The sequence below is a fragment of the Heloderma suspectum genome, chromosome 2 (genome assembly GCF_057233095.1).
Source record: "Heloderma suspectum isolate Gila_16-S chromosome 2, 16-S_ref, whole genome shotgun sequence".
Taxonomy (NCBI): Eukaryota; Metazoa; Chordata; class Lepidosauria; order Squamata; family Helodermatidae; genus Heloderma; species Heloderma suspectum.
Genome location: NC_139459.1, coordinates 129378811 through 129515860, shown reverse-complemented (window position 1 = coordinate 129515860; position 137050 = coordinate 129378811). Strand labels below are relative to the sequence as shown.

The 137050-nt window shown below is 43.3% G+C and overlaps 2 protein-coding genes across 19 annotated transcripts; one reads left to right on the top strand and one right to left on the bottom strand.

Annotated features, from left to right (window-relative positions):
* Window positions 1-19545: 19545 nt before the first annotated feature.
* Window positions 19546-67052, bottom strand: LOC146352735 (uncharacterized). 9 transcript variants are annotated; one of them, XR_014787824.1, is made up of 10 exons: window positions 66128-67052; window positions 55780-56026; window positions 54826-55031; window positions 50964-52066; window positions 49041-49131; window positions 48494-48573; window positions 43297-43418; window positions 42417-42485; window positions 40922-40984; window positions 19546-24184 (listed from the first exon to the last, which is right to left on the bottom strand). XR_014787824.1 is itself a non-coding variant. In XM_084834753.1 (8 exons), the coding sequence occupies exons 4-7, from the start codon at window positions 51030-51032 to the stop codon at window positions 43344-43346; spliced, it is 315 nt and encodes a 104-aa protein (XP_084690879.1). In that variant the 5' UTR covers window positions 51033-52066; window positions 54826-55031; window positions 55780-56026; window positions 66128-67052; the 3' UTR covers window positions 42210-42485; window positions 43297-43343. The 9 variants fall into 9 exon arrangements, 4 of the variants coding, with proteins under 4 accessions (XP_084690879.1, XP_084690876.1, XP_084690877.1 ...); XM_084834753.1 differs by lacking the exons at window positions 19546-24184; window positions 40922-40984 and having other exon boundaries at window positions 42210-42485; XM_084834750.1 differs by lacking the exons at window positions 19546-24184; window positions 40922-40984 and having other exon boundaries at window positions 42210-43418.
* Window positions 66332-91901, top strand: RAD23B (RAD23 nucleotide excision repair protein B). Of its 10 annotated transcripts, none has more exons than XM_084834744.1 (11): window positions 66530-66923; window positions 73470-73559; window positions 74518-74599; window positions 77656-77735; window positions 79721-79986; window positions 81210-81265; window positions 84015-84142; window positions 87297-87438; window positions 88700-88827; window positions 89147-89317; window positions 90548-91901. In XM_084834744.1, exons 4-11 carry the CDS (start codon window positions 77724-77726, stop codon window positions 90659-90661), a joined length of 1017 nt encoding a protein of 338 aa, XP_084690870.1. In that variant the 5' UTR covers window positions 66530-66923; window positions 73470-73559; window positions 74518-74599; window positions 77656-77723; the 3' UTR covers window positions 90662-91901. The 10 variants fall into 10 exon arrangements, with proteins under 10 accessions (XP_084690866.1, XP_084690865.1, XP_084690875.1 ...); XM_084834748.1 differs by having other exon boundaries at window positions 66575-66700; XM_084834747.1 differs by having other exon boundaries at window positions 66735-66930.
* The last annotated feature ends 45149 nt before the right edge of the window (window positions 91902-137050 follow it).

Genomic DNA, 137050 nt, shown 5'->3' with positions numbered 1-137050 from the left:
GGAAAGTGGAAGGAAAAAGGAGGAGGGGCTGACCAAGGGCAAGATGGATGGATGATATTCTGGAGGTGACGGACTCGACCTTGGGGGAGCTGGGGGTGGCGACGGCTGACAGGAAGCTCTGGCGTGGGCTGGTCCATGAAGTCACGAAGAGTCGGAAGCAACTGACCAAATAAACAACAACTATTAAAGGTACAGGAGCCTCACCTGCATTTGCATTAGGTGATAGTATTCAGCAGGCATGGATCCTCCCATCCAAGTGAAATTTGCCTTATGGCATGTTTTTAAAAGGCAAGGGAAGTATAGGGGTGCCAGCTGTTTTCCCTTCTTCTAGAAAGTCTCCTGTACATTGGCAGAATTGTAGGATAAGACTGTTGTTGGTTACTAGCCAGGATTACTACATATTACATATTGTGGTTGTATTATGATATTGTGGTTTTAATGTTCTATATATTTTAAATTGTTTTATTGTGTGTTGTTTGGTTTTAATTTTTGTGAACCGCCCAGAGAGCTTCGGCTATTGGGCGGTATAGAAATGAAACAAACAAATAAATAAATAAATTACATCCAGTATTAAAAGCAGTATGCTGGGGAACATGAGCAGGAGAGTGCTGCATTCATACTGCCATCAGTTGATGGCAACAAGGGAGAAGGCCTTCTTGGTGGTAGATCCCCGATTGCGGAATGCTCTCACCACTGAGGTCCACCGGGCACCAACATTGTAATAATTTCAGCACCAGATTAAGACTTCCCTCTACTCCCAGGCATTTGATGGCATACGATGGGGCTTTTAAAGTTAGTTGTTTTATCAGGTCCTGGTAGTTTATTGTTAAGTGTTTTTAAGCTGCTTTAAATTGTTTAACTTTTTGTATGTTAACAAATTTATATTATGTTTTTATTGTGCTGCATTTGGGGTTTTAATTTTTGCGAACTGCCTAGAATGCTTTGGCTATTAGGCAGTATTGAAATGAATGAATGAATGAATGAATGTCTTGCTTTTATCTTGGTTACTTTGGTTTTATTCTGTTTTAAACTCATAGTTTTATATTATATTTTACTATGTCATTGTATTTTATGGATTTAAGCTTTGTCTTGTAAACCGCCCAGAGAGCTTTGGCTAATGGATGGTATAGAAATGTAATAAGTAAGTAAATATGGTCTTCCAATAGGTATTTGTTTGCCTGCTGCGGGAACAGAATGCTGGATTAGATGGTCTGACTCAGCAGGAGTTCTTCTTGTGTCCTTAACCCCTTGGCCTCTTTGCCTGAATTGCTCCTAGTTACTCAGTAGGTGAAGGCACAGTAGCCTGACACCCAGGAGAATTCTGTTCTCTCTCTAGCAGCCACATAGCTGCAAAGAAGGACACAGCTGTGTTTTCTTTTGCCCAGTTCTTTCTTCGATCCCATTGCTAACCTTCCCATCCTTGCTGCTGGAGTGAGCTGGTCTCTTGTTTTGCCCTCCGACAGATGGGAAGGGCAAATGGACCAAGACGACCAAAGAAGGAGCCCCGGCCACATCTTCCTTGGCAGCTGCAAGGCTGCTAAAGAAGCAGGATGATTTTCCAGGCTGCAACCTGGCAGCCCTGTTAGCAATTAACTTAATGCTTCCTCTCAGGGGTGTGACTTTTCCCTTTTCCTTTTATTTTGTTACAATACTGTGTGGCTTAATTCAATTTACACGGCAGAGTTAATTGGATTAGGGGGACATTTCTGATCAGCTTTTTTTCTTGTTCTTTTATAAAATCAAGTGGATCCAGTCCAAGCTGTCGGTTTCCATTCATCAGAACTGTGCCTTAAGGGAAAGATTGCTGTGTCTGATGTGCAAAAGGATGGGCCAGGAGTGACATTTGTTTTAGTCGTTCGCAGCAACCCTGGCAGAGTTCTTTTGTCTTTAACAGATGCAAAGCAGGCAAAAATTAGGCAGATAAAGCTTGATCTTGCATGGTGGTGCAGGTATATGGGAAACTTCATCAGTTGAATTTCATCCAGTCATGCGCCTGTTGCACAGAAAGAAATTGACCATCTTACTTTTTTAAGCCAGTCATCTGCACTTTAATTATTGGGGGTCCCTTATGAAATACATAAGCCATAGCTCTCCAACTGCCCCCAATTTTAGCCAAATGATGCCCCCCCATATCCTTCTGAAAACGTAACTAAGGAGGATGTCTTAAAAAGTAAAGCGGCCAGACTGGGTGTCTCCCCGCCCCGCGCTCCATAATTTGAGCATTGCTGGTCATGCATATCTAGATTGGTGACTCCAATATCTTTCTCACAGTATGCTTGTGTTGCTCTGTTGAATCCCCGCTCTATTTGCAACCCTTTATCAACAATGATGTTGTAATGAGATTTGGGTTGGGGGTTGGCTGAATGATCTCTGAAGGATCCCCACCTACAAACCTGTGAGACTGCGGTTGTGGCTGCTAGAATGGGTCAAACTGGTTGGTCAAGTTTAGCCTGACCATCTCTAGATTTGTGAATGGGAGCCGCCCACCCAAGGAATGTGCTGAGTCTGGGGTAGGGACAAAGGAAGCAGGTGAACAATGGAGAGAGAGAGCGGGGTAGGTGGGCGCAGAATTTGCTCTCTGCAGGAAATCCTCTAGCGCTAGAAATATGATGGGGAACAAAAATCTGTTGGAATGTTAATGCTATGAACCCCATCTTATGTTCAGCCTCCATATATATATGCAAATAAAACCTTATATCACAGAAACACCATTAGCCTAGGGTGGCCATGTGTCCTCTTTTACAGTCCTCTATTTGAAGGTATCCTCTATTTGAGGGCCTGTCCTAAGTCTGGTATAAGCCATCAGAACTGTTGCCCACCAACTCTTAGCACCGGGACAGCTGACTGAACATGCAGGCATACAGGTCACCTGGTCACAGTCTTCTGCATTATGGTGAGATGTGCTGTTTCTTTTAAAATTATAATTATTTCTAAATAATTAGAAATTAGCACATACATTAGCATATGCACATTTTATGAAAGTGTGTGTCCTCCTTTGTCCTCGTTTCCGGTGATGCATCTTCTCTTTTTTGGTGATTCATACAGGGCCACCCTGCTCCTGTGACGTCCTTCTAAGGAAACAGAACCCAGTGCTGAGAAGTGGGGTGCATGCCCTTAACAATCTAGAGACTCGAGGCAGGGGACTATCTGTTCCCCCCCAAGTATTCCATTACAGATTGGCCAAGAAGTTGAGTGAGAACCAATTAATGCCCCTGATGCATGAAGGTGGTACATCACTAACTGGCAAGATGCTATTCAGATGGCGAAGGCAATAAAATTACCTCAGGGACAGACGTCCACAGTGGTGTGAGTGGTTACAGTCATATGTTGTCCACATATATACCATCCACAGGAAGCTAAATGCCCACTCAGGCCTACGGGGATCCACATGCATTCTCTCTGCACATATGATTCATCTACTGTAAGAAAAAGGGATGAACCTCATACAGATGTATGCATATAGACCGCACTTCACACTAAACATAGTATTAGCAATGTCAAGCTGGGGGTGGGGAGGGGGAGTTTTGCCTCCAGACACAGCTCCTATAATGTTTGAGGTGGGGAAAAAAGCAATACTGAGGTGAAGCAAAACTGCAACCAGCCCAAGGTGCAGCAAAAGCAGAATTTCTTAGCAAGTTGCTCAGACCAACCAACAGACCTGAGCCGAAAGCCCGATCCACTCTAGCGAATCAAAGTTTATTATGAAGTCACAGACCCGTTCATGGAACAGAGTCATACCAAAATCAGTCAGGTTTAACACAAGATAAATGACAATATGTGAACTGAAATAAATAATAAAATACTTTAAAATCACCTGGATAAAAATATAACACACTAAATTAAAGTATTGAAGTTATGATATATGACAGAGTGGATTAAAATATATGAACTAAGGGCGCAATCCTATGCCTGCTAGTCAGCGGCTAGATGGCCATAGGATAGGTCAGTTCCTGGGAACCGACCTTGGAGCCTGCGCTCTGAGGCCGGTTCCTGGAGAACTGACATTGCCCCCCCGCACCGCCTTGTAGGCAGCGCAGGTTGGCCCCGTGCTCAGAAGAGCAGTGCGGAGTGGCGAAAACAGGGCGTTCCTGAAGGAGGGAAGGTGAGAAATGCTGGTATGGCACATCTGATGTAGTAAATTAGGGTATAGAAGTTGGGGAAGGAGCTTGTGGGGAAGAGGGGAGAGGACTGGCTGCACCTCTTGGACCCTGAGGCTGTGTTTGTTTCTGTCCCTGCCCAAACAGGTATTTAAGGTGGGGCTGCCAGAGGCAGCGTCTTGGTGCACGCCTCGGCATCACGCCAAGTGTGACAGCAAAGGTGCGCTTGGAGTCACCCTTGGAGTCTTCCAGGAGGCTACGTACATCCTATGGCTTCTGCAAACAAAGCCGTCCCTACTTCACATCGGAATACATCGGGGCATGAGGACTCATCTTGAAACGTCTGAAGGCCTCACCAATGTTTTGGTCTTGTAAAGTGGGTGTTATAGCTATTTTACGATATTTTATTCAGGAATGCTGGAGCCACTACACAGGGATTATCATCTTAAACCTATTCAATGCATGTACTTATAAATATACGTTACATTGAATTAATACCAGCCTGTTGTCCTTAAAACTGTACCAATATGCTTTATAGCAGAACACCTCATTCCAGAACTGCCAAGTCTGGTGCGTGTGTGTGTGTGGTGGTGGTGGTGTGTTGTATAGGTAGAAGGAATGACTGCATGATCGGCAGGCCTCAAACACAACTGTTTGTTAATTCAGCACACACAGAAGTCACAACTTAGCAGAAGTTCCACCCACTGTTGCCACTCCCAGCTCTACAGGAGCTGCCAAGGCTCAAAACAATAACTAAGCCACAGCACATACACACACACACCCTGGATACATAACAGGGGGATTAGGAAATTCTGAGGGCCCATTTCACCCTGGAAGTGATTGGGGGCAGCACCCAGCCATCTCATCACTCAATTCACTGCTGAAATTTGGCAGTCTGGGCAGAAAAAAGTTGGCATAGCGGCAGCAAAAAGGGTCTTTTTGCTGCCATGCTGCTGAATTTCAGTGGCAAACCACCATTTTTTCACTGCCCCTGCTGCCATGCTGCAGAGGGGCAATGGGGGCTGCATAGAAGGGTAGGGAGGCGCAAAAGGCCTGCAGGCTGCACATTGCCCTCCCTGTGCTACGTTCACATAGTGTTGTGTTTTTTTTTTACTACAGTTTTGCAGCACCTGAATTCGGCAGACGTACCTATTGCTTTCAGGCAGGACTTTGCTGCCGGTGCTGCTGCCACATCATCTTATGGACAAAGGAGGCTCAGTTAGACCCGAGAATAAGTTGAGAGAGGCAGCCAGAGATACATTTTGTGTTCGCTGCACAAAGGTTTATGCTTTGATCTGGATCCTTATAGAGAGTTGTGTAATGAAATTAATTCCAGATTAATCGTGGACACATGACGATCCACAAAGCTGTGCTTTCACTCATTCTAACAGAGCTTGCGTGAGGCCAGTGGTGGATGATTTGTACCCTTTCAGTTCCTCCCTTTACTTTCTGTGCTGTTGCTTCATTCCTTTGCAGTGTCTATGAGTCCGTTCCAATGATTCGCTAGTAGCTGATGTGAGCGCAAGTATTGCTTGACATGCGCATCACATGAGCATCTCGTGAGCATGGTGACGCAGAAGGCAAGGCTGGTGCCAGGTTTGAGGGGGCCTTCAGTGTGGGGGCCTGTAATGGGCCACCCCATGGAGGCAGGTGGCAGGCAGCCCCTTTCTTCCTCCTGTTCCTCTCTGCTTGGATGCAGGGATGTCTGGGTGAGGAGAATGACACAGTGCTTTTCCACCGAGGGTCAGATAATTGAGGGCGATTACAACGGTGGCCACGAGACACTCACTGGAGCACTAGAAAAGGCCTAAGACTACTGCCTGCTGAGGCTGGGTTTGGTGGGAGCCAAAAAATAATGTGAGCTTGGCTCTACTTTGCTTACAAGCAGAGCTATAATCCCACGTAGGTTCACAGCTCCCATGTGACATTCCTCCTCTCAGCCATTCTCTAGGGCAAGTCAGCCACAAATGTACAGGTGGGGCCTACTCTTAAGATCAACTTGTGCCAATAAAAGGAGGGAAGATGGGGTTATAGCTTTTATCAGACCACTAAATGCCAATGCGGAGCGCCTAATTTCTACGCTGACCTTAGCGCCACATGCTAAAGGTCCATTAGCATGCTGATTAAAGAGATCAACAAGTGCTTTAGCAATAATTTGATATTTAATGTTCAGCTTGCTATTAAAATGCTAATTAAATGTTTTAACATGCCACACATGTTTTATGTATTAATAAGCAATAAGCATTCAAGTTACACTTCTAGTGTGATTTAGAATTAATTGAAGGGTAGTGAGGGTTTCTCCTCAATATACCTATTAAACCCCTGTAACTGCTGTTTTTACAGTTGATTGGTGTTCATTTAACATACCATAATTGCTCTTTAAATACGTTAAGTATGTCTTTGAGACAATTTACAGTGTTAGCGGTTCCCCAGCAGTATTCCTCAGAGGTATATGCAAAGCGGCTTCCACGCTGGAATTCTCCCGAAGCGTGCAGCATCTCTTTTCCCTCTTGCATTGTGAGCAAAGTGCGAGGGCACTGGGATGCCGTCTCTGCAAGCTGAGAACCGCAGTGGGAAAACGGGTTCCCTCAGTGCTAAAAACAACAGTGTAGCACACCTGCTGTTGGTGAGGTGAACATATGGGGGTAATGGGGATGTTTCACTGGAAAGCAAATTTGGAGAGGTGCACTGGCAGGCATGCACTACATAACGAAGGTGTTTGTAAGAACTACGTGATCTTTAGGCAAGGTTGTGTGAATACTGTGAGCCCTGTCAAACCTTGGGAACACAATCATCAAAAATGACTTCTGTTTCCTCATGATGTGGTTTCCGTTGTTCTCTTCTACAGAATTTCCTGAGGGGGGGGTGGAAAGATTGCACCTGGACCAGTTCTTATATTGATCATGCTGGAAGGTGTTTAGCTGCTTTTGTGTGTGGATTATTTATTTTTGTCTTATAATTTTCAAGCTGAATGTGCTTAATGCGTTTGTAATTTGCAGAATTGAATAAGCATTGTGTGCTTTAAAAAGTGCCCAATTCAGCTTCCTGAGAAATCTCAACATGTTTATTTTAAATTTTCTAGGCCTTAAATGTATGGATAGGCACGTCTGGACAATCCCCTAGAAGCTGAAATTCTTGCTGTATACAATTTCCAGTGTTTAGAGGCAGAGCTTCAGTGTCATGCCTATCTCTTTCCCCCTCCCCATAGAAACAGAAATAAACTAAGGGTGCAATCCTATGCATGTTTTGACAGAAAAAAACCCCCTACAACTCCAGCATTCCCCAGCAAGCATGGCTGGCTGGGGAATACTGGGAGCTGTAGGACTTTTCCTTTCAAAACATAAATTGGATTTCACCCTAAGGGTTGGATCCAGGATCTGCCTTCTGCAAGATCACTCATGGAAGATCCTGCCGGCCAATTTTGGGGGATCCCCAGCTCATGCACACCCCATTCAGCAGGGTCTCCTGACTGTGTAGCATTTTCGGGAGGCAGGAGGGGCTGCAATGAGAAAGAGGGCACAGGAGGTCCACTTCCACCAGCACAGTTGACTCACCGTAAATCTGAATCTAGCCCAATATTGTTGAAAAAAAGCAAAACTGAAGTATACACACACACACACACACACATGCATATTTGTGTGTATGTGTGTGAGCATTGTTGTTGTTCAGTCGTTAAGTTGTGTCCGACTCTTCGTGACCCCATGGACCATAGCACGCCAGGCCTTCCTGTCCTCTGCTCTCTCCCGGAGTGTGCTCAAGTTCATATTCATTGCATTAGTGATGCTATCTAGCAATCTCATCCTCTGCCGTCCCCTTCTCCTTTTGCCTTCAATCTTTCCCAGCATCAGGGTCTTTTCCAGTGACTTTTATCTTCGCATTTGGTGGCCAAAATACTTGAGCTTCAGCCTCAGTATCTGTCCTTCCAATGAGCAGTCAGGGTTGATTTCCTTTAGGATTGACTGATTTGACCTCCTTGCAGTCCAGGGGACTCGTAAGAGTCTTCTCCAGCACCAGAGTTTGAAAGCATCGATTCTTCGGCGCTCAGCCTTCCTTATAGTCCAGCTCTCACAGCCATATGTTACTACTGGGAAAGCCATAGCTTTGATTATACGAACCTTTGTTGGCAAGATGATGTCTCTGCTTCTTACTATGCTGTCTAGGTTTGCCATAGCTTTCCTCCCAAGGAGCAAGCGTCTTTTAATTTCATGGCTACAGTCACCGTCTGCGGTGATCTTGGAGCCCAAAAAAATAAAATCTGTCACTGCTTCCATTTCTTCCCCTTCTATATGCCAGGAAGTGATGGGGCCAGATGCCATGATCTTTGCTTTTTTAATATTGAGTTTCAAACCAGCTTTTGCACTCTCCTCTTTCACCCTCAACAAGAGGCTCTTTAGATCCTCTTCGCTTTCTGCCATTAGGGTGGTATCGTTTGCGTATCTGAGGTTGTTGATAATTCCCCCGGCAATCTTAATTCTGACCCGTGATTCATCCAACCCGGCGTTTCTCATGATGTACTGTGCATATAAGTTAAATAAGCAGGGCGACAATATTCGTACTGCTTTCCCAATTTTGAACCAATTGGTTGTTCCATGTCTGGTTCTTACTGTTGCTTCTTGACCCTTGTACAGGTTTCTCAGGAGACAGGTAAGGTGGTCTGGTACTCCCATCACTTTAAGAATTTGCCACAGTTTGTTGTGATCCACACAATCAAAGGCTTTAGCGTAGTCAATGAAGCAGAAATAGACGTTTTTCTGGAATTCTCTTGCTTTCTCCATGATCCAGCGAATGTTGGCGATTTGATCTCTAGTTCCTCTGCCTGTTCGGAACCCAGCTTGCACTTTGCTTTCTTGCATTTCTTTTTCTTTGGGATGGATTTAGTTGCTGCCTCCTGAACAATGTTACAGACCTTCGTCCATAGTTCCTCAGGCACTCTCTCTATCAGGTCTAATCCCTGAAATCTATTCCTAACCTCCACTGTATATTCATAAGGGATATGATTTAGGTCATACCTGAATGGTTTAGTGGTTTTCCTACGTTCTTCAATTTCAGCTGAAATTTTGCAACAAGAAGCTCATGATCTTAGCCACAGTCAGCTCCAGGTCTTGTTTTTACTGACTGTATAGAGCTTCTCCATCTTTGGCTGCAAAGGACATAATCAATCTGATTTCGATATTGACCATCTGGGGATGTCCATGTGTAGAGTCGCCTCTTGTACTGTTGGAAAGAGTGTTTGCTATGATCAGCATGTTCTCTTGGCAAAACTCTATGAGCCTTTGTCCTGCTTCATTTTGTACACCAAGGCCATGCTTGCCTGTTATCCAGGTGATTTCTTGACTTCCTACTTTAGCATTCCAATCCCCTATGATGAAGAGGACATCTTTTTTTGGTGTTAGTTCTAGAAGGTGTTGTAGGTCTTCATAGAACCGATCAACCTCAGCTTCTTCGGCCTCAGTGGTTGGGGCATAGACTTGAATTACTGTGATGTTGAATGGTTTGCCTTGGATTCGTACTGAGATCATTCTATCGTTTTTAAGATTGTACCCCAGTACTGCTTTTGCCACCCTTTTGTTGACTATGAGTGCTACTCCATTTCTTCTAAGGGATTCTTGCCCACAGTAGTAGATATGATGGTCACCTGAATTAAATTCGCCCGTGCCTGTCCATTTTACTTCGCTGATTCCCAAGATGTCGATCTTCAATCTTGCCATCTCATGTTTGACCACCTCCAGCTTACCTTGATTCATTGATCTTACATTCCAGGTTCCTAAACAATATTGTTCTTTACAGCATCGGATTTTCTTTTCACCACCAGACACATCCACAGCTGAGTGTCCTTTCAGCTTTGGCCCAGCCGCTTCACTCTTTCTGGCGCTACTTGGAAATTCCCTCTGCTTTTCCCCAGTAGTATATTGGACACCTTCCGACCTGAGGGGCTCATCTTCCGGTGTCATATCTTTTAGCCTTGTGATACATTCCATGGGGTTTTCTTGGCAAGAATACTGGCGCGGGTTGCCATTTCCTTCTCCAGTGGACCACATTTTGTCAGAACTCTCCGCCATAACCTGTCTGTCTTGGGTGGCCCTGCACGGCATAGCTTTTGGCCTCCCTGAGTTACGCAAGCCCCTTCGCCACAACAAGGCAGGGATCCATGAAGGGGTGTGTGTGAGCATGTGAGTGCACATATACACACACACGCAGAGTTAGGCTTTATAAGTTGTAAAGCTTTTAAGAGTTGCTGTAGGATTTGCCTTGGGTCTGGTGAACTGAACCAGTTTGTTACAGATGTCTTTGTTCTTATCAGCCCCATCTAACATGCAAGAGCATCCACTTTATCCTGAAATCATACCGTAGTGCAGCAAGCTTCTATTCAGCATCCTCTTTGTTAAGATGACTTACTGGGGAGGACGTCTGGTCCTCAGCCCATCAGATCATCATCGAGGCGCCAATTTTTGCATACCAGGCCAAGTATGTTCCTGCCAAGAGCAACACTATCAGCTTGAAGGTCACCCCAGAAGCAGGGTGCATAGGATATTTGGCAAGAGCTCTATCATAGGACTATTGTGAGTGGAACTCAAAGACCTAGATGTTTGTTCCTAGAATCTGGAACAAAGCTTGCTTGGATTTGTGGGACAGCATGGTTTGGGTTTGACAAAACAGCTAGTTTTTCATGATACTGCTCCATCTTGGTATTCAAAGAGAAGTGTTTGGAGGTTTTGTGTGTGTGTTAAATCTCAGGTGTGTGTGAATAGAGAAGTGGCCCTATGGGTGAGCCATCATTCAGATTACCTGTAAGAAGGTAACCCCTAGACCAGGGGTGCAGCATCTCTTTCAGCCCGAGGGCTAAATTCCATTTTGGAGAAGCATTCAGGGCTCATGTTCCAGTGGTGGGAGGGACCAAACGCAAAAGGGGTGGGACCAAAAACCCAAAACTATTGGCATATTTTATCTTAAAAGTCTTACTGCCAGTAGCAGAGGCATTTCAACCTTTTAGAATGGGGAAAAAACTGCACAAAAGACAGGGAACCACCCAACCATCGGTGGTTGGGGAAAGGGGGGGCATGGGCTTCTGGGGAATCCCAGAGGGCTGGATTGGGACCTTGGGAAAGCTGGTTTTCTCCCCCTCCCCCCGACCTCAGGTTCTGCACCCCTGCCCTAGATGTTTGGTTCCAATGCAAGGGTTTACACTTCTTCACTTTTATCTAGTAGCACTACTGCATCATACTTTCTTGCTTCAAGAATGAAAAGCCAGTTTCTGTTCTCTACTATGCTTGCCTTTTCCTGGAATATCTCCTCACAAGACCTACAGTCTGAACTGTCTCATTAGCGGAGCGTGAATCCTCTCCTCATTTGGATTTTGCGGAGTGGGGATAGAGGCCTTCTTGTCTCTTATGTTTGGTAATAAACAGAATTTTGTGTATGGGGTAACCATTCTCTTGGGCTAGAAAAAATACACAATACCAATTATTATAGTTTAAATGAGACCGGCATGAGAAGTTCTGTGCACGAAATGTGGTTTGAAAGGTATAGTGCACTGGAGGGAAATGCTCTTTGTTTCCTATCACTTCTTTTGTGTAATGTCATATCTCTCGACAAAGCAGCATAATAAGACTTCCAATTGCTGCCTTTAAAAATATATATCTATCAAAGACCTATCTTTAGCATCAAATGAACAATGGACTCTCTCCTGGTGACGAAGAGTCAGCTCGCTTTTGAGAGAGTTGCAGAGGAAAAGTGCAAAATGTTCCAGTGTGCTGTGAAACAAATATATAAATGAAAGCCAATTGGCACAGGCATCTGTGAAGTGTTCAGTTGGTGGATTTATGTAAAACAATTGCTTACTGGAGCAAGAGCTCTCTCAGCTGTGACAGATATACTGGGAGTCTTATGGACTGTTGTTTATAATTTCACCACATAAACCTTCTTACTAAAAACTGCAATTAATGTGCAATTTTTGTTAGATAAATATAGGATATTTTATTACAACAGTCTCTCTCTCACACACACACACACACACACGCACACACAGTTTGCTATTTCCAATAGGGCTGTGCATGGACCCACCAAACTGACTTGGAAGCCACTTCATGGCTTCCAAGGCAGGCCTGATTTGCTTCGGGCTAATTCGGGGGGGGGGAATCTGCCTCGGCCCTGGATGGCCGAATCCCACTTTGGGGGGGGGCCTTGATGCACCCACCATGCTGCGCAAGCCCCCAGCAACTTTCCTGGGCCCTTGGGACATGCGCCAGCAGCCGTCACAAGGAGGAGTCACTGTCGTCACTGCCATCACTGCCGCCACCTCCGCAGCTGCTGTTGCTGTGGCCACTATCGTTGCCACTGCCATCATCACTGCGGTCACCAGCTCCTGAGCTCTGGACGTGCGCTGGCTCTTGGTGCACAGAATCACCATTTTGGCGACTCCCTGCACCAAGAGCCGGCCTGTGTCCAGGGCTCAGGAGCTGGCGGTGGTGGGTGGCGGCAGCGATGACGGTGGCAGCAACAGTGGTGGCAGCAGAGGTGGAGACGGTAGAGGTGGAGATAGCGGCAATGGCAGCAACAGTGGCGGTGGAGATAATGGTGACTCCTCCTCATGATGGCTCAGGGGAGGAGCTGGAGGCACCAGCGCGGCTGGGCCAGGGTGCCGAAGTGCCAAAGCACACCGAAGACCTTTAGAGAACCCCCAACCTGCTTCAGGTCGCTTCATGTCCCCTCTGTTTCACCTCAGAAGGGGTTCCAAGCGTCCTGCTTCGACTTGGGACTTGGGCCAAAGTGGTGCACGGCCCTAGTTTCCAAGCATAAATGAATACTTAGTTAACATCACTGGAAAGCTTTCCTTCTCCAGCCCAAGGCTGGTCCATGTTTATGAATGATGAATGAATAACTCCCATACCCTCTCCTTTTTCCTGTCATGTATTCAGTAGGTGAGCATCTCTCTCGGCTCAGAAACGGAGCGTTTCAGCAACTCATGCTCCCAGAGTTTACTTTGAGCTGGCCTCTCCTTGAATATTCTTGGGCTTCCTTAGCAATTCAAGAAGCCTACCTACCTCTCTTGCATAGGGTTCACTGACACTGTGGCATGCATCTTTGTGTCTGTAGCCACATCATACTTCCCCCCCCTACACACACATGTGAACGTTTTTGGACATTCCCCCCCTCACACACACACACACACAAACTTCCAGGACAGTAGTTTTGTACCAAGCGCTGGGTCAACTACAACCACCTAGAAGAAATCCTTCACCCAGTTATCATATCAATTATTGCAGATTGCTAATATGTATATGATATTAAGAATAAGTTTAGTGAATAGGAAAAAAAGGGAAACTTGTTATGTATAGCGTGGGGAAGGTGAGGCATGAGCAAAGCACACTCAGCCAGCATTTCCAGGTATCGGCTGAGCCCCGACCTCAGGATCCAGCCTCCTCCTGGAAGTGCTCTGCAGTCCTCCAAGTGCAAAGAAACTGAGCGCTCAGTTGCTCTCCTGCCCTCTTCCCTTTTAAGGACTTCGAGGAGGGGCTTGAGGAGGGGAGGGGCTGTGCTTGAGGCCCTGTGGGTCGGAAGGGCTGACCCAGTGGGCCAAAGTGGCCCATGGGCCGGAGCTTCCTCTCCCCTGCACAAGGACATGGCAGAGAACAATGGGTCTTTTGAAGCTGTCCTCATTCATTCATTCTTATTTATTATGAACATTTATATACCGCCTTATTTGGTAAAAAGCCATCATGGCCATTTAAAACAATGAAACCTTAAAGCAATAAAAAATAAGGACGTTAAAACAGTAAAAGAGAACATTAAAGCAACTCCATCATTTAAAAGGATTAAAAAGCTGCGTCTTCACACCCTTTCTAAAAACCGAGACAGTTGGGGCAAATCGTAGTTCTTGAGGGAGCACATCCTACAGTTTGGGGGTGACATAGGAGAAAGCCCTTTCATGTGTACCTAACAAACAAGCCTCTGTGGGTTATGGTGCCATCCCTACCTGAAGATCTTAATACTCTTTAGATAGCCAGGCCCTAAGCCACCTTGAACTGAGCCCAGAAAGCAATTGGCAATCAGTACAGGTCTTTAGGACAGCGGTAATATGGTCTGGTCAGCAAAGTAGCTGCTGCACCAATTATTCAGTTATGCACCAATTGAAGCTTCTGGATACTCTTTAGGGGTAGCCCCATGTAGAGTGCATTGCAGTAATCTAAACATGATGTAACAAAGGTATGGATAACTGTTGTCAGATTAGACTGACTCAGGAAGGGATGTAGCTGGTGCGCCAAGAGTAATTGTGCAAATGCACTCCTTACCATTGCCACATGACGATCCAGGGACAGCGCAGGATCAAGGAGCTATGGACCTGATCCTTCAGGGGGCGTACAACCCCTTCCAAAACAGGTTGAATTCAGCCCCTGAATTACACTTTCTACTGACTATCTCCATCTTGTCTGGGTTTAACGTCAGTTTGTTCACCCTCATCCAGCCTGTTACTGAACCCAGGTAACATTCAAGGTTATTGACAGCTTCCTTGGTGTTAGGTGACAAAAAGCAAGAGCTGGATGTCATCAGCCTGTTTTGTTGTTGTTCAGTCGTTCAGTCGTGTCCGACTCTTCGTGACCCCATGGACCATAGCACGCCAGGCTTTCCAGAGCTCTCTCCCGGAGCATGCTCAAGTTCATATTCATTGCATCCGTGATGCTATCTAGCCATCTCATCCTCTGCCATCCCCTTCTCCTTTTGCCTTCAGTCTTTCCCAGCATCAGGGTCTTTTCCAGAGAGTTTTCTCTTCGCATTTGGTGGCCAAAATATTTCAGCTTCAGCTTCAGTATCTGTCCTTCCAATGAGCACTCAGGGTTGATTTCCTTTAGGATGGACTGATTTGACCTCCTTGCAGTCCAGGGGACTTGTAAGAGTCTCCTCCAGCACCAGAGTTCGAAAGCATCGATTCTTCGGTGCTCAGCCTTCCTTATAGTCCAGCTCTCACAGCCATACATTACTACTGGGAAAACCATAGCTTTGATTAGACGGACCTTTGTCGGCAAGGTGATGTCTCTGCTTCTTACTATGCTGTCAAGGTTTGCCATAGCTTTCCTCCCAAGGAGCAAGCGTCTTTTAATTTCATGGCTACAGTCACCGTCTGCCGTGATCTTGGAACCCAAGAAAATAAAATCTGTCACTGCTTCCATTTCTTCCCCTTCTATATGCCAGGAAGTGATGGGGCCAGATGCCATGATCTTAGTTTTTTTAATGTTGAGTTTCAAACCAGCTTTTGCACTCTCCTCTTTCACCCTCAACAAGAGGCTCTTTACATCCTCTTCGCTTTCTGCCATTAGGGTGGTATCGTCTGCATATCAGAGGTTGTTGATAATTCTCCCGGCAATCTTAATTCTGACCTGTGATTCATCCAACCCGGCATTTCTCATGATGTACTCTGCATATAAGTTAAATAAGCAGGGTGACAATGTGCAGCCTTGTTGTACTCCTTTCCCAATTTTGAACCAATTGGTTGTTCCATGTCTGGTTCTTACTGTTGCTTCTTGACCCTCGTACAGGTTTCTCAGGAGACAGGTAAGGTGGTCTGGTACTCCCATCACTTTAAGAATTTGCCACAGTTTGTGGTGATCCACACAATCAAAGGCTTTAGCGTAGTCAATGAAGCAGAAATAGACGTTTTTCTGGAATTCTCTTGCTTTCTCCATGATCCAGCGAATGTTGGCGATTTGATCTCTAGTTCCTCTGCCTCTTCGAAACCCAGCTTGTACTTCCGGTAGTTCTCGGTTCGCATACTGCTGAAGCCTAGCTTGTAGGATTTTGAGCATCAGCTTGCTGGCATGTGAAATGAGCGCAATTGTGCGGTAGTTTGAACACTCTTTGGCGTTGCCCTTCTTTGGAATTGGAATGTAAACTGACCTTTTCCAGTCTTGCGGCCACTGTTGAGTGTTCCAAATTTGTTGGTATATTGAGTGCAGCACTTTAACAGCATCATCTTTTAGGATTTTAAATAGCTCAGCTGGAATACTGTCATCTCCGCTAGCTTTGTTGTTACTAATGCTTCCTAAGGCCCACTTGACTTCACTCTCGAGGATGTCCGGCTCAAGTTCAGTGACCGCACTATCATGGCTATCAGGGACATTAAGATCTTTCCTGTATAGTTCTTCTGTGTATTCTTGCCACCTCTTCTTAATCTCATCTGCTTCTGTGAGGTCCCTGCCTTCTTTGTCCTTTATCATGCCCGTCTTTGCACAAAACGTTCCCTTGAGATCTCCAATGTTCTTGAAGAGATCTCTAGTCTTTCCCATTCTGTTGTTTTCCTCAATTTCTTTGCATTGTTCATTTAAGAAGGCCTTCTTGTCTCTCCTTGCTATTCTCTGGAACTCTGCATTCAGTTGGATATATCTTCCCCTTTCTCCCTTGCTTTTCACTTCCCTTCTTTCCTCAGCTACCTGTAAAGCCTCATCAGACAGCCACTTGGCTTTCTTGCATTTCTTTTTCTTTGGGACGGATTTCGTTGCTGCCTCCTGAACAATGTTACGGACCTCCGTCCATAGTTCCTCAGGCACTCTGTCTATCAGGTCTAATCCCTGAAATGTATTCCTCAGCTCCACTGTATATTCATAAGGGATATGATTTAGGTCATACCTGAATGGTTTAGTGGTTTTCCCTACGTTCTTCAATTTAAGCCAAAATTTTGCAATAAGAAGCTCATGATCTGAGCCACAGTCAGCTCCAGGTCTTGTTTTTACTGACTGTATAGAGCTTCTCCATCTTTGGCTGCAAAGGACATAATCAATCTGATTTCAATATTGACCATCTGGTGATGTCCATGTGTAGAGTCACCTCTTGTACTGTTGGAAAAGAGTGTTTGCTATGATCAGCGTGTTCTCTTGGCAAAACTCTATTAGCTTTTGTCCTGCTTCATTTTGTACACCAAGACCATGCCTGCCTGTTATTCCGGTGATTTCTTGACTTCCTACTTTAGCATTCCAATCCCCTATGATGAAGAGGACATCTTTTTTTGGTGTTAGTTCCAGAAGGTGTTGTAGGTCTTCATAGAACCAATCAACCTCAGCTTCTTCGGCATCAGTGGGTGGGGCATAGACTTGAATTACCGTGATGTTGAATGGTTTGCCTTGGATTCGTACTGAGATCATTCTATCGTTTTTAAGATTGTACCCCAGTACTGCTTTTGCCACCCTTTTGTTGACTATGAGTGCTACTCCATTTCTTCTAAGGGATTCTTGCCCACAGTAGTAGATATGATGGTCACCTGAATTAAATTCGCCCATGCCTGTCCATTTTAGTTCGCTGATTCCCAAGATGTCAATGTTCAGTCTTGCCATCTCACGTTTGACCACCTCAAGCTTACCTTGATTCATTGATCTTACATTCCAGGTTCCTAAACAATATTGTTCTTTACAGCATCGGATTTTCTTTTCACCACCAGACACATCCACAGCTGAGTGTCCTTTCGGCTTTGGCCCAGCCGCTTTACTCTTTCTGGCGCTACTTGGAAATTCCCTCTGCTTTTCCCCAGTAGTATATTGGACACCTTCCGACCTGAGGGGCTCATCTTCCGGTGTCATATCTTTTAGCCTTGTGATACGATCCATGGGGTTTTCTTGGCAAGAATACTGGAGTGGGTTGCCATTTCCTTCTCCAGTGGACCACATTTTGTCAGAACTCTCCGCCATAACCTGTCTGTCTTGGGTGGCCCTGCACGGCATAGCTTATGGCTTCACTGAGTTACGCCTATAGTGGTGCCTTATTCCAAAGCTTCAAATGACCTCTCCCAGCAGTTTCATGTAAAGGTTAAAAAGCATGGGGGACAATATAGAACCCCATGGGATGCCATAGGTCAACAGCCATGGAATCAAACAGTAATAGGTCAACAGCCATGGAATCAAACAATCCCCCAACATCACCTTCTAGACTTGGTCCAACGCAAAGGACCAAAACCACAGCAAAACAGGACCCCCAAGACCCAGCCCTGCCAGGTGGCATGGAAGGATGCTATCAAAAGCTGCTGATAGGTCCAACAGAACTAAGAGGGTAGTGCTCTCTGCATTCAGTTCCCAGCACAGGTCGTCCACCAAGGCAATCAAAGCAGTCTCAGTCCTATATCCTCTGACAAACTGTACTTCTAGAATAGAACCACAGTGCCCCCTAGAGCAACTGGTCAGTTAGCACGCTGCTGGGCAACCTGAATTTAGCCTTATCTCACTTTTTGGTCCTCCAAAACGTGAATCAAACCTTAATTCATTTTCTTGAATAGTCTGACTGGTTCCAGCCACCTTGGTCTTTGGAAATGCAAGTGGCAGTTGTTAAGAAGGTGGGTCCAGCCACTAGGTAATTTTCTGATATTCTGGCTAGACTACTGACATCAGAAATGGAGGCTATTGTGTTACTGGACAGACCAACCAACAGTCTCTGCAAAGGGGCTGGCTATTATTGAACTGAGATCCCCATAAAAAGACTCACTCAGTCCTGCTAGAGCTTTCTGTATACCATCTAACTGGAAGACAAATGTTCTCTCTCCCTCAGACCATCCTCTCTGCAATAAACTTGGCAAATGCTCTGGGACCCAAGAGTCTACTCAAGTAGGTAATGTGGCTAGGTAAGTTAGACTGACTTTTTGATTTTATTTGAAATTCTGTGTATGTGTGTGATTGTTGCCTCTCCCCACCCCAGTTCTCTCTTTTTCCTAAATAAACCCCTTTTTATATTTGGGCATTTGGCTGCGTTGTTTTAAAAATGGATTTCTCGCGGAACTCTTCCCACATGAAAGACTGCATGGTTACATACCTACCACTTGTGTTTTAAGATTCATTAAAGGGTTTGGGTCTCTGTTTCTGGGCTTTGGGAATGAAAGTTCAAAGCACCTTCCTTTGACTTTTTTCCTAGGCCTGGGCTGAAGGGAGGGGACCTTGGCAATAGGGTCAGAAACTCTCCAAGAAGCTGGACAGACTAGGGTGTGTCAGGAGATTCATCCTGACTGGTGGCAGCCTATCAGAAATCCTTTTCCTGGGGAACCCCTGTAAAGAAGGGGTCCACCAGGAGGAAAAGTTATCCCCCCTCCTGGTCAATTCCCATCAGTCTTAGCCAGCATGGCCAATGGTCAGGAATGCTAGGAGTTGTAGTCCAAAACATCTGGAGGGCACTAGGTTGGGAAAGGTTGATCTAGGGAATGGCTTTTTTTCACTTAGGTTGAGTTCCCAGGGTTTTGAGAATCTGAGTCTTCAAGCTGATTGACCCAGTATATCACTCGATCACTTCTTACTTTGCGATTTTCAGCTGCTCCACTGAAAAGCATAATGTTTCATGTGGTATGAGATGATGCGAACTGTCTATCTGTGATGGCTGTTTCATACATGCAAGCTCTCACTTGACCTTGTGATCACTGCTTGCTGAATGTGCATGTCTGAGCACCTCCATAGGCTTCTGAGAAGCTGGATCTCAAGCTTGTCTAGAAAAAAAGGAAAGCAATGTGATGACTGCATTTTAAGTAGGGGAAGGAGGTAGTGCCAAGCAAAATAAAGGGTAGAAATATGAACTGATTGTCTGAATGCCGCAATGCTGAGTCAATCGTGGAATACTCAGAATAGAGAAGGGTAAAACTAGGTAGTTCCACTCCAGAATGTTCCGCTTCAGTTTAGACCTCTTCCAGGAAAAAAACTAGGGTCTTGCTAGGTCTTTGCCAATGTCTGTGGGTCCCGGCATATACTAACACGTCTGTTTGTAAAGATCTAGATTACGTACTCCTCACAAAATAAAGGTATTTCACAAGAGACAGAGGATTGTAAATACACTGAGGATATGTCACTTGTAAGGATCTGGTATAAGCCACTCCATTTGTGTTTTGCGGATTGCCAGGCATTGTTTGCTTATTGACAGATGCGGATTTTCCCCCTTCCGGAAAAGTACACACACACAAAAAGCCATCAGAATTTACAGAACGTTCACAGGTACATCACAGTTTGTGTACTTTCCTCAGGTCAGCATAAAATCAAGGAGCAGAGTGTGTGCATGTGCGCGCATGCGCACACACACACAGACACACACACACAGAACTGCTGCACCGCAGAGGCTGAAGAGAGATCAGAGATATGTAAAATGTTGTGTGTGTGTTTAAATGGCGTATACATTGCCGTATTTTTATGCAACATCTGTAGTTTTGTACAACCAAAGTTGCATACAATTCCAAAAAATTGTCTGCAAGTCCACTAAATCAGTGCAACTCTGAAAAACCAATCCTCTGCAGATTCCATGGGGTGGATTCATAGAAATCTGATGTCATTTTGAACCGTTGCAGATTTCTCTGGCATCCCTATGTGCCAGGGAGCTGAGGACAATAGCAATTTTCAATTGCATGTCATCTGCATGTCCCCATGTGCTTACAAACATGAATCTTCACACTGTTAGTGAGCACCCATGTACACATGGTATTGCAGGGAATAGTTGCTGTTGCTGTTTTTAAATCTTCTAATGCTTCTACTAGCCTAGGTCAAGGATAGTCGATGGGAAGCTAGCGGAGTTGCAACATAAAGTATGAATCATCCCTCATTCCTTCTTCTGCAGAGTATCAAGAAGGAAAACCTAGGCACATACTCTCCCTATAATGCTGTGGGCTGGAATACACTGTTATGGAGTCAATTTTTAAAAGGCCAGAGAAAGATTGGTGGAATAGCTTGCTCTCTGTAATAAATCTGTTGTCATATCATTTTTGAAAGAATGATGCTGTTTTTAACACGATATGCCGCAGACGGGTGGAGGGAATTTGGAATGCTACCAAATTTTCTCTGCCTGTTGGGATACGCCCTGATGATTAATAACGTGCGAGACAAAACTGTGAATGCCTTCATTTAACATTAGGTTCCATGGCCCTAAAATAGAAATAAAATGAATGAACCTCTGGTTCCGTCTAGAGTGTAAGGGATTGGGTATCTCCACACTGTGCTTTATGTGTTGGCAGAGCCCCCTGAGCAACGGTGTTCACTTGTCTAGAGGGATCCTCCAAGCTGAAGAAGATGGCAGGTGCCACTGGGACATTCTCCCCTTTTGTGATGGGGGTGGGGGTGATGGTCCTTGATGGGTCATGTCACCTTCATGTAATGAGGAGGAGAAGATGGATGTGGCTCACTGTCTCCCATTTGGTTATCCCTGACTTACACAGTCAATGAGGGAAAGGGAACAGTCTAAGGTGGCCAGGCAACCTACTTTACAGAGGACAGTCCTCTATTTGAAGGTGTCTTCTATTTAAGAACTCTCCAGTCCAACTCATGTTGAAAGATAAAGAACCAGGGAGGGAATGCAGGGGACTTGAAGTTGCTCATCAACAGTTAGCACCTAGATAAATAAATTTTGGAAAACAATGTTTCAAGAGATTAGCTCTAGAACAGGACAATGGGTTCGCCCATTTCCACATTTAGCCCCATTACATTTATATATAGGATCAGACCTTGGTCTGCAAAGTAAGGAATTCGTGAGTCATTTACTGTTACAGGCAAGATGGCTGATAGCCAAAGATTGGAAGGATTGTAAAGTAGGGATGCTGGAGAAATTTGAGATGGACTAAAAGGAGCTCGGATTTCAAAGAATCCAACCTGTGGAATCTTCTGCGGAGCAACCCCCTCAGGCCACACAAAGTCTGTGGACTTTCAGGTATTTTTTTTTTACTTTCCTGAAATTTATGTATATTTATTCATAGGAAAATACACATGTTTCTGCTGAGAATGGAATGAGGGATAATATGCTAAATGTTACGTACTATGGTAAATTATGTAAATTCTTATGAAAACTCTTACGTAAATTATTTGTGTATTTTTCAGCATGACGAAAACAAAATATTTGCATGTCAGTGGACGATGGAACAAAAGGCGCCTGACAATCCATGAAACACAGACGGAACGGATTTTACACAGTCCATGCATCCTTATTGTAAAGAGCTTCACATTGAAAACTGGGATCAGAGGGGTATGGCAAATTGCTCTCCTAGAGAAATTAAAAACAAAAGTTAAGGATAGCCTAAGGGCAATTAAAGACACATAAGTCTGAAGGGGTGACTTATCATTTCATCCATACCTGAAGGGTATGGATGAAATTTATTGAATTTGTAAACTCAGTAGAATATGGGCATACACCTCTGACAGCATATACAGTGCTCTGCAGAGATCTAAGGGAGCATGACTCTCCTCTCAGCATGTCCGAAATGAAACTTGATGTGTCAATGATGATCTAGGAATTAAGAATTCCTAGGTGAGCAAGGAATTATGGAGTATAAAAGTAATTGATTAATTAATATTTAAATACCAGGTAGAAATTGAAATGTCAGATATTGAATGAAGATTTTGTTTGTTTGACCTATGTAACATTATGTAACCAGAATTAAACATTTATTTTAAAAAAGCATCTGGACAACAGCTGACTGAACAGACACACAGGTTCCCTGGTCACAGTCTTCCCCACTATGGTACTGTATTTCTATTGGAATGATAGTAATTACTTCAAAATGTGCATCTGTACATGTAAATTAACATATGAACATGTTATGCAAATCTGTGTCCTCTTCTGATCTGTTTTTTTAGTGATGCATGTCTTCTTTTTTGGCGATGCCCAAGCGGCCACCCTGTTGGAGACTCAGGGGGTATGTGCTTAAAAAAAGAAGAAATGTATTGACAATGTACAGGCTGAGAATTAGTAAGTGAGCTATAAAAGCCAGCTTACGCTGTGCTAGGTCCAAAAGCATCAGTCCAGGCTTCCTGAGTCCAACATGCCCAGAGCAAACAAGGCCAGATGCTGCCTCTGCCAGCCAGTCTTTCCAACAACACTGACTAACTGGCGAGCTCTTGGAGAAACCGTTGACTGCTTTCCCACACCTCGTGCAGTCCTTGCAAAACTAGGTATTCTGTGGGCAGCATGAAAACAAGCCTTTAGGGCTCCTTTTTGCCCCCAATGACTGGACCATTAATCAACTCATCCTGGGACTTCTCCAAAACGTCTGACTGGCAGGCCCGCTCAGGTCAAGACAGGTCTGGGCCACTTTCATTTTTTGATGCTCCCGGTATATTAAAAAAAATGAAGCAATGCCAAAACAGGGTTACAAAAATTGTGGTATATTTTAAATGTTTATGTTAAACAAATTAATGCTTTTAACACACACACACACAAAATATGACCTATTAAAATATGGAATGAAAAATTAAAATATGGAATGAAAAATAAATTCAGAAAAACGTCATAAATCCGTATCACTCTGAGAAATGCACATTATTAGAATTGACAAACAAAAAATATAAGTTAAATTTTGACAATATTTTATTTCTCTGCACACAGAAAGTATAACAACTGAAGTATTTTTGACAGATGTGAAGCGTCAGAATTTCCGAGGCCAAATAATGTCACTTTAGAATTTTCAATAAAACAGAGAGTATTAGACCAATTTTGGTTTGAATGATAGCTATGTGTCACTCATAAGCTATAGACTGAATTGTTTTAAGTGTTTCACCACAGATGGCAATGTCCTACAATATAATTGTGTTATTCACAAGATAATTACAGGATTTATTAAAAAATATTAATTAATTGTGCACTACGGGTGGTGTGGCCCAGTAACAGGGTACGAGTTTGAAGTTGTATGATGAATGTTATCTTCTTTCAATCCTGTCAGTTTATCTCTGTGTCTGTATGTATAACCTCACTGGGAGATAATGTCAAGTCTAAATTTGAGGCCCTCTGTGAATGCAAGGCCCAGTCCAAATGGCCCTCCTGCCTCTCCTGTGAAAGGCCCTGTTCTGGCCATAAGAGAGGTTTCATTTGTAGGGAAAAGAAGGACCGCAGTCTAAATTTAGCTAATAGTAGCGGTGGTCAGGAAAAGGAAACGGGCACCCTTCGCCCTAACATCTGCTTATGCAGGGAAGAACAGAAGCATGCTCTCAAACCTGTATTTCCTGAGGAAATGCAAATGTAAGGGAAGGGAGCTGTGTGGGGTGAATGCGGTGCTTACCTTTTCCTGCACCTGCAGATTCTCTCCTGCAAATGTCCCCCACCACTCCAAGGCCAGCTGGCCTTCGCCTGCCCCCCAGGCTCAGCTTGCTTCTAGTCTTGGAGTTTAGCTAAGAGGAAACAAAACGGGCTAAAATTGATAGAGGAGAATTGGCAGGAAGGGAAAAAGTTGAGCATCCTGCTCTTAGCCCCTCCCCCAGTATCTTCCTTGAGATGTCTTCCCCGCTTCACACCAGCATGGACACTTGGAAAAAGAGTGCATAAATGGGGTTGGGGAGAGAATATTAGGAACATAGGAAGCTGCCTTGTACTTGCTGGGAATATTGCAACCTCATCAGCAAATTACAAGATGGGGGCAGTGTTGCAGTTAGTTAACGCATGGGAATTTGGGGCATAGCTAGCCTTAGGATCTCCACAGCCTACAGTGTAGTTTCCTGCTCCTCCCCTTCCTTTCTGTCCTCTTTCTCTCTCGACCTTTCTTCATTGCTGGGAGCATGTGGCTTGCTCTCTCCTGCTGCTGCCTGTCTAATGGAACACAAATGGATTGAACAAACTCTGTTTGAAACCCTACGCTGTACCTGCATTTATATGCAGGTATACTTGTGAGTAAAGCTGTTTTTCTTTCTTCGCTAAAGAAAGGCGTGGTCTCTTTTTTTCTTTTCTTTTTTTAAAGCCTTTTGTGTGCATGTAGCACTGGTAAACACCAATTCTGTTTTGCCTTTTTGTTTTTTCTCTGTTGACTGCCTTTTTAACAGGAGTCAGCAATACCACATAATCCCATCAACACTGAGTCAGACCATGGGTCCATCTAGCCCAGTACTGTCAGCAGTGACCGGCAGTTGCTCTCCAGGGTTTTAGGCAGGATTCTTTCCTAGCCCTACCTGGAGATGCCAGGGATTGAATCTGGGACCTTCTGCATGGAAAGCATGGGATCTACCACTGAGCTATGATCTTTCCCCACAAAATGTTGGTTTTACGGCTCTGAGGAAGCTGGAAAACATAGGCATTTGCAGCCATTCCATGCAGAAGGCAAGGTGGCCATTCTCATCTCAGGACAAAGCAAAAGCATGCGAAGAATTTTGCATACAGAGTGTACAATTATTCTCCTGTCTTGTTGAAAGGGAAAACTGGAACAAAAATGATGCTTCCCATGGTAGTCGGGCTTTATTAAATCTACTCCACTTGTTTGGCTTGCCATTAAAACTGCCATTTTTGAGTAATTAAGTTCCTCCAATAATTCCCTGAAGGGAGGAAAGAAAAATATCAACAGAAATGTAATTTGGGAAAACCTGGTAGTATTAGCTGCTGTGTTATGCTAAAGCAACCTACGCTTTTTGTAACTGGGGATGAACTTGGGCTCTAGCTACCTCCTAACTGCATCAAATGTGGATCAACACAAAAGGGCCCAATCAATGCACACCTGCATAGTGTTCTGGATTTGGGAGGGCAGATGACTTTCCCTACTGGTATACCCCTTCTTTACAAGGACTTCTCCCCCAAAAAGAATTACTGATAGGCTACCACCAATCAGACTGAACCTCCTGATATAGCCTGTCTGGCTGCTTGGGGAGTTCTAAGCCCTTCTGCCAAGGAAGGGATCTGGGAAGTTACAGGCCAGCTAGCTTAATGTCAAATTGGTTGAAGGCATTATTAGAAATAAAATTAGTAAGCATATAGAAGGACAAGCCCTGCTGAAAAAGAATCAACACTGCTTCTGCAAAGGTAAGACCTGTCTCACTAACCTTTTAGAGTTCTTTGAGAGTGTCAATAAACATGTAGACAGGGGTGATCTGGTAAACACTGTTTACTTGGACTTTCAAAAGGCTTTTGACAAAGTCCCTCACCAAAGGCTCCTCAGCAAACTTAGCAGTCATGGAATAAGAGGTCGGGTCCTCTCATGGATCTGTAACTGCTTAAAGAACAGAAAGCAGGGAGTAGGAATAAATGGTAAATTCTCCCAATGGAGGGAAGTAAATAGTGGGATCCCAGGAATCTGTATTAGGACCAGTGCTTTGCAACCCGTTCATAAATGATCTGGAATTAGCAGTGAGCAGTGAAGTAGCCAAGTTTGCAGATGAAACCAAATTATTTAGAGTGGTTAAAACAAAAAGGGATTGTGAAGAGCTCCAAAAGGATCTCTCCAGACTAGGAGAATGGGCATCTAAATGGCAAATGCAGTTCAATGTAAGCAAGGGTAAAGTGATGCACGTTGGGGCAAACACTCCCAACTTCAAGTATAACCTAATGGGATCTGAGCTAGGAGTGACCAACCAGGGAAGCTATCTTGGGGTTGTGGTGGACAGCTCAATGAAGATGTCAGTCCAGTGTGACGCTGCTGTAAAAAGGCCAAACTCCATGTTAGGCATAATTAGAAAAGAAATTGAGAATAAAACTGCCAATATTATACTGCCCCTATACGAATCTATGGTGCGACCACACTTGGAATACTGTGTACAGTTCTGGTCACCACACCTAAAAAAAGATACTGTAGAGCTGGAAAAGGTGCAGAAAAGGGCAACCAAAATGTTCAAGGGGCTGGAGCAACTCCCCTATGAGAGAAGGTTACAACAGCTGAGATTGTTTAGCTTGGAAAAAAGGAGGGTAAGGGGAGTAGAGGTGTACAAAATTATGCATGGTGGGGAGAATGTGGATAGGGAGGCATTTTTCTCCCTCTCTCAAAATACTGAACCTGGGGTCATCCTATGAAGCTGATTGGTGGGAGATTCAAGATGGATTGATGGTGGTTCTTCTGACTGGATGGAGGGTGCTCAACCTGTTCTGAACAGGGTTGCACTCCCCCTGAAGGAGCAGGTTCATAGCTTGGGGGTCCTCCTGGAGCCATCTTAGTCACTTGAGGCTCAAGCAGCCTCAGTGACATGGAGTGCCTTCTACCAGCTTTGATTGGTGGCCCAACTACGTCCCTATCTGGACAGGGATAGCCTTGCTTCAGTTGTCTATGCTCTGGTAACCTCCAAGTTAGATTACTGCAATACATTCTACATGCGGCTGCCTTTGAAGACGGTCCAGAAGCTGCAACTTGTGCAAAATGCATCAGCCGGACTGATAATGGGGACCAGATGGTCTGAACGTATAAAACTGATTCTGGCCCACTTGCACTGGCTGCCTATATGCTTCTGATCCCAATTCAAAGTGCTAGTCTTGACCCTATAAAGCCCTACACAGCTTGGGACCACAGTACCTGACAGAATGCCTCTCCCGGCATGAACCAACCCATACGCTACACTCTGCATCTAAGGCCCTCCTCCGGGAGCCTCCTCCGAGGGAGGCTTGGAGGGTGGCAACAAGGGAGAGGGGCTTTTTGGTGGTGGCTCCCCATTTATGGAATAATCTCCCTGATGAGGCCCGCCTGGGGCCAATGTTGTCATCTTTTCGGCACCAGGTTAAAACTGCCCTCTTCTCTCAGGCATTTGGCACCGTATAATGACTCTCTTGATTGTCTGTGGCTGATGGTTTTAAATTGTTTTAGATATATGTTGTTGTTGTGTGTGTTATGTGTTTTATGTCATTATGTGAATGGTTTTTATATTTTATATAATGTATTTTAATGGTTTTTAATTTTTGTGAACCGCCCAGAGAGCTTCGGCTATGGGGCAGTATATAAATATAATGAATGAAATGAATAAAAGTATTTCTTCACGCAGTGCATAGTTGAACTACGGAATTTGCTACCACAGGATGTGGTGATGGCCACCAATTTGGATGGCCTTAAAAGGGGGTTGGACATATTCCTGGAGGAAAAGGCTATCAGTGGCTACTAGTCTGGATGGCTATGTGCTACCTCCAGTCCAGAGACAGTGAGCCTATGTACACCAGTGGTTGGGGAACATGAGTGGGAGGGTGCTGTTGCACTCATGCCCTGCTTGTGGGTTCCCGGTTGACAACTGGTTGTCCACTGGGTGAACAGAACGCTGGACTAGATGGACCCTTGATCTGATCCAGCATGGCCCTTCTTATGTTCTTATGACCCTTCCCATCAGCCCAGCTCTGGGGCGGGGGGGGGGGAGTACAAAAGGTACTTTCAATAGCATCTGCAGGAGCTTTGTTCCATCTAGTTCTGGCCTTGGAGCATGATTTTTATTGAGTGGACCTTATGAGAGCCTTTGAACCAGCCCAAGAAATTTTGGTGCCTGCAATGTAACATCCAAATGCTACTGCCATCCTGCAGTAAAATATATATTTAAGAAACTGACCATCCATTGCTCTTTAATAGTGCTTCAAGTCTGCTGCTTGCGGAGGCCCACTTCACCCTGCTTAATGGTAAAGTGAGCCCAGGATACACTACATGGGAACAACTGCCCCCTATGCACTTAGAAACAAAAATCAGGAATGTTTCAGCAGCTCACCGTCTGCACATTTGTTGAAGCAAAGACTTTCTCCTAAGACCTACAGCATTAGCCGACAGCAGTGTTGAACTGCAAACTGTTTGTATGTGAAGTGGGACTGCTGCAACAGAGGCAGCGAGCAGGAGCGCTGACTTTTAGGGTCGAGCATTACTTGACACAGATGTATTCATCACACTGTAGAACAAAGACACTGTTTGCACTAGAAATCTGAATGCAGGATTTCGTGACTGTAGACAACAGGTGCGCCTGCACTTGACACAGCCGTGTGTCCAGCCGGCATGCAACCTTTCCATTTGAAATTAATCTCTTGCTCTAGCAAGAGGAGCTGAAAAGACGGTATCAAGAGGTGACGCATTGGTGGTGGCTTTAATTGCTTTCATTTTAAATCTGTTCACTTTGTGGCTTTAAGCTGTTCTTTTCTAATCTGCCACATTGAATCTGAAAATGAACGGCCTTCCATGGTTTATCGGGAATTAGTAAGTTATGCAGGTCAGCTGCAGGACTTTCTGTCCGACAACCTCCATAGTCCTTGAGTTGACTGCCACCTGTGGAACCAGATTGACTTTCCTTGTATATATTCTCCCATATGCTGCTAAATGTCCTTGAACATGGAAGACTCCCTCTCCCCCTCAGTAGATATGGGGAGATATATAACAGTGAATGTCCAACATTTGGTGAATGACAACAGGTCTGAAAAGTGGGGAAATCGATATCAGTTTGGGGGCATTCACAACATTCATTGGGGACTGTCAGCATTCATATGTTGCCGTTCACTATAGCATATTGCTACGTGCTTCCTGCATCCAGGCAGTAAAGTCTCAGGAGTACTCATTTCCTTTGAGTACTCAGGAGTACTCATTCATTTCCTTTGAATGTGAAAGAACATTGGGGACATATGTCATCTTTGTAATGTTTGCTTTATGTATAAATATACAAGAGCATGGTACAGGCAAATATATTCCTGTACGCAGACAGCAAAGTGACAATTTTATTGTATGGCCATTTTTTTACGGTATATTTTGTTTTTGTTGTGAGATGCTTTGGATACTTCTTCCCAAGCACAAAAGTGGAGTATAAATATTTTGAAAGAAATAATCCTGCACCAGGCCTTAAAACAGAGCCACAACAGCCCAAAGATGCTTCAGCTTCAGCCAAATCACAATAATTCCTTCTATTTCTGAAGTTCAGGCTATGAGTGCTGTTGCTTATGTAGCCAAAATGGCACCACTTACCCACAAGAGGGAGTTATTGGCAGGCTTGGGGCAACCCCAAAGTTTGCAGAAGTACAAAAAAGCTCTAAGCGGGGGGACCCCAGACTGGTGCACTCAGTGGCCATGGAATGCTGACTGATTGTTGCAGGAGGGGCAATGGAGTAAAGTGGTTGGAATCCTGAACAGCGGCACTCCACACGGCAACATTTTGTTGCAGGTCCCACTTGTACTTTTAAAATCCAGTGGGCAAACATGCTTTTTGCTGTTTATCTGTCCACTCCCCTTAGCACCAGGGGTGTCATCTTCTCTAAGCTGTGATGAGCACTGCACCCCAAAAGCTAGAGAGAACTGCTTTCTCCAGCTCCTATCAGGAGACTAGCTCCAATCATTAGCTCCATTGATAAAACAATCACAGATCATCTTGAACTATTTGCAAGTAATTGGCCTAATAAAAGATGGTCAGTCAACATCCATAAGGGAGGCCAGGGAGAGAGAGAGAGAAGGGTGGATGGAGTTTTAGGCCTGGGTGTAATGATCATGTGGATAGGGTTAGCCCCTTCTTGGGTATTTGTTCTAAATACAGAACAAAGATAAGAATAAGGAGGAGGAGGTAGATATTTCTCTCTCTCACACACACAGAGACACAGACACAGAGATACTGTTCACTGTGTACGTGGCAGCGTGGCGGGGGATGAGGGGGAGATAAGGCATGATTCTTTGTGATGAGGGCCTTGCAGATCCTCTCTCTGTGTCTACCCCTGGAATTTGGTGTTGGCATGGATGGCAGGAGAGTCCTGTCACTTGTTGCTATTTGTGTCACAAACAGTACTCAGCAGAAGCACATGATACATTCCATACCTCAGCCATAGTTGCAATAGACATGCTAGCTAGTGGGAATGAGCACAGCATGTTGAGAAAATGCTACCTCCCTGCAGCAGAAGTTCTACCTGGGGGGGGGGGGACGACACCTGATTCCTCCACAACAAATGGATAACAACTGTGTTTTTATTGTGCTCAGAATTCTCATCTGAAAACACCTCTTTCCTGGAGGTGATCTGTGGCTCTCCTCCTCTGCATTCTTGAATTGCTTCTCACCACTGATGGATTTGGTAAAGAGTGACCAGCAGTAATATATACTTGGATCTCTGTAAAGAATAGTTGTGGAAGCTGCCCACGAGCTTTTTGTCAAATGATTAATTGCTTCGGATTAATGTATATACATATATGAAACTACTTGTCTATATAGACAAATCCCTTCATTATTCCTGTATCTAGACAAGTAGTATCTCAAACCACATGACTATTCCTAAAGGGCAGCAAGAGGTATCCCCCACTTTAGTTTATGTTTGAAAAGGTTAATTGAACACTATTTAGTAGTGTAGTAAAAACCCATTAATGTTTGTCAAGACTTTATATAGAAACTGAAAGTCATTTGGTTTTAATTCCCTTCTGAATCAAATGTACTTTGTTTAAAAAAGGAGTATGTTTTAACTTAGAAGTAGTTATAGTCAACATGAAGAGGTGTCATGGACCAGGATCCCAAACCCTCATCCTCAGAAGATCCTGGCCCCTTGTCCTCCAAGGAGGCTCCAGAGTTAAGAGCTCAGGAAGAGGATTCAGTCATGGAAAGGCATCACAAGGCATCCACCTCCCCAAGACCTAGTTCCCTAGAAAGATCCCAGGGGCCAGCCCTCCTCTCTTCAAAGGAGGGTGCCTTGCCATCTTCAGTTTCTGGTCATGAGGACACTTGCATGCCATAGTTGCTCCCATGTTGTTTTAGCTTGAGGCTGCTAAACCAGGCCAGGCTCCTTTAAGAGACAAAGCCTCAGGCAGTGGAGAGGTGGAGCCAACCAGCCTAAATGTCAGCAACTTCCTACTTAAGGTTCAGTCTTGAGCTGTTCCTTGTTGGAGCAACATACAGACAACCCTGTCTGGTTTACAGCCCTCTTAAAGCTTTATGTGGTGGTGATTTATTGCCATCTTGCTTGCCAGAGTGACCTGACCTAACCTGACCCCTGCTAAAGATCAGACCATAGTGGAATGCTGCAACCCAGGCTACATCACAGAGCATCATCTGAATCCATAACCTGAAATGGTACAAGAGGACATCTTAAGTTTTATAGATCATAAAAAAGAGTAGGGCTAAATGAGAATAAGATACTCTTCAACTGAATGATTAACTAGGAATTAGCTAGGGCAACCTGCATTATGTAGCCATCTCTTTAACTGGGACTAGCTTCCTGTGTGGGTAGCAAGACTAAGCTATTGCATGGATGTACTAACAATATGATTGGTATTCTCACACATTCACCATCTTCTTGAGAATTGTTCTATTCTTACTATGAAAACTGAGGATAATCTTTTATTTTACTCTAGAGTAAGTGCATGCGGTTCTGATTCAGATTGGACCACTCTGCACTGGGGGTGGGGGGTTTAAACTTTCCACCACCATTTTTTCCCATAAATTCCCCCTCTGGGGAGGGAGCTAAAAAAAGGAGTTTTTTTTTTTCTTTAACACTCTTTGGGGGAAAAATGGGAGTGGAGAGGTTTAATCCTACCCGCCTGGTGTGTGGTGGTTGTGATCTGAACTGGGGTCATGTGCATTTTATTTAGAATAATTATCCTCAGCTACATGCTATGCAGTTAATGGAAGGTCTGTAGCTTGACCCTTCATCAGCTGACTGTGGGTTTTGGGAAGCCCCATGGACAAGATGTTTCCAGTCTATCCCCCCCCCACACACACACCTGCAACTGAGAGAGGTGAGATAATTGATCCCATCACTGCTGATGGTAGAAGTGGCTCCTGCTGCTCCCCATGGTGCCGTCAGCCCAGAGGGAGAGAGCAGGTGAATGGGCTAAGTGGTGGTGAGGAGGCATACCAGAATTAGCACTGGGTGAGCTGGTGAAATTTTGCTGGGTGGAGGGCAGCGCCAAGGAACAGCAGCAATCACCTCTTCATGTAAGAACAGCAATTGCTGCTTGTTGCTGATCAGAGGTGAGCCACTCTGCCACTGTGTGGGCCTTGGTAGATGCCTCACTGTGTCATCCCTTCATGCTAGGTCTGTTATTTAGAACGGGGAGAGAAATTCTTGCAAATGGCTCCAAAATGCAGAGCGAACTGAGAGCTTCCAGTGGCTAGGCTAAAATACTTCCCTATGAATTCCAGTCCCAGCTGTCCTGTTCCTTACTCCTTTACAGACATCTGCTTTAATGACCACTGAAAGAACATGTAGCTTAGAAGATGCTGGGGAAAAATACGTATTTGTATTTTTGCAATATATAGGCTGTTTCCCTCATGTTTTTGCAGTGGCTTCTTAGTGGAAAGAACACAACTACCTGATAATGCTTGTGTTGTATGTAATCGATAGTACAGGAGAATAACTGTGAGCAAGAGAATTCCAGAAAAACGTCTATCTCTGCTTCATTGACTGCACTAAAGCCTTTGATTGTGTGGATCACAACAAACTGTGGCAAATTCTGAAAGAGATGGGAGTACCAGACCACCTTACCTGTCTCCTGAGAAACCTGTACGAGGGTCAAGAAGCAACAGTAAGAACCAGACATGGAACAACCGATTGGTTCAAAATTGGGAAAAGAGTACGACAAGGCTGCATATTGTCGCCCTGCTTATTTAACTTATATGCAGAGTACATCATGAGAAATGCCGGGTTGGATGAATCACAGGTCAGAATTAAGATTGCTGGGAGAATTATCAACAACCTCAGATACGCAGACGATACCACCCTAATGGCAGAAAGCGAAGAGGATCTAAAGAGCCTGTTGCTGAGGGTGAAAGTGGAGAGTGCAAAAGCTGGTTTGAAACTCAACATTAAAAAAACTAAAATCATGGCATCTGGCCCCATCACTTCCTGGCATATAGAAGGGGAAGAAATGGAAGCAGTATGACAGATTTTATTTTCTTGGGCTCCAAGATCACCGCAGACGGTGACTGTAGCCATGAAATTAAAAGACGCTTGCTCCTTGGGAGGAAAGCTATGGCAAACCTAGACAGCATAGGAAGAAGCAGAGACATCACCTTGCCGACAAAGATTCGTATAATCAAAGCTATGGTTTTCCCAGTAGCAACATATGGCTGTGAGAGCTGGACTATAAGGAAGGCTGAGCACCGAAGAATTGATGCCTTCGAACTGTGGTGCTGGAGAAGACTCTTATGAGTCCCCTGGAGTGCAAGGAGGTCAAATCAGTCAATCCTAAAGGAAATCAACCCTGAGTACTCATTGGAAGGACAGATTCTGAAGCTGAAGCTCAAATATTTTGGCCACCTAATGCGAAGAGAAAACTCCCTGGAAAAGACCCTGATGCTGGGAAAGATTGAAGGCAAAAGGAGAAGGGGACAGCAGAGGATGAGATGGCTAGACAGCATCACCGATGCAATGAATATGAATTTGAGCACACTCCAGGAAAGAGCGGAGGACAGGAAGGCCTGGCGTGCTATGGTCCATGGGGTCACGAAGAGTCGGACACGACTTAACGACTGAACAACAACAACAAGAATAACTGTGGCAGGGAAGAGCTGGGTGCAGACCTCTGACCAGGGTTTGCTGTAGGTACTTGTGAAGTGAATGAACTTGGCAGCACACAATGGAAACGTCGCCCCATGTTTAACTGAAATGTAGTTCCCAGGAAATCAGCCAAAGTGCCCTGAATTGGTCCATCATAACAGGCTCCTAGAAGACCTGGTTAGGTGTGGTAAATATGAACCACATCTAGGCTACGAAGTGGGGAAGCTTTTGTGAACTGGAAAACAGGTCCTTCTCCCTTCTGTGGAAAACACAGTACTACCGGCAATGAGAATAACAGAGTGGTGCTCTTACTTTGGATTTCCTCTCCAAATTGTGAAGCTATTTGAGAGGGTGTGTGTGTGTGTGTGTGTGTGTGTGAGAGAGAGAGAGAGAGAGAGGTAGGTTTGTTTTTATTTACTGAATCTAAATCTATAACTAAGTGATGCACTTTAGCATTTGACCCTGGAACCAAGGGTGTCAGCCATCATGCTTGACACTAACTCCTTGCCACAATTGTTTAAGCAGATGATAATGCCTGAACATTCTACTCATAATAAAATCAAGTCTTTAGCTTAGATGCAGACTTGATCATACTTAGACTAGGGTGAGCAACTGGTGGCCCTTTGTAGAGTTGTAGGCCAAAACATCTGGAGGACCACAAAATGCCCATGCCTGGAGTAGACCCATTGCATCGATTTCAGTCTATCTGTTCTCAGTATGACCAAATCTGGCTTTAACCCTATTTGTCCCAAGTTCATGAAACCCAGTATACATATTACAGAGGCAAATTGTGGGTTATTTAACCCATGAGTTGCAGGGATATGTGCCACCTGTGAGCTGCTTCTGGTTTCTGCAAACAACCTCTGATCAGCTCAATCAGAGGTTGTCAACTTCACATGTGAACCCAGACCGATGCTTAATACATGGTTTGTTGTTGAGTTAACGGCTGTTTAGCCCCTACTTACATCATACTGACACCCTCCAATCATGCTGATCTGAGGCTGTTTACAAAAAATGGAACCAGCTCTCACACAGTGCCTGTTCCCACAAATCATGGGTCAATTAACACACAATTTGCTGCTGAATGCTGCTGTGATGTGCCAACAGCCCCAAAGAGTCTGTGTAGTGAGAACTAGAAGATGGACACATTTTAAAATGTTCAGATAAGAAAAGGCTGAGATACAGAACTTGAAACATTTTGCCTTGAAGTACAGGAGGGGTGGGCAAGTTGTGGCCCTCCAGATGTGTTGGCCTACAGCTCCCATAATCCCTCACCATTGGCTAGGGCTGGTTAGGGCTGGCTGGCTAGGGGTGATGGGAGTTATAGGCCAGTTTAGAATCTATCAAAACTGCAGAGAAATAAATGATGTTGCAGATCTCATTCTGCTGCTTTGGTGATATCCCTTCGAACAGAATTAAGACTAGAAGGGAATCCACAAGGTCATCTAGCTTAATTTCCTTAATCGATGATTTACTACACTGAGCAGGGCATACATTGATTAATATGTAGAGAATCATATTGATATCGTGCACCCATATAAAAGAGGGTTGATTCACACACGCATGTCCATTCCTTGATTTCTGATCACTTGGTAATTCAGTGCTTGGTGACTGGCAACTGGACTGGCCTCATTGAAGAGTCTTGTGAAATGAGGCAAATGTTCTTTCAGTGGTGTTAGATCACCAATGGCTCATTCACACATGCAAGTGAATCAGCCAATAGGGAGAAAATAGCACTAAGCACTGCAATTAGCTTCATCCATGGCTTCTAAAAGGCTGACTACAGTGTGTTTTCTCCTGTGTATTTATTTGCAAACAAGTTTGTAATGGTGAGTGTTTAGTCTTTGAAGGGACTAGCTAAATCCATCCAATTACACTGCAACTGTCTGTACAGGTCACATGTGGGACTTCTTTGGATTTTCCAAAATTGTGAAAACTCAAGCTTATCCATGTAGGTGGGCCAGCCATTCTGTGTGCGGGGTTTTCTGTCTTAGAAGTGGAAATATCCCTTTCTGTACTGCTTCTGTTCTAATAATTACCAAAAAAATATAACACCAATATGGTATTATGAATGCTCCAAGCAAATAGCCTTTGCATTACAGCAGTTTTCTTAGACAGACTCTTCATGCATGTAGTATGCCCCCAAGGCCAAAGACTGAACTTCATCTAGAATTCAAGCTTGAGCTTACTATAATTTGCTTTTCACTAGCTACATACCTATACTGCAAGAGGCATAGCTTTGAGCAAGTGAGCAAAACAGGAGACGTGTTCCAAACTTTAAAAAGTTGGATATAGGGAATTTGACTCTATTACTTGGACTGTATTGAGCTAGACTCTGAAATATGGCTAGAGCATAGTTGTGACCACTGGAAAGAATAGAAAGTGCAGGCTGGTATATCTCTTGAGAAACCTTGTCCAACAGTATATCAACAGTATTTAGGCAGTCTAACTCATTCATTCATTATATTTCTATACCGCCCCATAGCCGAAGCTCTCTGGGCAGGTCACAAAACCTAAAAACCATTAAAACACATTATACAAAGTACAAAAAGAAAAGCATTGACATAAAAACATATAAACAGATAACACAGGCAACATATATCTAAAAACCATTTGTTAAACCATCAGCCAAAGACAACTGAAGACCTAATTTAAAACTCATTGTATGCTGCCAAATGCCTGAGAGAAGAGGGCAGTTTTAACCTGGTGCCGAAAAGATGACAAGGTTTGCAATGCTGGCTAGGGAATGCTGGGAGTTGTAGGACTTTTTTTCTGTCTGAACGTGTATAGGATTGTACCTTAAGCAAATGAGTCTTAAGCTTCAGTGGCAGTTCAACAACCTATATGTTCCCTCTTCTGTCATGCTGTGGTCCTGATTTTGTGGGTCAGGCATGGTGGCTGCTTTTTGTAAAAGAGAGTGGTCAGTTGTAAACATTTGCTTTAAAGCACATGCCTAATGTAATGTATAGCTTGGCCCTAAAGAGGTTGAATAGGTTATTTCTGGTGGTATTGATTAGACTGCTTTTTGCAATTTATAGTAACCTTTCACATATAATGCTTTCCTGATCAAGTTATTTCTGTTCAACGGTGTGTATGTTCTTTTGCCACTAGAGGTCTGTTCAACACTGCAAAAACAAAATGCATGCCTGTATTTTTGTATTCCCTGTATTTAAAAAAATTTACTACCTCAGGTGTTCAACTCTTGATGGCTCTACATGCACATGCTGATGATGATATATGAACCTTATGTACAGACAATGATGCTCTGGAACCTAAGAATCTTCCCTCCAATTTTTGTTGAAGCGAAGAGCATAACCCACCTGAACAGGCTCAAGTGCAAACCCCATTGAAATGAACAGAAGCGCTGCAAAACCTTCCATTAATACCAACCAGGGTTGCACATCCATCCATAAAGCCATGAGTTCAGATAGCCAGTACAGACACATCTCTCAAATGAGAAAAGTAAATGAAGAATTGTCATTCTTGAGGTCCTGAACCTGGGACTTTTTGGTTTTCAGAGCCATGATCTAAACAAGTAATCCATCCTCAGATAGACTTTCAGTGGGCCAGTTTGCATGATCACCATAGTCCGCCATGGCTTATTTAAGCCATGGGGGGTTGCAGTGTGTTCCGGCCACTCTTCTGAATATTCAAGCTACGGTGGGCAGTCGCCGTGGCTTATCATGTTGTGCGAAGCCACCAAGAGCGGCTTATGTGAGGGTTAAAAAACCCATGGGCCGTTTTAAGGTTATATGAGAGTTGAACTGAGAGAGAACTGTCACATAAGCCACCCTCACCGGCTTCCCATGACAAGATAAACCACAGCACATGCCCACCACAGCTTGAATACTCAAAAGTGTGGCTGGCGCGCATTGCAACCCATAAGCCATGGTGGGCTGCAGTAATCATGCAAACCCAGTCTATACGTGGAACTCTTTTCAAACTCAAGCTGAGGGAAATGAATCAAGAGGAGAAACGGCTAGAACACAGGTGGAGGAAAACTTGGGTTGGGTCTGACTGAACACAGGTTAGAGCTCATTATTGAGCCTACTCTGTGGTGATGGGGGTGGCAAAGAGACAGTTCTTTTCCAGCAGCGTTGCACCTTCTCAGTGTCATCCAACAGAGCTTTTCCGAGTGGTTCATGGCCTGTTACATTCTGGGCCAAGGAGAGAGACTGTGGAACCCTCGATAGCATGCTGTGACGAGCTGGCACGGCCCTTTGAAGAGGAAGTCGCCCAGGGTTTGTCATGAATTGGACACCACAACTAATGCAGTTCCATTAGTAGAGGCACCCAGAGCACCACCTGGTCCAGTTTTATTGGATGAATTTCAGTTATTGAGGCCCGAGCATGTGGACAAGGTGCTTGGCCAAGTCCGGTTGATCACCTGTGTGCTCGACCCTTGTCCTTCATGGCTTATTACATCAAACAAGGAGGGGATGTCCGGCTGGGTGCAGGAGGTTGTGAATTCCTCCTTGAAAGAGGGAGTGGTGCCGGCCGCTTTAAAAAAGGCGGTAATCAGGCCACTCCTGAAGAAGCCTAACCTGGACTCAGGGGATGTTAACAATCATAGGCCAGTGACCAATATCCCCTTCCTAGGCAAGGTGCTTGAGCGGGTGGTTGTGGACAACTCCAGGCACTGTTGAATGAAACGGATTATCTATATCCATTTCAATTGGGCTTCAGGCCTGGTTTTGGAATGGAAACTGCCTTGGTCGCCCTGTGGGCGACCTTTGGCAGGAGAAGGACAGGGAGAGTGCATCTCTGTTGATTCTCCTGAACCTCTCAGCAGCTTTTGATACCATTGACCATGGTATCTTTCTGGATAGGTTATCTGGGTTGGGAGTTGAAGGCACTACCCTGCAGTGGTTCTGCTCCTACTTGACCGGTTTCAGAAGGTGATGGTGGGGGATTATTGCTCTGTGTCTCGGCAATTGTGCCATGGGGTTCCACAGGACTCTATTTTATTCCCTGCGCTGTTTAACATCTCCATTAAACCACTGGGGGAGGTTATCTGGAGGTGAAGGCTGAAGTGCCATCAAAATGTGGATGACACCCATCTCTACCTCTCCTTTTCATCAAACCCAGGTGAGGCAGTGGCTGTTCTGAATCAGTGCCTGGACACAGTAATGGACTGGATGAGGGCCAATAAATTGAAATTCAATCCAGATAAGATGGAGTTTCTGTTAGTGGGTGGTTCATCTGCCCGGCTATGTGATGTTCAACCTGTTCTGGAGGGGGCTGCACTCCTCCTAAAGGATCAGGTTAATCGTTTGGGGGTGCTTTTGGACCCAGAACTGTCACTTGAGGCACAGGTGAACTCAGTGGCACGGAACACTTTTTATCAGCTTAGGCTGGTATACCAACTACGCCCTTATCTGGACAGAGATAACCTGGCTACAGTTATCCGTGTTCTGATAACCACTTGTCTGGATTACTGCAATGCGTTATACACAGGGCTGCCTTTGAAAACAGTCTGGAAACTTCAGCTAGTCCAAAATAGGGCAGCAAGATTGCTAACAGGGACTGGCCAGCAAGATCACATTACTCCAGTACTTTTCCAGCTGCACTGGCTGCCAGTCCATGTCTGGGCCCAATTCAAAGTGCTGGTATTAACATTCAAAGCCCTAAACAGCTTGGGACCAGGTTATCTGAAGGATCACCTCCTCCCACATGTGTCTGCCTGGACCCTAAGATTATCCTCGGGGTCCTTCTCTGGAAGCCCCCGCCAAAGGAAGTGAGGCAGGTGGCTACCAGGAAGAGGGCCTTTTCTGCGGTGGCACCCAGCTGTGAAATGAGCTCCCTAGAGAGGTTCACCTGGCACCTGTGTTATACTCCTTCCAGCGCCAAGTGAAGACCTTTTTATTCTCCCAATATTTTAGCATTTTAGCTTCCTAATCTTTTAGCTCTGGAGTTTTAAATCTGTATTTTAAATCTCTGCATTGCTGCTAGGTTTTATTCTGGTTGTACTGTTACATTGTGGTTTTAAGCTTTCATATTTTATATTGTTTTATGCTGCTCTCTGTGGTTTGAATTTTTGTGAACCTCCCAGAGAGCTTCGGTTATTGGGCGGTATAGAAATGAAATAATAAATAAATAAACAAACTCAGTGTACACATTGCCTAGAGCAGTGTGGTTGATGCCATAATTGTGGTTGCTGTCATTCTGCTTCTGGTAATGACTTACAATGTCAACTCATGATGGTTACATACCACAGAGTGGGTAACATTTAACCACATGATTTGCTTGAGCCATATGGGCAGAAGATGCTGATGTTACCTGGAGTGATATGGGAGCAGCCAGAGAGGCAGCAGTAACCACATTCTCTCAGTAACATGTAAATGGGATGCTGGACATCTTATGGCAGGTAAGGAGCAGCAACATCATCAATCCCACTTCAGATAGAAATAAGCTTAAAGTCAATCATTAAAGCCTGTTCCAAATTACTATGCACTTATCTCAAAATGTACTGCACCATTATCCTGTGCTTCCTATGTACATATCATGCTAATTCTCTGCTCAGTGCATGTTTGTCCATCTCATAACAGCACATGAACTCCTTCCTTCTCGTGTTCCTGGTAATTCCTACCATACCTGGGCTTCCCACTCTCAGCTGCATTCTAATAACTTGAACATGGAATCTGATTTGGCTTTTTTTGTTGTTCCTTTTGAAACACATTGAAACACAAGCACATCCTCTTGACACATTGGCATGTGCTTGGGCTAAGCCTGATCCTGTCTCAACATACCTCTCAGATTCTGACCTTGTAAAAAGGCTGTTCACAGCTTGACAGACTGTGATACGCACATCCCTGCAAGATAAACATCCAAATAATTATGTAGCAAAGCACTGCCAAGTGGATCAACACACCACGGTTTTCAGGAGATGCCAAGGCGGTGCTCTTTGCTTTGCTTGCAGGGCTTGTATGGCTTGGCCCTTGCCCCTTTATTGATGCTAATATAATTCGCTGGATTTAGTTGCTAACACTTTCCTTTCTGCTTGGCAAGGAGTAATCATTTGCTGAACCCAAACTGAGCATGAATTCCAATGTAGCTAATCCTGCTGCTCAATTTGGAGGTGTTCCCAAAACAACACACTCCTCTGCTAACATTTCCAGCCAAGCAGGACTTGCCTTCCAGTGGCTTTACCATTGTTTTACCACCACCACCACCACCACGACCACCACACAGTCCCTTATAATGGGACAGCAAGCTGCAGCCACTGAAAGGTAAACGTTGGGCCTCACTTACACGTTTCCAATGTACTGCTACAGAAATGCATTAATACAGAATCTAAGCGGATTCCTAGCCCTTCCCTCACATTTCTCCCAATGTTTCTGGTGGTGGGGGGAAGAAATGACTGTTAAACCAATGTAAGGCTGAATTTATACATAGCAGTTATACCGTTATCATAACTACTGGTGCCCATTGCTGTCATGTGTATCAATAGTTATGATAATGGTATAACTGCTATGTGTAGATTCAGCCCAGGTCGGTAATATAGATATGCCCTTAGTCTGTGAGAAGCTCATACAACAAGGCCATTCTGTATCCTTTGCTAGATCATTTAGCATGAGACAACCAGAGTCTATCTTACCATTCAGCCCTGCCTTACCATCTCCTTTCCTAGGAATAGTAGTAATAATAACATAGTGGTATTTGTTTGTTCAAAGTGTTTCACATATATGGAGATGGTATGTGTTAACCAGTCTATCACTTGCATGTGACTGCCAACATTCACAACTGTTTCTCCAACAAGTGGGAAAAAAATGTGGTTGGGATGTTCTGAAAATGCCCCTAGATTGCCAGATTTCCCCTGTGATTCTCAACAACACCCCAAATTCTGACATTCACTATAACAATATATGTCTAGCTTTCCATTACAAATCTGCTAAGATGGTTCTTGAGATTTCACAAGTAACCTAGCAGCCTTATCATTTTTCTTTCCCCATCTTTGCAGCCCTCCCCACCCCCTCCTGATTTGCTTTCTTTCATCTGATTTGTTTAGTGGGGCTGTAAAAGCTTGGGAAAATCTGCTTGGCAAGGAAGCATTTTTTTTTTTTTTTAACAAAAAAGTAGCTTGCCAAGCTGATGCATCAAGGGGAGTTTTAACTCTTTAGGGATTCTGGGTATATATCCCCATACTCTCCTCCTAAGCAAACAGGCAGCTGGCAGCGCTAGTCTTAAAGGATTAATTAGAATCCATGGTGAAAAGAAGGGAAAGGATAATAAGACTTCCCTTGCCTTAAATAAAATCGTCAGTGGTTCGTGAATTTGGGGCTAAGAATCAATGTTGAACATGCAGTTGGTTGCCTGTAAAAGAGAGAAATGTCATAAGCTAAAATCTGTGAAAAATATATCTTTACGTTTTTTAACCCCACATCTCAAAAAATATATATTTTACAGTTTTTTAAAACCTTGAACAAGAAATATATATTTATGCTTCATTATGTGTGCACTGCAAAGCAATAAAAGGTGTACCACGTCAAATCTGGATCAAGCTGAGCCCCTACCTTATTCCTTGTAGTTCATCCTGTATTGCCTTCTGACACAACCCCTACGAATTTTTATTTATTATTTATTATTATTGCATTTATATCCCGCCTTTTTTCCTCTTGCAAGGAACCCAAGGCGGCTTACATTATCCTCCTCCTCTCCATTTTATCCTCACAACACCAACCCTGTGAGGTAGGTAGGGCTGAGAGTGTGTGACTGGCCCAAAGTCACCCAGTGAGCTTCCATGGCCGAGTGGGGACTAGAACCCGGATCTCCCAGCTCCCAGTCCAACACTCTTGCCACAACAGTCCATACCACTCTCTCAAAACTATGTCACACTCTTGTGTAACCAAGAAACATCACCCTGAGGAAAAGCCACCCCGGTGGTATCCCTGAGTACAATCCTTTCTCCCATAGAAGTTTCACTGGGAGGGTCTAACACGCTGAGTCCAGATGAGGAAGGGATAATATAGCTGATAGTTTGTAGTCCATCTTTGTGGAGGATGTTGGTGGATAAAGCTTCTACATCTATCTAAAGGCTCTTTACGCCAATGCCCCCCTCCCAAAAGTGGAACACAAGCCACCAAGAATATTATCTTCCAAGATGATACAACAGCACGGCCATTACACTTTGTCCTCCTTCAGTTATTTTCAGTTTGGAGACAGCTTGTGTCCTCAGGTCAATGGTGCTGCCATGGATACTCGTATAACTCCATTAGAGATGTAAAATTTCCAGGAAATTTTGAAGCTCTGAAAAAAAAGAATTTTGCCTGGTTTTGTCAGAAAAAAACAGAAATTTCAGGAAAAATAGAAAAATAAGCGCTCTCTCTCTCTCTCTCTCTATATATATATATATATCAGTCTTTACAGATCTAAAGTCACTTTGTTTCTTTACCACAGACTTCAGCACCTATCAGGCTCAGCAGGATGGCGAATCGTCAGGAATGCTGGCTATTGTAGTCTAAAACGCCTGTAGGGCACCAGGTTGAGGAAACCTGCTTTGGGAATGTAAAGCAGCCTTTATGTTCCTAAAGTTATATTATGTATGACATGGTTTGCTTATAAAATTATCATTATATTTGGAAACTTTAAAAAGTGAGCTCAGCAAATCTGTAATTATTGTCTGAATAAACTATACTTTTAAAATTTAAGATAACATGGTTAATTTGAGCGAGCCAAGTCTTACATAACATATTTTAGATTCCTAGTTTATGTCTGACCAGAGGGAACTTCAGCAAGTAGTCCCTAAAACATCTGAATCATCCCAGAAACCAGAAGAAGCAGGAAGACCTGGAGGCAAAGGAAGACAAGTCTAGAAACTCAGGACTCTGTAGAACAAAATCCAAACTGTCAAGAATGTACATTTTCTTCCATATTATATGATGACTCTATTCTTGTGCTGGGAAACTGGGCATGACTTGGAGCATCCCAAAATATCTATTAGTAAAGGATACATCGGATCAATAAGGGCACAATCCAATGGGGATAGTCAGCTGCCTCTGAACTTGGGGTGTGGAAGGGAAGTTTTCCAGTGGCAGATTTCGGCTGTCTAGCCAGGGCGGGTCGGAGCGAGGGAAGGCCAGATGGCACATAGGAAGCATTGTAGCAACACTTCCACCATCCCTGCCCCCAGGAATGCCTCCTTTCCCCCTGCTCCATGTTGCTCTTCTGAGCACAGAGCTGGGGACAAACTGCGCCTCTTACGAGGCAGTGGGGGCAGGGAGCTGGTTTTCTGGGAACCGACCTTGGAGAGCTGGCTCCGAGGTCAGTTCCCATAAACTGAAAAATCCTATGGCCACCTAAGCCACTGTCCATAGGATTGCACCCTAATTTTTATAAGAAATTAAATAACTATGGTGAAAATCTTACAGAGAGAATTAAAAAGTATTTCCCCCATGGCTTCACTATTTCTAGACATTTTACATCTGTAGTCTTTCTATAAAAGAATTATTACATATTTTTTAGAAATCATTTGGTGGGGAGTAAGGGCTTGGTAACAATATATAAACACCTTGTCTTAAATTCTAAAAGAAAATATTTCATAATCCAAAGCTGTTCCATTTAAAAAACAAAACAAAAAAACCCTGGAAAAAAACTGGTTTTCTGAAATTTTCCTAGGCCTTCACATACATAGTATGCCAAGATACTCATGACTGATGTGGAACAATGCTTTCTCTGCTTCTGTCTCCAAAGGCCTCTCCTCTATCTAAGCTATGTTGATGACAGCTTCATCATCTGAACTCATGGGCAGAAGATCCTTGAGAAATTCCACCAGGACTTCAATGATTTCTTCTATACAATCAACCCAAGATAGAATCAACCCATGCAGCAGATTCATTTTCTGGATACTACTGAGTAATTATGCAGACATACTGTGTTGTATCCAATGTTAGTCTAACTTAAGTCCCATTGATTTCAATGGCTCTACTCTAAATAGAACTAACATTGGATACAACCCAGAAGTGTCACATCATACCAGAAACCCACTGATCCCTACAGATCTATATACTTCCACTCAGTGCATACCACTCAAACTATTGTTTATGGCCAAGCCCTACAGCACAACCTAATTTGTTCCATATTGTTCTCAGCTGGTGTGTGTGTGTGTGTATAATGTATAGCAACTGAAAACAGTGCTTCATGCATCTGATGAAATGGGCTTTAGTCCACAAAAGTTCGTGCCACAATAAATTAGTCTTTAAGGTGCCATATGACTCTTTATAGACTAAACAGACTGGAAAAGACTTCAACCAAAGAACAGGTTTTGACTGTGCCTATTAAATCCTGAATGTGACACTTTATGGTGAATAACAGGTTGTTAGTTGACAAGAATGGATTCTCCTGAGACCTTCTGATCTATATGAACTCCTTTCTTTGAGCATGGCCATTAGCAGAAATAAACAAACATTCTTCATTTAAATGAGCCCCCCTGCTGGGCTGCCTCTATTAACCCCACGCTTAACCCCTACCAAAATGCCCCTATTTGCTGTGAGCCTGTGGCATATGCATTTGATTAAAGTGACTGCTGCTTTCCTAAGTAGCTTTGCTGGCACTAGAACATGGAACTGTTGGAACATGATTGTTTGGCCATGAATCAGCCACATGGTATAAACTGAGTCTGAATTGGCCAACACCAGTAAGCATCAAAATCTGGAAAGAGCACCCTGCAATATGAATATTTCAGCTGTGTTCTACTAACCCATTTTTCATGGTGTAATACCACTGGCTTCAGTGAAATAATACCGAGAGGAAATGAAGCCCTACTATATGTTGGAATGTTGGATGGATCTCTTCCCCATCTCATCTCAAACTGTTCAATCGCATTAACAAATTTGGATAACAAGCCCCTTCTTGTACTTTTGGCATTTACACAATTGTATACTTGTTCACTGCAACGTTAATTAACGCAGAACAATTACCACCCCTGGATGCGTCATTACCATGAACTGAAATCCCCTTTTGGCTCCTATGTGTGTACTGAAAGGGTAGACAAATCTTATCTGGCAGCTGGGCTACACTGGGTTTGCTGCAGTACCTGAACAAAATGTGATGGGGAGAGGCACATCTCTAAACACGCAGTTGACTCTCCTCACAGACTTCCCTGACATTGCTGCTGAATGCTGGGTGGGGTGGGGTGGGCTTTCCTTTTTCATCTGGGAACACCAGTGGAATGTGGCTATCATATAAACTCAAAAGTGGGACTGATTGTGAATGATTGTGAGCAGTCATAAGCGACCTTTTTTGCAACCCAAAGAAGCCACTTGGTATGTCTATGTACTTGGTTCTTAGTGTATCCATTGCATTTTATAAACATCATAAGCCACTTTGGAGATGCTAATTGAAAACCAGGATATAAATCAACTTGTTAAATACATACATTCCAAGACCTAGCAAGAAGGAAAAAGTGACAATTGGTTAGGAAAATAAGATAGTTTGTAACATTTGATGAGACAGTCAAGAGTGTAATAAATTTCAAGAGATCAACCATGCAAAAGAAGCACAGGAGAAATGGAGTCAAATCCTGTTGATTGCACAGTGTGAGATCAGCAAGCCAGAAATCGCTCTACATCAGCAGCAGCATCTTATGGAAAAGCCAGCTTCAAACATTCCATCACACTCTAGTCACTAGAATCTAGCGTGAGCAAGAAATACCACTTGGAATGGAGCTGTGCAGACAGCAGCAGGCTTGATTTTCAATGGCTGGGGTTAACAGGGGTAAGGACCAGGCTGAACTCCCCCTTGATGCCATTCACCCCTATAGAGAAAAGTAAAGCACTACACTTGTGGACCTCCTCAAACACTTGGGGGAAGATATGCTAGTGTTCCCCTGTCCTTATAACCAGGAAGCAGACTCTGTGAAACATATTCTGCTGATCTGTCATTTTTCTGATGGAGCTCAGTGGCGAATGATTGCTCCTTTACTGGCCACACGACCAGAAAGGTTGGCTCAATTTTATGTCAAACACTTGCTAACAGAAAAAATCCCATGGGTGTTGTTAGTAGTGGCCAAATTTGTATCAGTGGCAGTGAAAACAAGGAAGCAATTAAATATCGGGCGCTAGAAGGAAGGATGTCTTTGGGGGGATTATCCCAGGGTGTTTGCTGGTTTGCATATAGGTATATATGAGCTGATGGTACCTATGATGTTGTATTTTGCTTTGTATCCAATATTATTGTGCCTTGCTTGGTTTTATTCTTGGTCTGTTGACCACAATAAATAAATGGAATGAGAACAATTTGTTATAGGGCAACTAATAAATTGAATTCATTCCTTTTGTTAGTTGCCCTATAACAAATTATTCTCAGGATGCCATACAATAAAACACAAATAAAATCCAAAAATCCACATACAAAAAAATCAAAAGCAGCACCCTAATAAAACTATCAATGCTAAAACAAAGCAGAGACTACAATGTAACAGGCAACAAGCAACACGGAGTTCTAAAAGTTACAGAGTTAAAACCAGTTCAAAGCACAGGATGGTAAAAGCATGTGACAATTAAAAAATGTCTTTGCCTGATGCCAAAGTAAGATTAGGGAAGGCATCAGGAGGACCTATCTGATGGGAATTATTTAGTATTGATGGCTCCTGTTAGATAGGCAGTTAGCAGAGAAAAACAAAAGCACAGAACAGAATGAATATTTACCAGTCCCACATGCACACAAGGCTAAAAAAGAGGCCACACCCTTCTTCAGTGAATAAAGGTAAAATAGCTTTACTCACAATATAATCTTGCATATAATATGCAGGTACAGCATATAGTTTCAAAGAAGTTCGTTCAGTCGATTTGCATTCTATAACACTGGCAGGAGAAAGAGCAAACACAAGTGCTCCCAGCAATGGAGGAGGTCAGAGAAAGGGGGGGGAGAAATGGGAGGAGGAGAAAGAAGAAATCACAAGAAACCACAGTGTAGGCTACAGAGATCCTAAGGCTAGCTGTGGTCTAAATTCCCATGCATTAACTGCAACACTGCCCCCTTCTAGTAACTTGCAGATGAGGTTGCAATATTTCCAACACTATCTGGGGAGGGCATTCCATAGATGAGGGGCTACTGCTGAGAAGGCCCTCTCCCAAGTAGCCATCTGCTGTATCGCAGCATGGGAGGACACTTCACTATTGGAGTAAAGGTAAAACTTGCCTTACCCTCCTGACACTAGAAAAGGTATTTTGAGTTAATAGCAGATGCATCAGGATTAGCTGGCATGGTCCTATTACCCCTCATGTGGGTTTTGTTGTTGTTGCTGGTATGAACAGCCCTGTTATCTTCGGTCTGTGCGCACCCCACCAAGCACTTATCAAAATGAATGGAAATCATGCACCCACCTGGCTTTGGTGGATTTCACCTTCCGTTTCTTCCTTGATGCTACTATCTTGCATGATGATTATATCTCTGACATTTCCAACTTGCCGGGCGGGGGGCAGGGGGATCAAGAAGAGTTCATTACAGTAATTACCACTCAAGTGGTAGTGGAAACGCGATTATGCAATTTATAAAAATGCAAAGAGGGGAGCTGCTCTGATTGTGACTGATTATTTTTGTTAATGAGCTCTGGCATTAATCAGAACAGGCCAACTGACAAGGATAATAAGAACAGCAGTGGAAACCTAATCTACAGATCACCTACAAGATCACCTGCAGATCAGTTGTTTTTATCACTAGAAGGGGTAATCTCTTCCTACGTTGAAACATTTTATATGCATTCGGTTTTGCAAAGAGTTTCGCTGCTTTTCCATTCCCTTAACTAGTAACTGTATTTTGAGCTGTATTTTGGAAAAAGGACATGAAGAACAAAATAGTAGTAATTTAACATCTGGATATGCAAAGATAGTCCATTTCAGTAAAACATGGGCAGGGCTGGTTCACACCTACCTTTTCCAACAGGGTGAATACAGTACTCAGACATCAGTGCTGAGAGGCAACCAATCAAAGTAGGCCTCATCTCCTTACCAGAGAGCATTGCCTGGAAATGGTGGAGACAGGCCACATCACCAAAATACAGGTCCCATGTGGACTGAGGATATCATGCATGAGTATTGAGCTTTACCTCTGAGTTGATGTGCAACAGCTAATGGAAGTTCTGCTTTGTAGGTACATGAGCAGGGTTTGCACCAAGATTTTACCCCAAGTTACTGCAGGGATGGCATTGGAAATTACTCTGCTCATCAGGGTCAACATTGGCAAAGAATCCTCTCCATGGAGTTTCTGCTGGCAGAGGCAGGATGCTTCTCAGTGACTGGGTTTGCATATCCTGCTAAACCACAGTGGGTTGTTATTGTGAGTGGCCGCAGAGTGGCTTAGCGTGACATCCAAACCTGGAGCAGTTTTTCTGCTATGGGTAGTTTTACACAAACAAACCACCCTGAGAACCCATGATTTGTAGTATTGTGGCTTAGTGTGACATCCGAACCTGGCAAGGCAATTTTCTATTGGCTTTCGGGAACAGTTAGAGAGCCACCTGGCAAGAACGGTAAAACTCCCTGCTGCTCCTTGTGATCTGGCTAGTCCCGCTGCCATTCTGCCCCATCCCTTCTCAGCCTCAAGATGATTTTTTTTTGGTAGAAATCTTGAAGAAAGGACACCGGAGAGTGTCCTGAACACACAATTTTCCTCTCCCTTGTACTGCTCTGCAATTAAGTTTGCATAATTTCCCCTGCCGTTCTACTACTCTGCTGTAAAATGTACAGTTTCCACCTCTGTTGTACTGCTGTGCCTTGAAATTTGCATATATTTTTCTTTGCGATCCTGCTCACTGCTCTGTAACCCTCAAATACATCTGACAGCGAGCAACAGAGACCAGTGGAGGGAAGTAACAAGCGGGGGTGGGGGGTGGCTGGAAGGTGAAAAAGAGGAGTTTAGGGGTGGGTGTTATTGCTTCAGTGTAATAACATGAAGCAGCCTTCTAAAAAAAAAATTAAAAAGTGTTCAGGAGCAAGGGAAGCCCAGAAGTAGACATTGATAACAGGGGGATACGGGTGTGCTTGGCTAAACAGAGGACAGGCAGTCTTGTACAAAAAAAGGTTTGTGAATGCTTTCCCACATTCATAAGGGCTTGGAGAACGATTCCCTTTTTGTGTTCTGATACAAGTGGCGGGGGGGGGGGGAGCTTCCCTTGTCAGCCGGCAACACCAGTGGACCAATTGCAGAAAGACTGCTGATGTACAGAATAGGGAAACGAGGAATTCTGCTGCAAAGGTACCTGGGATATGTCCTGGCAGCGGCCTGGAGGACTGAAAGGAATTGAAGGAGAAACAAGCCATGGGAAACTGCCACGTGGGTGATCATCTGTCAGGAGTAAGGGACAAGCCACCCACCATGGCTTCTTCTCAGGGTGGCTTACCCTGACATGCAAACTCACCCAATGAGATGGTTTAGACAATCACTGCAGCCCATCATGGCTTATTGAAGCCATGGTGGGTTGTGGCATGTGTTGGTCAACTTTTGCATATTCAAGCTGCAACTCCAGCTTGTCATGTTGTGGGAACTCAGCAAGGGTGGGTTGTTGGCATGGTTAACAAGCCACAAACCTCTAACAGCCCATTGGTTGTGGGCAGTTTGTTAATCATGCTAACAACCCAGCCTCGCCAGGTGCACATGACACAACAATATGCAAAATAGCCAACTGCACCTGCCGCTAAGCCCCAGGGGTTAATTAACTCACTGTGGCTTAGCGTGACGTGTGAACTGGCACGTTGCTTCTCTTAACATTCAGACACAGGTCTAGGGCAAACCTGCACACTACATTTTTAAGCCACTGTCAAGCCTGTTTAAAGTTCAAATTCTGTGTATACTTACTTGGGAGTAAGTTCCATTAAATTCAGAGGGGCTTACTGTTGAGTAAATGTGTGTAGCATCAGGCTGCATGTATCAAGGCTCCCATCTAAGGTACAGGTGAGCTGACTTTAGTTTTGCATGGTGTACTGTCTTCTAAATTTACAAAGCAAGAGCACTTATTCAGAATCTTTTAAGTGATACTGGGTTCTGTGAAGGAGCTAGGAACCTCAAGAACTCTTGGCACAACCACAAAACTCAGAATGCAAGAAGAGTCTGCTCAGTGGTGCTGTCAGGCCTGGAAGGATTTGGGGGCAGAAATCTTGGGCCCCAGTCTACAAGTGATCAGGAGGGCCCCCAAATGCAGCAGGGCTGGCTCACCATATTTTGAAGAAAGTGAAGTAATTCACATGATCATCTAAAGAGCAACCCACCCTAAAAGACCATTAAATACAGAGTCTAAAATGACTCTGGCCCTGCTGGATCAGACCCAAGGTCCATCTAGTCCAGTCTCTTGCATCCCACAGTGGCCAACCAGATGCCTCCGGCAAGGCCACAAGCAGAGCTTGAAGGCAAATAGTCTTCTCCTGTTGTTGTTCTGCAGCTGCTGGAATTGAGTTACATATTGGGGCTCTTCACACAAAATGCTAAGCCACACTCAATGGTTGAGTGTGGGTTGTTTTGAACTGTGGGTTGTTTGTTGAACCTTGGGTTACGGTTTTGTTTGAACACAGCCAAGGTGGCTTGTTAACCATGTAGCATGGCTTATTTTCCCGAACAAGCCACTTTGAGAGCCCATGGTTTGTTGTTGGCTTGTACCCTGTGGATAACATCCTGCATTCACACAATACACTAACCCAAAGTTCAACAAACAACCCACAGTTCAAAACAACCCACCCTCAACCACCGAACGTGGGTTAACGTGTTGTGTGAACAGCCCCATTGCCTTTGAATCCAGATATTCCATCTAGCCATCATGACCAATCATGACTGACTACAACTAAAGAGGAAACCATACAGTTAAATCAGCTTGGAACCACTTTAAATGTGTCATGTAGATATGTCCTTTGATCACACAGTGTTTTTCTGAGTTGTTCACGGGTGAGTCCAGATACTGCACTCCCTACCTGTAAATACATATACATGTGAAATTATGACACCATGGTGCCTGCTGGTTTGGAAATGGCAATATCTTTTGTTTCTTTGTGCCTCTAGTCATCAAAATATAAACTCATTTTCTAGAGTATGTTGGTTTTTGTATTCTTAAAAGCATGGCACAATCTTTAACTGCTGTATATTCCATGCACACATACCTGTCCATAACATTTGGACCAAAAGGAGCAAGATTGATTTCTCTTCTTATCTCAGTACAACTATTGTGATGGATTACCCAAATTTTCAAACTCCCTACTGCACGTTTGGGGTTCTCTGCCCTGCCCCTGCACCCGCCCTTTAAAAAAAAACCTCTGGTTGGGCAGCTTTCTTGATTCTAGGGATGGAATGTTTTACCAATTTTGCGTAGCAAACTGAGAAGTTTTCTGCACAGATCCCGGCTGTGGCAGCTACAAAACCATTAGTGAAGGAAACAGTTCAAATGGACAGGGCTTCATCATCCGGAGATGTTCTGTGGAGGCAGCTGCTGCCATCTAGAGGCCTAAATCTCAGGCTTCGCTAATCCTTAAGGTTTCAAAAACATGCTGGTGGGCATCACATTTTTGTTGTACAATTAGGCAATGAGTAATTAGAATGAATATGTACAAAATTAGTTTAAAAGTGAAAACACTTTGAACCCATTTTTGTTGTTCAGTCGTTCAGTCGTGTCCGACTCTTCGTGACCCCATGGACCATAGCACGCCAGGCCTTCCTGTCCTGCGCACTCTCCCGGAGTGTGCTCAGGTTCATATTCATTGCATCGGTGATGCTATCTAGCCATCTCATCCTCTGCCGTCCCCTTCTCCTTTTGCCTTCAGTCTTTCCCAGCATCAGGGTCTTTTCCAGAGAGTTTTCTCTTCGCATTAGGTGGCCAAAATATTTCAGCTTCAGCTTCAGTATCTGTCCTTCCAATGAGCACTCAGGGTTGATTTCCTTTAGGATGGACTGATTTGACCTCCTTGCAGTCCAGGGGACTCGTAAGAGTCTTCTCCAGCACCAGAGTTTGAAAGCATCGATTCTTCGGCGCTCAGCCTTCCTTACAGTCCAGCTCTCACAGCCATACATTACTACTGGGAAAACCATAGCCTTGATTAGACGGACCTTTGTTGGCAAGGTGATGTTGCTGCTTCTTACTATGCTGTCTAGGTTTGCCATAGCTTTCCTCCCAAGGAGCAAGCGTCTTTTAATTTCATGGCTACAGTCACCGTCTGCGGTGATCTTGGAGCCCAAGAAAGTAAAATCTGTCACTGCTTCCATTTCTTCCCCTTCTATATGCCAGGAAGTGATAGGGCCAGATGCCATGATCTTAGTTTTTTTAATGTTGAGTTTCAAACCAGCTTTTGCACTCTCCACTTTCACCCTCAACAAGAGGCTCCTTAGATCCTCTTCGCTTTCTGCCATTAGGGTGGTATCGTCTGCATATCGGAGGTTGTTGATAATTCTCCCAGCAATCTTAATTCCGACCTCTGATTCATCCAACCCGGCATTTCTCATGATGTACTCTGCATATAAGTTAAATAAGCAGGGTGACAATATGCAGCCTTGTCGTACTCCTTTCCCAATTTTGAACCACTCGGTTGTTCCATGTCCGGTTCTTACTGTTGCTTCTTGACCCTCGTACAGGTTTCTCAGGAGACAGGTAAGGTGGTCTGGTACTCCCATCACTTTAAGAATTTGCCACAGTTTGTTGTGATCCACACAATCAAAGGCTTTGGCGTAGTCAATTAAGCAGAAATAGACGTTTTTCTGGAATTCTCTTGCTTTCTCCATGATGCAGCGAATGTTGGCGATTTGATCTCTAGTTCCTCTGCCTCTTCGAAACCCAGCTTGTACTTCCGGTAGTTCTCGGTTCGCATACTGCTGAAGCCTAGCTTGTAGGATTTTGAGCATCACCTTGCTGGCATGTGAAATGAGCGCAATTGTGCGGTAGTTTGAACACTCTTTGGCGTTGCCCTTCTTTGGAATTGGAATGTAAACTGACCTTTTCCAGTCTTGTGGCCATTGTTGAGTGTTCCAAATTTGTTGGCATATTGAATGCAGCACTTTAACAGCATCATCTTTTAGGATCTTAAATAGCTCAGCTGGAATACTGTCATCTCCACTAGATTTGTTGTTACTAATGCTTCCTAAGGCCCACTTGACTTCACTCTCGAGGATGTCCGGCTCAAGTTCAGTGACCGCACTATCATGGCTATCAAGGACATTACTATCATGGCTATCAAGGACATTAAGATCTTTCCTGTATAGTTCTTCTGTGTATTCTTTCCACCTCTTCTTAATCTCATCTGCTTCTGTGAGGTCCCTGCCTTCTTTGTCCTTTATCATGCCCGTCTTTGCACAAAACGTTCCCTTGAGGTCTCCAATTTTCTTGAAGAGATCTCTAGTCTTTCCCATTCTGTTGTTTTCCTCAATTTCTTTGCATTGTTCATTTAAGAAGGCCTTCTTGTCTCTCCTTGCTATTCTCTGGAACTCTGCATTCAGTTGGATATATCTTCCCCTTTCTCCCTTGCTTTTCACTTCCCTTCTTTCCTCAGCTACCTGTAAAGCCTCATCAGACAGCCACTTGGCTTTCTTGCATTTCTTTTTCTTTGGGACGGATTTCGTTGCTGCCTCCTGAACAATGTTACGGACCTCCGTCCATAGTTCCTCAGACACTCTGTCTATCAGGTCTAATCCCTGAAATCTATTCCTCACCTCCACTGTATATTCATAAGGGATATGATTTAGGTCATACCTGAATGGTTTAGTGGTTTTCCCTACGTTCTTCAATTTCAGCCGAAATTTTGCAAGAAGCAGCTCATGATCTGAGCCACAGTCAGCTCCAGGTCTTGTTTTGACTGACTGTATGGAGCTTCTCCATCTTTGGCTGCAAAGGACATAATCAATCTGATTTCGATATTGACCATCTGGTGATGTCCATGTGTAGAGTCGTCTCTTGTGCTGTTGGAAAAGAGTGTTTGCTATGATCAGCGTGTTCTCTTGGCAAAACTCTATTAGCCCGGAAGCTAAGAGCAGCCTTTCCCAACCTTGTACCCTACTAATGTTTCGGACTAAAGCTCCCAAGATTCCTGACTATTGCCATGCTGGATGGGGCTGGCGGGAACTGATGTTCAAAACCCAGTTGGGGATGGCTACTAACAGGAAGGCAGATGAAGGAGCAGGCCTGCACAACTTGTAGCTCACCAAGCTGAGGTTCACCAGCCATGTGGGGTAGACTGCAATGAACTCCCTTAACCTGCCAGGGAATGTAAAATGGGACAGGGCCAGTTGGTTTGACCAGAAAATGATTACAAGAAGAGCCAGCCCTACCATTAGGCAGAGTGAAGCAGTCACCTCAGGTGGCAGATACTGGGAGGGGGCAGCCCCTCCGCACATGTTAATTCTATGCACAGTCACAGTTGTAAATAGGGTAGCATCAGCAAAAAAGTGGAAATACATGCCAAGCAGAAAAAATGAGGACACAGATTTACATAATATTTGCATACGTATAGATGCAAATTTAGAAATAACTACTACAACTTAAATAAAAATACAGTCAGGGCCAGAAATATTGGAACAAGGATAACTGTTTTGGCTGTTGGCCTCTGTACACCACCACACTGAAGTTGAAAGGAAACACACCCAGATGGGAGCGAAGTCAGGACTTTCAGCTATAATTCAAGGGGTTGGACAAAAGTGGGGCACTAACCATTCAGAAAGTACAGCTGGTGGCATACACCTCCCCCGATCGTTGGTGGCTCATAAGTAATGGAACCAATAGCTGATAAGCAGCTGCATGGCCAGGTGTGGCCTGTTTCCTGGGTACCCCATGACCAATCAAGCAGATAAAAGACCTGGAGGTGGTTCTGAGTGTTACATTTGCATGTGGTAGCTGTTCACTGGAACTCCCAACATGAAGTCCAAAGTCCATGCGAGTGAAGGGGGCCATCATTAGGCTGAGGAAACAAAATAAATCCATCAGAGAGATAGCAAAAACAGTGGGAGTGGCCAATACAACAGTTTGGAACATCCTGAAAAAGAAGGAATTAACTGGCAAGCTCAGCAACAGCAAAAGGCCTGGAAGATCATGGAAGAGAACTAAAGTGGATGACCACAGAATTCTGCTCAGGGTGAAGAGGAACCCTTTCACAACATCTATCCAGGTCAAGAATGCTCTTGAGGAGGTAGGCATGTCATTGTCAACATCTACAGTCAAGAGACGGCTTTATGAATGTAAATACAGAGGCTTTACAACAAGGTGCAAACCACCGGTAACGCTCAAGAACAGAAAGGCCAGATTAGCCTTTGCCAGCAAACACCTAAAAAGGCCTGCCCAGTTCTGGAATAAGATTCTTTGGACTGATGAAACCAAGATTTAACTTGTACCAGAATGATGGGGAGAGAAAAGTACGGAGAAGGAAAGGAACAGCTCATGATCCAAAGCATACCACATCATCTGTCAAACATAGTGGAGGCAGTGTTATGGCATGGGCATGTATGGCTGCTAATGGAACCGGGTCACCGGTGTTTATTGATGACCTGACTGCTGATAAAAGCAGCAGGATGAATTCTGAAGTGTATAGGGCTATACTTTCTGCTCAGATTCAGCCGAATGCTGCCAAACTGATAGGATGCCGCTTCATATTGCAGATGGATAATGACCCAAAACATACAGCAAAGGCTACCCAAGAGTTTCTCCAGGCAAAGAAGTGGGATGTTCTTCAATGGCCAAGTCAGTCACCTGATCTCAGCCCAATAGAGCATGCTTTTCACTTACTGAAGACAAGACTGAAGGCAGAAAGACCCACAAACGAGCAGCAGCTGAAGGCAGCTGCAGTAAAGGCCTGGCAAAGCATCTCGAGGGAGGAAACTCAGCATTTGGTCATGTCCATGGGTTCCAGACTTCAGACAGTCATTGACTGCAAAGGATTTTCATCCAGGTATTAAAAGCGATCCTTAAGTTTGGAATGTTGGTTTGTTCCATTACTTATGAGCCACCAACAATGGGTGTGTGTGTGTATGCCACTGCCTGTACTTCCTGAATGGTTAGTGCCCCACTTTTGTCAAACCCCTTGAATTACAGCTGGAAGTCCTGACTTCACTCCCATCTGGGTGTGTTTCCTTTCAGCTTTGATGTGGTGGTGTACAGAGGCCAACTGCCAAAAAAGTTATCCTTGTTCCAATATTTCTGGCCTTGACTGGACATTTCACCATAGTAGGGAAGACTGTGACCAGGTGACCTGTGTCCCCCCTTTGTCTGTTGTCCAGTTGCTAACTATTGGTGGGCAACTTCAAGATCCCTGCTGCTCTCCTTCCTCATGCCTTCGCATATTCCTTCCATGGACAGAAGCAGAAGGCTTCTGATATAACAGAGCATTTCTGCTGGCAGAACGGGGCATGAGACCATCTTCATAGATTCACCACTCCCCTGAAAATTGGCTCAAGTGGGGGAGGTGGTGCTAGGGGCTGCTGAGGAGGGAGTAATCAGCTATGATTGCCCACGCACCCTGTCCACCAGTGGGAGCAGCACAAAAGAAGCTGGATCCAACCCAACAGTTCTTTGTTGTTAAACCAGAATTGAATTAGACAGCACTTTAACTACAGGGCAGTCATCTAACAACCTTTCAAATAGAGGACTGTCCTGTGTACATTAGGACACATGTCCACTTTAATTGTAAAGCCCTATCATAAACCATGTTCTGATGTAATTTTTGTGTGTGTGTCCCAGTAAATATCCATATATCTTTCAAATGCCACATATATTGAGCACAACCCCACCCCCCATGCTCAGCCGTACAAGATAATATTTTTGTTGGAGTGTTTTCATGTATTGAAAAGAGACCAAAGCAGGTCTACATAACATGTGACCCACCAAGACCCACACACCTCACCAACCATTTATCTTGGAGAAATTTAGAGGACTTACGCTGCTCAGTATGAGGACCAGAGAAAAGTATGCTCTCTTATTCAGAAATGGACTAGTGGAACAAGCAAATATGCTGACCACTTTGAGTATAGGCATGAGAAAGAAAGGAGTGCATATTAGCTGCAATCCAGAGAACTGCACAACTATCTCCATGCACCTATTTGAATCTTTGTATTGTGTTTTCACCTGAACAACAACCCTTAGGGCTGGGTCAGAGGTTTCAGAGTTTTACAGTGTAATCCTGTTCACTGAGTTCAGTGGGGTTTACTCCCAGGTAAGCAGGTATAGGATTGCAGTCTTACCCTCCTTGGTCTCTAAGGAAAAGAAAATAACCTGCTTCTGAGATTTTATTCCTTAGGTCCCATCCCAAGGCGGCGTCATCTTTCTAAAAAATATGTTGGATAAAACATCTTGCCGTGAACTTTTGCTATTGATTCTACCTTGTCCATCAGTCATTATCCTATGAGCAGCCAAGCACTGTTGACTCTGACCCCTAACTCACTAGGTTCAGTCCCCAGCTCTCCCAGGAGTCACCCCCCAAGCTCTTATGCCCAGATCCCTGTCTGTTCGGGAGATCTGGGAACCCTAGGAATCCCACTAATACCACATGGCAAACCACTTTTGAAATTCACAGAGTATATTCAAAAACACTTTGTGATGTGACATAAGAACATATGAATAATCTTGCTGGATCAGACAAAGGCCTATCTAGTCCAGCATTCTGTTCCCACAGTGGCCAGCCAGATGCCTATGCAATGGCAGCTGGTTCCCATTGTGGCTGATGGGGAAGAGGGCAGGGCAGCTAACAGTAGCCAGAGGCAAGGGTAAGCAGAGCTGACGTACAAAACAGCTCACTTGAATCCACATTTTTCTGCTGCAGCTAAAGGCCATTTTACAGAAAGGCAAACTGAGGCTGCATTCTGGTTCCGAGAAAATATATTGCGGCCAGTTACAAAAGGATCACCTCTCCCTCTCCCACTCTCTCGCCTTCATCTGCCCCTTCTTCCTAAGACTGCAGTCCTGTGCATGCTTACATGGGAGCAAGCACCACACACCTACTACATATAAAGTCTTAAGGATCCAGGTGGAGAAAACTTTGCTACTACTTCAACACAACAGTTCCCCCACCTCCTTTTCTTTTCTCAAACAAGGCAAAGCGATGAGACTCAGATACAACTTGCCCAAGAAAATGAGCACAACTCTCTTATAAATACAATATATATATATATACACACACACACACACATATACATATACACACACACACACACACTTCCTGCCTTTATCTCATCTGTCCCCCACAGGCTGCAATTCTATACATGCTTACATGAGAGTAAACCCCACTGAACTCAGTGGACTTATTTCTGAGTAGATCTACCTAGGATTCCTATGTGTGCCCCATTATTTACACACCACTTACATACACATCTCCTCACTCCCCATAACCTTGCTAATAGCTGATGGGGGAGGGGAGACTTTTGGGGGTATGAAAAAAGAAAGGAAGACCAGAAGCAAGGCAAGGGGGAGCAGTGCACAATGCAGAAAGGACATGGTAAATGGAGAAATTTTAAAAGGAAATTAAAGGGGGCAGCACAGAAATCATTGCAAGTGGGTGAGTGGGAAAGATTATTTATTAATTAAAGTGACATGCCTGCTGCTGCTTGCTTGCTTCCTCAAGCTCTTTCCCAACCCACATGGTTACTGCAGCTGGGTAATGTCCCATGGGAACAGGGAAAAATGGCAGTCAGAGAGAGCATTCAGTCTCAATGCCCTGCCTAAAGCAATGTAGACAAGAGGTTGGATTCAGATTTAGAAGCACGCACCCAGGTTGGTAGAAGTGGACGTCCCTGTCCGCTTCTGCTGCTCTTTGAAACTCCGCTTGTACTTCCGGTAGTTCTCGGTTCACATACTGCTGAAGTCTAGCTTGTAGGATTTTGAGCATCACCTTGCTAGCATGTGAAATGAGCGCAATTGTACGGTAGTTTGAACATTCCTTGGCATTGCCCTACTTTGGAATTGGAATGTAAACTGACCTTTTCCAGTCTTGTGGCCACTGTTGAGTGTTCCAAATTCGTTGGCATATTGAGTGCAGCACTTCAGCAGCAGCATCATATGCCTGCCTTACAGCCTTTCAAAGTAGGAAAAGATTACTGAAATAAAGTACTAAATAATAAAGAGTATTAACCATGGAGCACCAGAATATTGTTCATTGTAGGGTCCCCCATATAACTCAGTACCAGTTAGTTTGTTATGACCAAGCACTGTTTGTGGCTGTTTATGATCTCACCAGGTGGTCCTTATAACATCAGACCAATTTCATGATGAAGGTAGTTTTACTACTGCTACCCTGCATTTCTGTATGGCAGAGAGGGTAAGGTCAAGTCAGCTGGTTGTTAGAAACAATAAGACTTCCATGGGGATACATTCAGCATATGGTGCATGGTCAACTGAAATGACCCTATGATTTTTAGACCACAATTTGATTGCAGTGAAAAAATATAAGGTTTTGCCATTATATACTTCTAACAAATAATCTACACAAACAGCAGATCACATGGTATAATTGTTCCTGGAATGTACTGCTCTAGATGGGTAGTTACATGGTTGAATTCCCCCCCCCCCGCCTGCCGCACATACACTCACTCTAAAGTAAAACAAAACACAACACTATATTTCCATGGGGAATGGCTGTAGCATAGCCTTCCCCCTGAAATACTTGATTTCAATTTACAGAGTTGTTTGTTTTTAACGTGTGAGAGCATTCAAACAAAACCTCCCTCACATGCAATCTGAAATAATGCAGTCCAAGAACAAATGTACCAGATGATCTGCAGTGTACTTTGCTGTGACTGTAGGAGTGGATCAAAATATTGTTGATACATTATGCTCTAATAAGTTTTGACAGGCACTGTGACCTATGAGATAGAATTACTTTCTCTTAAGTAATAGAGAAAGCCACAGAGAGGATGCATATTTCATCCTGATCCCTGATGAACCCACAGAAACTGCAGTCCAGCTGGAAAATTACCTATATGCTAAGAGAACCATCTATTTTAGCAACTACATTATTCCACAGCAGATGGTGTGCTGTTTGTTTAATAATGTGGTAGCAGCCCTAAGGCATGTTGCATTGTTCTGTATTCTATACTCATTATACCCATAATGTAGAAGTATGGACGCAAAGGGCAACATACCCAAATCCATAATTAGGCTCCCAAATATAGCCACATCTACCTTCCAACTTTAATCACATCCATTAGGAAATGCTGACCTCTGCATTTGCTCAGAAACACATAAAGATAGCTTTCTTAAGACAAATAGTTATCCTGCAGGCATGTTTAGAATGGGTATTCTGCGTCAAGCATAGCCTTATTATTTTATTTAATACTGTGCGCAATTTCCTTCTTAGAATAAGTGCTGTTGCTGATGCTAGCACTGCCTGCCTTTGTGACTGCTTGCTACCTGCTCAACCTGTGTATTCATAAATACATTACGAAGACACCATGAATCTCCAGTACTCTATCTTTACAAGGATGCTGACTCTGGAAAAGACTGCCTATGAAAATTCCTACTGCTTGGAACCTGTGTTTGTAGTTACATATGCTGAAGTCTGGAAATGGGATGTGGGTGAGGTTCTAGTATAAGCAAATTATATGCACTTATCCTGCATCAAGAATTGTATTTAATTTGAAAGCTTGGAACCCTACCTGATTAGCACATTTGGACAACAAAAGGAATCTGAACCTTTTAAATTCCATCCATAGGTCCAATATGACAATCTTTCTTGCCACTATGACAACCTTATTCTATTACTGTTTATCTATGTTTGTTCCTAGGGTCCCCCTTAGCTCCTTCATTTTTATAACTGGTGAGAAACATCACTATTAGTTCTACTTTTCTAAAATGGAAATAACCATATTTATCCCGCTTTCCCCAGGAACTCAGGGCAGCATACATGGGGTTCTCCCATTTCATCAATATGACAACTGAGAGATGGTGACTTATTCAAGACCACCCAGTAAGATTCCTGACAAAGCTGTGATTTGAACACAGGTCTCCCTCATCCAACATTCTAGCCACAATGTCAGTCACACTGGTTCTCTTACACTACTGGCTTCAAGACTAAAGCTTGAGATGGGATGTCACTTATATTGTTTAAAATAAATGATCATATGTTCAAAACCTGATTATACAAAACCTGAGAAATACTGAATTCCCTGTGTCCGTTCAGTGATTACAGGACCAGTTACGCTATGCTTTCTTATTTATAGATATATTGAGATCTAATCTAAACAAAAGACAACTCAGCTAGGGCATAGCAAGAAGCATAGGGGAATCCACAACCTACTAAATTCAATAACAAAAATACAGATGTCCTAATGGAGGCACATTATTGTAAATGACCACTGTTAATAGTGTGATTGTCACCATCAGTACTTTCTGCATTGAATCGCCTTGACCTCAATGTTTACCATCCTTCCCCCTGAAACTCTCCATAACACTCCATGCATCTGATGAAGTGGGCTATAGTCCACAAAAGCATATGCCAGAATTGTTAGTCTTTAAGGAGCCACAAGACTCTTTGTTTTTGCTGCAATAGACTAACATGGCTACCCTCTGGAAACTGTTGCTTTGCTTTGGTTTCCAAACTAAGCAGCTGAGTTGTCAATTCAGCATGCAAGCTGGTCTGTATGCATTGAAAAATTAAAGGGAAAATAGAGTGTAATTAAAAAGGAATTCAGAAAATTGAGTCTGACCTTGATCTTAGTTGTGACTAAGGCTGTAATCCTGTGTATACTTGAGTAAGCTCTTCTGAACTCAAGTAGGATTTACTAATGAATAATCATGCATAGGCTCAGGCTAGGGTGGCCAGATGCAAAAAAGGATAGGGCTCCTGTACCTTTAATAGTTGCGTAGAAGAGGGAATTTCATTTCAGCAGGTGTAGCTTGTCATGCAAGTTACATCTGCTGAAATTCCCTCTTCTACAGAACTGTTAAAGCTGCAGGAACCCTGTCCTCTTTTGCAACTGGACACCTTATTCAGGCTGCACTTCCCAATGAAAGTAACTGTACTTAAATTAGTAATTGCTGCAACTAACTTTTTTTTTTTGTTTGGGGTGGATATGCAGCCCAAATCCCACACATTTAATTTAATTGGGAATAAATCCGATTGAGTTCTATGAGGCTTACAGTGTAGTCCCATGCATATCCAGTGATGTGAGGTGGAAAGTTTTCCAGTGTTCTACTTTTCTGTGGAAAATTTTCCATTTCATAAGTTCATTAGTAAAAACAAATGTATGTCAATTGCAAATACACTATTAGACAAGGTTGGCAGTTTCAAAGTTGTAATTAATGTTTTTCAGGTGAGTATCCCTAGCAAGTATGTGAGAGAATACATATATGCACTGAAATACATATATGTCTCAGTGTAAAATGTAACTAATAAGTACTGACAGCGAAATTAAAGGTGCCCCAACAACCATAGAGAAACAGAGTTGAATTCTGTTGAAACAGATGAGTGGTTGCCAGCATTTCATGCACATTTCCTGCTAAAATTAGTGGATCAACAGTATTCATTACCTGTATTTTTTCTTAAATGTAAATAATGTACAGAACTACATGCTATTGCTTTTAAATTTTTACAAATATTTCAATAAATATTTCTACATAATATAACGTTTAAATCACATTAAGTATGTTTTAACTTTTTCCTGAAATATTTCAGGTCAAATACTTGTGGTGTATTGGTACAAACAATTAACATAGGGTACCTTTTTTAGCTTTGTTGTTTACTAAATACAAGTAAAATAAATATGCCAAATTAGATGACTTTAGGCTATGGCATCAGACTATTTTCCAGTGCAAATGCAACATTTTCCCTGTGTGTGATGAAAGATTTTCCCTGGAGTCAGTAATAAAGACTTTTATAAAGTATAACAATAAAGTCTGTTGGTATACTTTATTTTTAAGACAGAACATTTACATTGACATTAATTTTTTATGTCACTATGAGATCTTTAATATATATTCCTACTTCTAATGAATTATCATGTTTTGCAGGTTTTCAGACTTTTCAAGTAAACTTTCCTTGAAGTTGTTCAAGACATGGCAGGCATACTACATAAAAATTGAGAGTAGTGTCTCACTGACTGTTTTAGGTCATCCATCTTGAGCAATTCACATACACAGATTGTTTATCTTTTCACATTCAAAAATCAAAATACATTTGTCTCCTCTTGAACATTCAGATTCAGATAATTTCAGTTCCTCTGCTGACAGTTCATAGTATTACTATTTTATTTTTGTCTGCAAAATATTTTGCTTCCTTCCAGCAAATCTTCAATGGGACTGTCTCCAAATAAGTGTGTATCAATTTACAACCTTAAAACTCAAAAATACTTTTCTGCAAAGTTTGTACAGTCAACAAAAGAAATGTATGAACTTGTGTAAAAATTGAAAGTTCTCCCATTTGAATACTTTAGAGAACTGCACTGCTTCCACACAAGCCATTTTATCTGAGGTTGACATCACATCATATTGAAGTTCTATAATCCCCATAGCCAGTCAGAAACTGAATAGCCCTGTTCAGGCATTCCTAATCTGTGGATAGTAAACACCTTGTCACTTCTGGTGCCCTCAGCATGTGGAGGATGACTTTGTGGGGACAGCCTCCTGTCTGTGAGGGCTCTCCATGCAATCTAGAATGCCTGAATAGGACTTGTGTTTGCCTTCCTTCTTCTTTCCGGATAATCAACGTATGACCTCGAATATATTTTAGCCTATACTTCTTCCACTATGGACTTTACATTTCTTGAGGGAGAGATGCATCTATGTTCCTAAACTACATAAATTAACAATTATGCTTAGAACCATGCCTTCCCCCATTATTTTTCCAAGAACCAGAATTTGTTATTTGCCTTTCTCATGTCGAAGACACGGGGTGGGGGTGTTATTGGGATATAGCACTATATTTAAGTGCAGTGTAGAACTGTAGTTATAATTCTGCTTCCATCTAATCATGGAACAGCAATGTCCGTTAACAACTCTGAAGGGCCTACTGTGGGAACATCCATTCTCTCTTAAACTGGCAACGCAGGCAAAAGTGCTGAGGTCTCCTACGACTTAAAAATCGTATTTAAAATTCCAATTCATAAACTTGTGGAGCTCAACATTGGACTAGGTTGCTCAGTCCTTTGAGAAATACTGAGGCATAACCCTCCCACTCTTAGCCACAGTTACTTGGAAGCCGTCTCATTGTTTCATTCCTTTTATTGATGAACTGTTTCTTGAATGAATTGTTCAGTTGTGTAGATTGTTTTCTGAAGACTCCCGTAGGATAGTAAGACAGGGTACACATTTAATTCAATAAGGGCTGAATATTTCGACGGGACTTCTTGGCGATATGCGGCAAGGAAAGGATTTACAGCACAATCCTGTGTACTGCCAGTCCGAGTTCGATTAGGGCTGAGGGCGCAAATCTATCCACGCCTAGGCAGAAAAGAAGTCCTACAATTCCCAGCATGCCTCGGCCAGCGCGGCCGGCTGGAGTATGCTGGGAATTGGAGGCCTTTCTGCTGTTTAAACAGGCACGGGATCGCACCCGATTCTCAGGCAAAGGGCTGCAGCTGCGGACACCTGCTTCAGACAGCAGATGCCAGCGGACTTGCTTCCCTCAGGGCAGCAAGAGAACGGCGATGCACCCAATGCACGGCGCAGAGATGTGCAGGCTGGTTGCATGCATTCTTGCCCTCCCCCCGCCTGCCTCTCGCAGGAAGCGCAACTCGGACGGACAGCGCGGCAGGAGACGCCGGGCGAAACAAAATCCAAGAAACCCCACTTCCGCCTCTTTCTAAGAAGTACCAGGGCAGCCAGTTACTTCTCCCGCCCTTTTCCTCCTCCTCTGAGCCGCCTTCTTTCCTCAAAGACTCGCTTTCCTTCGCTCGCTCTACCTCGCCCCGCCCGCTTTCCCGCCTCCCTCTTTAACAGCTCCACCAGCCCCGCCCCACGCTCATGCGCAGTCCGTCTCACGCGTTTTAAAGTTCTTTTTTTTTTAAACGGGGATTAAAAAAACACACCGCCTCCTTTCCCGCTTGCGCTTGCGCACTGCACTCTCTTTTTGCCTTCTCTTTACCTGCTCTGGGGCGCGGGGCCGGGCGGTCACGAGGAATCCTCGTCGTCGTCGTCGTCGTCATCATGGCGGCGGCAGCAGCAGCAGCCGCCGCCTCTGGGCCGCGAGCGAGAATCCTGCGGGCGCCTCCTTCGCGCGCGAGAACATTTGCTTCCTCCTAACTCCGCCCCCAGCTCCTCCCTCCCCCCTCTTCTCCCACCATAGCCTGAGCCAACCTAGGCCGGAGCAGTGAGTGGAGGACCCAGGGGGAGCCGCCGCCGCCGCCGCCCATCGTCCTCCGTGAGGGAGCCCACGGGGTAGGCTTTGCCGGGGCCTAAAGCCGAGCAGCCGCCATGCAGATCACTCTGAAGACCCTGCAGCAGCAAACCTTCAAGATAGACATCGACCCCGAGGAGACGGTGCGGCATGAGGAAGGAGGGGGCGAGCTGTTGGGCCTAGCCCGGCTGTTGGGGGCGGGGGGGCTCTGAGGCCCGGCTCTGAGGCCCGGCTCTGAGGCCCGTTTCAGCAGTCCCAGTTCCACTTGTGCGGGGGAAAGTTGCAGCCTTCCTTCGGAAGGGGGAAGGCAGAGCAGCCGAGGTGGGGGGAGAGTGGAAGTCCGTGGGGGAGAAGACGACGCGAGCGTGGGGAGGAAGCAGGAGGCAGGCGGGCACGCACGGAAGGCCTCCCGTGCGAGAGCTGGCCGGAGCGGCTGCGGCTTCCTTCCTTGGCGCCAGGCCGTGGCGCAGGCTTCGAGTCCTTGTTGCGAGGCGGGGAAGGGGATGTGCTGCTCCGCTCGCTCGCTCGCTCGCTCTCCCGCCCGGTGGGAAGTGACTTCAGTAATAATTAACGTGCGCCCGGCCTATCTATCGCGCAAGGGGCTCTAATGATCTGTAATGGGGGCGGAGAGGAAAGTCACTTGAGGGAGAGTCGGTGGCTCCCGGAGTGGGGCTTTGCCATGACTCTGCAGTATTTCGGTTTGCATGAGGAAGGGGGGGGGGGTGCGCGTGTGCGCGCAATCGCCCGCGCGCGCCCTGGATATGCAGCGAGAAGGCCGTACGCGTGAGAGGTGGTCAGAAGAAGGTATTACTACATTTGGGTTTTGCTCCTGAAGCCGAACTGGTGGCTTGTGGAGCGAGCAATGCTTTCCTGTTGAATCAGCGGAGGACTTTACGTACCGAAGTGTAGACTGCAAGGGAAGTGAACTGTTTTTGCTACACTGCGGTGCTAAGTGCTGGGGAGAACAGGGTATTTAGTGTCTTACTCCAGATGAGTGTTCTCAGTCAAACCTTCTTTGCATGTTAAGCAAATAGCAGAGGAGCATTGTTTGCACTCGAACTATATTAAATAGTAGGTTTTTTTAGGCAATGTGGTGTCGATGTCGGTGATTTCTCCCTTCCCTAGTGAGAGCAGTATTGATCTGTTCAGAAGGGTTGCTGGGAAGCTGGAGTATTTCCCACTTATTGGTAATAGTGGGCTTAATGCAGAGTCTTCTTGAAAAAATGGAAAGAGGGATATTCTGTATTTTATGGCACACATTGAGATTTGGCCTAGGTATGAGGTGTTTAATTTCTCTGGTGATAATAGGTCAATGAAAGCTAAAATGCTATTGTGTATCTTTTTGCGTGCTGCTCATCTCACATCAGCAGTTGGAGTGGGCAGATATGGCACCCTTAATTTACTTCTGCATTGAGCTCCTCTGTGTTTTTGGCCTCCCACTTCAGAGTTTGTGTCTCTGACCGTGGGGACTGAATCTTGGTGAAGGACACTTTAGTTTGACAATTTGGAGGGAGGTTGTATACAGTTTAATTTAAAAATATAATACTTAGAAGTTAAATGTTTACCTTATCAAGAAGTTCTTTCTGGGTTTTGATCAAGACAATTCTGTCTGAAATTCTAGAAAATGGCAGCAAGAAGGAAAAATTTGCAAGTCATTCCCTAAAATTGCAAAATATTCTGGCAGATTGTTGAAAATGAACAAATTAGGAGAGACTTTATTTTGGTAGATTTGCTGACGTTTTGCTGCATTTTCCTTAGACTGTCTGGCCATTCCTATGACCATTTACTCAGAGGGGCTTATTTCCAGGAAAATGTGCAGAGGATGGCAGCCTAGGTGTGCGCATTCAGCTTTGGTAGCATATTTTGTTTTAAAACTATTTTGAAACCTTTCTTGGTATACCACTAGAGTATCCTTTACCCAACCTCATATGTGCCAGGTGTTTTGGACTACAAGTCCCATCAGCCTCACCAGCATGGCCAGTGATCAAGGATAATGGGCAGTTGATACCTGGAGGGTATCAGGTTGGGGAAGGCTGTTTTAAAGTAGTATAGATGTACAGATAAAATAAGCTTTGAAAATATTGTAAAAAGTAGAACAGCTGGTAAGTCTGCTTCATAATGCTTTCTTCATGCCAGATTTTAAAAGGTGTGACCAATGATTTGGTTATATGCCCCTTTCTGCTGTAAGGTAGGATATGGCTGGTTGTTGTGATGGTTCTATCTAATTTTTTCAGTGTCTCCTTGAAGGATTGTGTGCAACTTCAATTACTCCCTGTCATGTATTTTCTGAAGCCTTCCCATAGCCTTGAAGGTGTAGATTCATTACTAAGGAAGGATATGTGTGTTGGAAAAACATCCAGTGTAGTGGTTAGAACAGCCTTTCTCAACCTGGTGCCCTCCAGATGTTTTGGACTAAAGTTCACTGGGTGACCTTGGGTCAGTTGCTATCTCTCAGTGTAACCTACCTCACAGGATTGTTGTGAGGGTAGTGTGGGAGGGGGAGAAGTATGTATGCTACCTTGAACACCTTCAAGGAATGGTGGGATATACATGTAATGGTATATCTGAGTCCATGAAAGCTTTTCTTATTGACAGACTTGACCTTAGATCTAGAAGTTCTGTTCTTAGATTTGCAAGTCAACAGTAAGATCTCAAAGTACTACTGATGTTTGTGCTTGGGAGGCAGAAAACCTATCAATGTTGCATTTGTGGAACGTGGGGAATAATGTACTTCAGTATTCAGAACTCGCTGGGTGGCTTTGGGCAAGCCACTCCCTTAATCACAGATCTTTCATTTGCAATATTTTTTTTATTTACAATATTTATGAATTGCTCCATATCTAGAACAGATTTCGGAGTGATGAACACAAGAAATAAAACAGTAAAAGAATAACAAGATTAAAACACCACATTAAAATTATACTTGATTTTAAAAAACACACAATGCCAATTAAAACCATAGCTGGTCAATTATGGAATGTCTCCTGGAACAGTGCTGTTTTCAGGAGGCACCGGAAACAACACAGTGTTGGTGCCTCCCTGACCTTCAGGGGCAGGGAATTCCAAAGAAAGGGGGCTGCCATGCTCAAGGCTCTTCTCCTGGTGGGCTCCATTTGGGCCATAGGTCCATCCAGGAGCAAGCCTGCTGATGACCTCAGTGACCAGGCAGGTTGGTAAGGGAGAAGGCGTGCTCTGAGGTATCCTGGTCCCAAGTTGTTTACGGCTTTGCACACTAGTACTAAAACTGTAAACCTGGCCTGGTATCGAATGGGCAGCCAGTGCAGTTTCCTCAGCAAAGGAGTTGCATGATGGAAAGGGGCAGCTCCCGACAACAGCTGGGCTGCTGTCTTCTGCACTAGCTCCAGCTCCTGGAGCAGCCTTAAGGACAGCCCCACATAGAGCACGTTGCAGTAATGCAGTCTTGAGGTTACTAGCACCTGTACCACTTTGGCCAAGTTATCTCTGTCTAGGAGAGGCCGTAGTTGCCGAACCAGCTGAAGCTGATAAAAGCAGATAACAACAGACTACTGTACAGAGTTGAAGGTTTACTGAGATAATGGGCTGGTTTGGAGCAAACAGACCAGGAATTCTTCCATTAACTGTAGTTTCCCAGTTCTGATGAACTGGGAAATGATGTTAAACTGCATTGGAAGAAGCCAGGATATGGAGCCAGCTTCAGACTATGGCTTCGTATCCTTCATATTCAATTTGAAGCCATTAACCTTTCTTTCTTGATTTGGACAAAATAGGAAGCTATAGTTAATGGGAAATATTCTGATTTGTTCACTTTTATGAAGGGGCTGCATCCACAACCAAAAGGCTCATCCATATCTCAGTTGATAGGCTGTGTTTGGACAAACATGAGGTATGGGAAGTGATTTGAGCTGCTAGCATTTATATACTTCTCCTAATTGGCATAAGGTGGAGGGGTTATGTGCATGTTAACAAATCATGGTGTGTTAGCATGGCTGGGTTTGCACATTTCAACAACACATGGGTTAAATAAACTGTGGGTTACCATTGTGTGAGCCAGGTCAATATGTTTGATAAGGTGGTCATGGCTTCTGTTAGGAGATGAGTAGAATTTAACACCTATGTATTGTATTCAGATTTCAGTTGAATCCAAGCTATTTAGAGACAAGTAATATAACTGTTCAAATTTGATTTAAATAAAAATGACCATTTTAAAATCATTGATTCTTTTATCCACAATGACTCCTGTTCCAGGCTGGCTGGAGCTCTTAACCAGAGCACTCCTTGGGGGTAGGGATGCACTGCAACGTTTTGTTACATACCCTACTTCTGTGATACATTGAGTTTTAATTGCACTGCTAAATACTAGAGTTGTTAATGCAGAAATTATGAACTTGGAGCGTAGCTTTTGTTATACAAATAAGCATTCTTGTGGTTTTAGGTGAAGATTACTGATGTTTCAGGCAGCACATGGCAAAATAAACCTTTTGGCTATCAGTCTGAAATCTTTAGCCTTTAACATTACAGTGTCTTGTAGGTAGTTCATGCTTCCTGCCAGGTAGAGATTAAGGCTGAGGGAACTGGTGGTCTTGTCATGACATCACTAGGTAACTTTAATCAAGCCATTAATCTCAGCTTCACTTTCCATTTTTATTCAGTTTGTGTTGCCCTATAGTTAAGCTCTCAGGGCAACATACAGGGCTGACCTATCTTAGGGTTCTTTTAAGGATGAGAAGATAATGCATGAACGCAGTTAGCTAATTCTCATTAAGCTTTATGGGCCTTGAATTGTTAGTTCTTAGCACATCTAATGATTGCTTCAAATTTAATTGAAGTCCTGGGAATGCCAAATATGGCATTGAAATGGTGCGGTAAAAATCATAGAAACAAAAGTGGGAACCGTTGAAATTTTAAAATGGCTTTTTTTAGTATTCTTATTTGTAAATTACTGCAGGCGTCACACTGTTGCATTCTGTATTTAGAAGTATAATTTCAAAAAATTGGCATTTGGGTATCATTTGATTGAGCTTGCAGTTTCCAAACTTGAACAATGCTATCAATGTATGCCGGTGTAGTTTCTCTTGGTAGTTTTGTGCTTGGCTGAGGGAAACATAAGATGGGCACTCTGGTTTGTCTGAGTACTTGCTTACTTAAACTAAGGTTTGCAAATAGCCACTCGCATGCTAGTCTGTGCCAAGTAATATTGGCATTTGGGTGGTTACATAAAACCTTATTACAAAGTGCTCTCTCCAGCATTCTTTAGTTTTGGAGGGGTGATAGAGCAGCTGCTGTTAATGCCGTAGTATGGAAGCAAAGCAGACATGATAGTTTATGAAAAAAACAACAACAGTATGTGTGTGGAGGGTTGATACTGGGCAAGTGAAGCAGGAGGTTGACAAATAGAGAGGATCAATAACAGCTGTAGAAAAATCCAAGAATAAAGAAGATAGCTGCACAATGGTTTCCTCCTTGTTTTGAGAAAACTCTTTCTGAAGGGAACTGTTTAATACTATTTAATAAAAATTGCTTGGGTCATCTTTTCTACCTTAGCTCACCTAAGCAGGTCATTTGTATGGTGGAAAACAGCTCCATGAACTTTCTAGCTTTTTAAAGCTTCTCAAGCTAGTTTAATATGAACTTTATTATGAAGTTGGGATCTATGTTCAAATACACCTTAATTTCAACAAACTTTTAACGCTTACCTTAAGATGTGAAACAACCATACTTCGCATGCAAAGGATCCCAGGTTCAATCTCTGGCATCTTCAGGTAGGGCTTGGAAAGATCATTGTCTGAAACCCTGGAGAGCTGGCTTCCAGCCAGCGGAGATGGTACTCGGCTGGATGTTCCAATAGTCTGATTTGATATAATGTTATTTATTTAAAATATTTCTAGGCAACTTTTTAGGGCAGAAGCCCTCCCAAGGTGGTTTACATTATTAAAATTCATACGGTAAAAATAACTATAATAAGACAGCAGGCATTCAGGAACCAAATGCCAGTGATATATCATTATTGAAAGCTTACAACATAATTGTAGCTACAGAGCAGAACAGTCTGATATAAGGTAGCTTACTGTGTTGCCCTATTTATTAAATTGCTGCTATGCAGGTACCATAGCTTCCATTGTCCTGACCAGAATATATGTTTCCTGATAACTGACAAACCTTAATCTCTTCATGACATTGTTTTGAATAGATGTTGAAGATTCTAAATTTTGGTGAATTTCTGTTCTATTGTCTGCTCGAGCAACATTCTGCATTAAACTTGAAGTATATTTTCCCTGGTGGAAGCAGCTGAGCTAGATACAATTATAGTCAGCAAGTCAGGTGACCTGTAAGAGGAATAAGACACCTATTATTGATAGGATTTGGTCTCCAAGGATTATAGCTTTGGAGTGCTCCTGGGTCCAGTGTTGTAACTGGCTTTTCACATTTCCTCACTGGCTTTGAGTATTCGTTTTCATCTCTTACCTGTTAAAACGCCTGGCTTTTTTCCTTCTTATTTGGACCTGTGACTGTCATTTCTACCTTTGTAACCTCAGTGCTACATCATCACTGGCTCTTTGTTGTCTTCAAGATACAATTACTGTTCTGACCTAACCATAAATATCTGTCCCATCAGGGTCTCTCAGAGCAGCTGAGAAACCCTATCTAAAATATTCCATCATTTTGCTACTTACTGACAAGGACGTGTTAGGAAAGGTGTGTTCAAATGCTGCTTTGCAACTATATAATTTTCCCTGGGAGATTCTCCAAGACCCAAGCTTGATCATCTTACAGTGTTGGTGGAATTTTTAATAATTTGGGTTAATGTTTGGTAGTTGGGGGTAAATGTGTAAGGTTTATTTTGTCAGATACTGCTACCAAATGTTTGACATGTATTTGGGAGCATTGTCAGAGGGAATGTAGAAGCTGGAAGTGGTACCACTGTTCTATATTGCATGGTGATGAGATATTGAGTATCAAATGATAATATGCACAGTCACCAAGCTGTAACTTGCAGAAACTTAATCTTGGTTTGAGCAAAAATCATGCAAGTCTTATGAATACAAAGTATAATTTTGGAAATGTTTACTGCTAGGTTATAACATGTATTTCCTGCGTCTTTTTATATCAGGTAACACTTGGAGGTAGTTTGTACCATTTACAGCCCAATCCTTTGGATATTAACTCAGAAAATTGTCCCACCAAGTGAATTTACTCTCTAGTAAGCATGCATAGGTTTGCAGCTTTAATACATGAAAGTGTTTATTGTATGTAAATGAATGGATTTAAGAGACCTTTTCCAGACTGCTATTTTTATTTCAAAAGTAGCCTTACTCACCACTTAAATATTACACACATAATACTTTTTTTACAGGTTGGTTGAGCTTAGAGGTTTTCATGGCTTCTGCAATCAGCCATTTTCATATAACTTTGCAAAACGATTGTTCTTAAAGTTATAGCTTGAATGCCTACTTCACCCTTGTCATATTTTTTTTTCTTGGGCTCGGAATATACCCATAGATAACTCTTGAAAATTTTATTTCCTTTTGGGCGATAGACTTAAATACAAGATCATGACTGTTAATGCTAATCAGATTACTTTTATAGGTTTTCATTTTCCAGTCTTCATTTCATTCATGTGTACTTCTGCAGTTTTTTCATGTACATATTTTCAAAGGCAGCTTGAAGTAACACTTCCAAGTTTTAGCACCCAAGATACAGGGTTGTATTCAGTGTTAGCCTAACCTAAGTTTCATTCATTTCAATGGGTCTACTGTATGTAGGACTAACATTGGATACAAGCCATGGTCAGAAGAACCCTGACTTCTAACATTGGGAATATGCAGGAGTGCTGTTAAATTACCTTGCGCATGATTTTGAACAAGGGACCGGGATGAAGAGGGAACAAAGCTAGTTGAAAGTATTGGGTGGCATTTCTCTGTGAGGACGTCTTATTTTTTATTTCTCAAATAACTTGTGGGTGCCACAGCTCGCAGCAAGTCACTGTGGCTTGTTTTTATCATGGGAACCTGGTCAATGTGTTTGTCAACACTGCTTTCAGTAGAAGATACAAAAACTTCTTTAGAGAATGCTGCTATCATAGTTGTCCTGATTATATATTTTAAAATACTGTTGAGTTAAATTATGAAACTTGTTCTAACTAGAACTGTTTCTTATAGGTAAAGGCATTGAAAGAGAAGATTGAATCAGAAAAGGGAAAAGATGCTTTTCCAGTAGCTGGCCAAAAGTTAATATATGCAGGTAATGTGTTCACATGTAAAGACTATTTTTAAATGACGGTTGGAGAGGAAATGGGACGTATTTAATCAATTCTTGAAGTAGCAAGTGAATAACATGACATTTAATCCAAATTTCTTCTCCAAGCTAAATAAATGCCTTTATTGTGGGTCAGTTTTGCTTTGATGAATTCTTTAAAAACGACATCAGGCTTCCTGCATTGTGTAGGGGGTTGGACTCGATGGTCTTGTAAGCCCCTTCCAACCCTATGATTCTATGAACAAGAACAACTATATTCTCAACCCTCCTGCCTACTTTGCATGTATGTTTACATATGTGGAAGAAAGCTCCATTGACCATAAGTAGAACTTTCTTCTGAAGATTCATGTGTAGGCTTGGTCTCCTCCTTTCCTCTGCTAATGTTTTGAACTGCTACGCTTGTACTAGTTACACAAATTGTAGTAAAGATAGGTATAGTTCAGGCTATGTGCAATCTGAACATGTTATGCAGTGCAGAAATTGGTGAAAGTCATAGTTGGTTGAGGTAGGAAGGTGAAACCAGATTCTCTGTCTTTATGTTCCTAGGCCTCACAGTTCCAAGGAAAAGGTCAGAACACTATTGAATTGGAAAGTTTTCTGGAAAAAAATGCAAATTAGGCTAATTTGTATACGGTTATTTGGAACTGGAAATTTTCAGTTTGCATTGGAAAGAGAGTGATCTAATTTAGCATGTTTATATTGTATTTAGTAACAAAGCTAAGAAGCGACCCCATGTTAATTTATTGTCCAAATTAAACACATTTTGATCTGAAATATTTAAGGGGGGAAATTAATGCACACTTAATGTGATCTAAATATTATGTTATATAGACATTTGTATTGGAATACTTGCAAATATGGAAAGACAGGCCCGTATTTCCCCTTGAACTTAAGAAAAGGGTACTGAAAACTATTGACACAACTGCCTTCTCCAACCTCTGGTGCCCTCCCAGCTTCCCTCAGTCAGTATGGCAGGGCATTGTAGTCAGACACATCTGGAGGGCTCCGGATTGAGGCTGCACTGATTAATTTTAGCAACCCAAATAACTGTGCATGATATGCTGACAACCATTCATCTATTTCAGCAGTTCAATTTTCTTCCACTTAAGTTGTTGTGGCACCTTCAGTTTCGCTTTCACTAATTAGTTCCATTTCACACTGGGACATATATGTCTTTCAATGACATATATAAATGCTAGGGATAATCACTGAAAAACAGTAATTAGAAGTTTGAAACTGCCAAACTTGCCTAATGCTATATTTGCAATTGGCGTCTATTCATTGTTACTAATGAACTTATGAAATCGAAAATTTTCCATGGAAAAATAAAGCACTCAAAATTTTTCCATTTTGGAAAATATGCCACCCCACATCACTGGAAAAGATTGAAAAGGGGTAGGCAGGTTCACAGTAGGCTTTTGACAGCCCTGCTATCCATAGTTTAGTTTTCATGACAACAGATAATCAAGGTCAAATTGTGCTTATGGACCATATCATAAAGCTCTTTATTTTGGTTGTTAAACACTTGTTCTTTTCCTAAATTCAGTGGACTGTTTCACAGAGTATTCAGGGGGGAGGGAGGGGGGCTCTAGAATAATAAACTGTTTATATCCTGGCTGTCTGATAACCTTAATGTATTGTGATTTCATATAATTTTTTTACTAAGATTTCTTAACGTCTTTGGAATATATGTTTTGATGATGGAAACGCTTAACTCCTACCTTAGAATTAAAACAAAAAACACCTTCCAGTTTGATCTTCCCAGAACTTCTTCACATTTTACATAGACATTGTTTGTCATGGCTACTCAAACATAACACTAGTGTTTTCTGCCATGTAAATAGTGTGCCAGTAGAAACGTATTCCTAGCTATGCAGTGGGCACATGCTAGGATTGCCAGACTAGTTGCCTATGTAGGAATGTATATGTGCCTGTCATATGGACTGGTCTACTGGAGAAAATGCTGGTTTAGCACCAGTATAAATGCAGTGCAGACATCTTTGTGAAGTGGCTCTGTGTCAGTAAGAAACTAGCTCTTGTCTCATGAAAGTCTGTCTAAAAATGCGTCATATTTTAGGCATTGTTTGTGTTGGCTTTGTATACTAGCTGACTTCAGTTAGAGAAATATCTTTGCTTTCCCTGGTAATACCGAAAATCAAGTAAGGGCGCAATCCTATGGCCCACTAGACACTGTCTAGAGGGCCATAGGATGTTTTGGTTTTTGGGATCCAGGGTCAGAACCAGGGCTTGGACCTTGGAGCCCAGAAACTGCTCCCCGCCCCCTTGGAGGTGGCGTGGTTGTCTCCGTGCTTGGAAACTGAGCGTGGAGACAGGGAAAGGGGGTGGCCCAGGGGGAGGGGAGGAGACCAAAGAAGCCATGTTACACAGCTTTCTATGCGCATCTGGCCTCCTTTCTTCCCAGAAGTTGCGTCTAGATAAGCAAAATTGCCAGCCTAGCCCAAAATGCAGGGTGGCCAGAGCACGGAGGCAAGGACTGCCTCCATTCTTCAGCTGGTCTACATTGGATATTTGGCAGCCTCTGACTTTGGAAGCTGCCAACTATCTAAATAGGATTGCACCCTAAATTAGTAGAAATTGTTCACTTGTTTGGTTAAAGTGTTAGAGCAGTGGCAGTTACATTGCAACCAACCAATCAATACTCACAGTGAAATTCAGTACAGGGTAGAATTTTGGAATGAATGCTTAGTAGAAAACAGTAATAAATGGCTATAGCATGAAAACAGATAACTAGGAAGTATTTATATAATAATTTGCAGCATGGCATCTATTACTGTTTCACCACCCCCATAGCCCAGTAAATGAAGGGCATAGAAACAATGGACTTGTCATTTGTCAGGCAGTTACAGATAACCTGCTCCCTGTGTAGTTATAGCTGTCATGTGCTGAGCTTTTAAAGAGTACTGCCATTTGTTTCTACTGGTAAATAAGTAGCGTGAAGACATTACTTATCACTTCTATGTGATATGCATTTAATACCAAGGAAAGCTAACATTGTATGAAATGTCTGTCTAATTTTCTAGGTAAAATCCTTAATGATGATACTGCTCTTAAAGAATACAAAATTGATGAAAAGAACTTTGTGGTAGTTATGGTGACAAAAGTAAGTCACTATTCATAATTTTTACCCTGGGTTTTTCTTGGTCTTGTAAAGAATTTAACAGAATATTCAGTGCTACAATAACATCAAAATAAATATGTATTGGAACTTGTGCTGTAACTCAAGTTTGCAAGAATTTGCGTATTGCGCATGCAACAATGGCTTTAACCCAAGAGTTAGATTCTCTCTTTTCTAACCCCACAGTCTTGTGTAATCTCTTAGATCCCCACTATCTAAAACTCTGTTGTAAGTTAACTTTTTGTTTTGCCTTTGTAACATAACCTTTATTTGAATTATAGTTGAAAATCATTTTTCAGTGGGCCGGTTCGCACAATCACCGCAGCCTACCGTGGCTTTATTTAACCCAGCAAGAGTGGGTTGTTGCCATGCTTAACAAACCACCCACAACCCAAGGCCGTTTTTGGGTTGTAAGTGGTTAACCACAGCAGCAACCCATCCTGTGCTGGGTTCACATACCACATTGAGCCGCAACTTGAATATTCACAGTGGCCACTGGTATGCATTTCAACCCACCATGGCTTAAATAAGCTATGGTGGGCTGCACTGATTGTGTGAGCCAAGCCAGTGTCTCACACATGCTGATGAGATTTCCCCCACTTTTCAGATGAAATTGGAGCAGATGGTCAGTTGATACAACTGAGAACTGCCCGTCTATGGGGCATATTCAGTACATAATACAACAGGCTGCATGGTGAAGCTGTAATCTGATGTTAGGGTGGGCTATGTTGAAAATGTCGTAAAGTGAAAAACGATCTGACTGTGAAATCGAGCAATGACTTCTCAGCCAGCTATAATGTGTATTGAACTTGCGGCTTGACCAGTAATAGTCTTTCATTATTCACCATGTTCCTCTGAGAATGTGGCTTGCCCAAGGCCACTATAGATAGCAATGAACTGAACACAGGACCAGACCTTGGTGACCCTGTTAACTGTGTCTATTTGAACATTTGGATGACAGACAGTTCAGCATTTTGGATCAATAGGATTCTGATGAATTGCCTTTCAAAAAGCCTGGTGGCGTTCCAAGTAAAACACTGAAAAATAGAAAACATTTGCTTTTTAACTGGCAGGTGTTTAGCTTATTGTATAGAATTATGCAGGAAAGGTTCATGATACTTTACCCTTTCTACACTGAGTTGTCCTGCTTAGTATCCTCCACAAATCTGTCCAGGTATGTCTGCGTGGTGTTGAGTAATCTGGGTCATGTGCCTGATGAGGGCGATGTGCATGTGTTCCAGAACATACCTGGCATGCATCCAGCTGCATATTGAAGTACAAGTTTGGTAATGGTGGGCAAGCTATCTTTCAGCAAAGCTCATCCGCCACCACTAATCTTTGCATTGTGAGAATCTCTGATAAGTGCAAGAAAGACAGGATACTCTGGCACACAGTTTGAAAACTATTGCTCTGTTAGTAGGTGCATAACTGCATTTATGTGAGCTGGCTTAAATAAATTAATTTAGAATAGCTGCATGGGAGGTTGCTTTAGGCATGCTGAACAGAAGGGTACCAAACCTGCAGTGGCCCATGTCATCTGCAGTGATACTAAGTGACACAAATATGTACATAATAATCTGGTCATGTAATGAATGGTTGTATTCAGATATATCACAGGGCTCACCTTCACGTTCCATTCATCACATAGGTGTGGCTTTAAGTAATTCCAAGTGGCTGCTGTTATGTGTGAAACCTTTTGTAGAAAATGGCTATGTTTTCTCCATGCTAATGCAAACATTTCCTTCAAACCTCCTATGGAGAAGACTGTCACAAATGCACAGAAGAAGCTTACAACACAACAGCACCGGTCATTTGGAGTGACGTTAGAGCAGCATCTTTGTGGTTGATGTAACTTCCTGATGAACCTAGAGAGAGGTGTATAAAACAGCTGATCACTGGAGCACGTTATCAGATTACAAGGGACAGTAAAGGATGGTTTGGGAATTTGATTCATTTATTCTACTTTATAGCCCAAAGCGGCAGCTGCTCCAGCTCCAACTACAGCTCAGCAGTCGAATGATACCACCACTACTGTTAGTTCTTCTACAATAGCTGCTGCTGCCCCCAAACCTGCAACTGTCCCAGCTCCTGCACCACTGTCGGTACCTGCACCAGCTGCTTCAACACCAGCCTCAGTGGCTTGTGAACCTGCATCTGTCAGTGCCCCTGTAGAAGAGAAATCAGTGGACAAGCCGGTAGAGACACTAGCTGACACCAGCCCTACATCTACGGACAGGTATGGGCAGATAGTTGGAAACTAGAGCCTTGCTTCTCATCACAAATCAGAATAAACTTGGCACTGGTGACTCCTTGAAGGACAGCAAAACTTGTCTGCATCTTCTCTGTTCTGCTACCCACTGCATATAAAACTTCTCTATATAATTTTATTAAAGACTACTATAACCAGTGTTTTAATACAGAGTACAAATGCATTTTTACGTTAGAAAATGTAATTGGCCTTGTAGCCCCCTTCCAACCCTACTATTCTATGATTCTATGAAAACCTTTTTTTTTACTGTGTTCTGATAATATTAAGTGTAAAATTTCTAGCTGAGTTCAAATTGTATAAACTTGTAAATATGTAGGATATTGGCTGTCTTTGAGCTTTTACCAGGTATTAATTATTGGGAGCCTGCATGTCTACCTGCTCAAAGTGTTTCTGAAATAATCATTATACATTGATGCAGCTTTTCCCATCATTAACCAAAAATAGTAACTATCTGTCAGCCACGTTCTGGTTTTATTAAATATTTCACTGGAGTGCGAGTTGAGACCTTGGTAAACATTTCCATTTTTTCTGAAAAGTGGCCAGATGGGGCATCGTAGGATGTTAATTTGAAAGGTAATGTGAACGTCTGCTCAGTCACTTTCAGTAAACAATGAAATGTAGAGGGTGTATTAGTGCTGAATAAAGGTAGTGTGTGTTTATTTATATTTAACTTGACCCTTTTCCAGAAATCAATAAACCAGTCTTCCCTAGCCTGGGGATGTTTTGAACTTCAACTCCCATTAGCCTCAGCCAGCATGGCTATTGCTCAGGAATGCTGGGTGTTACAATCCAAAACACTTGGAGGGCACCAAGTTGGGGAAGGCTGCAGTAGAGTATAACTACTGAGTGTAAGATTTGCATCACTTTCTATCTCACATTCATGACACAGGTTGAATTCCTGTTGTCAGCAATTCAGCCAAATCTGAACATTTTTCATAGTCATGATTTGTGTCTGTAGATTACATGAACAAGGGGAAGGAATATTTGGACATCATTGGCCTACTAGCACATTTTAATTGGGTGAAACAAGATGTTTGCACACAAAGCCTGTCTTTATTATTTTTTTGTATAGTGCCTAACACTTTTAGATGCTTTATGAACAATATTTTTAATAAATACTTTTTAACTCTGAAAGTGCATGAGCTCTTTCAAGGACGTGACACCTGTTAACTGTTTACACTCTGTTACAGTACAACAGGTGATACTTCACGATCAAATCTCTTTGAGGATGCTACAAGTGCACTTGGTAAGTGTTTTCTGAGAGTTGACTGGTTCTATAGAAGACTAGCAAAAATTTTATTGCTTCCGTTCTACTTGTGCAGTCACTGATGCTGGTATCTTGCTTTAAAATGCGACTTTTTGTGAGCACTTTAATGTGGCTTGAGTTTATCAAAGATAACTGTCTCCATTCTTGTACAGCAAACACTGGTTGCACCTCTTGGTTTCGCTAACTTGCCTGTGAATTTGTGGCTGAGGGACGGGGATAGAGGAAGCTTGGATACTTCACAACCAATTTATACCGATTAACTGAACTATTCATGGAGAGCTGGACAGCATTTCTTAACTTCAACCGTGTTCATGTGCTAGATTAGGGGCAATCTGGTGCCCTCCAGATATTTTGGACTACAGTGCCCATAATTCCTGACCACTGGCCATGCTGTCTGGGACTTGTCGGAGGGTGTGTTGTAATATGGCCTAGCTGTCACTTTGCCATGAGCTTCAGTATACCTACCTGCAGGGTCTCAGGCTTCCTTCAGTGTTCCTGTCACACTGTGCCAGCCTTGCTGAACTTGGTGCTGTCTAGATGTGTTGGACCGCAACTCCCATCAGCCTCAGCTAGAATAACCAAAGGTCAGGAATTGTCCAAAATACCTGGAAGGCACCAGGTTGGGGAAGGCTACACTAGACCTTTGTCTCATGTTCCTACACGTTTTTAATGTACTCTGGCTTGGGTTTCCCCAATTGTAAATTTCACATTGGACCTGAAGGAACGTGTGCTACTCTTTGTTCTTCTGTCCAGACACCTACTTTTAAAAAAGTCTTTTGCTTTTATAATCTTTGACTTTGCTATTCAACCACACTTCACTCCTCTTAGATTTGTTTGCGTCTTTTCTCATCAGTGTTTATTTTGAGCCTCCAATATAATTTCCATAGACTTCCTGAAAGAATTTGATATTCCTAACTGTTCTTGTCCATTTTACTTACAATTCTCTCATTTTGAGAAATTTTCTTTTTTGAAATTGAATTGATTCTTAACAGTTATCATTTGAAATACATATTGGATACTTAACAAGTTGTGTATTAAGAATTAGGTTAATTTTACTAATTTCCTCTTAATTTCTCCCTGCTATAAGCTTTTAATTGATCTATGCTGTCTTTGGATCCGCTTTTCTTGAGAGGAGACAAATGTTCAAAGCATGGGTGGGTAGGGAACCTGAATGGCTCACAATGCTGCCAGTTCTGATGCTTTACTCCCGATGTTCCCTGTTCATATACTGCACCGCAGTCCAGTCTTTCAGCAAGATGTAATCTCAGTGGCGTGAACTTGAAACATAGAATTGTGTCTTGAATAATACGTTCCAAATTTCATTCTGATGCGTTTTCAAAGAAGATTTCCAAACAGGTGAATTAAACTTTCCTGTGCCAATTACTTATGGGGAGCGGCCAAACTAAAATGGGGTAGTGAATGTGTGGCCTGCAATTCTCACCCCTCTCCTCAAGCCCATCTGCCTCTTCTCCCAGGCTCCAGCTATTCTTTGTAAGCCAATTTCCCCTGATGCTCAGCTGTTTCCCACCATCAACTGAAGGGGAGGAGTGGAGGAGACTGTGGAGGAGAGGTTTGAACTTCCTCTCCCTATGACCTCTCTCTCTCTGATTCACTTGCGCACACACTCTGTTCAACTGATTGGGAAATAGCTGAGCTACGGGAAAGAGAGGATATGGCTGCAGAGTTCCACTGCAGGTAGAGGGAGAGATTTCTCTATTCCTCCGTTGGCAGCTCGCTGCATTTCTGTGCCGGGTGCTGAGAAAGGGAAGCCCCTTTCTTGAAACATAGAATTGTGTCTTGAATAATACGTTCCAAATTTCATTCCGATACATTTTCAAAGATTTCCATACAGGTGAATTAAACTAAATTAAAAGGGGAAGCCCCTTTCTCAGTGTCCAGCAAGGAAACATGATCCTGATGGACGTGTGTAGATTGGAGGGTGGGGGTAGAGTGTGTGCATGTGATCCCCAGAAAGTTACCCACAAGGGCATGCAGTGCTCAGGCTAAAAAAAGGTCCCCACTCCTGCTGTAAAATATCCAGGCTTGCTAGAGTAGGAGAGTGGGGTGGATCAGTAGGGGGAGTTGATGGAGGGCTGTGTGTCGGTTAAGCGAATGTGACAGAGCCAACATTGTGTTGTTTTTAATCTCTTCAGCATTTTTTGTAGGATTGTTAAGTGTTTAGAGGTTTTAAGCACAACTAGTATATATTCAGATATTTCATTGAAAAATGTGTTAGAGGTGAGGACGAGGAGTTCATCCACGCTAGCCCTGTCATGCCTCCCCTCACTTTCTTGAAGTAGTTTAGAGTTGTTAGCCACTACTTAATTACAATTGATCATCTGCATAGTTTTTGTATTAATAACTTGTTTGCCCTATAGTGACAAAAGATGTGGCAGCCTTGCTTCTGTATCCAGCTTTGCACATTAGATAGCTTTCTTGAATCAGAAATAGATTATTGTAGGTAATGTGTATATAACACTAATAAAGGAGGTGAAGGAAAGAGTTGTTATAATACATTGAGTTGCAAATACTTTTAGCAACCTGAGATACAAGGCAGCATTATCATTTTACCAGGGTCCAGGCTGCTATAATATAAAGTGATTTAATACAAAGCCTGATGTGTCCTGATTTTCTTGACTGAACATGCCAAGTTCAGTCATCTCCACCCCCACTCCCAATCTGTACTTACCCTTTCTCCTCTCAACCTTTCCTTCTCTGATCTTCCCAGTTACAGGGCAGTCCTATGAAAATATGGTGACTGAGATCATGTCAATGGGATATGAGAGAGAGCAAGTAATTGCTGCACTGAGAGCCAGCTTCAACAATCCTGACAGAGCGGTGGAGTACCTTCTAATGGTGAGATTATTCTCCTAATTTCCATAATTTGCTGTCCTGTTATCTTCCATTCAGTTACTTTAAATAAAACAAAACTATTAAGAGAAGGGAACCCAAGACATAGAGGTTATAAGGATTAAAACCTGGGTTCAGTAATGAGTTTCAGGATCCTTCTGCAAAAAACTAAGCATGGATTGGTAATCTTTTTTCCCCACTGTTCTAACAAATTACATTTCTGGTCAAAATCCAAAGAACTGCATCACATCTTTCCTGTTTGCTTTTCTTTAAAAAAAAAAAAAAGTGTGGCCATATGGGCTGCATAAACATTTGAGAATAAGATATGAAAACCTGTTTTGATAAAGCAAGTAAAAAGGGGCAGTATTTACTTCATTTTTCATAATTTCTATGCATTTGGTAAGTATTCAGTGGTGGCTTGATTTCTGAATGGTAGGATTTAGAAGAGCTTTCACTAGTGTGGTGTCCTATCATTCCTGATGATTGTCTGTGCGGACTGTAGCTGATGGGACTTACAGTCCAATACATCTGTAGAGCACTACATTAGGGAAAGCTGTTCCAGAATAAGAGCCCCTTCATATAGGATTTCCTTAGATGTCAGTTCTGAAGCATGTGTTTCTACTACTAGAAATGCAAAACTCTGCTCCCAAAGTCACTCAAGGCGCTGCTTATCTGTCTCTAAGAATATTGTGTATGACGTTTCCTCTCCTACACATGTACTGTGTTGGTCTGCTTCAAATTGGGGGAAAATGTGAATATTGTTATTACATGAAAGGATTGGACAAGATTCCTTAATCACATACATGGAAGGCCATTTCTAAATTATCTGAAATGGCTGAATATAGCAGAAACAGTCTTAAGACAATAGCCATAATTTGAGCCCATTTGTGTCATTCCTAACAGTAAAATGCTAGAACTCGTTTTTGTGTGAAAGACTTTCGCGTTTCTTCCTGGGTCAGGGTTGGAACTAAATAGCTACTGGTTCAGCTACAGTGTTGCCTATTTGCTTCTGGAGCAGGCTTCCTATGTTTAAAGATAATACTTTACACTATGGGTGGGTTTGGGGGGCACTTTCGGTCCCCCAGATACATGTCCCCCAGATACACCCCCCCCCAGCAGTCTGCCATCTGCCAGGCAACCTGGGGAAAAAAATGATTAGGACTCTGTAGCTGCTACAGAGTCCCAGGTGGTTTACATCTAGCTCTGAATGCCATTTTCCTCGTAAAAAAATTTTCAGGCTGGCAGGGCACTGTGGGGGTGGGGGACATGTTTCCCACCTCACTCTGCACCATGATAAGAAGTTTTCCTAGAGGAGATAAAATGGGCACATTGATTCTTCAGGGAGAATATGCAGATCCCTGACTTCCATAAATAGGTATTTATTTGTCAGTGTTTGTGTGGTGTCTTTTAGGGCTGGCCCTCCCTAGGTGACCTGCAATGCATAAATCATATATTGCCACCTCTTAAAATTGCAATAAGTAAAACTAAACATCTGCCCGATACTGCAGAAATCATGTCTACTGGTTAGCCTGTCCCTTCTAATTTGAGTCTTTAGCAACTTGTGTACACATTTTCCAGTCTGTTTGTACTCTTACAGGTTTGAGAGGGCAGCTATCCCAGGTCTCTGAAATCATCAGATATATGTACAGTAGCCACATTCCATGTATTGCTACATTAATTTGGCTGTGTAGTTTACTGTACGTAAATCATTTTAACTTTGTACAGTGCAATTGCATCAGTTGGCTTGCTGTTACTTACTTGAACTCCTTTGATGCACCATGATGGATTGGACTTTGTGTTCCTAGTTCATGATTTTGGCTTTGGTTTGTATTTGAGTATTTTTCTGAAAAGGCTGGTATGGCTAAGTGATACTTCCACGTCATGTGAAAAGAAACCTCCTTGGTTGCTGAAACAGTCACTTGCAACAACCAAGCTCCATATTAGTTGTTTCTACATGGCAAAAGTTTTTTAGCACAGTATGTAGAAGAAAAATGTGTTGCCTTGAAAAAAACATGTGAAAATAAAATGTGAAAGCATCAGTTGTCTACAGTGTGCATGAATATATGGGCCAGAATCCAAAGAGCTATTTTAGGTTTAATAAGTTCCCCAAGACCTTATTCATGCTCAGTGGGATGTCTTTTTTCTTTTGACAAGGGATCCTATCCTAGCTGTAGTTCGAGAAGACTCAAGGCCTCCTTTCATGCATGGAATTAGTTGTACAGTTCTTTATATCTTGGCCACAGTTTTTCTTAGATTAAAATTAAGACGCCTTTCCTATTTAGTATTTTAGTAATACTATTTAGTATTAGTCTCAAAGCCCTTTTATGAGTTTTGATTTTCATGGTTTAAGACTGAATGGGCAGAGGGTAGATCTCCAGATGTTTTGGACTTGTTTTGAACTCCCTGAACCCCCTGCCAGCACAGTCAATGCTCAGGAATCCTGGGAGTTGAGTCCAAACTATCTGGGTATCTGCTTTCTGCCCACCCCTGGCTTACAAAATGTAGGCATTGTGGAAGAAAATCCTCTGACCCATGACCCAGTGAAGCTCTCTGCATGCAAATCTGCCTTTAAGTTTAAAACATAGTCTATTGCCTATAATGTAAGGGGTTGCAGTGAAAACTGAAGTGAAGTGGAATTCTCTCCAGTGCATGCTATGGACTTACAGACATTTGTAAACTCTGAATGTCTGAACTTGGATACACTGGTAAGTACTGAGTCCTCTAAATGTGATTATAATACTCACTTGTGCATTTCCAAAAAGAGAGAAAATATGTATCCTATTCTTTTGACATTAACAAAACTCATTTGTGGCTGTGGACATTGACTGAAACACAGTGGGTTGGATCCAATATAGCATGAGCGAAAGTCTGTTCACACAACAGGACATCCACTCACGCAATAGGACTTCTTCATCCTCTCCTTCCCCTGCATACCTCCCAAAACTGCTCCAGAGGGCCACCCAACTAGACATAGATTCGGGGGCCTGTAGAGGGGAGGGGAAACCTGTTCTGCCAGCGGTTTCTCTTCCACTTGCGCAATGGTACCATTGGATCCAAGCCAGTGTTATTTCCCAACAGCACTTTGCATAGTGCATACTGCTAAGTAAATATTCAAGGCTAATTAAATGTGAATCCTTTAACATGACTGTATTGATTTTAGGGTATTCCTGGAGATAGGGAAAATCAAGGTATGGCCGATCCCCCTCAAGCAGCCAGCACTGTTGCTTCTCCATCTTCAGCAGTAGCAGCAGCAGCAGCAACTACTACTACTACAACTACAACTACAACTAGCTCTACAGGAGGTAATGTAGGCATGTCTCAAAAGGTTTCTCTGCAGAGCTGTAGAACCACCATCTGACTCCTCACATAGTGTGATTTTGCAACACACATCTTCCTGTGGCAGCTCTTTTTCCTTAAGACTTGGATCTTTCACACCTGTCCTTTTCTTTTTCGTAGTATGAGTCAGCAGAAAAGCAAGCTGTTCTTTTTAGTTCCTGTTACAGATAGAACTCTGCAGTCAAATGCTTATAGATAAGGGAGAAGCAAATCTGGGTTTCCCAGTTGATAGGCTACACCAATATATCTTGGAAATAGGTTCCATCACACAGCTGTTCTAGGCAGGAAGATTAACAAATCCCCCTTTCCATTGGTAAAAATGGTCTCCAGCATGTGAGTGACAAGTTGAATCACATTTTTGAGAAAGCAAATACTTTCATTTTTTTTACTCTAGAAGTTCAGCTATTACACCTTTGCTTTGTAAGCTTCCTGCATGTGCTGAAAATTTAAAGTTCACACTTGAAAATGAGATGTCCCCACAAGAAACATGTATTTTTCCCATGCTAATTGCTACTCCTGTAGGGTATGTGTGCTGTGTTTGACATGGGTTTGTGATTTTGTGGCTAAGAGCCCATCTCATAAAACACAGCTTATTAAACTTTAAGCACAAAGAGCTGAAGATACTAGAAATGGTGAAATTATCGGAGACCCTTATAGGGCAGAAAGGCAGTTTAAAAATGAATACCATCTGTAACAGTAAAAGGTGTTGACATAGGTTTGATGCGTCACATGAGTCTCTTTAAGCCTCTCTAAAATGAAAATAAGTATTGACCTCTTAAAATGTACAGATTATATTCTTGAGTTACCTTTTTGCATCAAAATGAAAGGTTATAGTTCTGACGTTTAGAGTAAGTTGCATTTTGGACTTCATGGGGTCTAAAGCCTGACTTCAGATTTGAATTCTATTTAAAGGATGTATCTTTTTTCAAACTCCCTTGTAGACTAGGCAATAAGCATAGCATTCTCATGAGTAAGTAATAATTTGCTTTTAACATGCATTTTACACCAGAAATTGAGGAATTACTTCCTATCTGAGATGACTTATTTTGAAGGGAAAAAATCTAAGGAGTAATTGTGAGCTAAAGACATGTCATCTCAGTCAGATTAAAGGCATAATTGTTAAAGTTATTTCTCCCACCCCCACCATTTTTCAACTACCATTTTCCCTTCTCAAATATTTAATAGTCCTTAATCATACCTTTAAAAAATATACCTCTTTCTTTTCAGGACATCCTCTCGAATTTTTACGAAACCAGCCTCAGTTCCAGCAGATGAGACAAATTATTCAACAGAATCCATCTCTTCTGCCTGCGTTGCTACAGCAAATAGGGAGGGAAAACCCTCAATTACTGCAGGTGACTTTTAAAGCATCCTGGGTTTTCTTCTGTAGTTTCAGGCTGTTTTTACAAAGGATGTTAGAATTCATGGTGGGGGAAGAGCAAGGCAGTAGGGTAGAAGAGCCACCATAGCTAGTTATAACTAGTTATAACTTTCTTTCCATTTATAAATAAAGCATTGTAGGGCACTCCTAGTTGTCACTCTTACTTTTCCCTGTCTACATTACATATACTAGTATTTATAGTACAAACAAGGAATTGTTTGTAAGGCTATCAGTAGGAATGAATATGCTTTATTTCAGTGTATTGTTTGCTTTTGTCCTCCCATGCACCACAGCAAATAAGCCAACATCAAGAACATTTTATTCAGATGTTAAATGAGCCTGTTCAGGAATCCGGTCAAGGGGGAGGTGGCAGTGGCGGCGGCGGCGGAGGAGTAGCTGAAGCTGGAAGCCGTCACATGAACTATATTCAAGTAACACCTCAGGAAAAAGAAGCTATAGAAAGGGTGAGTTCAGTATTTTTGAAGTAGAAATTAACATCCTATCCTCTTTCATTATTCCCTCTATTTCTGAAGTTCAGAGGAAAATAGATCTGTACATATTCAGAGTGGCACCTTCTATGTACAAGAAGGAGGTCTCAACAGGCTTCTAAGGTTTGCAGTACAAAAAAAGCAGAAAAAACACTAAGTGAGGGGAAACCTCCAAAGCAGCCCAGTGAGGCCTGAGCAGGGCAGTGTCCTTATTCACCTGCCTCTTGCACTGGCCCAGACAGTGGTGGTAGTGAGAAGGAGGAGCAGTAGATGCCACGGCCAACTTGCTCACTTACTCTCTGCCTGTCAAGCAAGCAAGTGGCAGCATGGATGAGAGAGTGGATGATGAGCAACAGCAGCTGGTGACAATGGGAATGAGAAGGTAGACTTGCCGAGGGAGAGGTTTCTCCCAAGGGCCCACAAAAACCTGGAGCCGGCATTAAGACTGAGTGTGTTCAGTAACCACAAGGCTGGCTGGCTGACTGCTGTGGGGAGGGGGAATGGAACGAAATACCTTGGAGCAGGGCATGGCTGACTGGCTGGAACACTGAGCAGGAGCTCTCCACACTGCAACATTTGCACTTGTAATCAATACAGGTCATGCGGTTATGCTCTTCTACTTTCCAAGTCCTTGATTTGCTCTTTCTCTGCTTTCACAAAATAGAGTTAAAGTAAAAATCTAATGATAATTAGCACTTTTTATGTATTCAGAGCACTTATTTTTTAACATTTATATATTGCCTTATCTCCTAAAAAGTAATCAAGGCAGTGTACAAAAGTTGAAAACAATAAAGCCATAAATAAAGACAACAAACAGTAACATTAAAGTTCTCAATTCATACAAGAGAATGATAGTTGATACAGGTCTGGTGGGTATAACTTTGGCCCCTGCTTGTCAAGTTATAATGGATACTTTTTCAAAAAGCTTTCAATCAGTATTTCAGAACAGCAATCTTGCAAAAGGTTTAAAATTGAGAGCTTGCTTTCTGTGTGTTCATCCTTATTATTACATCAGTTTAATTTTTGCTAAGTGTCAGGATCCTGTTATGACCAAATCTATATCCGATGCAGATGTGTAATGTGTCAGGGGTGGATACTGATGTTACTAAGTTTCTGCACCATCAAAAATTTTGGGACTCAGAACTTATTCTAACAAGTAGGTTTTTGCTTGAAACGAAAATTCTAATAGTCTTTTTCTTTCTATAGTTAAAGGCACTAGGATTCCCTGAAGGACTTGTCATACAAGCATATTTTGCATGCGAGAAGAATGAAAACTTGGCAGCCAACTTCCTTCTACAACAGAACTTTGATGAAGATTGAAAAGGAGAGACTTTTTAAAAAAATCTCACACATCACACCAGTGCATTACACTAGCTATTCACTGGATTGTCTGGGATACTTGGGCTCATATCCATGAAACTTGGTGTAAGGTTTTGGGGGGAGGGGGGAGGGAGAGGAAAATATAGAAAGGATACAAGGAAAGACAAGCACATCTGTTCTAAATCGGCAGATGCAGCAGATCAAAGTGTAACATACTATACAACCAAAAATCAGCTTTTTTTGCAGATATTTAGTTCCTTTCTTCTATAAACTGTAAGTTCATGCCCCCCTGCCCCCAGGTTTTCACTCTTTTAGTGTACTAGATCCCAAAATTAGTGTGGTGCCCTGCTTTTGTTTCTTTTTTAATTAACATTGGTCTTGGAGATAGCAATGGCTACCTAGAATGGACAGTCTGTATTTCATGGTAACACTGGATAAAGGCTTCATAAATTTAAGAGAAAATATATTTGAGTAACTCTAAAACATGCCAAAAATATAGGTGATGGGGCTTTTTTGCTGCTTCAGATGTATCTAATTACTGCAAGAGGCCCATTATTTCATATGAAGTGCTGGATTAAAAATTCAAATTAAAACCACTCATTGTTTTAGATTCTTGATCATTGATTTTGAGAGATCTTTTCCTATCCTTACCCCTTTTTTCTTTTCATAATGAATGGAGAGGCTATATACAGGCAAAATTATACTTTCCTTTTTGGCAAATAATACAAGATAACCTAATTACTGCTTACTTCAATGTTTGGTTACAGTAAAGCTTTTCTTAAAAACGACAACCACCATTGCATGTTTTGGGTTTGATGTATCCCTTTTTGTGAACCAAGCACTTTTTTATTGCCAGTGAAGAAAAATGTAAACTCTCTCCATCCTAGTGAAAGTATTTATGAAGAAATCAGATTCCATCCTACTTATATTTTGTTTAAAGTGAAATTGATCTGATGAATACAGCTGCAAGTATTTGAAAACTAGGTGTCTTAAATGCTTGTAATCTTATAGTTTCAATCTCTGGGACTCTAAAGGCTATTGTCATTTGTATTGCTTTAAAAAGGACTGTAATATTCCAGTAACTTGCCTTCTCCTCTGTTTAAAAGCATTGTGAAAATATTTTGCTCTTGAAGAGATGTTCAGAACATGGGAAAATAGATGAACAATCAAGTTATTGGATCCCTAAAGATTATGCACATCCCCCCCTTTACTTCCTATTAAAAGTAACATCTAATTGTAAGGTTTTGTGTCTTATCTTTTTACTCATAAAGGGGTACTACTTTTGTTTAGTGTGATCTATGTGTAGTGGTTCTGAATTGTCTTGTTTTGGGGGGGCAGGGGGGGTTACCATTGCTTAAAGATAATAATTCGTTTATAACGGTCTTTTTAGGTAAGGATAGGCTCCTGTGCCAAATCTGACCTTTTGCAGAGAAACCGATTCTCTCATCGCCAAACCAGGAATGTGGGGAGAGAGGCAGACTTTTCACTTGGGCGCTAATATACACACAGCATCGGGCGGGTTTTGGCCTACAACTCCCATTATTCTTCACCATTGGCTATGCTAGTAAGGGCTGATAGGGGTGTTGTAGGGCAAATTATGTGGAGGGCCACAAGTTGCCCACCCTTGCTCTACGTGGTCAGCAGCTATTCCTATAATCTTGGCTACTGTGATTATAGGGAAATGTGAATAAACTGTGATCTTGAAAGTGGCTGTTTGGATGCCTGCAATACAAGAGCCTCTGTGATTGTGTATACATGTGTGTATGCGCGCGTGCAGACACACGTAGACAAGTTAGTGTGAATCAGAAGACATATCAGTGAATCAGAAGTATTGTTACTTTTCCAGACCCAAATATTATAAATATATAAGCCCAGAAAATACTTCTCTGTAACCATTGATTACAGATGGTCATTCCCTTATCCTACTGTATTGCCTGTTAAAATATAGACATTAAATCAAAGTTTGGTGGCCTTTTACAATGTACAAGAACATGTGAACTGGCCAGTAGAGGGTTCTTTTCTTTCTGCAGAACTCATGAAAAATATGTAGAACAGGAGTGGGCACCTTCTGACCCCCCAGATGTTGTTGGACTGCAACTCCAAGCAGCCCCAAGCGGCCCTAGCCACTGGTGAAGGATGATGGGAGTTGAAAGCCAAAACATCTGGAGGGCCACAAGTTGCTAGCTCTTGATGTATAGCTTTATTTACACTAGCTTTTCTCCATGCAGTAGTATTCATAGAGCTGAGCTGATTTCAGTGTTACGTCGTATGCATTTCTAAAAACTAGAATCCCCGTGACCCACTGTGTTAAATTTGCAAAGCAAGCACGCATACTCGGAACTTCCAAACTTTAGACTATTTTGGGCTTGCCCTTTCACTCACTCGAGTGTGTGATACACTCAATGCAATGGCATCAAGCCAGTGAAGTTAGTAAGACCACTCTCCCTTAAATAGGTTATGTCATTAGTAGAAATGCTGTCCCACCTGCAGTCTTATGTGGTGCAGTCCAGAATTACCACCTCACTTTACTATTTTTTATGTATGTGCTTTCTAGCCTCAGATGAAGTGCCAGTGTGGGCAAGCCCTCTCTTGTGGAGAACGTGGAAGCAACCTTCCAGCATTCTTGGTCCTCTATCTCATGACTGGTGTTGAGTTTCCGTCATCCATGCTGCAAAAGCTCTCTAGCGGAACCTCTGTTATCAATAAGCATAGTTCTTTGAGTAGCGCAGATACACTGTTCAGCATTTGTATGGGAGTGTATTCTAGAATTGGGTGTTAGGGCAGCAGAGTAAATTACTCTTTGTGTAATGGGAAGTAGTAAGGAATCTACAGCCCATTTCGGGTATAATGCATTGACAAGTTCATCTTTGCCACACTGCGTACACAGCAAGAAAGTGCAACTTGTTCAGGCACTCTGACGTGTGTACATGGCTGACACATCGCTAAGTACCGGTTAAAAATCATTGGTTTTTTTAGATATACAATTGAAGCTTGCATCAATCTTACAGTGATGAGTGCTATTCAGGCAAGCAGCCCTTTTCCAGGACACACAATTCCATAACCCCTCCCTCTGTCAGCCGGCATTACATAGCCACTTGATTATGCACAGTCCTCACTGAACTGTTTTGGGGGTTCCTCTGGCTTTTTTGCTCCTACTGATACAGGTCCTAATACAAGTATATAATAAATATGAAAGAATCTTGGTGCAACACTGCTCTTCAGGGGGTAGTTATTCTGTGTGCTCTGCTTACGTGATCCTTCTTGTTCTTACCATGCTCCCCTTCCCACGAGAGCCTCTGCCCTCATCGCTCCCAGAAGGCATGGGCTGTTGCCATTGATTCAGGGCTTTGTTTCTGCACTGGTGGTATTCTACAAGCAGCTTCCAGAACATAGCCTGTGTTAAATGGGAAGATGTGGTCTTGATAGCTCATGACCCATGTGACTTGACAGTTGTAATGGGGAGCCATAAGTCCAGTGGTAGAACAGTATCTAGGAGCAGAGAATAGTGGGCCAATGTTAGGTCTCAGGGTGGTTTTTAACACACGAGTGGCCGTCTTGCAACACAGGTGCCTAAAGTGATATACCAGCAGTGGAAATTTGTTTAATGCTTTGGAGTGCCCCTGGGCATAGTTATGCTATAGAAACAGCCCAAAACACCAGTTGCTTGGTCCTCTGCTCAATAAACTATATTTATTGAACTGTTCAGGTGTTATTTGCGCTATGTGATTAACATTGTGTGGTGAGAGAGTGGAGCTGCATAGGTGGCCCCTGCTCCCATCATTGCATCCTCTGCTGGCCCCTGCTCCCACACTGTCCCTGCATTGGGGTTGTTACATTGCTTGTCTCTTACAAACAGGTGGCCACTATCTTGTCTTTGTAACAAGAATGACAGTATTCCTCCTTGCAGTCCGTCCTTTAGGAAAGTGTGGAGTAGACTTTTGCACCCTCTTGGTGGCCTGAGAGCAAACACACACAGGATCTCCCTAAGAGCTACAACACTGGCATGTTCAGGACTAATGGCGTGGAAGAAATAACACCTGAGTAGGGCTTATCTCTCAGGCTAACCCAGACCACAGTGTTGTGAAGAACTGGCACTACATGTAGCCTGTGAACTATAGAAATAATTCCAGTGATAGAATGAAGCAGCAGCCTGAGGGGATGGATGGGACAAGAAGCAGACACAATCTTGCTGAGCTGCCACCATCTATCTCCCAGTGGTGCTGCCTCTCTCCCCCAACTGCCACCAGAAGGGCTTGCCCTGAGGGGATGGAGGAAGAAACACAGCTTTGAAGGCATTAATATGTTAAACTATTTGTTAGCTGGTTTGGGGACAAGGAATGGAAACAGAAGAGCTTTGCTGGATGAGGCCAGGCTGCCCAGCATTCTCTTCCCAGTAACGGCCAGCCAGATACTTCTGGGAATCCCCCAAGCAAGCCTCCTTCTCTTGTTTTTCTCCCCAGTATCTGGTATTCAGAAGTAGGCTGTTCCGGAGGCACAAAGCCATCACTCAAAATGGAGAGGGAAGAGTTGCGAGGCCCATGTTGCCCCCACCACCACCGTTGGGGGTGGGTGGGTCGACTTTCTAAGTCACTCTAAAAGCAGAGCACAGCTGTGGCCCATTCAGCCTGCACTGCAGCTCCCTGCATGATTTTAAGTGTTATTTAATACCGAGCATTTGTCTCCACATCAGCAGACATATGGCTGAACAATGGCCCATTAAATGTATGCTCTTGCTTTCATCTGGCCTGCATTGGCATTGGCTTTCAGGTTGGGTTTTGTGCATAGGAACAAAGGTTTGCAATACATATTAAGAGTTGGTTACATACAGAGCTCAACAATAAAAAGTCATAATATGGGGAGGGGGGTGGAAATTAAACCAAAAAGAGTGGATGATAACCTTTCAGTGAAAGGTTTTTTGTTCTTGGCTTGGCTGCAGTCTGGAGGAAGTGAGTTCACTTCCAACTTTTAAATGACACATTCTGCATGTTTCCAACAGTAAAACATTGCGTTCTTCTAAGTGGTAAGAAATTAGGGCTTGTTTGTTAGAGGCTGATCTGGAGATATATGGTCTGGGGACAGGATTATAGGGTGGCCATGTATCCTACTTTCCAGAGGTCAATCGTTTATTTGAAGGCATCCTCTCTTTGAAGGGCTGTCCAGTCTTAAGTATGGTTTAAAGCACCCGACGAAGGGAAAGCAGCAGAGGCCTTGAAGTTGCCCATCTACAATTAGCTGAGTGGGCACATAGGTCAGCTGGTTGCAGTTGTGCCCAGTATGGTGAGATGTATTTGATTTCTATTTAAATTAGTCATTATTTCAAAACTTACATCTATACTTATAAAATAGCATAGGCAAATTTTTATGCAAATTGGTGCCCTCTTTTTTGGCAATGCATAAGTAGCCACTCTCGTTGGGAAAGGGAGGTGGAAGTCATTTTCTCCATACAAGTCTTGGATCCAGCAATCTGTTTCCAACAAATGAGCATCCAGATAACTCTGGGCGCTCACAATGTGGGCATGAACACTCTGATCTCCTCCTGTTGTTTGTCCTCAGATTCTGGGATACCTAGCTGCTTTGCAAGCCCCTTAGGAGCACAGCAAAAGATCTGGGAATTTTCCAGCAGGCAATCTCTGACTTGCCTTGAATTTTAGAGCCATGTGCAAAGCAAAGGGATCATGGCTGGGTGCTCTAAGATGGGAGAGGAGAAGGACTTGTCACTGCAACTGTTGTGGGCCTTTGGAGGCCTGTTCACAGCTCCAAAACTCTGTCTCAGGTATAAGCAAGACCTCCTCCTCCCCACTTTGGAAGAAGGAAGGCTTGGTGGGCCCCTGTGCTTAAAAGAAAACCATCTTTTAAGGCACAATCCTATGCATGTTTAAACAGAAAAAAGGCCTTCAATTCCCAGTGTACCCCAGCCAGCATAGCTGCCTGGGGCATGCCGGGAGTTGTAGGCCTTTTTTTCTGTCTAAACATGCATAGGATTGTGCCTTAAAGGGTTATTTTAGAGCAAGGTGCAGAACCTCAGGCTTCCTGAGATTTAAGCTAAAATATGCTGGTGTTTTTGGCCATGCCCCTTTTGTCTTTGGCCTCACCTGCCACTGGAATGTGGCCCCCAAAAGCTTCTCTGAAATGGAATTCAGATTCTGCACCCCTGTTTTAGAGGAATATGTTCCTCTTTATTTTGTTTAGTCTTGAATGAGTGGGACTTTGGATCCTTGCTAATTCATTTTTTTTTTTAATCACTTCCCCATGGCAGCCTTTCCCAACATTTGTTGTTGTTCAGTCGTTCAGTCGTGTCCGACTCTTCGTGACCCCATGGACCATAGCACGCCAGGCCTTCCTGTCCTGCGCTCTCTCCCGGAGCGTGCTCAAGTTCATATTCATTGCATCCGTGATGCTATCTAGCCATCTCATCCTCTGCCGTCCCCTTCTCCTTTTGCCTTCAGTCTTTCCCAGCATCAGGGTCTTTTCCAGGGAGTTTTCTCTTCGCATTAGGTGGCCAAAATATTGGAGCTTCAGCTTCATTATCTGTCCTTCCAATGAGCACTCAGGGTTGATTTCCTTTAGGATGAACTGATTTGACCTCCTTGCAGTCCAGGGGACTCGTAAGAGTCTTCTCCAGCACCACAGTTCGAAAGCATCAATTCTTCGGCGCTCAGCCTTCCTTATAGTCCAGCTCTCACAGCCATACATTACTACTGGGAAAACCATAGCTTTGATTAGACGGACCTTTGTCGGCAAGGTGATGTCTCTGCTTCTTACTATGCTGTCTAGGTTGGCCATAGCTTTCCTCCCAAGGAGCAAGCGTCTTTTAATTTCATGGCTACAGTCACCGTCTGCGGTGATCTTGGAGCCCAAGAAAGTAAAATCTGTCACTGCTTCCATTTCTTCCCCTTCTATATGCCAGGAAGTGATGGGGCCAGATGCCATGATCTTCGTTTTTTTAATGTTGAGTTTCAAACCAGCTTTTGCACTCTCCTCTTTCACCCTGAACAAGAGGCTCTTTAGATCCTCTTCGCTTTCTGCCATTAGGGTGGTATCGTCTGCATATCGGAGGTTGTTGATAATTCTCCCAGCAATCTTAATTCCGACCTCTGATTCATCCAACCTGGCATTTCTCATGATGTACTCTGCATATAAGTTAAATAAGCAGGGTGACAATATGCAGCCTTGTCGTACTCCTTTCCCAATTTTGAACCAATCGGTTGTTCCATGTCTGGTTCTTACTGTTGCTTCTTGACCTTCGTACAGGTTTCTCAGGAGACAGGTAAGGTGGTCTGGTACTCCCATCACTTTAAGAATTTGCCACAGTTTGTTGTGATCCACACAATCAAAGGCTTTAGCGTAGTCAATGAAGCAGAAATAGAGGTTTTTCTGGAATTCTCTTGCTTTCTCCATGATGCAGCGAATGTTGGCGATTTGATCTCTAGTTCCTCTGCCTCTTCGAAACCCAGCTTGTACTTCCGGTAGTTCTTGGTTCGCATACTGCTGAAGCCTAGCTTGTAGGATTTTGAGCATCACCTTGCTGGCATGTGAAATGAGCGCAATTGTGCGGTAGTTTGAACACTCTTTGGCGTTGCCCTTCTTTGGAATTGGAATGTAAACTGACCTTTTCCAGTCTTGTGGCCACTGTTGAGTGTTCCAGATTTGTTGGCATATTGAATGCAGCACTTTAACAGCATCATCTTTTAGGATTTTAAATAGCTCGGCTGGAATACTGTCATCTCCACTAGCTTTGTTGTTACTAATGCTTCCTAAGGCCCACTTGACTTCACTGTCTAGGATGTCGGGCTCAAGTTCAGTGACCGCACTCTCATGGCTATCAGGGACATTCAGATCTTTCCTGTATAGTTCTTCTGTGTATTCTTGCCACCTCTTCTTAATCTCATCTGCTTCTGTTAGGTCCCTGCCTTCTTTGTCCTTTATCATGCCCGTCTTTGCACAAAACGTTCCCTTGAGATCTCCAATTTTCTTGAAGAGATCTCTAGTCTTTCCCATTCTGTTGTTTTCCTCGATTTCTTTGCATTGTTCATTTAAGAAGGCCTTCTTGTCTCTCCTTGCTATTCTCTGGAACTCTGCATTCAGTTGGGTATATCTTCCCCTTTCTCCCTTGCTTTTCGCTTCCCTTCTTTCATGAGCTACTTGTAAAGCCTCATCAGACAGCCACTTTGCTTTCTTGCATTTCTTTTTCTTTGGGATGGATTTCGTTGCTGCCTCCTGAACAATGTTACGGACCTCCGTCCATAGTTCCTCAGGCACTCTGTCTATCAGGTCTAATCCCTGAAATCTATTCCTCACCTCCACTGTATATTCATCAGGGATATGATTTAGGTCATACCTGAACGGTTTAGTGGTTTTCCCGACGTTCTTCAATTTAAGCCGAAATTTTGCAAGAAGCAGCTCATGATCTGAGCCACAGTCAGCTCCAGGTCTTGTTTTTACTGACTGTATGGAGCTTCTCCATCTTTGGCTGCAAAGGACATAATCAATCTGATTTCTATATTGACCATCTGGTGACGTCCATGTGTAGAGTCGCCTCTTGTGCTGTTGGAAAAGAGTGTTTGCTATGATCAGCGTGTTCTCTTGGCAAAACTCTATTAGCTTTTGTCCTGCTTCATTTTGTACACCAAGGCCATGCTTGCCTGTTATCCCGGTGATTTCTTGACTTCCTACTTTAGCATTCCAATCCCCTATGATGAAGAGGACATCTTTTTTTGGTGTTAGTTCTAGAAGGTGTTGTAGGTCTTCATAGAACCGATCAACCTCAGCTTCTTCGGCCTCAGTGGTTGGGGCATAGACTTGAATTACTGTGATGTTGAATGGTTTGCCTTGGATTCGTACTGAGATCATTCTATCGTTTTTAAGATTGTACCCCAGTACTGCTTTTCCCACCCTTTTGTTGACTATGAGTGCTACTCCATTTCTTCTAAGGGATTCTTGCCCACAATAGTAGATATGATGGTCACCTGAATTAAATTCGCCCATGCCTGTCCATTTTAGTTCGCTGATTCCCAAGATGTCGATGTTCAATCTTGCCATCTCATGTTTGACCACCTCCAACTTACCTTGATTCATTGATCTTACATTCCAGGTTCCTAAACAATATTGTTCTTTACAGCATCGGATTTTCTTTTCACCACCAGACACATCCACAGCTGAGTGTCCTTTCAGCTTTGGCCCAGCCGCTTCACTCTTTCTGGCGCTACTTGGAAATACCCTCTGCTCTTCCCCAGTAGCATATTGGACACCTTCCGACCTGAGGGGCTCATCTTCCGGCGTCATCTCTTTTAGCCTTGTGATACGTTCCATGGGGTTTTCTTGGCAAGAATACTGGAGTGGGTTGCCATTTCCTTCTCCAGTGGACCACATTTTGTCAGAACTCTCTGCCATGACCTGTCCGTCTTGGGTGGCCCTGCACGGCATAGCTTATGGCTTCACTGAGTTACGCAAGCCCCTTCGCCACAACAAGGCAGTGATCCATGAAGGGGCTTTCCCAACATGGTGCCCTCCAATTGTGTTGGATTACAATCCCCATAATCCCCAACTAGGTTGGGGGGAGGATGCCTTATAGGAATATGAAACGACGCCCCAAATTTGGCTCCAGATTTTTCATTTCTGCTGTCTCTTCTACTGAGCCCCTTCTCACATATATAATTTTTAAGCTTATTACTGTTTCTCTCTCACTTCTCACTGCTACCAAAGCTCTCAGTCTTCTTGCCTTTCACTCCTCTTTCTTTTTTCCTTGTAAATAAGCTGTTCTCTGGCACATCGATCTATTATTCTTGGGAATACTTTTCTGTGGTTGTTGCTCTGAGATGACAGCTGTAGTGACACACTACTCCTTCGGGGGGCACTGCAGCACAGCTTTTAAAGCCTTGGAGAGGAGAGTCGTTCTCACATTTATTTGAAAAGGTAGACGAGCCTAGGACATTCTCTTTTAAAGCATGCAATTATGTTTGGAGGGAAAAAAAAATACCAGCGAGATTTGGCAAGCAAGTGTTGGTATGCATCCTTTTCTTCCTGCCCCCTTCAGCTGCTATTTACAGAAAGGTCAAGAGAGGTAAGAGATTTGAATGACAAGAAATTGCAACAGTAGCCAAGGTACAAATGCTAGGAGATTGTCCTACAACAGGAGCTATGCTAATAACATGAGCTGGTCTACTCAGGCTTCCATTTATATAGCTAACAGCTGTCAGCACAGCTGTCGCTCTCTCCACATCTTTTGGGCTGGCAACTGGGCAATTAGGTGATACCCTTCAGTGGGCCAAGCTTGGCCCAAAGGCTTTCAGTTGCTGACCAGTCAATCTGGTCTTGATTGTCGGCTCATCTACAGATGCCTGTAATACATTACTGCTACTTTATGCAAGTTAACTTGTCCGTTATCCCTCTATTTGTTGTCAGGCCTTCCCCTGTGCAGAGCAATCTTGTACAATGCTAGTGTACAGTGCTCTGATCGCACCAGAAACATTCCAAAAATGAATGGCACTTCTCATGTGTCGAACAAACGTGACAGCAAGGAAAGGAGATGTTAAGCCAACCTGCTGAGTGAGTCTAACATTGAAAGGCTGTTGCTCAGCTCTGTGACCTGAAGCAATTGAACTGCTGAGGTATTAAAATAACCTGCACTGTTGATGTGAGGCAGGCAGGCAAGCAAGCAACAAGCCTGAGATGAAGCTGACTGTTAAGATGAACCCAATCATATTTCAATACAAAGGATTAAAAATTACGTAATTGTCAGAGACGTTTAAATTATCTCCCGCACAATCTGTCTTCTACTTGTGTTTAATTAGGGATAGACCAACCGGTTCAGAAAATTCATGAAATCACTACACCCAAACATGTCATTCTCTAGAACTGAACTCCAAAGCTTTTTTTAAAATTAAGTTAAAATCGGAAATATTTGTTACTGAAATTGATAAACTGTGGAAAAGACAACCATAGCATTTATTTTAGTGAGCGAGGTCGCTTTGGAGGCACCATCACAGAAACATATGAACAACATACTGAGTCAGGCTACGTAGCTCAGTACGGGCTACTCTGAGAGCCAGCATGGTGTAGTGGCGAGAGTGCTGGACTGGGAGCCGGGAGATCTGAGTTCTAGTCCCCACTTGGCCACGGAAGCTCACTGGGTGACTTTGGGCCAGTCGCAGACTCTCAGCCCAACCTACCTCACAGGGTTGTTGTTGTGAGGATAAAATGGAGAGGAGGAGGAGGAGAATGTAAGCAGCCTTGGGTTCCTTGCAAGAGGAAAACAGGTGGGATAGAAATGCAATCAGTCAATCAATCAATCAATCAATATTCTGATTGGCAATTGCTCTACAGGGTCTCATGCAGAAGTCTACCCATCACCTGCTGCCTGATCTTTTTAATGGGTGGTGTCAAGGATCAAACCTGGGAGCTTCTGCATGCCAAGCATGTGCTCCTAATCCTCACTCAAGCTGAGCAGTAAGGAGATCTGTGGGTGGAAGTCAGATTCCAGGCGCATATCATGTTCTCTTTCAAGAACTAGGCAGAAGTCAGATCTGAATCCAAATGTTCATCCAAATGTGCATTACACTGAAAGCAACCAGTGTGTACAGACCGCATCCTCACTCAGATTTGAATGTGCACCTCATCAACCTCCACAAATTTATGATCCCGCAAATGAGCGACATGAGTTGGATTAGGGCTTGGAAGCATGGGTGTGGGGGGGAGGAAGAGGGGGAAGTGTCCTTATCTTTAACCTACCCCTCTGCAGCTCCATGTGTGAATATTTTAAAGGGCCGACATGAGAAAGGGATATAACAAAAACAACGACAAGCCCAGTTTTCTCCATTGATCTAGAGCACAATCTACTTGGGTGTTAATCTGTCCAAGCTCTGCTGCTACGCATGGGAGTTGCACAACACTGTTGGTACTCTTGTGGAATTCCCATTTCTTCTTATGTTAAACTCTGTTTACACGTAGTTCTTACATGGGGCTCCTCACTTATCCTATCTATGCTTAGTTTCACAGCATCAGGAATCACCAGGACCATTCATTGGGCCGTCTCCCATTCATTTCAGTGGGACTTTTGCAGGTGAACTACCCAGTGGCTCATCCCCTTACTTACCAAGAAGACTGGCAAAGATCCATGCACTTGCCAAATATCCACATAGTTTTGCCCTGTTAATGTCTTTGCTTTCCAGATGTATTTTCTTAACGGACATTGGTTGCTTTGATTTTTCTGCATTCCCTCCCACCACCGCCACACAAAATTCTTCAGCGGGACCAAATGTTGATCAGAACATATAATGCTGAAATAAATGACTCCCCCCTGCCCCCTTTTAGGTTTCTTGGTGCTGAAGGAGGGCATTTACTGCTTCACCTTTATAACCTTGCTTGTACTTGCATTCTGTAGAATTTTGATTTCTCTGGTCTTAGCCAGCTCCGTGAGTGAACAGGGATTTGCACCCAGGTCTCCCTCTCTGGTCCAACACCACACCATGCAAAAAAACAGCTAACAAACGAACGGCTCCCAAACACTCCAGAACTTCATGAGGGCTGCTTCTCCTGCTGCTGCCATCCTCAAAAAACCTGGTGACAACCACCCCCATAGCCATGTCCCTAAGGCGGAGATGTGAAGGCCCAGGGGGAAAAGGAAACAGCAGGAGGGGGGATTCCCCCCCATCCCCCCCCCAGGACCAATTTTGGTTTTTTTTTCTAAAAAATTGGAAAAATTGAATAGTTTTGGATTATGAAATATTTTCTTTTAGGATTTAAGACAAAGTATTTATATATTGTTACCCAGCCTTTACTCCCCCCCAAATGATTTCTAAAAACTATGTAATAACAGTTTTATAGAAAGACTAGAGATGTAAAATGTCTGGAAATAATGAAGCCATAAAGGAATATATATATATATATATATATATATATATATATATATATATATATATTCTCTCTGTAAGACTCTCGGGATAGTTATTTCTTTCATTCCTTATTAACATTATTTATTTAAAGTATAATTTACTGATAGACATTTATGTTCAGTTTCCCAACATGTGAGTAGAGTCACCACTGTGCATCCTTGACAGTAAATGTGCATTCTTGACAGCTTGGGTTTTGTTCTATAGAGTCCTGTGTTTCTGATGCTGTGGCAGTCATTTAATGTAGTTCTAATCTATTCAGACTAGAATTACACTTTTACTAAAGGCGCAATCCTATGGGATAGGCAGCTGCCTCTGAACTCGGATCGCTCCCTCCGCGCTTCTCCTGCCCTGCATTTGCGGCTAGATAGCTGATTTTGGCTGTCTAGCCGTGGGAAGGCAGAATGGGGAAGGAGGCTGCCGGATGACACATAGGATGTGTTGTACCGGCATTTCAGCCTTTCCTGCCCCGGAACGCCCCCCAAATGCCCCATTTTGGCCACTCCACTTATTTTCCTAAAGCAGCCCTTCCCAACCTGGTGCCCTCTGGATATTTTGGACTATAGTGCCCAGCATTCCTGACCATTGGCCATGTTGCTGGAGGCTGATGGGAGCTGAAGTCCAAAATATCTGCAGGGCACCAGGTTGGGGAAGGCTGTCTTAACGCAACAAAGTGACTTTAGATCTGTAAAGAGTGCTAAAAAAAAAAAAGTATTGCTTATTTTTCATTTTTCCTTAAAATTTCCATTTTTCCCCGGAAAAAAGGAGAAAAACACAGGTTTTTTTCCCCCATGGCCTCAACATTTCCAGAAATTTTACATCTCTACATCGCTAAGGACAGCCCAACATTGCAGGCAGCAGTGTTGATCCATTTCAACAAATCAGTTCTAGTGGTTTTCATCTCCTCCAGAAGTTCTTCTGAAAAGCTAATGGCTATTAACTACCCATTCAAGACCACGCCATCACAAAATACTTTACATTATAACAAGGAACAATATTTTGTTGCTGGGAAAATCCCTCCCAGCTACTGCGTGGATTGCAGCTAAGCTCAGAGGGAGTGGGGATTCGGAGATGGGCGGTACTGCCCCCGGCTGGCTCTGCATCCCTGGGAGCCCTGGCTCTACTGCGCTGCCTCAGGTGATTACATCACATGGGTCTGCCACCAAATCTCTCTAAAACAGAAGTCTTTAGCTTCCAGGGTGAAAGGAAAGGGGAATTGCTGTGGGAGCTGAAAGCTAGCCTTTCCTTGCTTATGCTCTGTTCAAGTAGGGAAGGGGAATTAAGGATCCTTAGTGTCAGGGTAAAATCCAAAAAGCAGGTAAAAAGAAGAGACCTTCCTCATTTACCGCAAGGCTTTGCTGGATGGAGCTCACTGGATGTGTGAGGGCTGAAAAGAAGCCCTCCAAGCTGGTAGTCCAGTCAGTCAAGGTGAATTTATCCCAACAAAACGTCTTCTGGAATCACTTGGAGTTTGGGGGTTCAGGGGTGCAGGAATGGGCACCCAGCCAGAAGCTCCAGAACTGAGTTAAGCAGACGGGCTGTTCACATGGCACAACAGCCCACCATGGGTTATTTAACCCACGATGAGGTCGCAGTGCGTGTGGGGTGCTTGTAGCCACCATTTTGAATATACAACCCCCACTCTGGGGTTGTCGTGTCATGTAAACCTGGTGAGTGTGGATTATGCGAGGGTTAAACAACCCTCACAAAACCAATGGACTGTTTTAGGGTTAGGTTTGTTTAAACCTTGCATAACCCACACTTGCTCGGTTCACACAACATGGCAACCCCTGAGCGGGGGTTCATATTTAACCTGGAACCCATGCGTCCTGGGACTCATCGTAGGATAAATAACCCACAACAGGCTGCAGTGGGATATTTAAACCCAGTCAGCGTGTCTGCCAGGAAAATTCACAAAGAAAGCACAGCAGGAACTTGGGAAAAGAGACTCCTAGAAGACTGAGGGGACTCTCAGAGGTTAGGGTGCAAATTAACTGAAGAATTAATTTTATAGAGATAATTTGGATGAGATATTATTTGGCTGGCTTTGCCTCCTGTAAAATTTAAATAAATCCTAGTAATTATCTCTAGATTTCCATATATATTATATATACACGTACACATACCCATTAGCATATGCAGATTTTATGCAGATAAAATGTGCCCTGTGCAACTGGGCCGTGCATCTTTTAAGTGCCTAGGAACACCCACGCTGTGTTGTTTTGATTACATTAGCAACTGGAGGACGGTTGGGCATTAATGACTCCGGAAGGTCCTTAGAAGGTATTCTAAGTGAATAGAGGAGGGGTAGGCAACTTCATGGGATCTGGGGGCCATTCTCACCCTCTCAGACACCCATGGGCTGTATTCCATGGGCACTGCTGGGTGGCTGAAAATACATTTTCCCCAAAGAAAATGGCTGTGTTAGCACTGGAGAGTGCTAAAGGGGCCAAAGGTAGCATGTTTTGAAGCGAGATGTGACCTGTATAGTGCTTTGTGGCGCTATATGGGTTAAAGTTATCTTCAGAACAAGCTAAATTTGGCCTGTTTAGTGCTTCATAGTGATAATACAGCAATTTTTTGGCTGTGGCGAGAGCCATATGTGGCCTGCAGGCCACATGTCGTGTACCCCCTGGTATAGAGAGTGTGGACACTCCCTTGTCCATCTCAATAGAGGGCTTCAGAGAAGAACTTTCAAGTGCACTTTGTCCTAGTTTGCTACATGCTTAGTTGATCATCTTCCCAGACAAAATGGCAGCAGAATAGTGTTTTTGACAACAGTAGGATCACTTTTTATCCCACCTGGGGGTAAGGGGCAATCCTAAGATTGAATAACTATGGACAGAAAGCAAGGGTATGATAACATGAAGTGCTAGGTTGTTTAAGGAAAGAAATATTGGGAGGTACAAGTAGAAAAAAAAACATTCTTGCAGGTACGGCTGGTCTTGTAACCCACACCCTTTCCTTCCCTTAACCATGCCCATTCAGCACCACACCTTTTCAGCTGCAAAGATGCCCCTTAAGAAACAACAACAGATATGGAGTAATACAAGAGAAATACCTCTGAGTGTGTACAAGGACCTGTCTCTCCCTCACCGTTGTGGCTAGAAGGCAGAATCATATTACATGGGTAGTGTACCAGCTGCACTGGTTGCTGGTGTATTTCTGGGCCCAATTCAAAGAGCTTGTTTTGATGTTTAAAACCTCAAACGACTCAGGTCCAGCTTATATGAACCACAGAGACCCTTATGAATCTGCCTATGTGCTAAGATCATCATCAGAAACTCTGCCCACTGGCCCACTACTAAGACCTGTCAAGTCAGCAGGCTTTTGACACAGAACATTGTGAGTGGTGGCCCCTGCTCTGTGGAACAAGCAACCCAGCCCCCAAGAAATCTACGACTGGCCCCATCTGTTCCTGCTTTTAAGGGGGTTTGAAAAACCTATTTTCTTTCACCTTCAACTGATGGTTTTCTTTTAATTATGCATGCTGCTTTTGCTACTGGGTTATTCTAAATTGGTTTTTCCCCAATTAATTTATGACTTTATTAATTTGTTATTGATAGGGTTGTAGCCAATGGTAGTTGTGTCCTATTGAGAGCAGACCCACTGAAATGAATGGGACTTAAGTTAGACTAACAATAGATGCAACCCATAGAATTGCATGTTTTATGCTGTAAGCCACCTTGGGAAGACAGTAGTCTTGAAAGACAGCTCAGAAATGCATCAATCAATCAATGAACAGCCTATCCGTACATATCTAAAATTAAGGAACAGGGCAGATGGCTGGAGTGCAGCACCTTTCTTCTTAAAATAAAATAAAGCTATGCACTGCCTCCTCTTCCCTGTAAGGACACAGTCAAAATTGGGGTGAGGCCGTGAGGGTAGGAGGTTTAAAAGTGTATAGTTTAGTGTGGTACTCCTGTTCTGCACTAAACCTTACATTGGTAATCCGTAACTGACTGTACTCACTGGGTTTCACCACAACAAAAAGAAACAACCCCCCACCCCCATCTTGTAAGTTGTTTTGAAGATTTTGATACAAATGCAAACACATGGTGACTCTGACTGAAATTGCATGTGGCTTAGTGGAAATTGAGAATCAAGCCTGGACAATCACTTCAAAAAACCTGAAAGATACTTAGAGGGGAGAAAAAACAACAACCTAAAGAAACAACCCCCCTAGAAAAACGAAATGTAAAAGTTTGTGCTACTAAATTGGGAATTAATTTATTATGTTACTAAATAAAACACAGCAAGAATTACAGGCTTATTGCAGTATTGGGAAACATCAGCATAGGGGAATGATCAAGTTATTTAAAATACCTGGGCAGTTTTCAACTCTATTTGTCACTCACTGCAATGTTTTGAGCTGTGTCTGTAAATGTCAGGCTGTAATCCCTGTAGAGAGTTCTCCTTCCTCTGTTTCATCTAGCAGTATGTTTCCTTGTTTGTACCTGTTGAATATTGCAGAAACATAAGGCTGTTGTTTTAAGCAAATACACTGTCTCCTTGCCAACAGGAAAATCCTGTTTCTGATGGCTTTCTTTTACCAAGATGCCATGATGCATGAAAATATTTGTGTGTTGCCACATCAGAATATGTTACTGCTTTTTCAATCCCCCCACAATACTTCTGTAACACTGAAAATGAATTAAATAGTGCATTTAGAGAGGACATTGGCTAATAATCGAAACTGATGTGGAAGCCATGCTAATTTGGAATGCTTGTGTGGCTCACACTGGAGGTGGATCAGAGTAGACACCTGATTTTAATTTTGCGTTTTTTCTTTTCTTTTCAGCACCAGCTTAAATTTTTCACATCACGTTACATCTGGCTCTGAGCAAAGCATATTGGCCACACCAGCAGTGTTCCAGTGAGGTCACCCGTTTATTCAAAAGCGGTTTAGCCTGCCTTTTTAATCTGGTAGCTGGTTGCCAAGGATGTTTTTTCCTTCTTCTGGGGCTTGGTTCAGACATGCTCTCCACCAAGATATCTTCGGCTTGTTTGGAAACTGAAGGACGGGGAAAGCTTCTAATTTCTCAGTCTTCTAATTTCTCAGTCTGGGCGGAAGAAGCCTTGGACGCTGACTGTTCAGTGATCTCCAGGGCTCTGCAGCCCAGCAGTCCCACCAATGACCACCCAGAGAGCAGCAGGTGATGAGGGCATCAGGGCAACAGCAGCAAACTCCATTTTATTCCTGTAGTCATGATGATGCTATGATTTAAGTGAGTCTAAAATGCAGAACTGCCCATGCTTGGAGTACTATTGATTTTTTTTTTTTTAAATCAGGCTTGGCAAACAGTTTTGTTTTCGTTGTTGTTCTAACTTATCAGGGGCTTCTTCACACAGAGCTTTTATCCTGCTATTGAGATGGGTTACTCATGGAAGTTTCCGGGTCCTTTAGATGACATCATCAACCTCCAGGGCATCTCCTGCACTAAATGACCTTTATTCCATTTTTAAATAGATCAGAGGTAATGAGCTATCCAATTACAGCGCTTGAGTTCTGCTTGAGTTCCCTCAGTGAAGGGAGGAAAAGTGGCAATAAGAGGAGCTCAAGCACAGCGCCATCTAGTGGTTGTATAATGAAACATATGGAAGACTCAGATAAGGGGGGAAAGGAGGGGGAAGTGGGGGGGAAGGAAGGACATGTAAAGGGAGTCTGTCGTGATCCTGCATTTAAAATGGAAGCAGAAAGCCCAATTTTAAATGCAGGATTTTAGGCTGGTGTAGAGATGCTCTATGAATGTAGAAGCAGATGTAAAGCATGGATTAATGGGGGGAGGGAGAAATGTGAATTGTGTGTCATGTCCCCCCCCCTCCCCAGACTGTAAAGTCCAGGGTCTAAAATTATCTAGCTGCACTACTGGGAGTAAGTCTCATTGAACTCAATAGAGCAGCCTTCCTCAAAATGGTCCCCACTCTGGGAATTATGGGAGTTGCAATCCAGCACATCTGGAGGGCAGCAGATTGCGGTAAGGCTACAACAGAACTGACTTCTGCCTAAGATTGTGCTGTTAATTGGTTTAATCCAGAGAGGTGCCGGTTTATGATTGTGATTTAATTGGTTTAATCCAGCAAGGTGCTGATTTATGGCTTTGGCATCAAGTCTTCTAGGAATATGGTTGTATAGAAAGTATATTAACTTGCAAGGTAGGCAAAGCCCTGACGTCAGTTCTACTTGATTTGTGTAGAACTCATGTAAGATAGAAGACTTACAGCAGCAAATAGCAGCTGTTTTTGTGTACTGGGGTGGAGAGAGGTGAGGGGAAGAGAAGGATTAATCTCCCCTCCTCTGCATCACTGGCCAGTCTGGATTAGGGGCCCATGTCTGGTGTTCATTTTTTTTTTTTTTTAGAGGAGAAAATTCCAAGCATGAGATTCAAAAACCTGATTAATGTCTCATCTAGGTTGAATCTTAGGTGGAAACAGAACTTGTCATTACGCAGAAGAGTCTGGAGATGAATGTACAAATCATGCTAATTTGAGGTGGGACAGTTCAGTTCATTCACAGAACATACGTGGTTTCTGCCTTCTGAGAACAATCATTTGAATTTCCCTCTGTGTCTAGAGTTTAGATCATCTTCTCCCAACCTAGTGCAATCCAGATGTTTTGGATCACAACTCCCAGCATTCCTGACCATTGGCTATGCTGGTTGGGGTTGATGGGAGTTGAAGTCCCAAACATCTAGGGGGCATCAGGCTGGGGAAGGCTGGTTTAGATGGGAGGCGGGGGTTGCATATAGGTTTCTTCCTGTAGTTGCTGTATAATTCTTTTTGGTCACCAAAGTTGGTGTTCCCCATAGTGGGTCTAGATGACATTGTCATGTGGGGACTTGTCAAGTATGCCATGCTTAATTTATAGCTCAGATGCAGGGACGCAAACATGCCTAAAAGACAAATCTCCTGCCCTGAGTGCCCTGCCTCTTAATACCAGACATGTGGGGGAACTAATTGTGGTTATTCAAGGCTGAGTGGAATGAACTCTGTATAGGCCCAGAGGCACTAACATTAGTGTTTCAGGACTTTATTTTAACACTTGAAGAGGTTTCAGGGGGCTAAACCTTGGAGGCCCTTCTCTCAAATTAAGACCTATCAATGTGGCAATAGTAGTATCTTCATCATGATGACATATTTCTGTGCGGCAGGATTGTACGTTGGACTGTTTTCAGCCCAAGGGCTGAATTCCATTTCAAAGAAGTTCTCAGAGCCCACATTCCAGTGGTGGATGAGGCTGAGGGCAAAAGGGGTAGGGTCAAAAATGCCAGCATATTTCAGTTGAATGCTCTTACTGGCAGTAACTAAGACTTAGCCGAGGCATTTTAGAATTGGGGCAGGGGGAGGGAGGGAATAACTGCACAAAACCCGGGAAACCACCCCAACATCGGTAATCAGGGAAAGGAGGTGTGGCCATCGGGGCAACTCTGGCATGCTCCCTCAGCCTGAGATTCTGCATCCCTACTGTATGGTAACGCTAGAAAGACCTATGATAGAAAACTCCATGCGGCATGGAGTTTATATATATCCTAAGGTGGTGACAGAGACAGAGGTATCTTGCATTTGTCACAAATATGGTTTGCCAAGGCCTCAAGGTAATTCTGGCTCTTAAAATGCCACAACATGCCAATAATGTACAAAGTGCTGAGTTGTGACATCTTTGTAAAATGAACATTCACTTGGGCACAATCCTATGCATGTTTAGACAGAAAACAAGGCCCACGACTCCCAGCATGCCCCAGCCAGCCATGGGAGTTGTAGGCCTTTTTTCTGTCTAAACATACATAGGATTGTGCCCTTGTAGACTTAAGGTTGATGGTTATCATGTTAGGGAAAAGAGTGAAATGCGTGTTCTTCATCTTCGTCTTCTCCTTCTCCTTCCTCCTCCTCCTTTAAAGAAATAATTAAATGTTATCAAGAAATAAAATAGGGCATTTCCACCAGTGTCAGTATATCAAGTGATTGCTTACTGTGCTGGCTTTGAAAGAGGGAGTAGTCCCAGTTGTCTAGAAGCAGCTGTGAGGCTGCTCCTGAAGAAGCCCGTATTGGACTCTGATGATTCTGCCAACTAGTCAAAAAGGGCTAGTCACAAATCTCCCCTTTTAAGCACTTGACTGAGGGATTGTGGATCGACTTTATACATTCCTGGGCTAACTGATTTGCAGTGCAATCTTATACATGTCTATCCAGAAGCAAGCCACATTGAGTTCTGTGAGACATGTGCGTGGGTAAGTATGTATAGGATTGTGTCCTTAGACTCACCACCATCTGGCTTCCAGCCTGATTTTGTGCTGAAATTGCCATGCTCACCCTGGTGGACCACCTTTGCCAGGAGAGTAATAGGGAGTGCAATGCTTTTGATTGATCTGAATCTCCCACTGGCAATGTTGGTCTTCTAAACCAGCTGTTTGGGTTGGGAACCAGGGACACCATGTTCCAGTGGTTCCTTTCTGATGGGCTACTTCCTACTTCCAGTAAGTGATGCTGGAAGACTACTCCTTTGCCCCATGGTATTTATGCTAAGGATGTCAGAGACATCTGTTTGCGGGGAGGGGTTCAATGGGTTTTCAAAGGTTCGGCACCCTGGACTCCATTCCTGCTGTGGTGCTCAACTTGGCCTGCAGCAAGTTGGGCCAGTTTGCAGTTTTCTGGGCATTTTACACATTGTTTTTCAAGTTCCACAATTTGCACAAATTTCTGAGCTATTTGTGCAGATTATGGCTCAGCACCCCCCCCCCCATACCCACACAAAAGAAGTTCCTGGAGTTTGGGGAAATGGCCGCAGGTTGGCTCACAAATACAAATCGAGTCCTACACGCTGTGGAACTCCATGATGGAGTTCCACAATGATTTCCCAGCAACAGTCATCCCTAATTTATGCTACGAGGTTCTGCAGAGTTCCATCTTGCCTTGCATGGTCTTTAACATCTACATGAATGCCATGGGAGATGTCTTGCAGGAATTTGGAGTAAGGTGACAACAATATGCTGATGACACTCAGATCTATGTCTTTGCTTCAATGAGGTGTTGAATGCCCTGAACAGGTGTCTGGAGTTGGTGATGGTGCTCACGCAAGTCAGAGGTCCCACTGGTAGGTGTAGATGGCTAATGATTTGGGAATTAGGAACAGTCCTGTTCTGGATCGAGCTGTACTCCACCTGAAGGACTGGATCCATATTTTGGGGTGTACATATTGGCTTTAGAGATTAATGCCCACATGTTGTCTGTGACTTCACTTGGTGAGCCAGCTGCAGTGCTTCTTAAATAAACATGATCTTGCCACAGTAATCCATACCCTGAGAGTGTCCAAGTTAGATTAATGACATGTGTTGTATGTGTGTTGACTGTTCAGAAACTTCAGCTGGTTCAGAATTAAGTAGCTGTGAACTAGGAGAAGTAAATCTGTGCGGTGCTTAAAGATTGCCACTGGTTGCTCATTTGTTTCTTGATACAAGTCAGAGTTCTAGTTCTAAACCAGGCTCCCCCAACCTGTGTCCTCCAGATGTGCTGGACTCCAACTCCCATCATTCCCAGGCAGCATGCAGTCCAACACATCTGGAAGACACCAGGTTGGGGGAGGCTGTTCTACACTATAAAGCCCTAATGGTCTGGGGTCTAAATATCTCAAGGATCACCTGCTCCCATATGAACCTCCCCTTTTCCGATGATTCTCAGGGGAGACCCTGCTCCAAGTGCTTCCGCCATCAGAGCTGAAGCTTACGGCTACCAGAGACAGGTGGTGGCTGTGGACCCTTCTCTCCTGCCAGACAATATTGTCGCCTTCCTGCTGACTTTTGTCCCATGGGTGCTTAATGATGGTTTGTTTTGATATTGCCACCCCTCAGTTGTGGAATGACCCGCCAGTTGAAATGCACCTGCTAACCTCTTGGAAGGTCTTTAAGCGGGAATCAAAGGCTCTGTTATTCCCTCAGGCCTTCCCTTTTTAGAACTCTTGTTCCTTTTGCTGACTTCTGTATACTGTTTTTAAGCTGTGTTGTTGTTGTTGGATTTTTTGTTAAATTGTTTTTAACTTTGTATGCCACCTAGAGTATTTGTATATGGGCATGTCATAAATTGAATTAACATAATGTAATGTAATATATATTTTAGATATTATTTGTTTTTTATTTGCAAACCCCTTAGAGAGTGACTCTGAGCATATTGAGATTTTCTTTCTCTCTCTGGTGAGGAAGCGCAGATACCATCAACACACATCAGTGGTGAGAGCACTGATTCAAGGTCAGGTTAGAGGTTGTGCTTTCTGGGTATGCAGAAGACACAACTGATTACCTCCAGTTTTAGATACAAATTGTAGGTCAAAGTGTCCTAAGGGCTGAATCCAATGTTAGAGTAGATCCATTGAAATGAATGGGATTTTAGTTAGACTATTATTGAATATAACCCTACTATGGTAGTATTGTACACCCTTTCATTCTGATGACAGTTACATGTGACAACACAAAAGCTTTAGGGTCCCCACCCCGCACTGACCACCACCACAAAGGGCATTTCTACACCACCCTAAAATCCTGCATTTAAAACAGGGCTTTCTGCTTCCGTTTTAAATGCAGGATCATCACTGACTCCCTTTACGTGTGCTTCCTTCCCTCCTCCCCCTTCTCCCCATATCTGAGTCTTCCATTATCTTTCATTGATCTCACTCCTCTTCTTGCCACTTTTCCTCTTTTCACGGAGGAAACTGAAACGGAACACAAGTGGGGTAATTTGATAGCTCAATATCTGCAATCTATTTAAAAACGAAACAAAAGGCACTTAGTGCAGGAGACGCCCTGGAGGGTCATGGTGGCATGTAAAGAGCCCTCAAACTTCTATGAGGGAGCAATCTCAATCGCAGGATAAAAGCTCTGTGTGAAGGAGCCCAAAATCACCTCCAGTGCCCTTTCAAGTGAATTTGGCAGGGTCTCATCAAGCAAAACATTTGAGGAACTTTGAGAGAAGCCATAAGAGCTTCAGTAAGATTAGTGACATTTCTCAGGGGGCTTTCTCACATCTGTAGCTAGTCCAAGGTTTATGGCAGAGGTTTCAGGAGACGAAACAGTTCAAAGTTTGATTTAAAAAAAAAAAAACTCAGCCAGAAGAACTGAGTTTTGTAGAATTAAATGTCTTGAACAGGTGATACATCACTCCGGTACCCATTTAAGAAAGTGTGCGATTGGCTCTAATGTGCAGAGACAAAGCACATTTGGGCTGCAGTCCTATCTACACTTTCCTGGGAGCAACCCCCATTGAACACAGTGATTCTTCCTTTATAGTAAACATGCCTGGGATTGTGCGGCACGTGTAAAGGCATCACGATGTTCTTGTTCACAGTCCTCTAGAGGGCAGCGGAGAGTTATTTTATCATTTGGCCCCCTGACTTGAGCAAGCACTCAAGTCCTTTTTAGCCTGTAGTATGTAGTCCGATTGGGTCTGGTGACAGCACATAGAGTGGATCAATTCATTCTCTTTCTTTTTCACAAGCTAGTATTTTTTGACATGCTTGGTGCAAAGGAGCCTGATCACCATCACTTAATCTCAAGAGTCACCAGAAGGGCCTTAGGTGTCATTCTAGTGCATTCAAAACAACCTGGTCCCGTTTTTAAGTTGTGCTGATCTGATTGTGATCTCTGAAGGTGTCGACATTAGATTTTTATCATGAGCATGAACACGACTGAAAGCAAAGGTCAATCGATTTGAATTACTTCTGCCGAAAAGAGCACTGAAAGCAAGCAATGACAGCTTCTGATTCTGGTCCGGTTTACAAGTTTAATTTTGTATTGTGTAAGAAAAGTGCTTCCTTTTGGCTTTGTGTTTAAACTCATTATTTGTGTTTAAACTCATTATGTACCGTAGTTTGTGCATTTTGCATGAGTCATTGAAGGGATATAAGGCCCTGTATTGCTCTCCTCTCCCATTTTTACAGGACTATTCACTGGGTTTTCCAGCCCAGGGGGAGAGAATGGTTGGCTTAACCAGAGAGTTCCTAGAGCACATTTTCAAGCCAATATGCTACAGCAGGTCTAGGTAAATATGACGAATATTGGACTCAGTCTGCATTAAACTGGGTGTAAGTCTTAGGCGAAATCCAGTCAAGCAATGGGGAGAGAGTTAAGAATGTGCTTAACCCTGTCTGAATCAAGACCCATCGATTGGAGTTATTAAAATAATAACTTCATGTTAATATTATTTCATGAACATTCAGAGGACACACCGTCGAAGCTGAGCCTGCAAAGTGAACAATTTGTTCTTTTCCCTCTCAGTCTTACACACAGTGGAATTCTACACTGCATATGAATGTGTACACATACCTTACATGTATTTATGTATATTAGAATACGTTTTGTGGCTGGATATTTATAAATGCATGTATATGCTAAGGGAACATCTGTTCCTGGAGTTTAATGTATCAGAACCGATCACTCTTACAACTTATATTGAGGCAAGTTGACATGAAATATTTGGGCAGTTGGCGTTTTGCAATTGGCAAACAGCTGTGTGCATTTTGTGAGGGGGAAAAACTACCTCAGATATGCAAATGCATATTATCCTATAATAAAAGATACGAGTTCCTCTCTGTTCTTTTCTTCAAGCCCCAAGGGCCAAGAGATGTCTAATATGAACGTAGACTATATCAGTTATCACATATGGAACACTGTCAGGCACAACACCAAAAATGGCTGAAACTAGCTGCTTTTGTCAGCCAGGGACCCATCTTATGCTCTGTTGGAATCAAGCTAGTGCTTAGACAGTTGATTCAGGAGCACCATTTCAGATTGTGGGAAGTGGGGAGTAGGGAGAGATTCTCAGCATGGTTTAAAGGTCTTGAATTATTAAACTTTATATTGCTCCCCCCAAAAAAAATAATAGTATATTTTAAGAGAAAGAAAAGAGGAAATGTGTCACCAAAAAGGTCAAAAGAGGACACAACTTTGCATAAAATGTGCACATGGTAATTTATATGTATAGGTGCCGATTTCGACATAATTACTGGAAAATTAAAGGTGCAATCCTATGCATGCTTAGACAGAAAAAAGCCCCACAATGCCTAGCAAGCCCCAACCAGCATGGTTAGCTGGGGCATGCTGGCTGTTGTAGGATTTTTTTTCTGTCTAAACATCCATAGGATGGTGCCCTGAATAGAAACAGAGTACATCTCACCCTAACGTGCAAGACTGTGACCAGGTGACCTGCCTGCCTGCTGTCTAGGTGGCAATTGTTGATGGGCGACAGTTCTTATGGTTAGTTATCTTTAAACTGGAATTGGTCTGGACAACCCTTCAAGTAGAAGATGACTTCAAAGAGAGGACAGTCCTCTGTAAAAGAGGACACACAGCCACCCAAATTCATGGGGGAAGCGGGGAAAGATTCTCTTGAATTATTAAAGTTTAAATTGCCAAAAAAGCAGTGTATTTTAGGAACATTTCTTGCCTTTACTTTTATGCCTCCCGATAACTATATCAACAGCCCTTTTCACAAAAAGCCCTTCAGGGGTTCATGGGGGGTGAGAAGGACCCTGCCCTCCAACCTCCACATGATTGGCTGTACATGCGTAGGCTCCCTGCTCAGACCTTCCCTGGAATACACAGAGGTCGGGGTGCAAGCAGAGGAGGAGGGTGGCTCCGATGTCCGTGGGGCAGTGAATCCGCTATGGGTTTCAGTCAAAACTCTAAAGGAGCGATCCAAGGTACGAATTGGTTCTAACTGAAACCTGGAGCAGATTCACCACACTACAGACATCGGAGCCACCAGCCTCCATTGTACAGGACGTCGACTGTTGGATCAGCACTCACGGCTCTGCTTCCTCCTCCTCCATGCCTTCAGTGTGGTAATGTACCCTTGTAAAAACAGGGTATATTACCTGCACATTGCCAAACATTCGCCCCCATTTTTGTTGACACAAAGGGATTTGTACCTTTGATCTTCATTCATGCCTGTGCTAGGCTCATTGAATGGTATGCTTTTATTATTTTATTTATTTTATAGACAAAATGTCGATATCACTGTTCATCCAACATTTCACAGCAGTTTACAGAAATTAAACATGCAGTATATCCAGCACCATCAACCATCAAATTCAGCACCATGTGAACTGAAACCTAAAGCAGCCTACAACTGAATAATTAGAAGAGAGTTCCAGAGCACTCTAGTCTCCCCATGAGATGGCATCTGGGGCGGGAATAATCATCCATGATATGAACGAGTGCGCAGAGGGAGAGACAAATGGGAACAATGGGTCCCTTCCAGATCTCCTTAAAGAAGATGCTGGAGCAGGTCCCCAAGTAGGTGCTCTACAAAAACCCAGAGTGAATATCAACTTCCATTTCCATGTTCCAGAGTTTATGGAATTAGCACCCTATGGCACCAATCCTATATTAGCCCCACCCAGGGCTGGCTCGAACAATGTGAAGATCCCAAAGTGTTTTGATTCATGCCTGGTTCTCTTTGGGCTTTTCTACATGAGGCTGTTAATCCACGGCATCTACTTTTGGTTTTGTCACAGAATTGAGATCCGAGCACTGCACGAGGAGTGTTTCCTTTCCTGCTTTTCCACTACATAAACTCTAGGTGGCACTGTGGTATAGCAGAATACTGCAAATACACAAGTAGAAACAGCATTTTCTTTCACCATCGTAAATAATACCTCATTTTCCCTGCTCTAAAAAAAAGTCACTGAAAGTTCTGTTTACAGAGAAAAGTGAAACTGGAGGGTCATGATGTTGTCTAAAGAACCCACAAACAACCATGAGTAGGGAATTACGAGTGCATAATAAATGCCTCATGTAAAAAAATTAGTTGTGACTCAGTTTTAAACAGTACCAGGGTAGGGTGAATGAAGGAGAGGAGGGTCTCGATATAGGGCTGTTGTTTTCATTTAAAGCCCTATGTTTAAAATTCCATACAATTATCCCAATATGGCAGGACTGGGGAGAATTTGTGGCCCTCCAGATGTTGTTGGACTCCAGTTCACATCAGCCCCAGTCAACATGGCCAATAACTTGGAGTGATGGGAGTTGTAGTCCATCAACATCTGGAGGGCCACCAGTTCCCCAATGCTCCCTAATGGGAAAGCTGATAATATGGATATATTGAGTGCTTTTCTTTTTTTATTTGATCACATTCCTTGATTTGTATCATGGCCGTCTTCTTTTTATTCCACTTTCTCCTACTTAAATGTTTGTATTTAAGTTTGCTTTATGAAATTAATAATATCCACCTTGTCTTGGGCACTCGAGGATCCCCGTGGGCATTTAATAAGGACTGTATGATACATAAGTAATACACAGATCATGTCTAATTGCTAAAAAAATGTGCATGCTGGAACAGCTTCTCAGTGCATGCATTTACAGCACAATACATTTACCTGCTTTACATTTGAGGGCTTATTCCAGCTTTCCCCAGCCAGGTGCCCTTCAGAACTGGGGGACTACAACTCCATCACCCCAGCCAGTGTGGCTGGCATGTACGATCTGGATACTTATATGTCTGTACATATGTGTGTGTTGGATATGATTTCTACATATGGAAAAAATGTTGTGTGTGAAGGTGACCCTTGCTGCATGTTTACATTACCGTGGTAATTTAGATGTGAAGGCAATTGCAACCTCGGCCCACTCCTGCAATTAAGGAATTGTTAAATTCCTTAACAAATGCCTGAGGCCCAACAGAGTCATGCCATCAAAGCTGGAGTAGACACATCAGCATGGAGCGGTGGAGAGAATGGGGGGAAACATCACGGCACGATGACGGCACGAGTTGGCTGAGAGAAGCAAGGCATTTTGCTTAGCCAGTCAATTTGCTTGTTTCTGATAGGGCAACTCTGTTGACAAGTAAGATATCAGCAGGAAATTTGGCCCACGTGCTCCAGGGCTTAATGAAACATTTTCAACTTCGAATATTGACCTGGTTCGCATGACACCACAGTCCACTACGGCTTAATCTACCCATGGGGGCTGTCGCATCATGCCAGGTGCCGTTTTTGCATGGTGCCTGCAGGCACCCAGCTTGCCATGGCTTGTCACGTCATGCAAACTCGGTAGGGGGTTGTTTGAGGGTTAGACAACCCTCAAATAACCCTAAAACAAGCCATGGCCAGAGAAGAGGGAATCAAAGGTTGAATCACTCCCTCCACGGACAGACCTCTCTCTCCAACCCTGGAGGGGGAGATACAATCTTTGCTATGGCCACTGGGACAGTACCCCAGGAACCATAGGATTGCACCTTCAACTGACTTCCTACCTAACCCCATAGAGCAGATGTTGTACAACTCCCATAATCCCTTACCAGCCACTATGCTGTGTGGGACTTATGGGGGTTGTATTCTGAAACATCTGGAGGGCACCGGGTTGCTTACGCCAAATATAGAGTCTCCAGCTATCTAATAGTGTCTTGTTTAATTGATTATATGTCAGCCACTCTGGGATCCTTTTTGGCTGAGGAGTGGAATAAAAATATTTCAAATACAAATAAAAAATAAAAAATATATGCATCTTAAAAGTAATTCAAAGAACGTAAGAACATAAGAAGAGCCATGCTGGATCAGACCAAGCGTCCATCTAGTCCAGCATTCTGTTCATACAGTGAACCAGGAACCCACAAGCAGGGCATGAGCACAACAGCATCCTCCCATCCACAGTCCCCAGCAACTGGTGTACATAGGCTCACTGCCTCTGGTACTGGAGGTGGCACATGGCCATCAGGACTAGTAGCCATTGATAGCCTTTTCTAACTTGGCTGTTGAGTTTTGATAAGAGAACCTTGTTGACCTTTAAGGTATCGGGGAGAAATGTGATCCACATGTTTAGGGCATAATATAATTCTAACGTGGATATTGGCTTCACAGGTGTGGGGTTTGTTTTCCACAGTGGAGGCTGGTGATTCTGAATTTAGTGGAGCTGTGAATCAGCTCTGGGTTTCAGTCAGAACCAGACAGAACTCTAAAGGAGCTATCCAAGGTCCTGAACTCATTTTGGGGGGGATTGCGTTCAGCACATTGGGTAGCTCCTTTAGAGTTCTGAGTGGTTCTGACTGAAATCTGGAGTGGATTCACAGACTCACTGAAATGGGAGCCACCCGCTTCCACTGGCGTTCCATGCTGCTTGCCTTGGGGTGGCGTATCTTAAGGGCAGTCAGTGCTTAAACTCATGCATTTCAAATATACATTCCATTTTAGGAAAGGCAGCATGGACAGTGAAAGGGCGGGGTGGGGGTGGGGAGAGAACTCGCAGTCACGCCCATTTGCGCCCTTGTGCAATAATGCAGGCACAAGGAGACACACACACGTATGCATCATACCGAGTTGCTTTCTAAATTTGGATTGGGAAAAATAATCAGATTGAGAAGAGTCATCAAGAAAACCAAGCAGCAGTGGGAAAAAATTCCCACAACACTTAATGGAGATAGGGGGTTTGCTGTTAGATAATTTTTCTTCAGGAAAAAAACCCAAAAACAATCCCCAGCCTAATTATATTTAGGATGATTTGGATTTGCTCCATCTAGTTCATTTTCCCAGGCGCAAATCAACATTAATCTCTAAATTTATTTCAGATGTCAGATTTACCTGACTAGTATAATTTAGTTTAGAAATGAACTATTCAAATAGCCTACAGTCAAGAGAGATAAAAAAGTCTGCACTTCTTAAGTTAATTGGTCATCTAGATCTAGGCTGTGAGCCACAAACCCAGTTAAGAATGTAGGAGCTGTAGCTGTCTGGCCCAGTAGTCTGTTACCAGCGGTGGTCAGCCAGGTGCCTTTGGGAAGCTCATAAGCAGGGCATAAAGGCAGCAAGCCTTCCCCAGTGTTTGTCCCCAGCATCTAGGATTAAGGGCTCTACAGTGTTTCAAGAACATAAAGTGGCTAGCAGTTTGCTTTGGGATGCAATTCAAAGTGGTCCAAACTACAGCTGCAAGACAGTTGTGTATGGTGCCTGACAATCCAATCATATTACTCCAATATTTATTTATTTATTTATTTATTTATTTATTTAGGGAGCAATCCTAAGGCCGCTAGACAGTGGCTAGACAGCCATAGGATATCTGGTTTTCCAGGAACTGACCTCAGAGCCCACGCTCTGAGGTTGGTTCCTGGAGAACTGACCTCTCCCCACTTCTGCGCTGCCTCCGAGGCAATGCAGAACAGCCCCATCCTCCACGTTTGCAAGAAGAGTGCGGAGTGGCTGAAAAGGGGCATTCCGGGGTGGGGAGCATAGAAATGCCTGTACGACACATCCAATGTGTCGTACACCAGCCTCCTCCCCTGCTCAGCCCTCCCGCACTTGACTGTCTAGCTGAAAATGCAGGGCAGGAGAAGCACAGAGGGAATGATCCCCTCCATGCTTCTCCTGCCCTGCATTGGATAGCTGGTTGCCTCTGAGTTTGGAGGCGGCTGCCTATCTGAATAGGATTGCTCCCTTAGTTATTAATTACATTTATGAACCGCTCAATAGCTGAAGCTCTCTGGGTGGCTCACAAAAATTAACACCACAACGTACAGAATAAAAACAGTCTAAAATATGAAAGCTTAAAACCACAATATAACAGTACAACCAGAATAAAAGCTAGCAGCAATACCGAGGTTTAAAATACAGATTTAAAACAACAGAACTAAAACACTAGAAAGCTGAAATGCTAAAATACTGGGAAAATAAAAAGGTCTTCACCTGGTACCGAAAGGAGTACAACACAGGTTTAAAATACAGATTTAAAACAACAGAACTAAAACACTAGAAAGCTGAAATGCTAAAATACTGGGAAAATAAAAAGGTCTTCACCTGGTACCGAAAGGAGTACAACACAGGTGCCAGGCAAACCTCTCTAGGGAGCTCATTCCATAGCAGGGGTACCACAGCAGAAAAGGCCCTCTTCCTGGTGGCCACCTGCCTCCCTTCCTTTGGCAGAGTTTCACCTTCATTGCCTTCTTATTTATTTCCAGGTTCAGTTTAAAGTGTTGGTGTTAGTCTTCAAAGTCCTAAACTGTCTGGCACATTAGGAGGCTGCCTTATACCAGATAAGACTTTTGGTCCATCTAGCTCAGCATCATGTCCGCTGATTAGTAGAGTTTCAGACAGAGGACTTTTCCAGCCCAACCTGCAGATGTTGGGGATTGAACCTGGGGCATTCTGCATGGGGAAAAAAGGATGTGCTCTATCACTGAGCTATGACCTTTCTTGACCAGGTCCTTCCAGGAACCAGCTTAGTGTGTGTGTGTGTGTGTGTGTGTGTGTGTATTTAAAGAAAAGAAATGGCTGGGTGGGAAGGTTTAAACCTCCCCTACCCACACATGGTGGGCCTAATCCAGACTGTGGCTCCGTGTGCTAACACAGAAGTAAATAAAACAGCGAGGATCAACTGCATGCTATAGCTGACGTCTTGGTGGTGGTGCCAACCCTATGGACTGCCTCTCCTTGGAAGTCCATGAGTCTCCTTCATTTTTCAGGCCTCTTTCATAGTGCAGTCCTATGCATGTCAACTCAGAAGTATGTCCCCTTCAGTTCAATGACATTTACTCCCAAGTAAATGTGTACAGAATTGCAGCTGCGCAGTGCAACTCTGTGCCTGTCCACTCAGAAATAACTTATGTTCCCTCTAGTTCAGTGGGGTTACATCCAACTAAGTGGCCATTCATTTTCAGCCATACTTTGTAATCCTATGCCCACATGTGGGCGTAGGATCCATTGAACTCAAGAGGACTTACTTCTGAGTGGACCTGTATAGGACTGAGCTATTCATGATCTTTTTCAACAGGCTTTTCGTGTGTGAGTTTGCTTTTAATTTTGGACACCACTTTGTATGGTTTTCATTCAGAAAAGCAATATATAAAGAAAAGAAATGATAACCACAATAATAATATAAGTCACTCAATTGACTTATAGAGGCACTGTATCTACTCTCGGTTTGGGGGCAGGAAAAAAACTGGAACAATGCTCTGAAAAAACAGAAGCGAAACTGGAGGATCATGGCATTGTCTGAAGAACCCGTAAACAACCATGAGTGAGGAATCACAAGTGCACAATAAATGGCTCATATAGAAAAGCTCATAAAGTCCTGAGATTTAGCTTAGCTGGCTGGGGAATGCTGGGAGTTGCAGGACTTTTTCTCTGTCTAAACCTGCATAGGATTGTGCCCTTAGTGTCTGAAGAAACACCTGTTCCCAACTGAATCTTCCCAATTGCTAAGATGTTGGTGGTGGCACCTCGGGTTGGATCCAAGATCTGCTTTCTATGAGAGGAAGGGACCTTTGGTGAAAGGAAGGGCTCTGGTTGCAGAAGGTCCCTCCACCCAGCTTTTGGGGATCCTCCTCCCCCACACACCACAGCTCACCGCCTTCACCAGGGTCTCCTGACTCTCTGTGTAGCATTTTCAGGGGGCTGGGAGGCTTCTGCGGGAAGGATGGTGTGGGGATGTCCACTTCCACCAGTGCAGTTGATCCAGCTTAAATCTGGATCCAACTCCTCATCTATAGAATGATGTTCCCTCTGTTCACCTGGCACTCACTTTGATGGCTTTTAGGTGCTAGGTAAAAACTGTTTTATTTTTCTGGGCATTCAGCAGGCTGTTGTTAATTTACTCCTGCTGTTCCTAATGGTATTCGTGCTTAGGCAAGCTCTTTATGACTGTGTTCTGCTCAATTTTAGTACTGATAAATACAGAAATGCTCTTAAAAATATTCTCAAGGGCCATGTATACATTTGTGTTCATCCTTCACCTGGAGCCCTGCCTCCTAAAATTTGTGAACATTTTAAAAGCTGCAAAACTGGTCTGGGGATGGAAGGTATGTGATGGGTGATGGCATGGGCCTTCAGCGTGGTGGCCCCTTTCCTGTGGAACTCCTTGCCTTTGGAGGTCAGGCAGGCACCAACGTTGTGTTGCTTTCTGCGCCTCCTGAAGACTTTGTTTTTTTTGAGAGGCCTTCCTTGAGTGACCAGCTGCAGTTTATTAAGTTCAGAATTTGTTTCTTTTAAAATGTTTTAATTGTTTTAACATGGTGTTTTACTCTTTTATCTTTGTTCTTCACTGATGTGAAATCTTTTGATGTGGAGCGGTATATAAATATTGTAAATAAAATAAATGAAATAAATGGGCAGTGCCCAATAGCTTTCCATCACATCTTTTCCTCCAATATGCTGGAAACATACAAATGGGGGAGGGGGTCCCCCAGAATTCATTTTAGCATAGGAAAACATACATGTGTTTTTAGAGCAGAGAAAGTAGATTTCAAAGCACCTCCACCAGATTGAACATGTTTTATGTCTTTACATTCGTATAGTATTTTATATTTCATATCTCTTGATATTTAGGAAGAAATGTCAGGATGTCAAGAAATAAACCATCCTTCTACAGAATGTTTTTTTTTTAATTTATTTAAAAAGGCCCTGATCTACTTCTAGTTATACTGAAATGGGGCAGGCTGGGGTTAGAAACGCCAAGCATGATGTCACACCCGATTGTCAGGAAACATGTGGGAAAGACACAGGTTACTGTCAACCACATGCTTAAGGTAACAGGTAGGTTGGCATAAAGATAAGCTACAAAGAGCACCTGATTTTGGCTAGGGAGCAGGTTATACATTTTATTATGCAAAGATGCTGTTTCTGTCATCCCTGCTCCCTAACAAAAAGAGGGTTTAAAAAAAAAAATTTTTTTTTAAAGACAGAAATGGTCTGAACAACGACAATCAATGAAACCATTTCCTAGTGCAGAAAGCGTCTTCTGTAGGTTTTACATTACGAACATGGGAACTTTGTCAAAGCAAATGTTAGTTAAAAAGGCTGTTTACCAAAGGAAAGGTAGTTAAACATCTTATACAGAAGGTTGTATTGTTATCACAAATCAATAAAATGAGGAGAACATGGACGGCAGCGCAGCTGTAGATACCAAAACATGAATAGCACCTGAGAGAGGTCACAGTTCGGGTTGCTTTTCATATATGCTGGCTTCTGTCAATTTAACATTTTTAGGAGTCCTATTTAGCAATATATATATTTTAACCCCAGTTAGTAGTTTAAGTGATTACAATACATTAGATGCCAAGACTGAAAAGAGCTGTTAAGCTTGGTTTACCACAATGTGCAGGAAATAAGTGAAAGATGAATGACTCTGCATATTTTTGGGGGGTGGGGGCAGGGAAAAGCATGCAATCTTGACAGATCATAAAATGCTATCATGCTTAATCAAGGCAAACATTCCCCAAAGTGGTTTATCAATTCATTAATTCACTGTGATAAATTCTACTACAGAGAGAGGGAAGGAAAAAGGATCCTAACAAGATCATGTCTTTAACATCAAGACATTAGACAAAGAAACACGGCTAATCCACTCACAATGGCCCCAAAAGGCAAATGAGATTTCATACATCAAGGCACTTTTGGCTACCCATGTGTGTATTACAAAGCATCCCTGTGGAAGGGGGGAAAACCCCAGATATTTCCATAAGCTCCATCATTTCGTAAACATGAGCCTGTTGCAATGTGTAGTGAAGCCAATTAGAGTTTTCCTTCTGATTTTTAATGACCTTGGCATCAGACAAATATTTGAGCTTCTCTTCTTGGAGTCAATGAATTGGGTTTATTTTGTTATTAACATTTTATTGAAATATTTTTGATTTTACACACAAACTATCCCCATTTCCCCTCTCCCTCATCTATTTACTCTCCCTCACACACACAATTCTCTCTCTCTCTCTCTCTCTCTATCTGTGTGTGTGTTGAAGAAAAAAGAAACACAATCTATGGATTGTATCCAACTGTATTATGCCACTGGCAGAAGCAGTTCTGTCAGCAGGATCAGGAGGGGGGGTAATACCTCCTCCTCTGCACGCTCAAAAGGTCTGCTCCAGAGGACTAGGAAACCCACCGGAGCAGATTTTCATACAGAGTAAAGGACTGCAGGGGGAGGAGAAGGGAGAAAATCCTGTTGTTCTAACTCAGCTTTCCTCAGCCTAGTGCCCTCCAGATGTGTTGGACTACAACTCCCACAATCCTCAGCCAGCAAGGCAAGGCCTTGTTGGCTCAGGATTGTGGGAGTTGTAGAATAACACATGTGGACGGCACCAGGCGGGGGAAGGCTGTTCTAAAATCATGCCATTGGATTTAAATCTGTATGTATATGTATTAAAACAACAACACAGAATGCTCCTGAGTTATAGCTAAAATTCACAGAATAGACATCCTCTTCTGGTGTGGTCAGGGCTAGCCCTACTATGAGGCAGAGTGAAGCAGTCACCTCAGGCAGCAGGTGCTGGGAGGCGGCAGCAAGGTGTTGGAGGAGAGACCTGTGTGCCACATGGCCTTTTCTGCACCTCTTAAGTTAGCCTGCTGCTTTCAGGTGTGATGGAAGATGCAGTCCCATCATCAGTGCTGACAACAGATTAATCTGCCAGTCCAGTAGGATTATGTAGGTGGAATGGGAGGGCACAATCTTGTTCTTTGCTTCAGGTGGCAAAACGTCTTGGGCCAGTCCTAGGTCTGGTCCAAATGGCATTTTTTCCATATACAGCTTCAATCATTTCCTCACCTCAGATATCCCGACCATTCTGAAGCTGCTTGCATTACCATTTCTTTGACCCACCTCTCACAAATCACTGTTTCTCCCCAGCCCTGGCATGTGGGGAGCAGGATGCATAGGGGTGTTCCCAAATTAGGCTTTTATCGCGCCTGCCTCATTCGCGGAATTTTACAGGGGGTGCAGACACTCATCTTGCACTCATAACACTCCTGTGTTTTCCCAACCCTTCTTCCAGTTTTTTTCTTACTGCAGAAAATCCATTAAGGAAAAAAGTTGGAATAGCTAGACAGTGCCTTTTGATTGATTAATTGAGTCCTGGGGCACAGGTAGGCAATCAGGGTGACCTCCAAATGCTTTGGACTACAACTCCCATCAGCCCAAGCCAGCATGGTCAGTGGTCAGGAATGATGGGAGCTGTAGTCTGGAGAGGCCGCAGGTGGCTACCCAAGGCTTAATGTGTGCCAGGACTCAGCATATGTTGGCACAGAATTTAGCTGGTGGAACTGTTCAGCTTTTTTGAAATTTTGATTATTACGTTATAGGATGGTAATGTTTCTCTGGTATATCTTTAACAAAAATAAGACCCACCCTCTTTGCTTTTAAATCAGCATGGGATAAGTTATTTCAGAGTAAACGAATATAGCAGGCAGACATTAGGAATACGTAATAGTAGGGAGAAAAGGTTCAGGCCATGTTCTTTGGTATATGAAATGAGGAGAGCTGTTGCAACGGAATAATGTTTTCATTTGTGAAATGTTAGAGGGTACTTCTTCATGTCTTCAGAAGCCTCCAGGTGCCTGTAAAAGCAACACTGCATGTGTGCATCAGCAGAATGATCCGCTAGCACAATGGGAAGTTAGCGGTTCCTAAACCAACTGGAAATGAGCTGAAACACTCATTTCTGAAACAGGGCAGGGCAGCGGAGTTTGCAGAAGGGAGCTTCTGTTCTGGAAATGAGCATTTCTGCTGGTTTCCAGGGTTGCTTTAGAAAGTGCTACCTTCCTGTTGCACTAGTGCAGGGGTGGGCAACTTCGAGGGATCCAGGGGCTATTCGAATGGTGAGCTATGAGAAACCATTCTCCTGGACAAATTTGGTGAAATTGTCCACCCAATTTCTCTGCCCACAAATAGGGTGGAGAATTTTGAGAGGCTCTTTTGTGTACAGCTCTATTGGATACTGCCCTCAGTCCCCTCAGACCCAGTCAGACTGCTCACTTGCCCTCCAACCACACCTGGTTTGAGGTGAGAAGAGGTCTCGCAAATACAGAAGAATGACGCTATTTTCATCTGTGAAACGCTGGAGGGCAATTCTCCATGGGCCTGTTTCCATGAGCAATTTACTCTGAACTGGCTGCGTGTGGAGGTCGTTAGGTATACATGACATTGTGGCCATCCAGCAGCCACCCTGGAGCTTATTGTGGAAAACCCGGATTTCCTGAGACTGCTTAAAGTCCAATCCTTTTCCTCAAGTCGGGTTCTCCTCGGTATAGTAGCTGTGTGCCCCAACCCCGCATTGAGTTCATGTATGCTAGCCCTGCCCAGGGGTGTGCATTTCTGTGACCCCGGTCAAGGGGTGTTTCCCCAGTGTTTTCCCTGCCTGTGTTTCCCTGATGTTTCTGTCATTTCCCCACTGGTCACCAGAGTTCTTTTTTTAAAAAAGTAAGAGATTAAACCGAAACAGCACTTTAGCACTATGTCATGAACCAGAAGTAAGCACTTCCCATTCACCAGCACAAACTGTATCCATGTTAGACATTTAAAGTCGTTACTCTATCAGGGGCTAAGGCTTACACTACTAAAAGAGCCATGGGGTGAGGTATACATATCGAAGTTCCCGGCCAGATCGCATTTCTAGAGCTAGAGGTAGTTACTGCTGAATCCTCAGTTGCACTTTTAGAAGACATCACTATCACTCCACAGAGAAAACTGCCCCGGTTCTCCAACAGCACATCTACCTCCCCTCACTATCTCATTACAACAGTATTGCACATTTTTTACATCAATACGCATACCCCCATCTCAGTATTTTGTGATCACTCTATCATTCTATTCCAAAATAGCGCTAACACGCATTTGCGCTATTGTGCGCTAGCGCTAGCGCACAATAGCGCTTTAGTTCAAGGGTTCTCACTAACTCCTGTTGTGCTCAATGAGGCTTGTTCCTGAAATTGCACCATCACCATCATGGCACAATAGCACATTTATTCAAGGGTTCCTGCTAATGTGGTAGTGTTTAGAGGATTTAGAGGAAAACGGAAAAAGAATGGTGGAATCGGGCATGGGTTGGGGAAGTAGAGCACTAAGTAGACCCAGGGTACATCATGTATTCATCAGGCGAAAAGCAAACTGACTCCCCTAATGGCTGTGAAACGCTATTTTGAAAGCTGCATGTCTCTGATATTTGGTTCAAGGCTTTTGGGAAGTAATTAATGCCAGTTTCAGTCCTTTGCATCATTGCCTAACCAGAGCTTCAGGGGGCAGGAGAAAAGGGGGGGGAGAGCCTGAGGGGGAAGACTCTCAGATTGGTTGAGCAGCCCCTGCCAGCCTGATGACGTTCACTTCCAATGCCCCCACCCCACCCGGAAGTATGTTTCCATCAGTGACTTATAATTGTGTGGGGAACTCGTTAGTGGAGCCCTGTGTGGAGCCATGCCGATTCCATGAAAAATCCAGTATTCCCCCATTTGCTTCACCCTTGCGTTGTTGTGGAAACATGGCCCATGTCTTCAGGAGCCTCCAGGTGCCTGTAACAGCTCTTGGTTCCCTCTGTGCCAGTGCTGCTGTGACTGCTCACTTGCCCTTCCAACCACGCCTGTGGTGTCTTCTGGCATCAGAGAGGAGAAAGGAAGTTGTCATGAAGGAAAGCTGTGGCAACTTCCTTGTTCCTCTTGCTACCAAAAAGCCAGATGCTGCAGGAGGGAGAGTGAGCAGGTGGCAGAGCTGACGCTCTTTATTGCAACAGCTGGAAGGAGCTCTCTGCTCATCCATAAACACAGTGCTATTTTTGTGATAGAGTCAGACAATAATAATCTCCCAATTTCCAGTCTGTAGCAATCCTACTCACGAGAAGGAGGTGCATTTTTGGAGTTGTCCGCAACGTGTCACAAAACTTGTAACTGTGTTTTACAATGCAAGAATAGGAGGGGACGTTGCCATCTGCCAATGTAAAGAGGCCGCATTTTCATCAAATGTCTGAAAGCTTAATAGCACGGAACTTGAATAACAGGATTGAGCAAGCCTTAGCATGCTACTAAAACAAGCTTGCTGAGTCCAAAACAAAATTATGCAAAAATGGTTTCTGAGTTGCAGCTAGATGGCTCAGTCGATACAGCACTTTCTTCGGTGTTATCGGCCTCGCAATCTGACACAAGCCCTTCCGTGAAATGTGCTTGGGGTTTTTAAAACTTTAATTGCTTCTTAACAACCACACAAATTCATCTGGAATCTGCTGTTTCTGCAACAAAGAGAGGATCATCGCTTCGTTATGCCTGCTGTTCAGGAATCTGAACAAAATATATTATATGGTTGAGATACACATGTCCCCCCACATCCCCCTGCAAATGTTCCTATAGGTGTGTCTGCATGCACACTTGTGGGGCAATATTTCCTTCAAGTGGCAGCCCTTCATAGCTTATGGGATGCTTCTTGGGTTGAGGCAGGTTTTTCAGGGGGCACGGGGGTGGGGTCTGTTGCTGAAACAACCCACATGTTTAAAGAACACCATGTGCACTCTGGGAATCAAGCGCACTGTTAGAAATATAGGAAGTTGCCTATAGGAGTTAGACCACTGAATCATCTAGCACAGTATGGTCTACACCAGTGTCTTCATCAGTGAACTTCAACCTTTTCAGAACTGGCATCCACCTTTAGCCCAAACACACAGTTGGGGATCCACTTATTTTTATTACCATACATTTGTGATCCAGCTTAGATCAGCCCGTGACCAGATGCGGGTCCCGGCCTATTGGTTGAAGACCAATGGTTTACACTACTCTTTCCCAACCTTGTGCCCTTTGGGTGTTTTGGACAACAACTCCCAGCATTCCTGACCATTGGCCATGCTGTCTGGGGCTGATGGGAGTTGAAGTCCAAAACATCTGGAGGGCACCAAGTTGGGGAGGGCAGGTCTACACTGACTGGCAGTGGTTCTCCAGGGTTTCAGACTGCAGTCTTTCCCAGCCATACCTGGAGATGCCAGGGGCTGAACCTGGGACCTCCTGCATGCAGTGCAGGTGCTCTGCCACGGAATTATGTCACTTCACCATTTTTTTCTGTGCCACCTTTTCTATGGCCAGGATAGATCCAGTTTATGGTTTGATAGCATCTGTCTACACACTATGCTAAAGTGAAGCATTTTATGGTGCATTTATTTCACACTGAGTTTCTGTGGCCTGCAGTCAATTAGACATAGACAAGCATGCTTCAGTTCCATTGAAACCAACGTGCAGGTTGGTTGTGAATCATAGAATCACAGAATCATAGAAGAGCAGGGTTGGAAGAGGCCTACAAGACCATTGAGTCCAACCCATGTGCAATGAGAGCCAGTGTGGTATAGTGGCAAGAGTGTTGGATTAGGAGCTGGGAGATCCGGGTTCTAGTCCCCACTCGGCCATGGAAGCTCACTGGGTGAGTCACAGACTCTCAGCCCAATCCACCTCACAGGGTTGTTGTTGTGAGGATAAAACAGAGAGGAGGAGGATAATGTAAGCCACCTTGGGTTCCTTGCAAGAGGAAAAAAGGCGGGGTATAAATGCAATAAAATAAACAAAAATAAAAATAAACCCCCTGCTCAGTGCAGGAATCCAAGTCAGAGCATCCCAGACAGATGGCTGTCCAGCCTCATCTTGAATGCCTCCAGTGTGGGAGAGCCCACCACCTCCCTAGGTCATTGGTTCCATTGTTGTATTGCTCTAACAGTCAGGACGTTTTTCCTGATGTTCAGCCGGAATCTGGCTTCCTGTAACTTGAGCCCATTATTCCGTGTCCTGCATTCTGGGATGATCGAGAAAAGATCCTGGCCTTCCTCTCTGTGACAACCTTTCATTGAATACCATTGAATTTGACAAGATGTAAGCATACTGAATTTTCACCAGAGTCCTCCCAATATTTTAAGGCCTATTGTTTAACCTTGTCTGACCTATTGTTGAACGCTTTAATATCGGGAGTGTATGTAGAAGAATGGTAGCCATTTTGAACATCTGATTCCTTGACATTGACAAGAAGGTATCAGGTTCTATAGGGAGCATCCATAAAGTATGTCAGACACTGAGGAAGGGGTAGCAAAGTTTTGACAAAGGAGGAACATTCAAGGGTTAAAATGGTGGTGGAAGCATGGTAAGAGGGTGGAGGAGGCAGGTCTTTAAAAGTGTGACATACTTTATGGACAGTCCATGGTGCTTTAAGCAAAGCTTGTGACTACATGACAAGTAAAAATTCCAAGTGACCAGGCAGGAAAACTTTATTAAAGTTGGTTCTCTCTCTTTTTGGCCACAGATGACTATGTGTAGACAGGTGGACCAGTAAAACTGTTGTGGACCAGTAATTGTTGTGGACTTATTGCAAGGCTGCTTTAAGCAGATGATGTTTGAAAGAATGGTACCCCTCTTAATTGTAAGTCACCACTTCTCAGGTCTGTATAATTTTATGATAAACATATTTTCCCCTCACCCCTGAAAAAGAGGTCCCACATTTGTACACACCAGAAATGGGAGGTGAAGGTTAAAGGGCTAAAATTAACATTAATCCAAAAGATATATAACAGAGTTACAATGTACTATATATAAAACTGAAAGCTTACTCCCCCCAAATTTGCCAGGGTTGTGACAATATATGAGTGTCCTCTTTTTATAACAAACAATGTTTTTGACTGTTAGAAGAACAGGAGAGATAAATATTCCCCCCTCCCCCAGTATTTTAATGCTAAGTGCTGCATAAATAATAAATATAATATGAAACTCTGGGTTTCAGGGTTTTGTACACTTTAACAACATAATTTTACAAAACTAGTCAAAAAGGCTATCAAGCTGAAGTTTCTTTACATCTGCAGTCTTACTTAAGCTTTGTTGTAGGATGGGCCACCTTAGGGAGGCCTTGTCTCTTTTTTTACAGAGGACAGTCCTCTATTTTGAGGGCTGCCAGAGGACTGTCCTCTCTTTGAAAGTGTCCTCTATTTTAAGGGATGTCCAGTCCAAGTCTGGTTTAAAGATAAAGAGCCCATCAACAATTAGCACCTGGGCAGCAGATTGCTCAGGTGGACCCACATCTCACCTGGTCAAAGTCTTCTGCACTATGCTGAGATGTACTGTATTTCTGTTGAAATTATAATAATTATTTCTAAATTGGCATCTATACATATAAATTAGCATATATAAATGTTATGCAAATCACTGCCTTTTTTGGTCTCTTTTTTGGTGACACATTTCCTCTTTGGGGGCAATACATAGGTGGTCACCCTAGTCACTATTCTGGTTTCCTTGTTCCTTGCACACCACCAGGTTTTCTTACATTAAGGCCACCATAATGTGGGACACTGCTAGAAACATCTGAATTAAACCTCATTCATTCTACTCTCTAATTCAGCTGTACTGGCTGCATGGGTGGTGGGGGGCGGGCAGTGAAAGGAAAGGGGAATTGATTTCATATATCTCCACACCAGTGATAGAGTGATTCTTTTTTTGTCTTTGAGTCTTGGGATTCCTTCCAACCTTAGGAAATCAGCTATCCCACTGTAATATAATAAAGTCAAAGGATTCTTTGTCATAAGTCGCACAACTTTCAGCCATAAAGAGGGTTGAGGATGGAGCTGTAGAGAGTGGAGAAAATGGCAAGGACATGTTGGTGGTAGTGGAAGACAGCAGATGGCTCCAGGAGGCACTAGATCAGATTTCCGTTGTTGGGCCAGAACCAGTGGTGTAGTGGTGCCAGGGCTCGCAGGGCCACAGTGCCAGCACTTCTTTTATTAGCAGGGATGCTAATGTCATCTGACACCCCACTCAGACTTCCCTATTCCCTCTGAGCTTAGCTGCAACCCTTATAGTAGCTGGGGGGAAATGAATTTTCCCAGCAACAATGTATTGCTCCTTGTAATGAAAAGACAGTGTTGTAATGTTGTTCAATGTGATATTGTAATGTTGTTCGAGATCAAGACACCCTTAGTGGGGTGGCTTGGTTTTGAATGGCTTCAGCTTTTCAAAAGACCTGCTCCTAGCAGATGAACTGGTTTGTTGATCTAGATCTACACCTCTGCCTGCCATTTTGGATTCTCATTTTGGAGAAGTGTCTATCAAGACTTCCATGACGAGCACCTGCTCTTCAAAATTCACCACTACGCTATTGGGCAGGACAGGTCTCTTTCGGAAGGGAATTATTTTCATCCAAGTTTAGAGTCCCAGTATAGCTAATATTAAATTGCCAGAGAAGTATATTTTAAGAGCATTTATTTGAATATTTTAAAAAAGATCTCATAATAACTATAACAATGCCATTGACCTAGTCCCATCATTCCTTCTCCTCCTCCTCCTTTTTTTTAAGCAGAGGGTGTAATTGCTCCTTTGGCAATTACGCTCTGATGGTTCATAACAATAGTTACTGAGTGTGTAGAACCAGTGAGTTGGGCAGAAACACGGGCGCTAGTCACATCTGAAAAACTGTCTGTCGTGGCAGCTTCCATCCATGCCTAAAGGTGTCCCAGGATGGCCTTCCTTCCTCAGCAACTATCACTTGTGTTCTTTGTGTGTGTGAAAGCAACACCAACGGATCCTTCATTCAATTAGACCTATTATTCAATTAATCCTTCCAACTCCAAGCATCTCCATGCGTATCATACCCTTGTGTTGATGCTGTTCTTTGTTCTCCACCATGTTAAAGCAGAATTAGATACAGTGAGTGATTCACACTGGCTTAATTAAGTCTCTTGGTTCATGTCAATAACAGCAGGAATGCATCTTCATGAGAGTAATAGGTCTACTAGAAAAGAAGCTGATCTGATTGAGACTGAGCATTTTGCCTAGCAGGGAAGAGCTAAAGGCCCTTGTGCTGAGTTACAAATAATTAAATTGTTTTAATACATATGGGATTCCTCTCCAGGCTTTGTATCACACAAAAAGAAAAGGTTAATGAAGAGCAATGTTATTCATTGCCTTGGGTTTTTAATTTTTTTTTTTTAACTGAATTGCCACTTAAAAAAAAAAGTTGGCACTTTCCAAACAGACATGTGTCATCCTGCAGTGAACAGCTCGTTTGTCCTTGCAAAATGTGCTCTGCATTTTTTGGCTTTCCAGTAACTGGTTGGTTGGTAGAAGATTAGCATTTTCTATCCCAGATGGTGCAAGGTTCAGATGCTGGAGGGTTGTGGAGAAAAACTAAAGAGGTGCCAGTGTTGATTTATTTAGTGTAAGGCTGTTAAGTTCTAGCTGGTTACTCAACTAAAAATCTAGTGATTGGTGTAAAAAACAGTTGAGAGCCAGTGTGGTGTAGTGGTTAGAGTATTGGACTCAGTAGATGGGGGTTCTAGTCCCTACCAGTCATGAAGCTTACTGCTGCCTGGGTAACTTCGGGCCAGTCACTGACTCTCAGCCTAACCTTTCTCACAGGGTTGTTGTGAGGGTAAAATGGAGAGGAACAGAATCATGTACATCACATTGGGCTCCTTGGAGGAAAGGCAGGATATACATGTGACAAATAAATAAATAAAAGCACCTCTTAATACTATGGTAACTTAAAAAAAAATGTTTAGTGATTTTTAATGTAAGTACTTAAAAAAAGCCGATGGCAGGTCTTGTCACAGAAGACACATTCTCCCTTCTACCTCGTGCAAGAGAGAATAACTCTTCTAAGAAGGTATTTACTAAGACACATGTGTGAATCTTCTGTAGACAAAGGGTTGGATCCAGATTTAAGCTGGATCAACTGCATTGGTGGAAGTGGGCTTCCCACCCCTCCTTCCAATGGCAGCCCCTCAAGACCCCTGAAAATGTTACACAGAGAGTCAGAAGGCCCTGCTGAATGGGGTGAGCTGTGGTGTGGGGAGGAGGGGGGATCCCCCAAAATCTGGTGGGGGGACCTTCTGCAAGTGGAGCTCTTCCACTTGTGGAAGGCAGTTCCTGGATCCAACCCCTGGTATGCATTTCTCTTTAGATCAATTGGCATTAATATGCCAGTTCATTAACTCATTGAGCCCTGCAGTTAGTTGACTGAGATTTATTTAAGGGGGTGACAGCTCTAATTGAAATTTCTAGCTCATTCCTTCTCGAGGGCTTGGGGTGGGTAATAACGGGGTTTTGTTTTTTAAACTCCACACACAATAAAAACAAAATCCACCTAAATTAAAAATTACTTCCTGACTGCTTAACTCTGGTTGTTGAATGCCAGTCCACAGAGGAAACTTTTAAGGGTCTCCCAAAATGAATTAGAGAGTTTTGGCTATTGGGCAGTACAGAAATGTAAAAAATAAAATAAAGCTCAGACAGATGTTGTTGGACCTCTATAGAAAAGGAATTTCACAATGACAGGGCAACGCTGAGCCTGCCTTTCTGCATATCCTTTACGGTTCAGTTTTGATGCTCTAGGCTGATCTGTGGAGAAGGCACTTTAGGCCAACGGTGGGCAACTTGTGGCTCTGCAGATGTTTTGGCCTACAACTCCCATCAGCATTAGCCAGCATAGCAAATGGTAAGAGGTGATGGGAGTTGTAGGCCAGAACATTTGGAGGGCCACAAGTTGTGCACCTCTGCTATAAGTCGATACAAAAAGAGGTGTGTGTCTGGGGGTGGGGGGTGGAGGTAGAATCTGAGATTTGTAACACCTAAGCAGCTCGGTTTCGTATGTTTTATTTTTAAAATATTTATATTATTGCTCAAGGAACTGACATCTACTGCAGTTGACTTACTTAAATTGCAGTGAAAGAAATAAACCTTCTTTCAAGAACTAAGCTTGGAAAGTAAGAGGCCTGGGATCTCTCTGTCTCCAGAACAGTGGTGGAGGTGGCTCTGGACTAAGCTACCGAG

What these genes read in the sequence shown, in the direction of transcription:
- LOC146352735 (XM_084834750.1), bottom strand. Translation starts at nt 51,032, where the DNA reads ATGCAGCCTGATGCTACACACATTTACTCAACAGTAAGCCCCTCTGAA. An exon ending in TTAATGGAACTTACTCCCAA is followed by an intron (nt 49,132 to 50,963) that starts GTAAGTATACAC and finishes CACCATTTCCAG; the next exon opens with GCAATGCTCTCTGGTAAGGA. An exon ending in GTGAAATCCACCAAAGCCAG is followed by an intron (nt 43,419 to 48,493) that starts GTGGGTGCATGA and finishes CTTTTTTTTCAG; the next exon opens with AGCTTCAAAATTTCCTGGAA.
- RAD23B (XM_084834739.1), top strand. Translation starts at nt 66,457, where the DNA reads ATGCAGATCACTCTGAAGACCCTGCAGCAGCAAACCTTCAAGATAGAC. An exon ending in ACATCGACCCCGAGGAGACG is followed by an intron (nt 66,523 to 74,517) that starts GTGCGGCATGAG and finishes TGTTTCTTATAG; the next exon opens with GTAAAGGCATTGAAAGAGAA. An exon ending in AAAAAGAAGCTATAGAAAGG is followed by an intron (nt 89,318 to 90,547) that starts GTGAGTTCAGTA and finishes TTCTTTCTATAG; the next exon opens with TTAAAGGCACTAGGATTCCC.